Source organism: Ammospiza caudacuta, chromosome Z (assembly GCF_027887145.1).
Source record: "Ammospiza caudacuta isolate bAmmCau1 chromosome Z, bAmmCau1.pri, whole genome shotgun sequence".
NCBI lineage: Eukaryota > Metazoa > Chordata > Aves > Passeriformes > Passerellidae > Ammospiza > Ammospiza caudacuta.
Window position 1 is genome coordinate 23878034 of NC_080632.1, and position 121896 is coordinate 23999929.

Genomic DNA, 121896 nt, shown 5'->3' on the forward strand with positions numbered 1-121896 from the left:
CAAGGCAGAATTAGAGCCCCTTATGTTCAAGGAATCAGATTTTAAAAGGCAGAAAATATTTTTTTGTGATGCTTTATTCTGAGCAGCAGCAAAAATCAGGCTCTGTCTAGACCAGACAGATGTTTGGGTTGGTGCCAAGTTGGTGACATAATTTTTTTAGTACCTGGTTTTGCTGTTCAACAATTCCATGTGTATCCTGCTTTCTCAGACAGATTTGGTAGCACAGGGAAGGCTTCATCCCGGTGGTGACAGCTGTCTTGGCCCCAGAAGTGGGAGTTTTGATGTAACTGTGTCTTCCTCAACATCACTGGAGCAAGAAGTCCTGGCTCCTGGCAAGGCAGAGATCACAAGGGCATCTCCTTTCACTCCACTGCCCCTCTCCCAGAGCTCTTTGGATGGTTTTCTTTCAGGTTTCTTCCACTTTTTGCTATGAAAATCCTTGTTGAGTCAGACATCACCTTCACATTCAGAGGTGAAAAACTGCTCATGTACTGCTCTACCCTTCAAGTGAAGCCTCCTGGCCTCTTTGGAAATGAAGAGGTGCTGGATGATACACTCCAACACCTGAAAAGAAAGAGTTATGTCCCTGAGGAATAATCAATTATGTCCCTGAGGAATGGTTAATCTTCCATGCCTGGACTGGATAACGCTTCCTTCCTTCAGTAACTGTTATGGGCAGAGGTAGGTAGCCCTGGTGAAGGGGCCAGCCACCAGAACCTGCCCTGCTCTCTGTGTTGTTGCATTTCTCCCCATCTCTGGGCTTCATGTAGGGCCTGTGCCCCCAGGGGAAAAGCCTGCCCTTCAAAGGCATCTACCTCACACCCATCCAAGAGAAACCTGGGAAAGAAGGGCTGATGGTAGTGTGGGAATTATGATTATTTTCTCAACTGATTTGGGTTGTTTTGCACTCCCTTTTTGTCCCAAAACTGTTGCAAGCTGGAAACATGGTACCAGGTTCTGCAAAACTGCTTGCTCAAGGACAGTGAGACTGTGGAGCCATTTGACATAGCTCCCTGGCTGACAGCAGCAGACACCTCAGAAAAGAGTATGATAAAATACCTTCCTTCAGCTACTGCTGATAAGCATTTGGGAACTTTTGGATGGAAAGGTTGTTCTGGGGCTTCCATGTTTATCAGTTCTTATGGAACTAATGTCACAGGTTTGTTTAGAAGCTTTGTGGAGCTGTAGAAACTCTTAACACCTCCGGTTCTGTCAGCAGAGGGTAACTGTGTGTCCTGTGGAGCAGCTCATCCTTTTGCTGAATTTAGAAACTATTCTCTGCTAACTCCCTCTGGTGTCACCCACACCTGCTGGTATCAGAAGAGGTGAGTAGTGGTTTTCCTGTCACATCTCCCATCAGAGTCCTGGTTTAAGATCTCTGCTGTACCTTCTCTGTTTAGCAGGTGAAGCATTCTAGTACCTTTGCTGTGTCCAGGCAGAGAACTGTGCTTTACTTCCAGTTTCCCAGAGTCTGCCCTCTCTTGTCACTGGACCCATCTTGAGATGGGGAGACCAGAACTAGCTGGAGGGCTCACAGTGAAGAAGAGTAAGAATTCTCTAGTCACATATACCAGAGGATTAAATTACCTTCATTACCTCTCTCATAATTCTCAGCCTTTTATTTGCTTTTCTAACCACTGCTGAGCACACCAAAACATTCACAGCAGCTCTTGGGTCTCTTCCTGAGTGGCAACAGCTGACATGGAGTTCATCAGTCAGCACCCACGGAAAGGATTGCTTTTGTCCCGTGCCCACTACTTTGTGTTCATCAGAGCTGCATTTCATCTGCTAATTTATTGCCCAATTATTCTGACATTGTGGGCACATTCTGATGTTGTTAAGTAAAGAGACAGAGCTTGTTAGACTCTTGTCTGCCAGGTAAACCTTGGGAATATGAGTAAGGAGAGCAGGATCCCTGAGCTTGCAAAGCATCTGAAATAAGAGTGTAAAGGTATAACTTATCCTGTCCTCAATGAATTTAATATTGCTACTTGTCAGAAAAACAGAGATCAAAGATTGATATATAGAGATCTACCAATCCACTCTTGTTTGAGTTGTTTTTCTTTTGGGTCAGCCTCTGGATCTGGTTATGCCTTTGGAAAACCTAAGGCTGCTCCAAATGCTGGATTGCACTTCAGCGCCCAGTGTTGTTGCTGGGGAGTGGTGACTTTCCCCACAGCAGATGGAGCGCTCATGTGACACTTTGTACACTATGTATCATCTATTTACATCTTTTTTTACATTAGCAACAGATGGCTTGGCATAATTATATTTTTTAAATTAGGGGGAATATGTATCTAAAACTTCACACATTTTCTAGAGCCTATTTTACTATTCCTTTTTACTTTTGCAGCAACAGCGCTGAGGTCTTAAGGAAGGACCTCCCTTGTCCTTCCATCACCTTCTGTGAAGAGGTGTCACACTAAACAGGCAGGTAGATACAGTATAGCAGTAAGCAAGCAGAAACTCCCCTGGTCCTGCAAAGGGAGAGGAAAAGGCAGCTTGGAAGGGAGCAACACAAAAGGGAGAAGAAACAGACTTTTGGGCAGTAGTAGGAGGGAAGGGGAAAAAGAGAAGCACCAGGAGTGACAAAATATACCTTCAAAAGCTAATTGAACTCAAGCCCTACAAAAGCATAACCTTACTTCAGAAATACAAAACCTAGCAAAACCTGAGTTCAGCAGTTAGTTTCTTCATGGTCCCTTTTTTTGGCATTTAAGGCTGTAAGCGTGGGGTCTCTGATACTGAATTTTTCTCAGGAAATATGAGACTTGTCGTGAAGAAGGGTTAATGTAAACCAGGACTTTTCCATGCTCATGTGACTCTCAAAGCTGGGGCTGTAAGCAGGCTGCTTTGGTTTAGCAGTGCTGATGCTGTTAGAAGAAAATAAGAGGCACTTGTTAAGACTATGGGAAGAGATACAGCATAGACCATGAGCAGCCAAGATTCTGAAATCTCTTTATCAGACCACATTTGCCTGGAAAGTAAAAGGTCCTTGAACAACGAGGAGTGAAATCCATCCTCAACATTGCCAAATGAATCATCATTCTTGTGCACAATGTCAAACCTTGAACACCTGGCAATGTTCAAGCTGCTGCCTTTTGTTGGGAAGGGACTGGGGTTTAGTGGGAGTGGGCCTTCAGAGAAGGGCAGGAGAATGCAATCGGGACAGACCAGGTTTAATCTGCATTCTTTACTGCAAAGGGCTGTGTCAGAGGGAAAGTAGATCCACGGGGGAGCACATCTGTCCATCATTGCCACAGTGCTGTCCATAGGCAAGTACATGATTTTTCTGGTGCCAAGAGGAAGAATTAGAGTACAGCTCTGGATGGAAACATCTCTCAGGCAATGGCCCATGGGCGGTACCAAGATCTGCAGACAGGGCTCTGGGCAAAGGCTGTGGTACTCCTTGGTGACCAGCAGGCTATGTGTTTGTAAGTAGATCTTTCCCAGCTCAGGCATGCACACCTGCTGAGATGTCATTCTTTTGCCAGATTACTTTGGCCCATGCACCTTTGCTGCAGTGTATCAGATGATGTGCCTACTGGTTCTTGCTTGGTGTTTCTCAGCAAGCAAACATGGTATGGTGGGTGGATGCAAACCTAGTTTACATTTTTACACTACTTTTACTCCTCTGTAAATCCTACTCAGTAATGACTAATCCCCAAGCTGATTCCCCTTTCCCATTCGGATTATTTTATTTTTGCGAAATTTCTGTACTTGATAAAATTTAACCCTTTAGGGTCTTCTTGTTTTGATTTTTCACATGCTATATGGAAAAGTGGTTTGCTCTAAAGCAGTACCCCAATTAAATTAAAGGACATATCCCTTCCAGGAAAGGATAAGTACCCAACAAGAATGTACAGAAAATGCAGATTGAAAAAGAAACTATGCCAGATACCTACAAGGAGTCAGGTGAGGTATCTGGGTATAGGTGTACTTTCCAGAGGAGCCCACCTGTCCTGTGTCTGTTCCTGAATCTTCCCATGATGTCAGGGACATAGCTTGGGCTATGCAGTCTCTACTTACCTGCCCTCATCTTTATCAAGATTGACACACACAGGAGTCACTGGGTAGTGACTGGCTGAAGCAAACAGAGCAGAAGGACAGAAGCAAGCTCATGTTAAGCTTCTCTGAAAAGCATTGTGCAACCAATTCATTCCTTCTGGGCTCTGGACGCTATACCTGCAGCAGCTCAAAGAAGAAACAGATACCCTGAGAAGCCAGGTGGTGCCCAAAAAAGTTGGAAAGCCCTGCTGCAAGATGAAGGAGCACAGTGTGAGGACAACCCCACCAACTCACAGGGGTGAGGGCCAGCTGTCACCTCCAGCTCAGCCCTGTCTCTGGGGAATGGCTTTCCTCTGCAGTGTACAGCAAAGCTGCTCTGTGGTGCCGAGGGAGCAGTGGGGTGCACCTTGCTTTGCTGCAGCACCCCTCCGTTGGCTCACCAATGCTGAGGGCCAATGCCCAGCCCGCAGCTTCATCCTGGCCTTGCTTTTTGTCTGCCTCACCCTCCTCATGAGATCACCATGGGCCTCTGTTAGGATCTGACCTCACTACCCCTCATACCTTGCTGGGGGCTGTTGTTTAGGGATTTCCTGGCCAGCTAGTGCTCCCCTGACTCCCTCTCTCTTTCAAAGGGCAAAGATCTCCCTGCTTTCCTCTTCCATTCCTGGCAATGAAACATCAGCAATTGGGGATTATGGGATGTTTCAGCTATCACCTACACCCCTTTGCCCCAGATCTACCACAGCAGCTGCAGTGCCCCTGTGAGTCACTGAGGCCGTCACTGAGGGCAGCAGCCCACAGTGAGCAGGAGAACAGGAGGTAGGACGGAAGTTCTGCCAGGGCTGGGGCAGTGTGGCTAATTCTGCTGCTGATCTAACATCTCTAAAAAAATATTATCAATAACCTGTTTCGTCCAAGCAAAGTGAATCAAAAGGGAAAATATGAATTCAGTGAAGGGTTTGCCCAGCAGCTCAATATGGGAAATTCATGGGATTTCCAGAGAAGCAGCTTTGTTGGCACCATGTTGCCAGTCCTTGTGATTTTAATCAAGTATCTTACATGGTTGGTTTCTTTCCTAGGGTTCTTGCAGTTGCAGTATGATTACTGAGTTTTCTCTTCTTCTTTTCATATTGAGGCAATCTTTACTTGTGGGAGCTGTGAAAGAAATCATGAGAACAAGAAGCCCAGGGGCCCAAAATACCTATATGTAAATAAAGGTTAACACCACAGAGATTATTTTCAAAGCAATGCTTTGTTTTTCATCAAGAAAAGACTTGTACCTGACAACCACAACGACAGAGAAAACCAGTCTCTCCAGATGTGACTGAAACTGAATGCAACTGCTCCTTATATGTGGGCTCTTCTCCAGCCTCCCAGGCGCAAACACAGCCTGCTTAAATAGGAGGTCTGCGTGATGCCTTGTTCCTTCTGGTGCTTCACTCTCCACTTGCAGCTACCAGACCAGGGAAGTTATAGGTGTAAGGAAAAAGTCTGCTGGACTTCAGATCCTGCACCTTTTTTTGGAAAAGGCACAGACCCAGAATGCCTAGCTGCTTGCACGGACAGGAGGCAGAACCACGGAGCTGTAGTAAACTGTCTTCAGGTTGCTGCATGAGGAGTTTCGCCCTTTAACAACAGACACATCTAGCTTCCCTCCATGCCTGTGAGATGCAAAAGCACTAAGGGGTTGGCTGGAATGGATATTCAGGGGTAAGGTGGGAACTGTTGCAGTATATAAGTATGCAATTCATCAAAATTTGTTTTGTGATCTTCATTTTGATCCTTACAGAGAACAGTAAGAAAGTAGGAAGGGAATGAACAAAACAGCCAAAGACTGCAAGGAAAAGAGAAATTAAACTAGAGCAGCTTCAGGTCATGTTGGTCAGATGCTGAAGACCATAGACAAACCGTCATAAGCTAGCAAAATGATGAGGCATATTTTGGGTCAGCCTGCATTAAACTCATTACCATGACCCTCCTTAGAGCCCACACATAATAGCAACCACATCAGACAGCATCAAGTCCTGGCAACTAGACGGTAAATAAGGCTGGAAGATAAAAATGTGACCTTCTGCTCTGGAGAGTAAGGACACATCCCATGCAATGATGGGAAGCCTATCCCTGAAAAAGGTGGTTTATCAAGTAGTTCTTGACTGCCCTGTATAAAGTGTGGATTATTTTCAGGTTTTGTTTTATCCCCGTCTTGGTAAAAGAAGAAATGAGTTTCCAGAATTAAGGCAAAAGGGGGAAGGGGTAGAAAACAATTCTTGACTGTGAAGCACAGCATATGCTAGTGTGAAGCTGAACAGCTTTCCATGAAACATATTCTAGCCAAGCTATTACTAACACCTGATACACCCATGGTCCCCCATCAGTTGCCTGCCAGCAGTGAGCAATGGACTCAATATTATCAATTTTGTTCCTTTCCCCTCTCCTTCTCTCCCACCAATTAATCATCTGTTAATCATGAGAAACAGTCCTCTACTTGGAAAATATCAGACAAACAAGGAGTTTTGCCAATAAAATGGAATATCATAGTAAATAATCTTAGAGGTGTCCTGAAATAAGGTGCAGCCATATTGTTATGCCATAGATTTTAAACACTGCTATTAAGTAAAATTCCTGGGAAAAGTTAAGCTGGTCAGGTCTGCCAGCTGATGCAGACAGGTAATGTGTGTCAGAAACACCATGACCAATAAATGATGAGATCAAGCTTCTTTGGTCTTACATCTATTAAGGCCCAGACAAGCTGGCTTGAAAGCAGCCACCTTTTCATTGTCCTGCCCTTTCCCCAGGCAGGACTAGCTGTGCAAAAAACAGTCCCTACAGGTGTCAGCCTGCCTTCAGAGGCCTCCCAGGAGAGGTTCCACAACACAAAATCCCCTGCCCAATCACTTTGGCAAATTTGTTCTAGTCGAAGTCTCATTTGCTATCATTCAAACTCTGGCCATATGGGTTTCTCCAGTCCTACATAACACAGAAAAAACAATCTTGTTTTAACATAAATAAAGACTCATATCTTCATCAGTCTATCCAGTAGTCAAAATACCAGTTTCTTCAACCCTTATTTCTGGATTTATTTTATAGTCTTGTCACAATTCTTGCGCCTTCCATCTAGCATTAGCATAAACAAAGAGAGACAAGATATTCACATGTCCTCATATGAGGCCATGGAGTACCATGAGGGCCATACATACCAAGGAGAGTATATTATACAGTTAGAAATTTACTTTAGGAGGACCCTTTACTTTAGGAGGACACCCCAACCTGCCACACCCTTTGATTTCACCTGTTCAGTAGAGCAGCCCTAACATTTGACATGAAGGTTGTGATAGAAATCCCATGGCAAGATCTGAGATTACTTATATCATTTTATGTGGATGCCGAGGTGACAAACAGATAAGGCAGCATGGTACAGATGGGGCATACTAAGAGGCTGAATCCAAGCTGTAGAATATGAAATTGAGCTCTAAACTCCTGCTCTTTTCCCCTGCTTTAGCACTATTAATTATTTATTATTTGGATAGACTTCTCATGCCCTGAATGAAAAAAATTCTCACCTTACAGAAAGTACCTCTACTTACCACAGTGTCTAATGATGTGCTGTCCATATGGGAGCAGGACCTCAAGACCTAGGGCTGCTCTAATCCTCTAAAAATCCCTAAGTTGAATAAGACTGAAATTCAGCAGCTTCTTCCCTAGTTTAAAAATTCAGCACACACAACAGGGAAGAAGGCAACCTACTAGGACACCTAATCTCATAGAAATAGGGACAGTAAGACTTACTGCTCTGTCTCCATGGAACAAATGCCCATGTAGCTTTCAGTATGGGCGACTAACAGGCAGTTTTCTGTTTGGCTGACAGCTGGAAGCAGAAAACCTACCCAAAACTGCAACAATACAAGAGACCTCCTAAAAAATCCATGTCCTTTGGCAGCCTTGGCTGAGGAACTTTCAAGCGTTAAGATGAGCTTTTGCAAGCACATGGGCATCAGGTGTCAGGACAAGTGTAGCATGTTCATTCATCAAACATTCAACCTGATTTACAGCATCTTACCAGTTATTCAATTACACATTTTCTGTAAACATTGGAATTGTGTACCAAAGCAGGCTACAAAGTTAACAAAGGCTTGGCCCAACTTGGCACTGGACTTCCCAGCTATGATTTGTCAAGGCATTTTTTAGCAGAATGGATCATGTCTTCCTGATGCCTTAATTCTGGAAACTCATTTCTTCTTTTACCAAGACGGGGATAAAACAAAACCTGAAAATAATCCACACTTTATACAGGGCAGTCAAGAACTACTTGATAAACCACCTTTTTCAGGGATAGGCTTCCCATCATTGCATGGGATGTGTCCTTACTCTCCAGAGCAGAAGGTCACATTTTTATCTTCCAGCCTTATTTACCGTCTAGTTGCCAGGACTTGATGCTGTCTGATGTGGTTGCTATTATGTGTGGGCTCTAAGGAGGGTCATGGTAATGAGTTTAATGCAGGCTGACCCAAAATATGCCTCATCATTTTGCTAGCTTATGACGGTTTGTCTATGGTCTTCAGCATCTGACCAACATGACCTGAAGCTGCTCTAGTTTAATTTCTCTTTTCCTTGCAGTCTTTGGCTGTTTTGTTCATTCCCTTCCTACTTTCTTACTGTTCTCTGTAAGGATCAAAATGAAGATCACAAAACAAATTTTGATGAATTGCATACTTATATACTGCAACAGTTCCCACCTTACCCCTGAATATCCATTCCAGCCAACCCCTTAGTGCTTTTGCATCTCGTGATATGAATTAAGAAAAGCTCAGGACTGCAGCACAGAGAAGGCACATCCAGTTCTTCCAAGCCCAATCTTCATATTCCTATAAACTTACAGGGACTATTTTCTGTTTGCTTACATTCTCATACACCTGGTTTTATGCTTGAGGATTGTTATGTGAAGGTGCTAACTGATCATCTGTACTGGTTTATCAGCCTGAAACCTCAGTGCTCATGGATCTGATGGAATGGGTTGGACTGCTAGGGAAGGACATCTGACGTACAATACGCTTCTGGGACTAAGATCTTAGAAACTTTGTAATCTTTATTTTGGCAATCATAAAGACGAAAACCACTGAGGTAACTCTAAACATCCTGACCACAGACACTACAACAAAAACAGATCACAACTGCAGAAAAGTTACTGCCTGTAGAATCCTAGGAGACAAGAGGGCTAATGTGTATGTCTCAAAAAGTGATAGCCAGATGGAGCTATGGATTGTTGGTTATAACAGCCAGGAATTATTGGTAATAATACACTGAGAAAGAACAGGATGTGGCTGGAGAAGAGGCCATAAGGAGGTAGAGCAGCACATTTCTGGGACAAACATCCTAGTTCTGGCTCCTGGAGATGAGCACAACACAGCACAAGTGCAGGGATGAGGCTGAGAAGTGGGCATGGACTGTAAGAGGGGATTGAGACCACCAAAGATCCCCAAAGCCATCCCCAACCCATTTCCAGAAAAGTCTAGAGGAGTGGACTGCACAGGGTTGCTAATTTGCATAGAAAGTGAGAAACTTATCTCCAAGGTGGGGACATTTATTTGTAAAAGGTATTCCAACCAAGCCCACATGTGTGGACATCCCCAGGACACCCCAGATGGATCAATGCTGGAGCTAGGACTGATGATCTCTCTTTCCCTCTCTCCTTTCTTCTCTTTCTCCCGCTTTAATTAATTTCTCTCTTTCTCTCTCCCCTTTCACCTTACCCCTCTGTTCAAAACCCACTGCCATGTGTTCATAGAGGAGATAAGGTCCTAACTTATACCAATTTCCATGCCAAGTATGTAATTTACTAACAGAACTTTTTAAGTTTTTGTGGACCCTCTGACTTTTGTCATTCCTTTTGACCATGGGCACCTACAAATCTTGAGTACTCCCTTCCCCTCAAGGGTGGGACACCACACTTACAACTTTAATGCATGGAAGTGGAAAAAGGGGAAATAAAACAATATTGCATCCAGATAGTCAATAAAATAAAATAATTCAAGAGAATCTCTTTAACAGTAATTTATTATCATTAAAAGTAACAATAAGTAGTTTTAAATTCTTTTGTCTTAAAAATCTAGTGTAACATACTGCTACAGTTCTATGAAACTTACGGCAAAATTGTATCCCCAAACCACACTGCTGTGCCTGATCCTCACAGACATCAATGGTGTGGCACACAAATAGCACAGAAATGGATCGCTCTATACAGAGATGATCACTAGGCCTCAAGATGCTACAAGTTATTTTGTAAGAGCTATTAAGTATAATTTTTGTTTTCCTCTCTGTTAATATTGCTAGAACAATCAAATATTTCACATAGCTTTTGGTGCCCATGTGGTCTTTTAAGAACTGTGTTTTATCCCCATACATCTTCATGCTATAGTTTTCCTTTTTAAAATTTTCCTCCCTTAGTGACATGCCTGCCCCACCACAGGAGACAAAACCACAGCAATGTTTGCAGTCACTCTGCACACAGCATCACATATTTCCTTCACATTCTGAAACCAGTGTTCAGCCCTAACCCTTACCTTTCACACTGCTGCCAGAACAACTAAGCAGCACACAGTTCAGGAATACTACATGCTCATATTTTAATCTCCAGCTTCTTGGGAGTTATAGCTATCTGAAATAGCTATAAGTTAGCTGTCTTGGGTGCTTAGCTTGAGCTTAGGTTAAGCTCAAGCTAAGCACCCAAGACAGCTAACTTATAGCTATTTCAGATTTGTGGAAAGGATTAGCGGCCAGACATTGCAGGGCAGATGCATCTTTGCATTACACAAAAAGGCCTGAACAAGTCATAATACTATTTACCATTGGCTTGCAGGACCAAAAAAGAAGAGCCACAGGCAAGCACACATATCGCTGAAAAGAACAGTTATAATTCTGTCAAGCATTTAATGTGCTGAATTTAAGGTTACAATGTTACTCAATACTCAAAAGCAAGCAGAAGCCTCTGAGTGAAACCCTTCTGGCTATCAGAAATGTACTGAAGAAAAAGAACATGGGGAAACTTCATATAGTCTTTCAGATGTGGTTTGTGTATGATTTCAGATACACAGGATCCCCTCAGATGGGATAGGAAATTTCCACATGAACTTCACAGTAGTGCATGGAATTGGGAAATTCAAAGACAACCAATCAGTAAGCAGCTTCATGTGCATCTATATCCACTCTGGATTTAGAGAGTCATGGGAAAATTATAATCATAGGGTAAAAGTATGGATGAAGTAGTAGATCAACAAACTCCATGAAGAAACTCTAATTACTCTACAAGAGCAGTTCACACTCTTCTCTAAGCAAACCTACAACTTAAACTTCAGGAGAAAAAAGGGTGTTAAATTTACTCAATCAAAAAGAATTTTGGGGTTTGTTTTCAGCTAGATTTCTTGAGAAAGAAAACCCCAAAACCAAAAACAACACTTACAGTAAAACTGTGAAATCTTGTCTTACGTAATATCCTAAACTACTGTCTTGCTTTGTAAATGCACCTAACAGCTTATGAATTTCTCATCCTTACTCAATAACACCTTAAAGAGCTTTAACTGAGGTAGCCACTAAAACATCACCATACATTAGCAATGCCAACACAAGGTGAAAAGCTCAACCAAGATGCTCAAGAAAAGTCAGCTAGCATTGCTTCCAAAAATGTAATTTTCTCTCTCACTCTTTTCTTCCAAATCTTACTTTACTTCCCTTTTCTCTTCTTGCCCATCTCTAACAAACAGCAACAAAGAAAAGTTTAGCTTTCCAGTTCATTTGTAAAATGTCCTCGGATTTCCAAAATGAAATTTTCAAATGAAGAATAGGTGAATTTAGTTTTAAATTAATGTCATTTAGAACACTGACACTGAAGGACAATCTGCACTCTCAATGACTGACACCTGAGGTCTCAGCTCTATCATCTTCCTGCACATGCTTAAGTTCTAGAAGCTGTAGAAAGACACCTGCAAGGGGAAAACACAGAAGCAGTGAAAAGGTCCCTTTCGTTTTAAGTCTCACCTATATATGTAAACACACAAAGAATCACCTATTAATTCCCTGTCTTTCAAGTACTCAGGAAGTTAAATTGCAATTACCAGTCCTCTAGCTAAAAAGTACAATGATCTGTCATATCCTGGACCTTTATAGTCACAATCATTGTTCAAAATGAAAGCATTTTCAAATTACTTGTACAGCTATGGTAGCCTATGCTCAAATTCAACATAAAAAACAACTAGCTTTAAGGATAATTAATACCCTGGTATTCTTGAAAACACTTTCAAGAATTTTTTATGGTCCTTTATCAGAGACTATTTTTCAAAGTAATTCAGAACCTCGTCTATCAACGTCCAAATCAAACAACCAATCAAACAAGAAAACTCCAACTGAAAATCACCCCAATATCTATGTTGTTTAGTACACATATATTGCAGAATGTACATGTGGGTAAATATCTACACTGTACACATACAAGTACATGTACTGTAAACATCCAGTTCTGACTTCTTTTTTTCAACCGCTATTTGGAATTTGAGTGTCCTCTCCAATTGGCAGAATGTTTTAATGCATATATAGAAATGTAAAGTTGCATTTCAGCCATATTGCATTGACCCAAAGCAGCCCAAAACCTCTGGTTCTAAGATATATACTTGCCAAATGAAAAAGTCTGAAGAGAAAAACCATGCTCTCGCTTAAAAAAATAGAGCACTAATGAGTGTGACGTGCCTAATACTGGTTTCTCAGTATAGAGCAGATATTGTGTATATATTCCCAAATATAAAAATAAAATGGTACAAATTGCATGCAACTGTACATAGTGCAGTTCAAGCAATATCAAGGTATTATCCTTATTTTCTGAAGCATGTGGACAACAGCAAACTGCAAGGTGATAATTGTAATGCGGTCCTTGGGTTTCTTCTTCCACAGAGACAAAAAAAAGCAATTTTTATTTCAAAAAACTCTAGTCCACAACAGGGAGACATCAAACAATTTAACCATGATAACTGTACTGTGAAGAATTTCTGAATTTTCTTACACATCTAGATTATGCAAAGGGCTTATTGTTTGAAGTACTTTGCTAGAACTCCTTTTTCACAAACCACAACACACCAAATAAAGTGTTTCCTGCTTTCATTACACTCAGTTGTTAATCAGGTGGAAGTAGATGAAGGTGGTTTATTACAACATTATAAAACTAACCTCATCCTTATGAAGCATATGTAATGCACAAATTAAAGATTCCAGTTAAGCATCACCATATACTAACCCTTTATATTTGTATAACATAACCAGCTAAGAAATTGTTACTACTGAAATCATACACAGGCACATTGCTATATCATACTTACTTTATAGTTTTCTTTTTAAAACATTCCACAACTGACTTGGCTTTTAGGTCACTTTTGTCCATTTCATCTATTTAGACGCTGTGTTACCACTTCTCTGTACATGATAGAGATATATATCAGCAGCAGAAAAATGACAAAGAAATCATCCAAGAACCCCAGAATTCCAAACAGAGCTTCAGGAAGAAAATCCAGAGGTGAAGCCAGGTACAGCAAGGCTCCAATCAAGCAGAGGAATATCCTGATGCGAAACATCCAGAAGAGGCCCCCTACAGAAAACATCTCCCTGAAAGCATGTCGCAATAAAGTGGGGAGATCCATAATTCTTTCCATAATCTATAAAGAAAGAATTTAAAAGTTAGTATTTTGCTTTAGCAACTCATCCATGCTAAACTGAAGTTTCTACTACTACATTACATCTTCGATTCTGTTAGTTTATAGGAATTAAAACAAAATCCGGGAAGAGTTATTGAGTTTAGTTTTACCAGGTAGAAAGGCATTAGAATATATATGTTTTCAAGAAACAGTTAAACTGTGTTATTCTACAATGAAAAGCATACACTTAATATACATTACGAGAAAATATACTGGCATCTATTATAAAGGAAAATAATAGAGGAAAACAAATGATTGGGAAAGTAAGAAACAGCAAACAGCTTAACTGGAGTAAAATATTGATCAGAATGCAAGACAAACCAGGATTGTGAGAAAAAACCTAATAGGCAAAGTAGAATAGGTTACAGTTTTTCAGAAACACAATACCCCCTCTCCTAGTGTATAACCAGTGATTCACACAAGTTTCCAAAGGATGGATGAAGCTTCAAAGTAAACTAAAGAACCTTTAAATAAATCCATTCCTGCCTCCTTTCCATTTTGCTATGATTCTGCCAGCTTAGCAAGAGACTGCTCAAAAGAAAATATTCAGGTTTTTGTTGTGATGAGCAGGGAGGGGTGAACTTTAAAACTTCTTTTATACTGGCTCCCTTCTATGGTACACAATTTCTACACAGAGCTGTTAAACTCCAAATAGACTGACTTAGTGCCACAGCTGAAAAAGTTTTTGAGAAAGAAATTTTGTATGTGGTAACATTGTATAAATCAAAGACAATTTATCTAGTCCAATTAGGGCTTTAGTGCACATTTCTGGCATGACCTCAGACAGGTTACTGGGGACTAGACACAGCTCGCAGAGAGGTCTAATGGAGCCTGAAAGGCAGTTTCAACCTCTTCTGGACAAAACCCATACACTTTGTGGTTTAGAAAAATACTCCTCCCTCTACTGTCTCTTTGTAATGTACATTTTTCTTTTAATGTCTTTTTACTATATCCAAATCCCATTACAAATGAAGATAAGCGGGGAGGTTACTAGTATGCGTGTGTGTGCATTTCACCTTGCGACACAGGACACGCACACAGGAGATTGGCTCACAAGGCGACTTTCTAACATTTGTAGAACTTTGAGCACCCCTCTTAGCTATTTACAGAAGAAAAATTATTTTTTCCTACACTCAGAAAGGAGAAAAAATACTGTAATATAGACTAGGGAAAAAAAATCAAGACAACATACAGCTGTCTGAGGAGAAAGGCACAGAGTAGAACTTCATATTCTTCTTTAATCAGTGTAAAAAGACCAATGAAGTGAATATTCTTCCTTGCATGTCATTTATTTAATTAAGTATTTTTACTGACTAATTATCGATACTTTCAAAATAATGACTCATATCTAAAAACCAACTTAACACATGAATACTTGAGAAAACTCAAGACTTATTAGATTCTCACTTACAAGAAAAAAGTAAGTTTCCCTACATTTTCATAAATGACAAATATATAATTTTGGGTTTGGCCTAACCATTTCAATATGAATTTCCTAAAGAAAAGTTGCCTAGGCCCTAAGCATCAGGAAGAGAAAATCCATATCCCAGGGAAAGGAAAAAAAAGAAGGGGGGGAAAAATAAAAAAATTGCTCTCAAACTCTCCTGACACCATTGACTTCCTAAATTTACCTAAAACTTACCGATCTGGGCTGTCCTGAAAATCTTCGATTGTAATCATTAACATCTTGAAACACTTGGGCTGCACCCTGCTGATCTTCACCGAAGAGTGGTAAGAATAGTGTTACCTAGGCACAGCAGGGAGATTATGTTACACATGCAAATGTAAAACAGTCATCTTTAGTTAACTATACAAACAAAAAAATTTTTGGTTTTGTTGAATAGTTAATAGGAGAATAACCTGAAAATTACTAGCATGGGTACTGCTATTAGATTTTAACTAATTAATTCCTTACAGCTCCTTACAGAATATTAATTTTTAAAGAGATTGTTAAAAAAAAGCACAGAATAACCTTCCTTTTAAGAGAGGCTTCCTAAACACCTAAATGCTTTATGTTTCATAAGTGGGACAAATGATTTGGAGAACAAAGCTAATTTACCAAATTAATCTAATTTTCTTTTCTAAATTGGAAATAGAATAAAGCAATCAATGAGGCCTTTCTTTTCCTATTTTTAGGATTGCTTTGCATAACAACAATCATGTAGTAAAACTCATGGTTTCGCATATGGATCTTCATACCAAGATGAATTAAGAAAAAGATATTAACCTTAAACTATTTTGTATGGACAGAGAACTTTGCTCTGTTCTTGGGTTAACTTTCATGCAAACATAGAGAAATAAGACATATGTGAGTATGACCTTACTCACATATATGTTATCTTTCTACATAGACGTTGCTGAGACTTCTCTTTGGAAGCAATGTACAGGTAAAAATGCAGATTTTCAGGGGAAACAGGGAAGGCATAGTGCTTTAAATTATTATAGTCTTCAGAAGCTTCCTCTGTAACTAACTGGCGACTAAATATAAATCTGTGTGGCAGTCACATTCAGAAACGAGAGCATGAGAAGACCTACATTCAACTTCTGGTCCTGCCACAAAGATCTACATTCAACTTCTGGTCCTGTTGTATGCCTCATGTTCATGTATACATCTTTCCCTTCACCATTTATAATTCAGGGTTAGAACGAATACATAACCATGCAAACAGTGCCACCTAATATACCTGTTACTCAGAAAAACATAAATGAAAATAGATATAAGGAAAGACAATAAAGAAAATAACTTATTTTCCCCTTTTCCACACCTTCCCCACCTATTATTTGTGTCTTTTTATACACTGGCTACACTCTACACCTATTCATTCTCCTTCCAGTCATATCTATTTTTTTTTCCTTCAACTGTCTTCTTACAGTCATTTGTCCTGCTGATACACACAATCAAAGTAGGATACAATGGAGGGACAAGGGCATGAGTTACATAATTCATTAGAAGTTACTAGCTCTGTAGTTTGTGCACTGTTAAAACAAAGATGTACTTTTGTTAAAACATACAGTATGAGACTCAGAGATCCTAAGCCTTAATGAGTTGCAGGAACATATTTCAAACTGACAATGTAAGTAAGTTGCGTAGGAAGTAAGTTAGTGCTTGCTCTACAAAGAATAAATTAATAATACATACAAGTTAAAAATAAGACCAAAATAAGAAATTGACATGGATAGGTCTTTTGGTAGGGACAGAGGGAAGAGAGAGCATATTTCTCAGGAACCAGTAGTGTGCAGCCAAGCCTTTCAGATGCAAATTCTGGTAAAAGAAGTTAATAACATCTTCAACAGAAAGCATGAAAGGATCATAGTTTAAATCTCACAATTTTCTGTTTTCATATAGTCTTTACAGAAAAATAGCTGAGTTATCAGCGATTGCAGAACAATCTGAATTTTTGGAGCCATCTGTCAAAGCAAGAAGTTCAGAAAAACTGAATGTCCACCATTCCCGTCTCACATATCCCTCTGGACTTTTTTGGTTTCTCAGACTTTATCTGCCAGCCTCACTATTGCAGCTCACATGGAAGTGCCTTTTGGCAGGCTATCCTAGACAAAACTGACAGGTCGATGATGATTTAAAATATTACCGTCTGTCTGCAGATCGGACAGCGGATGGCACCCAGCCATGAGCCATACCTCCAGTAGGCAATAATGCAGGAACCTAGTGAAGGTAAGGTACACACACATTTAAACTCCTCAGATGAAAAATGCATCACCTGAAGTAATATATTTAATGGCAAAGGAAACAACAAAAAGTGTATATAAGCAGTTAGGTTAAATCTACAGTTTCTGATGTGATTTTGTGTACAGCATTCACTGAAGATACCAAGAACTAAAGTCTTCAAATTCAATGCTATTAATGAGAAAACTTCTGAACAGGTTTCACATGAATCAGTAATTTTAAGGCATTATTTCTGGGAAACACAACAAATTTTTATTCATTAAGTGAAGAAGCAAATAATAAAAATTTTTGCCAGTTTAAAATGTAGAAGTCACAAAAATGTCAAGAGATGTAAAATTTATCCTAAAAACTTGGCTTTATCGTCATCAGTTTCAACAGATGAAGACAAATATAAAAATGTAAGTATTTTATCTGTTTTCCAAACTTGCTTGTTTTTCATTTAAACAACTGGGCATGGTATATGCTATATACTTCAAAAAAAAACAGATGGAAGAATTCTACTGGGAACCTGAAGGAGAAGAAGCAAAATGCTACACAGGGTGTCAGTATATAAATATAGCCTCAACAAACCACAAAACCAAACACTTTAATCAATTTTGCACTTACTTATAATTCTGCAGAACTTCCAAGAAAAAATATTTTGTGAAATAAACAATATTTTATTATTTCTAAAACAGTTTTTAAAAAAATGGTACATTCCCAAATGTTCTTCAACATCTTGAGTTTTTTACTAAACTGGAAACAAATTATACTTTTCGACATTTTAAAAGTAAACAGTTTCATTCCTGATAGCATAGAAAACAATGCTGCACACTCTTAAAGTAATTGTTTATTCCTAAATGTATTTTCTCAACTATTTATAAAAATTATTTATTTTGCAGATGCAATGACAAACAGTTAGAAGGAAACAAAGTTTTTATTTAGGATGCCTGAGCTAGTGCCAAAAGTTTTTACTTCTGTTCTGTTTTTAACTTTGGTGCTAGGAGCTTTTGCTTACCACAGAAGAGATGTCCACAGTTTGTTTCTATAGGAAACGTAGCCTGTTGCAAACAGACTGGACACGACATATCTGTATAGAAGCGATGCCGATCGCCAGCAGAAGCATCCTGCTGGAACAGCAGGAAAACACAAAGTGTTGGAGATACTACGTTATATAAGTCTACTGAGTTCTAAAAAATAATAAATTGGTGTTCGTTCACTATAAGTCAAACACAGAACTATGTGAAATGAGAAATATATTTAAATGTAAAAATTAAACATAGTTAAATGCATTGATTCAATAAGCTCGTTCTTGTGACAGGACCATTATTTTCCCTTCATCTGTTAAATAAGTGTGTGCTTCAAACCAGTTAAAGACCACAAAGGAGGAACCTCCTTGGTCCTTCACAATGAGTCAGGTTAGACATGCTAGAGCAGGAATAACAAACTTGGATCTATATTGTTGCTTCATTATCCTAAGTAGTTCTGTCCAGAGCCAGGTAACCAAACTGCGTTGCTTACCAGTTGCAGCACTTAGTGTTTCCAAGCCCAAATACAGATATCAACTTGCGTATGTCACTGTCATGAAACCATTTTTCTCCCCATTTTGCCATATTTGTCTTCCATATAAATATGCACTGTCATTATTTCAAGACATATCATGATACAAGACTTTTCAATATTCTCCAAAAGTATAGCATAGACTCTACCTGTTCAACTGGATGCCGTCACAGAATCATTGAATGGTCAGAGCTGGAAGGGCCTTTAAAGATCACTAAGTTCCAACTGTCCTGCCATAAGTAGGGACAACTTCCACTAGACCAGGCTGCTCAGAGCCCCATCCAACCCCGCCTTGAACATTTACAGGGATGAGGCATTCATAACTTCTCTGGGCAGCCTGTCCCCAGTGCTTCACAGAAAAGAATTTCTTCCTTGCATCCCCCTAGCTTCTTTCAGTTTAAAACCACTACTCTCTGTCCTGTGACTAAAGGCTTTGCTAAAAAGTTCCTCTCTGTCAGTCTGTGCCTGGCTCCTGTTGCTGTGCCATTGTTCTGCTACACACTGCTTATCAGTCTAAACATCTACCCCTGTCCTCTCTCAGCAAACTGTACTCCAGATTTCCTTTCCTTTACCCTAAAGTTCCCAGGAACATTCCAGGAAGTACACAGCATAATCTAACATACTCCACCTTGTGGCAAAAGCTTATTTGAAAAAAGAACCAGCCAAAATTTAGTTTTAATTCCTTGATGCATCCATTAAAAAAGGGTACATTATCCCATTACTTGATGGATTTTAAGGATGCCTCTGTACAGTAAGTAAGCTCCCATAACTTTCAAGATCATCTTCTTCCAGAACGTCAGAGAAGACTGCAGCATCCCACATCAGAGAGCTGAATGATGCTTGGTACAGCACCTGATCAGTCTGAAGCTGCTGACGAAGAGCTCGCACTAGCTCTTGATTTTCTGGGTGTATGTTCTGATGTTCATTTCTGTGAAAGGAAATACAAGCAATAAAAAGCCCTGTGATCCCACATTGAAAAATAACCCACTGAAACAAATATGAAACCTGAACAAAGGGCAAAAAAACATTATTTCCTGCTAGAAAGGATTTTAAAGGAAGTACACAAATAATAAAGGAAACAGGAATTTATTCTGGATCCTAAAGTTACCTTGGATACTTAAAGCTGTACAGCAGCAGGATTTTTCAAAGACTCCACAACCAATCACTAATCATGTTAAAATTAGATTTTAATCTGAGAAAAAAATTAAGCTTTGAACCGAAAAAAATTAAGTAGCTTGAAAGCTTTTAAATTAAAAACATGTTTTTGTCTCCATTGCTAGTTTCTTACTTGTTGGTCTACTCAACAAATTACTCAATAGATTACTAGTTTTTCACTCACTGCCTAAGTCACAGAGTTGGAACCTCCTAATTACTTCAATTTTATCTGCTACATGACATTTGCATAAGAAGGGGTAGACAAACTTACATTTAGAATATTGAATTTATGTAACTATCAGCAGACTGGATATAAAAAGAAACCACTCTTTTAAAATCACTCTTTTTTAAAAAAAGAAGATTCTACAGGCAGGCAAACTGCAGGTTAGATATGCCAAGAGGAATCATTGGGAAGGGTCACACTGAAGAAGGAAGGATGGATATATTACAAATTTGAAATTCAAAAGCATAATGGGACAGATTTGAAATTAAAAATGTGCTGACAGCAATCAGAGGTGTTGAGCTACAATAAATATGAGTCAATAGCATATGAATTTCTATGCTTTATTAATTCATATGGATTTGAATGATGACAAATTCTGCTGAGCACTCTTGAGGTCTCAGCTGGATTCTGTTCACCATTTTGGGCTAAATGCATAGAAATGCATAGAGAAGTTGGAGAAAGTTAGAAGATAATAAGAACTACTGCCCACATTTTTTATACATTAGAGAAAGACTTAAGAAATGTCAGTTTATATAGAAGACTGTTCTTGGAGTAAAAAGGGGACAGAAAAAGTCTTTCATTCTAAAAATATGAGCAATTATTTCCCACAGTTACCTAAGGCTTGTAGAAACACATTTCTAAATACATAATGTACAAAATCAGACAAGATTACCTCAGGCTACTTTGATTCATCCCTGACTAAAAGTTAAATCAAAAAACAGGTTGCAATGCTTCCAGGGATATTGAGGTAAGCTGACCACCTGTCAGAGATGAGGGCTGGACTGGTTGAACTTTGAGGACATTTTCTGGTTGCAGTTATATTATATAATTTCCTCAATGGCTCTAGAAGCTTCTGCAATATTTTCCTTCAGTTAATGTGGGCAATCATAATATTGCATTATTGCTCAAATGTTTATTGTGTTATTGCTAAAATGTTTAACATTTTGTCTGCCTCATTCTTTTTTCAAAGAAAAATAGACAAGTCCCATATTTTTCATGCTAATATTTACATGACTATCTGTAAAAAGAAAATTTATTTAATACTAATATGGGTGACATATGAAAGTTATATGATAGAAAGCCTGTATGAAAACCCTTCTTATGCACCCTTGGTCTCCATGAATCAGATTTTGTGGATGTTGTCTGCCATACATATTATATGTATAGAAGTATTTTTCTGTTTAGATGCTACAAAATAAATGTATTTCACATCTTCAGCTTGCCAGAATGTCTGATATATATTGAAGTCCAATTTGATTCACACACAAGCGCAAGGCATAAATTGTAAGACAGTTTATTCTGATTTCTCCAAAAACAACTAAATTAGCAGAAGCAAATTTGCTACTGCAAGTGTTCATTTACATGACCTTACCCTGGTATAACATACTATGCCAAAATCATGAGAGCATTTGCAGAGCTGTAGGGGTACACCATGTACAGTCACTTATGCATAAGACAGTGATGTAGCTGAAAACCATGCAATGTTCAAGAAGGGACAGGCAGAGCTCAAGGCATATCAAATTTATAACTTCTGTTATGCAATTAGTGTAAGAAGATAACTGGAATAAATGAAAACCAATATGGTGCCATGTCATTAGAGGCATTATAAAACACAAGCCAGAAAGAAATAAAGTTAGATGCAAAGGCCTTTTATTTCCCTATTTCTGACAGCTAGCATGCCAAAACTTGAGGGAAAAGGTCCCATGATGTGGAAAGATTCGTATTATGTACCACAGAAGGCCCAGCCAAACTATGATTGGAAGGAAGAAGACTCATTCAGTGTGCAGTCTCACACAAGGAAATAGAGGGACAGTACTTAAGGGGACTGGCACATCACTGTGCAGTGATGGACACTGTTAAATTCTAAGGACTAAGATCTCACTTCTGCTGAAAATAGTGACTTGCTCCTATAATCAAACCATATGATGGATAGAAAAATTAGATGAAAAAATCTAAACTTGTAGGCCCATAAACATGGAACAGTTAAGTCATCTAGATCAAATCCCTTGTAGGGAATTAAAGGATCAGGATTCCTTTAATTTGCTGAATACACTGAATTTTCACAATCTCATTTGTAATGTGACAACCTACTCACCAGTTTAAAAGATGATGGAAAAAATCTGGCTTCATTTTATCAAAATTTATAACTCAAAAGCATACAGGCATCAAAAAAGTATCATATAGTGCCTGAACTACACATCTGCAACTTGTTACAAATGTTAATTATGGCTTTTAAGTTTCTCCACAAGAAGCATGAATGAAGCCTTGATGCGATGCTTCATTGAATTCTTTCACCTGGAAACAAGTACAACAATTATATCCTTTAACAGTTCTTTCCATATTCTGCTTCTGCCCCCTAAAATCTACTGCAACACATACTCCTTGCTGCTCATTTCCCTTTTGATTCAGCTCCTGCAGCTACTCATCACCTTGTAAGCTTTCCTTCCTGTATACTTACCCATGACCTGTTCCAACTTAAGTATTTCAGTTCTGTTGATACAGAAGCATGAAAGGCAAGAAAAAAACTGGGGTAATGAACACCATATAAGCAACACAAAGACCACTGTACTGTCTAAGGTAACTAGAGAAGAAAAAGAAAATACTCTTTTTCTGCCTCACTTCCCCCTCTCTGCTAAATAAATTAAAAGTATTATAATTTTTGTACTGTACAGATTTTCTATCATACTATGCAGATTTTGAGGGCAACAATGCAAAGGAGATAGATGAAGAGTGCTCCTGAATAGACACAATTTCAAAAGGTACCAGAAGGCAGAGCAGGGAGCTAAGAGGGAAAAGATAAGTCTTTCAGTTGTCAGTCATAGAATCACAGTCACAGAATATGCTGAGTTGGAAGGGGCCCATCAGGATCACTGAGTTAAACTCCTGGTCCTACGTGGACTGCTCAAGACACATATGCACGAGAGTATACATATGTATATAATATATATCATATATATATATATATATATATATATATATATATATATAGTATACGTATCTATATATCTATATATCTATATCTATATCTATCTCTCTCTCTCTCTCTCTCTATATATATATATATATAAAACACGAAGATGTGTTGCCCAAACACATCTTCAACTCTATCAGGCTGGTACTGTGACTTCCCTGGTGAGCCTGCTCAACCTTCTGGGTGAAAAACTTTTTTCTGGTATCATAACCTAAATCTCCTCTGACTCAGCTTCATGCGTTTCCTCAAGTCCTGTCACTGGCCACAAATCATACAATGCAGACCTCCAAAGTCTGGAAGCTTTGTGTTTTCAGTTTGTTTGCCTCTTCAGAAAATAAACCATCAAGGCATGTAACAGGATTCACAGTCAACTTTTTACCTACCTCGTTACTCTGCAGAGGCAGTCGATAAGTAGCGTTATCTTCCTCCCTAAGTAACTCCTCATAATTGACGCATCATCTCCTGAACTTAATTCTGACTGAACTCCTGCTACTCTTGTCCACTCTGACAACTGCTGACCCTTGTTCCACTCACTTTTTGTTTAATATTTCTTACTTGCCTTTCTAGAGTTCAAAAATAAAGTGTTAACTTTTAAACTAAAAGTCACAAATGCCAAAAATGTCAATATAAAGGATAGAGAAATCATAACAGAGCAGATAAAAAAGAGGCACTATTAAAGCAATCTGAGTAACTGAAACAGCAACGGGAAAAAAAAAGGCAAAGTGAAGTGAATGCCTTTCTTAAGATTCTTTTGTGATCTCCTGGTCCTTAACAGCAGCACTGCCTTGCAGTCCAACCAAGTTTTTCTACTTATAGCTTATTTAGTAGCTTGCTCTCAAGTAACCCTACCTTAGCAATATTTCTCACATGGACATATCTTCTTCAAGTTCCATGATGCCACTGTGTCACTAAAACTGAGTTCCCTTGGTTTTGAAAACTGTTCTCTGTTCAGAGGTTTACACACATCAATAAGAAAATAAAATAAAATAAAATAGAATAAAATAGAATAAAATAGAATAAAATAGAATAGAATAAAATAAAATAAAATAAAATAAAATAAAATAAAATAAAATAAAATAAAATAAAGCTAATCTGAAGCTTATTTTCCCAAAACACATAGGCTAAGATGTTTGTTCGGATGCAAAGAAAAACTCCGAAATAAAAATAAGCTTTGATGACTTCATCATTAAAGTTACTGAATTCTGAACTTAACATTTTCCTGTATAGAATGCACATTGCAGTCCACTGTTGTACAGCATACTAATTTGAAAAAAAAATCAGTCAATTTATTTGGATTTGGGCTGTTGTTTGTTTGCTTTCTTGGAAGGAGACTTCAGCTAGAACATACATTGGAGGAATATATCCAATTTTAATCTTGGAGTCGTTGACAAATCTGTACTTTTTAACCAAATACAACAGAGCTGCCATACAGACTGTGAATTTAACCATTTTCAGTCTTAATGAACGATGAACACTACTAAGTTTAAATATCTGAAGATATGGAAGAGTTAAACTCCACTTTTGATTTTAGCTGTACCAACCAATTAGTTAAATATAGTAAGCAATCAAACAACCACTTCCTTACTGTCACAAAATCACAGTTTTTATGTACCAATGCACACAATTGTGAAGAAAGTTAGGATTTTTATAAAAAATGAATAATTCCTCTCAACACATTCTCACCTTAAAAGCGTATATACCAGAGCAGCAATGAAAGTGAAACTGAGCACAACTGCCACCAGTACCTGGTCACTTACTCCTTCTATAACTGAATCATTATCTAGCTTCAAACTCTGAACTTCTGCTTGGTGACTGGCCATCACAGCTCTAAAATGCAAAAAAAAAAAGATAAATATACATATATTAAAATGTATGTGTCATGTCTTGTTATGTGCACAGATATTTTAAACACAGTTACAAACAGTATCACAGAATCACAAAAATTCTAGGTTGGAAGAGACCTTCAAGATCATTGAGTCCAACCCATGTTCTAACACCTCAACTAGATCATGGCACCAAGTACCACATCCAGTCTTTTTTTAAACTCTTCGAGGGATGGTGACTCCACCACCTCCCTGGGTAGATGATTCCAGTATTTAACCACTCTTTCTGTAAAATACTTCCTCCTTAATTCTACCCTGTATCTCCCTTGGCACAGCTTGAGACTGTGTCCTCTTGTTCTGTCTGTTGTTGCCCAGAGAAAGAGACCGACCCGCAGCTCACCACAGCCACCCTTCAGGAAGTTCAAGAGGGTGATAAGGTCACCTCTGAGTCTCCTTTTGTCCAGGCTGAACAACCCCAGCTCCCTCAGTCGTTCTTCATACGGCTTGTGTTCCCAGCCCCTCACCAGCCTCGTTGCTCTCCTTTGGACACTCTCAAGCATCTCAACGTCCCTCCTAAAGTGAGGGGCCCAGAACTGGATGCAATACTCCAGGTGAGGCCTCACCAGGGCTGAGTACAGGGGCAGAATGACCTCCCTGCTCCTGCTGGCCACACCGTTCCTGACACAGGCCAGGATGCCATTGGCCTTCTTGGCCCCCAGGGCACACTGCTGGCTCATGTCCTGCTGGCTGTGGACCAGCACCCCCAGGTCCCTTTCCACCTGAGCACTGTCCAGCCACACCGTTCCTAGCTTATATCGTTGCAGGGGGTTATTGTGGCCAAAGTGCAGGACTCGGCACTTGGACTTATTGAACTTCATCCCATTAGATTCTGCCCATCCATCCAACCGTTCCAAGTCCCTCTGCAAAGCCCTCTGTCCCTCTAACAGATCAACACACACTCCCAGCTTAGTGTCATCTGCAAATTTGCTAATAAAGGACTCTAAACCCTCATCCATGTCATCAATAAAAATATTAAACAGAACTGGCCCCAGCACAGACCCCTGAGGGACACCACTGGTGACTGGTCGCCAGCTGAATGCAGCACCATTCACCAGCACTCTCTGGGCCCGGCCATCCAGCCAGTTCTGAACCCAGCAAAGAGTGCTCCTGTCCCAGCCAAGGCCTGCGAGTTTGTCTAGGAGTATGCTGTGGGAGACAGTGTCAAAGGCCTTGCTGAAATCCAAGTAAACAACATCTACAGCCTTCCCTGCATCCACTAGGTGGGTTACCTGGTCATAAAAGGTGACCAGGTTGGTCAAACATGACCTACCCCTCCTAAATCCATGCTGACTGGGTCTGATACCCTGGCCATCTTGTATATTTTGCGTGATGGCACTTAATATAAACTGTTCCATTATTTTGCCAGGTACTGAGGTCAGGCTGACTGGTCTATAATTACCAGGATCTTCCTTTGCACCGTTTTTGTGAATGGGTATCACATTGGCCAGCTTCCAGTCATCCGGAACCTCACCAGTGAGCCATGACTGTTGGTAAATGATAGAGAGTGGCTTTGCAAGCTCGTTTGCCAGCTCTGTCATTACCCTGGGGTGGATCCCGTCTGGTCCCATAGATTTATGAATATCCAAGCATTTCAGTAGTTCTATGACTGCCTCCTCTTGGATAATGGGGGACCATTCTGCTCCCTAAAACCATCAACCAGCCCAGGTGGGCAGGTGTCTTAAGCGCAAGTCATCTTCCCACTAAAAACTGAGGCAAAATAGGCATTAAGCACTTCTGCCTTTTCCTCATCTTCAGATACTAAGTTCCCTCCTTTGTCCAATAAAGAACAAAGGCTGGTCTTACCTTTCCTTCTACCATTAATGTATTTGTAAAAACATTTTTTATTATCCTTTACAGAAGTTGCCATTCTAAGTTCAAACTGAGCTTTGGCCTCCCTAATTTTTTTTCTGCATGCTCTAGCAGCCTTCTTGAATACTTCCTTAGAGACTTGACCCTTCTTCCAACGCTGATACATCCTCTTTTTATTCTTAAGTTCCTCCAAAATCTCCTTGGGAGAAAAGAGTGGTACAAAAAGAAGGAATGTATCCATTTTTAACAAACACTGAGTTTGCTGTAGAGGTCTCATGCAGTAGCAAACAAATCTTAAATGTGTTATGTGTTATGATTTAAACATTAAAAAAATAGTCAGATAGTTTACCTTGAAATCTTTATAAGATAAATTGCATAGGAATAGGTCATTACTGAGCTGGCCATATTCTAAGGACTGTCTAGTGAAAAAAAATTTAAAAGACTGCATTACCAAGAATTTTAGCTATTACACACCTCATCACTCCTGGTAGGCTAAGCCAACACAGAAACTTAATTTTCACCACTTACATGAATGAAGAAACAAGGACATCTTGGTTTTAATGTTAAATGCTCATTTCGATACACAGGAATCACCCAATACATTTTAAACTTCATTTCCGTTTTCTGTGCATTACCAACCTTTAGCTGGAAACATGGGGAAAACTTGAAAGAAAAATAGTATTATCCTTAGTTAGACTCACTTGTTTTACATTTGTTTCACATTTGTAGCCATCAGTGACTAAGGTTAACATTTATTAACCCACAGCACTAACCTACAGCTGGAGACGTGAAATAAAATAGTTTCCAACCCACTGCTGAATCATTGCTGTTGCAATCAGGAAGTGAAATGAACTATGGCTCTGAATTTTACGAAATCAGAACAGGGAAACTAACTCCGTCAAATGACATGAGAAGTTACACTGAAGCTCTGTCCATGCACAATTGAAGTATTTCCCATGAAGCTGTCATAAAATCCCACTGGTTCCTGAAGGCATCAAGACTGGTATCTTTTTCTGTTTCCTAGTCCAGCTTGCAAGCTTTCATCAATGTTTCACTACACTCCACAGCTCCTGTGTAATTTTTAATTTAAACCTTACTGTCTAGAAAATATTACCAAACACCCTCTGGCCCTGAATTAATTGCAAAACTGAAATGGAGTACAAGTCATCAGGATTTTAGTGGATACCTGTAATGACTACCCTGACAAAATTTCAGCATGTCAGTCTATTGCTAATAAAAAAGCATAATTTTTCCCTAAGACAGTTACTCTCACCCTCCACATTTTTTCTAGTATAAGCAGTGGAGCTTTTTTCAAGCTTCCTTACATTGGTGGCAGCGGCCTTCTGTAGCAGGAATACAGGAGAAGTTGATACATTCTAAGAGTATTGTTAAGAAGTGTAAGTGGTGTAAGTAAGTACCATAAGACCAGAGCAAACTTGCGGAGAACAAGGGGAGATTTCATTAATTGTTGTATTTCTGGGCTTTCCCTGTGAAAGCTAAAATGGAATAATGAAGCATATATGAAGCAAAACAATAAACTAAGTTATCCTAAGTGTGCCAGCCTGAACTGAGACTACTATTTCTGTAAGTATAGTCAAGTTTTTGCTAATTACAGCTTTCAACAAGCAACTGTGTCACAGTATTTGGAAAGAGTAACTTCTTTCAAAGGTGGAACACCAGTGACTCATAGAAAGGCATGTTTAAAGTAGGTCAGTGTTTACACACATTTCATATATACTAACAAATGAAAGACCAGATCTTTGTGGAAAGATCTTACATAGGAACATAGGCCTACACAAGGAGTTAGAGCATTTCTCTGCACAGCTAGTTGCAGAATTACATTCCTATAGCTAAAGCCACGAGGTTAAGATGTGAAATTTTTCTGATCAGTAGTTCCCTGGTGCTGAGGATCTGGATTGGCAGGTGTGCTGTGATGCCTCCCTAACCCAACATTACCTGCCTATATACTTAAGTTCTTTGCATATCCTGTCCTGAAGAAGCTTCTCTTTCTTACACTGCATCATTCTGAGACAACTGTGCATGCTATATTTCTATGTTTTTCCTCCTTAAGTATCATTATCAGTTGGCTAATTTTTTACTCTGTCCCACTGTTTTTTTCCGGGTTGACCACTCAGAACAAAATCAGACATAAATGCCAAGGAACTGGTTTAATTTCTCCCTTGCTCCACATCAGTTCTGTTAGAATACACCAACATGCCAATGACAACTACATCCCATTAAGTATTACCCAGGGTTTTGGGTTTGGGTTTCTTTTCAGAAATGCCTATTGTGTCAGAGACATACAGACAATTTAACTGTACCTTTGGAAGGCAAGCGCTTCTTATATTAACACCTGAACTTCCTCTGTCACTGCATGCTTGCTGCACTTTGAAAACAACACCAAGATTATCAATATCAAACCAATTTAAATCAGTTTCCCTCAAGCCTTCAAGACATCTACTCCAGCTCTTCCTTTTCTGTATGTTCCTTGCAACAACACTCCAAATTCTTATCTGCCTGCCATCAATAGCATTCACTGCATCTGCTTGCCTTAATTTCTGCTCACTCATCTTTCTTGAAATACCAAACTAAGGTGCCAAAGTTAGCATCAGAACATGAAAACGAAGTACACAGATCCTCACTTTGTCTTCCTTCTTGCACATAATGCCAGTTACTTATATCTACTTCAGCCCTTCATTTTGAAACATATATGACTTTCCCAATAACCTTTTTGACACAAGCATGGTGTATAAGAAATATTATTGCACAGTCTTTCTCTCTGCATAAACACCCTGAGACACTTTGTCTTTACTTATGTATCAATACTGCAAAGACTATATAGAGGAGGAATGGAATCTGCCTCAGTCTCATTCCCAGCTGCTTCTATCACTGAATTCTAGAGAAGACAAACTATCAATGCTTAATGCCCATGTTGTTCATATTTTAATTTACTTGCTGTTTCTGGACAGCTGACAAGTGCTCTGTATATTTTTCTTATTACTTCCAACACTTTCTCTCAATAAGATCATTGCACAGGAGAGCTGACAAGACTTGTGTAGACTAGGTACTGCAAAACAGAGGCTATCCCTTCAAAAGAACCAATACATACTTTCTCTGAATTCATGCCTCAGTACAGACAGTACAAATCTCCTCCTCCTCCTACCTCTAAGATAGCATGTTAAAAATGCAATGTGTACAAAGAAAATGTTAACATACGCTAATAGAAAAAATGTCTGAAGGAGGAAGGAATTTTGTGAGTTCAAGGCTATCTTGAATGCTTTCAAAAAAACCACCCAGAACTGGAGGCTTGGAGTTCATGTTTCTTCAAGTGCAACTACAACAGCCAAAGAGTGATCTGCAGTGGTTTGAATGTATGATAAGTAAAAACAGCTTGGAAGAAATCTCGCCTCACAGTGTGTGTGTTCAGCAATTGTTGCTCTTTCAGCTGGTGCAACTAAGAAGCAAGCTATAGGACATTTAAATAATGTAATGAAGACTCAGTCTTTGGAGACAGCCAGCCTTGATAAAGACCAAGTGTGTGTCAGAGAAACCTTCCTGAACCAGATTTTATTACATATATCTAACCACTCCTAAAATAGTCACTGTTAATAATTTGATGCAATTCAAGAGTGAGTTAGTATGGCTCATACTAAATTCCATCCATTGATTCATTACATTTTTCCAGTTATGAAAAAATGACAGCATTTCATCAACCTTTTCCTCAGATAATTATTTTCAGATCTGGGTTCTAAATCACAGGCTTTTCAGACATTAAATTATTTTAAAAGTTTTCTTTCTTTCTTTTCTGTAGGTTACCTTGTTTCTTTCTAAAACTGCAAAGAAGGTTTGAATTATTTTCATTGCTCTGTTTCTATTTTTTAATACAATAAATTAATTCCTGTCTACACTAGGTCTGAGAAAAGTACCAACTGTATAAGATTACTTCAGTGGAAAAAAGGCAGTAATTGAAAATATATTAAATTCGGATAAATGATTTCTGGTTATACTTAAGACTTTTCCACTTTTGAGATGGCTTTCTTAAATGCAAGCATAACTCCAGCCTATGAGAGGATGAAAACCATGCAACATCTAATAATACTCACATCAAAACTGGAATTCATACAACTAACTTCAGAATTTTAAAAATATCAATCACAAACTTAAAAACTGACAAAAATGCTGGGCCTTTTTCCTACTTCAAAAGCAACACCACCAAAGCCCAAATCTTAAATTCCAGGTTTATTTAATCTTCAGACTACTGGCACTTGCTTCAAGTAAAACAACACAGAAAAGGGGGAAAAAGACAAGGATTTACTCCTCCATTCGATTTGGGCTAGCTAAGTTACAGCCTGACATTGCATCCCAGCCTGGGATCCTGTTCATTTCCAAGAGAGTTCTTGATGGCTAGAGAGTATAAACAACCTCAGAGTAAATTCTCCACAAAAGGTTTTGCAATAGAAAGGAATGCAATTTACTGTTTGTAAAATCATACAGTTTGATTTGTAAATCTGTCAGTAATTAATCATCTGTACAGAAAATCATCTTGTTTATTGCAAGTTTTTCTCAGAGTGATCACTGAGAGAAGGTAACACTAATTTATTTTTTTTTACATTTCAAGAGTCTACAGACCTTTTTAAAGTTACATTTTTCCCTCTGTGGTTATGTATGAACAATGCATGCAGATTTAAGCAAAAAAAAAAGAGAACTATAATGAGCAATACTGCAAGTACAATGGCTTTTATTCTTGGAAATTCATACAGAACACATTGAAGTGTGAGGGAATTAAGACATATACTAGTGTGGATGTATTATTTCTTAATTTTTCAGATCAGAAAAGTATTATTAGGACTTTCAATGTTCAACATAAAGCACCGCTACAACAATACCCTATGCCATGACTCATAAAAACAATCCAGTCTTTACCATGATATGTTAAACAGCTGTCATCTATCCAAAGTCAGAACTTTTCCCATAGTTTTCTGAAGTATTTGAACTTTTCTGAGTTTATCAGGGAAGCGCCATATGATAATATACTCTTAAAACCACAGAGATTTTTAGGACCCACTACCAAAGGAATGTGCCAGCACAGTGAACAAGAAATACGAGGCTCTCTTGATGTCTGAGAAGTAAAAAATGAGGTAACACACAAGCAATACTGATGTGAGATACAAGTTATTAACCTTACTGTATTGACTTTGTGAGCATGGTACAATTTGCTCAACATCTGAAAGGTAATTTGGATAACAATGTGTCCTTTACGGGATGGGCTGGGAGTGAACTGGATAAGAAAAATAGAGTTTTGGATTTTCATTTATTTCAGTTTTATTTTGAGTGTTTTTCTCTAGATGTAGTACAGCCACCATCAGTTCTTCAAAAAATTATAAGTTAATTATAAAGTGATGGTGGGCCAGCGTGCAAGCCAGAACCTGTAATTCCTTTTGTCAGTTGCCTTTTATTAGCAAAAGCATCCCTCCCACCCTTTGAAAAAGCTGCTTAATTTGTAGAGGTTGTGTGTTTTCCAGGATAAGTTAATTCATCTCCAACTAGTCAAACACCACAAGTCACACTTTCTTAAGAACAAAAAGGCTTTAACTCCTCAAAATTTTCTTCTATGTAAGATAAACAAACAAAAAATTGGTTTCATTTTATAAAAAAGTTTCTAATAAGATTGTCCTGTTTCAGACAATATAAACCAACTTTTAAGAATTTGAGCATATTAAAATAGAGCATGCTTATTCTGTAATCTACCCCCTGAACACATATTAACTTATGTTGAAATACCTATAGGGACAAATTTAGCACATTTTATTTAAGAGAAAAGCAGGCAAAAATTCCCAAAATAAAGACAAACTCTTAAATGTAGGGCAAAAATTGAGACCTGTCTCATCAGAAACTATCTAATTACTTCCTGCTCCAGTGCAGTACCAGGTCATGGTCCCCCTCTGTCATTGACAATGGGACTTTGGGAATGGACTTGACTCAGTGAACTGAATCCTACAGTTATTTGTGCATTCTGTCTTTAAGAGTCCAAAGATATGCCCAGACTGCATTCAGAAACAATTAACAACACCAGGCATGAACTACACATCATGAACAGTGGAAGTGTTGAAGACTCTCTGAGTTTACTAGCCTAAATCCTGAGGTGATAGATTTTATCCACATTCCTTGGTGTACTAAAGTCAGGCTTTGAAGAAGTGGTGTAGACAAATATAACTTTATAGAACAGAAATAATGGAAATGATTGATGGCATACTTAGAAAAAGTGTTTCTTGAGGAAACAGGATTTATTAGCCTTTCATTTTTGTGAGCACAGTCATACTTGAATAAAACACCAACAACAATCTCTAGTACTAAGTATCCCCCTACACTGTAAAAATCAATGGGAGAAAATCCAAAGGGCACATTTACTAATGGAAATTAAAAAAAGTCTATAATATAGCAACATATAAATTGATGAGATATATATTCTGTGACAAGGCTGTCAAAACTGACTTGAGATTATCCTATTAGAATTTCATGCAGTTCTGCTAATGCATCATTATTATGAGTTTGCATCAACTTTGGGTTTACAAATAAGTTCAGCTGGTACAAGAAATACAGCCAAACTCAGCTGTATAATATTCAGTTACATGCTTACCATGAACCACCTTTGCTTTCAGGACTGTGCTGACTGCATTCAAGTGTATGCATACCCTTTGCAAAAGAGAATGGTAAAGGTCTTAACAGTCTTGCTAAGAGAGGGGAGAGGGCAATTTCAATAGGCAAACAATGATTTTGTTGAGTATATGTTACAAACTGACCAACTGAGACACTTGCCTGATAAAGCAGGTTTCTGCAGGGTATGAGGTCAGCAGTCTCTGAGGCACATTTTTTCCTAAAGAGAAAAAAAACCAAAAGAAGAAAAAAGAAAGTAGATATTCTACTTTTGCTGATGGAATCATGTTTTGCAAATTAAAAGTAATGCAGCTGCAAACAACAGGTGCAAGGCTGTGAGGGAAAATAATCCAAAATTAATATACCATTCTACTAGGAAAACAAAATATCTCAAATATTTTTTCTCCTGAGTCCAAAACCACATGAATGACTTGAAGCAAGAAGACATGCAATGCCCTGTTTAGCATTACTATTCTGAATATCTGCCTGGGCAATGTATGACTTGTGTAAAACAATTCCTAACAAAATTTTCCACCACTTTGTAAGGCAAAACCATACTGAAAGGTACAGAGTTCTGAACAAACCAGAGGGTGGAACTGAATTCATATGCAGATAGGAGCATGAGAAAGAGCCTGCGTATGCCTTCAGCTTGGATACCTGACTTTCCTGGTCAGGCAGGAAGAAAAAGAAAATACTGTCACTTCTTTATAATAATGTTTAGTGGAATATGGTAGTACTTCAGCTAAGCATGAGGAGGCTTCAGATCTCTCTTAGGAAAGGTGCCCAGTGATTCCTTGTTGTAGAAAGCGCTACCTCCATACACAACCTCATATCTAAAACAGACAGCAAGGCAAAAAAGTAATATAGTATTTGTTTGCGTCAACAAAATACAAGCTACACCTCGTGGCAATGGGCAAAGCAGAGTGGGAAATGAAGCACAGAGGAAGATATGATAGAAAAGCTTAAACCGTGCAATGTACCTGTGAAAGCTGTCAAAAGTACCAAACATGTTGCTTAAAGCACACATTAAAACTTGGAATGGAAAGTTGGTAGTTGTGCAGTTCTCTAAAACTTTAAATTCATCCTGAAACTGCAAGTTACCTTTAAATGAAGACAGATTTTGTTTATAACTTATAGAGCAGATTATACAATGAGATCAGTAAGAAAGTACTTTCTGGGGAAAACTTGAAACTTTTCATAGCTCCTACAATACTCTACAGTTCAAAAGAAGCTCACATAAAGGTAGCATTTAGTTTTTCTCCATGTTACTAATTCATTAAATGGAAAAATGTGAGAAAAGAGGGAAAACATTGGCAGTTTCGCATCTGTGACCCTTCCTGTTTATACGGCCCTCCACTGTTATCAGAGCTTTGTGCCTGCTCGCCCATGTCATCGCATGCCAGGCTCGTTGTTAACTGATAGGGAACTGCAGAACTTATCACGATGCCACACACTCTCACTGCAAACTTCAAATAGTCCAAAATCCAACACACTACTGTGTGAGAGAGAGAGTTGCTTGAACTCCTCAGGTGACCCATTTGCAGCATGATGGAGAGTTCCTCTGGCTGGGGCACGGCAAGGATGTAGGGGCACCCTGGCCACAGACAGACTCCTTGTTTTTGAGATAAAAACTTAATTAAATCACCTGAAGAATCACACAGAACCAACTAGGCTGGAAAAACCACTGAGATCATCAAGTCCAACCTAAGACTGAACACCTCCCTGTTAACCACACCATGACACCAAGTGTCATGTCCAGTCTTTCCTTGAACACCCACTGGGATGGTGACTCCACCACCTCCACGGGCAGCCCATTTCAATATCTAATCATCCTTCTTCCTAGTCACCACTTGCTACTAGTTCTAAGCAAGTAAGTCATAGAATTGTAGAATGTTAAGAGATTGGAAAGAACCTTAAAGATCATCCAGACCCAACATCCCGATGCCACAGACAGGGACACCTCTCACTAGACTAGGTTGCTCAAGTCTTATCCAAACTGGTTTTGAACAGTGCCAGGGGTGGGGCATCCACAACCACCTTGGACAACTTGTTTCAGCACCTCAACACCCCTGACAGTAAAAAACTCCTTCCTGCTACCTAGCCTAAATTTCCCTTCTTTAAGTTTAAACCTATTACTCCTTGTCACTACAGTTCCTAACAAAGCGTCTGTCTCTGACTTCCCTGCAGACCCCCTTCCGATACTGGTAGGTTGCCTGTTCATTAAATTTACTACAGCAGAGCTTCGTTGAAAAGAAGCTAACAAGTCGTTGTCTTGTCCAAAAACAGAGGAGAACGTCGTCAAGGCTGCTCCATACACAAGCCAAGCCACACTAGATACTAAGACTATGACATGTCTGTGAGTGCAGGGTCATTTCCCACTCCAAAAGGAGGAAAACTTTGTAGGGGCTGCTCCAGTCACAAACAGAAGGAAGTCTGCGGGTGAAAGGTCATTTTTCTACTCCAAAAAGAGAGAAAAACCTTTTAGGGGTCACTCCACCCAGAAGCCAAGCCACATTCCACACCAACGTGGATAACGCCTGTGGTACACCATCCTCACAAACCCACACTGCCAGCCCCGCCGGACACTCTCCTGAGCAGCTCCTCTGCGCCAAGACACACACACACAGACACACACACAGACACACACACAGACACACACAAACACACACAAACACGCACACATACACACACACAGACACACATACACGCACACACACACGCGCACATACACACACACACACACGCGCACATACACACACACGTACACATACACACAGACACACATACACACGGAGCCCGGGGAAGCACTGCACACCCCTCCTACCCGAGGGCCCGGCGGCGTACGAGGTGCCTCGGCGGGCACGCAACGGAGGGACCCGCGTCTCCCGGACCCTCCCCAGTGCCCCCTGGCCGGCTGTGAGGGGCGGACAGCCCAGCCCGGTGCGCTGTGGCCCCGCCCGCGCCCCCGCGGTACCTCAGCCGCCGCTCGCCGCCGGCCTCGCGGCCCCGCCCCGTCCCCCCGACGCCGCCGGGTCGCGCCGCGTCCCCCGCCCCGCCCCGCGGCTGTCGGGCGCAGGCGCGCGCGGCCGGTCCGTCAGGGCGCGGTGACGTGTCGGCGCCACCGCCCGGCCCGGGACGGGGCGGGGCGGGACCGGCGGTACCGACCCGGCCGCGGCCCCTCAGTCCCGCCATGTTCAACGTGGAGAGCCTGGAGCGCGCCGAGCTCGGCGAGAGCCTGCTCACCTGGGTGAGTGCGCGCTGCCCGCCCGCACCGAGTTGGGTTGCGGCTCAGGGCCGCGGCGCCGGGCGCCTCCCGCCGCGCCGCGGCTCCGTTCCGGTGATGGAGGCCCCGCGGCCCGCACCCCGGCCGGGCCGGGCCGGGCCGGGTCGGCGGAGCCGCGGCGGTCCGGCCTTGCTTTGTTTATGTCTTATCTTGGCGCATCGGGGGTGCCTGGGCAGGGCCGTGCTCCGCCTCAACGCTGCCCGTGCAGCGGGGGAACAAAGGCCCGGGGGGCCGGCGCGGGAGCGCCCCCAGGTGCGCCCGGGCTGGGCTGGCGAGCTGCAGGCCGGGGCTCGCGTCCCTCCTATGCCGTCGGTATGTCAGTACTCCGTTGTTCGTACCTGCCTGTCTCCCTCTGACCAGCAAGGCCGCCTTTCTGACCGGAAACTTGCATTTCCGCCTGTTTATTTTTCTCGGTTTTTTAAGCAGAGGTTAAGTCTCGAGAGACAGAATTCACCGATGAGGCCGAGGATTTTACAGTATCAGCCTAAGTGGTGATATATTTATTCCTGGAGGTGTTCAAGGCCAGGTTGGATGGGGCTCTGAGTAACCTGATCTAGCTGAAGGTGTCCCTGCTCGTGGCAGGGGCATTGGAACCAGATGATTTTCAAGGTTCTTTTCCAGGGCAAATCCTTTTATGGTTCTATGATCTTATGATAAAAATTACTTTATACTACTTTAATGTTTGTAGTTTTTCCCATAAATGTCTTTTGGTTATGCTGTCACTCAAAGAGCAGCCAAAGTATGGTGGACATTAAACCTGGCTTTGCAGCTACCTGTAGTCTGATCAGTGACCGCAACACAGACGTGGAACTTAACTTTCTGTAGTAGCTGAGTTATAATTGGTCAGTTGTTTGAAACCTCTGGATTTTTGTTTGAGGCTGGTTTGGATTTTTTCCCTTCTATACTCAGAATTGCCAAGTAAATACTTAGAATATGAAACTCTGCCATACAACTGATTGTTAACTAGAAACAGAAATTTTCAGATATTTTTTTCTATGAGAAGCCAGAGCCTACTGAAGCTCTGATGGTGATGAGTAAGTTCCTGGGGAATAACAGGTTAGATTTCTCAATGAAAGTCAGAAAGGATGAGCAAGGGAAATAATTTATTGTTAGAGGTGAGCACATGGCCTGAAAAGTATAGAGGATGACAATTTTGGGGAAGGGGTTTTCGGAGAAGTGCTTCACATAGGTCTGCAATAAGTCACTGAGTTTCACTTTCCTTCACATTCCCGCCAGCTTTTCCATATTTGTTATGAACAAGTGTTGGCCCCTTATTTTGCTTTGGGCTTTCCATGCTTTCTGTTTCAGGTGTGGGGAATAAAAAGTCCCAATATGAGTAAGTTGATACGTGTTAATATTGGCAAAGAAAAGTTGAGTGAGAGGCTCAGTCTTTATAATCTGCAGTCCTGAAGCTGTGCGTACCCCATGCAGCCTGGTCCTGTCTGTAGAAATGGTCCACACAGGTGCCTTTACACTTCTCAAATATTGAGCTAATGAGGAGACTAGCTGTATCTCTTTTGGTTAGCAGAAGTAAATAATCTTAAACAGCATTTGAATGGATCAGCTTTATTCTGAGATGAATGTATGAAGTTACAGGTTATTTTACAGTTTTGTCATTTATGTGGGAAAGTGGCTTTGAAACAGATTCAGTAATAAAAAAATGAAGAAAGGTGACTTTATTCCAGCATACATGAAACTTGCAGAAGAGGCGGTGAAGTGTTTGTTCCTCAGTGAAACTGACTGTGTATAAAGAAGATGCTTTTTTTGTTTGGCTTTCTCTCAAGTCCCCTGATGATTCTTGGGAAACGGTTCATTTAGATAGGAGGGTAGAGCTGTCTTAATAACAGTGTATGCACATCTGGGAAGGGCAGTCATTTCCCATTATGCCAGGGAAGCTGGCTGTTTAGAACTGGTTTTGCCTCCCAGGTTGCTTGCTTAACATTCATACAGAAGTACTTAAACTGGTTTGTCTGTGTTTTGAATAGATAAGGATTTCTCCAAGTCTGAGAACCTGTTTGGCCTAAAATGACTGTTTGCTCAGATGGATATAGGGTGAGAAGAAAGTGTTCCTCCCTCTGCCAACTAATGATTTTAATTAAGGAGAATATCACTTAGGCTTTTTATCCTACATACCTGTGATTTCTCTTCTGCTGTCTTTAAGCTGGAGCAAGCTGCCTACCTCTGAATATGTTTTGGTTTATTTTTTAATATTCTGCCAATACCCATTTTTGTTGTTAGGCTTTGGCTCTAGCTAACTTCTTGTTTATTTTTCACCTCTCTGACAATGCCATCAAATGGCTTCCTAAGTAATTTTTGTTCAGGATTTTAAACAGCTGGATGAGTTTTGACTTAATACCACTTTAGCAGGTGACCGTGATATTGTTTTGAGACAGCCACAGTAGTGGCAACTTGAGGAAAACTGAACGAGGGACTGGAGGCCACGTACTGACCTCTCAAAACTGATATTTGCACTTTGGCAGTGTTAGCAACTTATTATAATTGTAGAATTGTTGCTCTACCAAAAATCTCCCACAAAACTCCCTTTTGAGACTATCCTACGCACTATGGGATTATTCTCCAAGATGCAGTTCAGCCAAGATAGTTTATAAAAATGCAGCTGTGAGGTAAACTGCAATAATATTAAAGTTGTTTCAATGTATCTAACAGAGATTGACAACTTATTTTTCTGTTTTAAAGTTAAGACTGGTTTATATATGAACACATTGGGTTTTGGTGTTTGGTTTGGGTTGTTTTTGTGTGTGTGTAGTGTCAGGAGCACTCTCAACTTAGATACATAGCTGAGGCATTTCATAAAATGTGGAGAGCTGCCAAACATGGCTGTGCCAATTACACTTTAATGTGTATGAAATCATTGTGATAGCTACAGGCTTTTGCTGTGTAACCTGAGAAGTTTTCTTTTCTAGCGTAGAACTAAGATACGATACTGAAAAGATTGCTTAGCATTGGGATGTAAACAAAGAGGCTGCTGCTAAGTGGTTGTAAGTACTAAGTTGGTGGAGATGTCATAAACTTTCTTTCATTGTGATAAATATCACTTATTTTAGTATGTGCTGCCTCCACCAGACTGCATCTTGCCTGCTTTCTTTCTTTTCCAACCCTCAAGGCCAAATAGAATTTCTGTTAAAACTTAAGTGATAAGTGAGAACTTTCTGAACATTGCAAGTCTCCTGTTTCAGCATCCTCCACCTTTTAAGCACTTTGGTTATTTATATTGACCTTTCTCTCTTTTTGGCTGAAAAATTTCCTCAGTACAGTGTATCTCTGTCTTCTGTGTCATGGCCTATCCCCAACTGTAAGGATTTATCTGTAGTAGTATGAAGTGTAGAGACCAACTACGTGTGACCAACTACTGAAACAGATTCCTCAGGACAGCTGCTTGCAAATGCTTGATAGGCACTCTAGTCAAAGAGGAATTACTAGGGGAATCTACTGGGAAGGCTGTTTTTCCTCGCCATCCAGTTATATTCTTTTTAGATTACACTATTATGCTGTTCTTGATCCTTGTGCATTTGCACTTTTAAGTAATTTTCTGGTTTCTTGTAGATGCCAAGATTGTGGGCAATTTGCTGTCCCTGTTTAAATTGTTTCTTCTTCCACTCCTTGGCCACTGACCACAAAGTTGTAGAGTTTCATTTACTTCTGATAATATAATTGCATCAACATGTCTTACCTCTTGAAAAAAAAATATTTTAGGAGAGGTTGATTGTGCTGATGATGACAGGGAATCAAGAAAACTATTCTTTTGAATACAATGTGTTGTTGTTCAGAGGGCAAAACCACTTGAGCTTGTCTGCAATCGTGGAATATGGCTTGAGGAACCTTGCAGATCACAGCCCTTGCAACTAATATAAAGACCAGTAAGCTGAACAACCTTTTTTTATATTTTGTGACCTCTCACTAAGATAGTCAAGAATCTGTTGCTTCAGCTTTTAAAGTGATAGTTGTCTATGACTGTAATATTCTGCCTGTAACATTTCATCATGTTTGAAGAAGCTGGAATGTCTAGCACCATTATTAGATAAGAGTGATTTTTTTAACATATTGCTGAGAAGTCAGGCAGAAACAGGAATTTCTCTTCAAGATTATATTGAAGAGCAAGTGATAGAAGGCTGATGATATAGGAATATAATAATTAAAGGTGATAGGGTATGGTTTGTATATGTTCCCTGCCATCGTCCCCCCAATTTTTAAGTCAGTCTGACTGAACAAAGAATCTGGAGGTGCTGGCATCATTCATCATACATGCATTTTGACACTGTTAGATTTTCATTCTTTGGGGCCTTGTCCCACATTCTGCTTTTTTTCCTGTTTTCTCCTTCCTGAAGAGCTGTTCTGTACAGTATATATTTACAGTAAGTTCTCTGAAGAAAAAAGACATTTCCATGGGATTTAGTATGTGCTCAATTTCAGCTTCCAATTCTGCCCCCTCATCTTTTGGTGAGGGGTTGTGAGATTTGGTGGAAAAGAAACAGACTTTGCTGCTGGGAACTATGAACCTTAGAGAGTGTAAAGGAAACAAGTTTTCTGTTAGCTTGTTAATCTCAAAGTGGGAGGTGTGGAGAGAAATCTGTTTCTGTCTTCTCTGAAATACTTAAACAGACATGTTTTAAAGAGATTAAGTTAAACTGTGAATTTTGCACAACTCTCTGTCTTAATTGTGATATTCTGGGGCTTGTAAACATTGAGATTATCTTCTGTCCTTCTGCTCTTCACGGACGCTAGAAATCTTTGCTGCAGTGTGTAGACATTCAAGTTGAGCCTTGGGTGTCTCCTCTCTCCCCTGCTACACAATTGCGCTTTCTGCTCTCTGGTTTTGGCTGACTCTTTCGCGTGGTCGTTTAGAAAGGTGTTTGCCTAAATTCACCTTATTAAGTGCCCCAGCTTCAGAACCTAAGTCTGGGGTTTTAAAATCAATTTAATTTGCAAGTCCTAGCGATTAATTAGAAAAAAAACCCCAAACAACAGCGAGGTTATCTGTCACATGGCAACCAACAATAGCACAAGGCTACAGCAGGAATGCATGGTTGAAAGTGAGGGGAAGAGAGTAGTAGTGTCCTTGTGGCTTTTCTTGCCAACAGCCTGGCAGGTCCTGCCACGCAGGAAAGCGAGAAGGATTAACTCTTTCTTTAACCACTGGTAGTGGTTTCCTGCACTGCAGAGTATGCTTGTATTGTTTTTCTGTCTGCATTTGCCATGCCTAACTTAGACCATTCCCCCCTGTGAGTTCCTTAGTACTGCTCATTCAGAGCAGAGAACAAAGAGACAGCATGGAAAGGAGAAGGGTTTCAGTGAGGGGAAAAGCTCTCTAAGGTTAAGGGTGTGGGAGTCCAGCCAGTGCTCTGCTCCTGCCTGTGTCAGGCAGAAGCTTCTGAATGGATACAAAGCTGGAGTTGTGTTTCAGTGGACTAGCTGGGGCCACAAAGGGATGGGATCTTTTCAGAGGGAGCACACAGGAAGTGGTACAGGTAGTGGAGCAAGTATTGCACAAGAAGATGCATTGTAAATCTGATGATAATGTGCTTTAGCCCTGGGATTCCTAGGGCTCTTTCACGCCATTAAGCTGCAAGTTTCTTTGCAAAAGTGTGTCAAGCTGTAAGTGTAGTATTGCTTTGTATCCCTTGTGGACCTCCCATTTAAGCTTTCTCTCAAGGTAGCTAAGTTAAAATATTAAACAAGAAATGTGTATTTAACTGCATGATTTATGCTTTGGGGACAACAGGTCAGGGAAATGAGCATCTGTAATTTATTCAGTATAGTGTTGCTAAGTATTAAATGAATTATGACCTTTCTACATTTCAGGATTACATAAGATGAATTTTTGAGTGAATTTGTTTGCTATGGCAGCAATGTATCCATAGTTTCACTTCAGTGTAGGAATAAGTAGAAATAAGTGTGTGATTAACTGCAACAGAATTTATGTGTGGGTTTTTTGTTTCTTGATTTATTTTTGTTTGTTTTTCGTGTGCATGTTTGGTTTTGACTTTATAAATTCTACTGCCCCATTTGTGGTTAGAAAAAAAGTCCAGCATGGCTTGATCCCTCTGGCAGGGGTAATAATTAAATTTTATGGTCAATGTCAGAAGATGGCTGCCTGTTACATGGTAGCTACTGCCTTTTTTTATGGAATTTGGTCAGCCTCTGAAAAATCTTATTCTGTAGAAAATTCCATGAAGTTCAGGTAATTGTTTGTTGAAATATAAATAAAGAAAAGGAAAAGACTTAAACTAGGCAAGATATGCTAATTTTACAGATTACAGATACATCTGTTACCAGTCCTAGAATCTGTTGTCAGAAATTTTTTAACCTGCTGAAAATTTAGTGCCAGCTTTTTCTTAATCCTATCTTTTAGCTGCTAAATCTTTCTTACTCATGTGATCCTGTGAAAGCCTGTGTTTCCCCACCGGTCAGAAAGTTTATGCAGATGATATTTCAGTAGAACTTAGTGTTCTTGGATTCATGTTCTGTGCTTTTCAGGGAAGAGAGGTATTTCTCTCATCTGTCAATAGAGACTGTTCCTCATCTGTATTATAGGTGCAACGTATGGAACGATGGGCTTTAAATAGTTAAATAGTTGTTCTTCTGTATTTCGCAAGGGGAAGGCTGTAATCTGTTTTTTATTATTTGTTGGTTTGGCTTTGTTTTTTTTTTGTTTTTTTTTTTTGTTCTTTTTTGAGGGGGGTTGATTTGTTCTGGTGTTTTTTGGTTTGTTTTCTTGTTTTGTTGTGTTGTAGTTTTTGTGGGTTTTTGTTTGGTTTTGTTTGGTTTTTTGTTTGTTTAAGTAACGTGAGAAATATGTATAAATTTCTGCAGTTTTTCTAGCTAGCCACTAGCCAAGAAGTAAACTGACTTTTCTTGGCCGTGTACCCTTACAAAAATGCTGTATCTTGCTGCCTGGTACTTACTTTAGTCTGGATCTGTTTGGGCACATTTGCCTGAAGTTGTTCAGATTTTACTAGCTTAGCCATCTTAATTCAGAATAGAAAGATTTTCACTCTTTCGTTCATTGAGCGCTGTTCTGCTATTTTTATTGAACACATACTTTTACAGAAAAGTTTCATTATCCTTTGGTGAGACTTCAGGTGTCCCAGTTCTGTGGGCTGGATTACTATCTGGGCTTCTGTGAGTCAGAGTGCTGAAGGTAGAAGATATTCTACTTCTGTGTTTAATATCACATCATTATAAGTGTATTATTTTGTCTCTTCTGGGCAGTAGAGATGGAAAATTTTGTACATTGGTTAGCAAAGGAAGCTACTGGTTCCTGGAAAGCCTACCATTTGTGTTTTGGATTGTTTTTTGGGGTTTTTATTCCCAAAAAAGAAAAGAAGATACTTCTAGTCCTAAAGGCACTTTTGAAGCTTTCTAAAATTCATTGGTGCTTGGTGCAGTGTGAATGTATGTATCCCATAAATGTGGGTCTATTGATTTAATGTTTGGCAATTTTGCACTTTATTAGTGGCTTTTATTTTGAAAATTGACTGATACATATTACTTTTAAATAAAATGGGATTAAATAGATGAAGGCTTGAAAAGAACTGTTGGTTTATGTTGCTGTTTTAGGCCTTTTTTATGTATTATATATCTTCATTTTATCTTCATTACAAATGCTGTTTAGAATTCTTTTTCATTAGTTGGCTCATCTGGCTTTCAACTGAAATATGTATTCCTGAAAATAGGAATACATTAATTTTTACCACAGGAGTGGGTAGGTTAGATTGTGTTTTCATTAATGTTTCTGAAATGGTTAAACCAAAAACCATTCAGACTTGAGACTCTGTTCAGTGTATCTTAATAATATCTTAATAATTTGTCATACTTGAAGATGTCAGTTAGCAGCAATTTAGTGGCAATGCCAGGACAGTGCGGTAGTAGCTGGTTTTTGCTGTCATGGCTCTCTGGCTCTCTTATCTCTTAAATCCTTTAGTAAGTAAGCTTTAGTCAAGCTGTGTCTTCTGCTTTCTGCACTACGTTTCTGCAAATGAAATATTTAATAACTGAAAAAGCATCATTTTGAATAAATACTTTGGTTGAGATGTTTCATGGCTTTGGCCTATTCAGATATTTGGGTATTAACACAATATACATAAAATGAGAGGCAAATTAATAAAAAAATAATATTCAAATTCTTCCCTAGAAGAATCCCCACCCTGAACAGTAATGTTAAAACCTTGTCATTTCATTGTTGGGCTAATTGAGTAGCTAACATTACAGCTGGATCACAAGTAACTTTTGAGATTGTAGTAATGAAAGTCTGACAACCTGAAAATCAGTGGAAACATTGACAAATTCATATCTTGGAATAAAGCTGCTGCTTGTTAGAGAATCTGTTTCCCCATTGTTTGTTTCACACAGTCTGCTGTTACCTTGGAAAGCATGAAAAAACAGCTTATGCCATGACCATGCAGGCAGAAGATTGCAGTGCTACGAACTGTGAGGAGAAAAATGGGCAAAGAAATCCTCAAGTTATCCTAAAGGACAAGATATGCTTTTAGGATGAGAATCTGCTTCTAATTTGAAAAGACTGTCTTAATACAAGAATTTTACATCTGAGGAAAAACAACTGTGTCTATCACTTAATTATCTCGCTGTTGTGCGGAGAATTATTCTGGTTTCCTGCAGGCAATGAAGCTGAGTAAATGTTTTAGTGAGATTCTTGCAGATCTTGTGAGTGATACAGGAATAATGACAGAATTGTCCAGCTCACCTTATTCGTCTCTGCCAATGTGCTCATTGCATCCAACTAGTGAAGCTGGTTCCTTTCATGTCTCCTTTCACAGCCACTTCTCCCTGTCTTGTCTCTGTGATTTGTTTCTTCTGTACTAGTGTGGCATTGTTCATGGCTCTGCATAGCAACCAGCTGTAAGCTTGCATGGTCAGTTCCACAGATATAGGGAAATAGTGGATGAATAATTCTAAATTGGTGGTGCCATGGCTAAATCCTTGTTGGGAATTAAGGATCATACAATTTACTCATTCTGCCTGCGGATTCCCCTGTGGAAGTGGAAGAAGAGGAATGGAAAAGAAAAGGTAAACCTTGCAGGTTGACATAAGAAAAATTTAGTCATTGAAATAAAATAACACAACAACAACAATAATAATAGGCTAGACATAACATAAATACAGAATAGTTCCAATAATTAATATAACATAGTACTAAATATGCTAATAACAACAACAATAATAATAATTGTTAATAATAGTTATAATGGTAAGGAGAGGGAAAGAGAGTGGCAAAATCTGACAGAAACAAGCAGGTTGGTCAGAATATGTGGACTTATGCTCAGTTTGTCCTCCACCCGTGACTGGGGAGTGCTTTGCGTGGATAAATTGGAAACTGGGTGTTGCTGTTTGTTGTGTTTGGGCTCAAGGTAACCAGTCAGAGTTTTATCTGCTAAGAACCACTAATAAGAATTTCAGGTATTATTCCAAAAGAATATTTAAGAGGTTTGTTATGTAACTCCATCATTAATAGAAACCAAGCCGTGTATATAATCACTGTGCAAAGAGCAAGTCTTTCATTATCCCTTAATGTTGAGAAGGAAAAGGTCATTGAGAATGTTTTTTGTCTTTGAGGTAGAATTAGTTTGCTTTGTTTGGTTTTTTACTTTTTTTCTTTTTCTCATTAAGTTTCATGGGATGCTGGATTCTCCATTACATTTTTATCCTGGTTTTCACCTAATGTCTTTGACAACTGAGTGTTTGTCCAGTTCACTGACCTTCATATCAAAAGTATTTTTCATAAAATACATTTTTGCATCCTATCCCTAGTAGCTAACAAATCCTAACTAGTCATATATGTAACCAGGAATTCTTAACTCAAATTTTCTAAGATATTTTCTTCCTGAAGCAATTATTTAGTCCCCAGTGATAATCTCCTTTGCATTGTAACAGTAACCTGTTAATTCTTGTTGTAAGGTTTTTATAAAATTTGACTCTCTGTGTCCATGTGGATCAGAGATCTGGATTAATATTCAGTAAAATTAATACCTTTTCTCTCATTGCAGGATAGTTGATGGAAAGTATGAAGGCCTATTAGACCTAGTGATTAAGTCAAGTGGCTGAGGTTTTTCCCTTTACCCCTTTCTTTTCCTCAGAGTCTTATGTGATAGGATCATAGTATAGTTTGTGTTGTAAGGGACCTTTAAATGTCATGTAGTCCAACCTTACCCTGCCCCTTCCCCCGGCTTTGAGCAGGAATGTCTTCAACTAGATCAGGTTGTACAGAGCCTAGCCCAGCCTTACTGGGGATAGGGCATCTACCACTTGTCTGATCCAGTGTTTCACCACCCTCGTCATAGAATAATTCTTCCTTATCTACTCTGAATCTATGATTTTTCAATTTAAAACAATTACTGCTTTTCTGTTTGCTGCAGGGCCAATTTATAAGTGTGCCCTCATCTTCCCTTAGAGTACTGAAAGGCCACAGTGAGGTTTCACTGAAGCCTTCTCTTCTTGAGGCTGAACAACCCCAACTCTCCCAGCCTTTCATCATAGGAAGAAAGTCCTGCTCAGGGCCTGCTCAAACTTGTCTGTGACTTCCTTGTACGAAGGACCCTAGAGCTTGCTGTAGTACTGAGAGTCATGGGGTCTCATGAGAGAGTAGTAGAGGGTAAAAATCACCTTTAACCTGCTGACTATGCATATTTCTGACTAATGTTCAGCCTCACCCACCAACACCCCCAACTCCTTCTTGGCAGGGCTGCTCTCAATCTGTTCTTCCCCCAGCCTGTGTTGGTAGGGGAGGTTGCCCCAGCTCAGATGCAGTACTTGGCCTTGATCTTCATGAGATTCATGTGTGCCCACAGACATGACATACGGGCTCTGTACAGCAGTTCAGGAAATGGGGAAAAAGCCCCAATAATCATAACAGCAAACAGAAATTATTTTTCAGTGTTGTGGAGCTGATGATGAGAACTGCATTGCGAGCACTGAAGAAGTAGGAGCAGAGGAGCAGCTGGTGCAGGAAGGGAGAGTAGTCTTCCAGGAGGAGACACATCACAATGCACAGGAAGAGCACTGTTTTAACAGCTGTTACTGAATAGCTGTTTAGAGGCACACACACACAATTTGCTTGTCTCAATAGCTGGAACTCTGTGTCTTGCCACATTCCTATCATTTGCCACATTCTTATAATTTTCTCCCTTCTGGAAAGTGAATTCTTACTTTCCCTAGAGGGAAAGTGAACATATTGCCTTACTGAAGTTTAGCATATTGTAGAACTGGCAATGGTATAGGAGTTTAACTTTGATGTAAATTTGAAAAGCTATTTTGTGTAAAGTTTTTTGAAGGAAATTTGTAATTTTCATATCTCTGAAGGATATGAAAAGCATATAGTTCTTTATTTTTTAAGATTTGTGTAAATGTTTTGCAGCATAAATTTGGCACAATTGAAATCTGAAAACTAAATTTATAGTTTTTTTAACTAAAACTAAATATAAAAAATAAGTAAACTAAATGTAAAGTTAAATTTCATTTATTATGAAATGTAAATGTTTATACAGATAAAAGACACATTAGTTTCTTTCTTTTCTTTGATGCCTAACTATGAGAAACATTATTTTCTTCCATGGAAATTTTACATGTATGTCTATGGGAGGAAGAAAGAGTTCAGATAGGTTAACTGAATCTTAACGGTAGTTTAGACCTTTTTTCTATGTAAAGTGTTAGGGAAGTATGATGATAAAATTATACACAAAATAACAGAAAATGTGCATCATTTTCCTCTGTGTTTTGGAAATAGACTTGCTTATTTTTCTTTGACTTGCTCGTCTTTCAGTGTAGTGGTATCATCTACATACCCTTTTATTTAGTCAAGGAAGTGTTGTGTATATCAAGTTACAAAATAAATCTAAAACACCCTGGTTAGTTTGCACTCTGTAAATCTTAATTATGTTGCTGTTGCTTGTTTGAAAAGAATATTTAACTTTGTCTACTTCTGGAAAACTGTATCAGTAGTAGTTCTTAAGGGATTTTTTGATTTGAGTCTTGTGCAGCAAAATTATTTCAGTTTTCATCATTTAAATGTATAATACACAAAATTAGAAAAAAAGTTTTCATTGTCTGTGCTTGATAATTTTATCTTTTTAGCATCTTAAATTTCTTCAAGCATAAGTATCCACAATGTTTTTGCAGATCTTATTGTTGTAGCTCTAAACTATTATATATTGTTTAATATTTTGCTGAATTGGGGACTCAGAGTTGTCTCTGTATTCCTTCAACATTGTTGCCACAAATCAGAAACTACTGGTAAATTCCGTTTTCTGGCAAAATAGTAATTCAGTGTTGTATCCTGTTATGTTGTACTTTCATGCGTGGGTTTTTTTCCTCACCCACCCATTCTGATTTTCATCTAGTGTCCTGACAACCTATGATGGCTTCTTGATTTCTGGAGAGGCAGCTGTGGGGTTTTTCAGGTAGTTCAGACCATGCTGTAAGAAAATCTGAATCAGAAGTGCAGAAGTCACTTTTGTCTGTCTTATATGCCACTCAGTAATTTATTAATGTACTTTTGGAACATGGAGACATCATTCATTATTACTGACTGGTCACAGTTGGCCAGGAAACATGCTCTGAGAGCTCAATTTTTGACTCTTCATTCATATAATGGCTTTTTTTTCCTCCTTGAGTGTTAGTTTTTTTCTCCAGAATACAGGGAAAAAAGGAAAATTCACCTAGGTGCCTGTACTCCAAATTAATGTTAAATGGCATTGCTAGAATGTCTGCATTACTAATTGTACCTTACATGACCTAGAGTTCTTATACCAAAGGTATAATAATGTACTCTTCCAAAGGTGTAAGGACAATCTGGCTATTGTGCACTTGATTTTCTGAGAGCCTTCTCAGAGGAAGACCTCCAGAATTTCCCACTGAAACATGAATTGTCTTTTATTGTAATACACACATATAAAGGGTATTTATTAGGAAATGACTAACAACTGTTACTCTTCCAAATGCCACTAAAGCATGAATGGTTGCACATTATGTTCAGAAAAAAAATGATTGATTGTATGTAACATTTATGCACTCTGAAACTGCAAGTGCTTTTGTTGACTGCTTTATCCCTTGTGCATATGAAAAAATTTGCTTTCTACAAATAAGCCCAAGTTTCATGTAGGAGGAGGATAGTAGCAGAGAGCACTAGACAGATACCCTCCAAATAGTACCATAAAAATTGTTGCAAACTCATTCACATAATTTAAAATAATGTTATTTTAAAGTAAATTATCAAGTAACTTAAACCAGTTAAAAAGATTGTCCTGAAGTGGACTGATTCTTCTCATCAAGAGAGCAGGGAAGAAAAGAGCTTTGTGCGGACTGTGGTGCATGTCACTGGTGTTAGTACGTTAGCGTGAAATATTCAGAATTCTAGTAGTGTATAGAGCAATCAGGGTTTAGCAATATTGTGTTCTTCTCTTCCATCTGATAGTAGGGATTAATCAAGTTTGGAATATGTATATCAATCTACATTTCATCTTGTCATTGTGGGGAGCTGAGCATTCTGTGGGATCACTGTTCCTTCTAAAACTTGAGTTTATTTTGTTGATTGAGAGGGTGTACTTGAATTGTACAAGATTATATGGAAGTACTTGAATGCACTGATGACTTTCAGTAAGTAGAAAATGCAGTAGAAAGTTTGCCTTTTGGAGAATGTAATACTGGTTTTTGTAGCAGTTTATTGAGAAAACAAGGATAAGAAGACAAAATGTTTGTGTCTTTGACTATTAAATGTAAAGCTTTTTAAAACAAACATGTATGCTAAATATGTGGAGTTTATTATTTTTGCTATTTGGTAGTTTTTTTTTTCAAACCTTTGAGAATTCCTTTACATTGAAGGAAATAAGGATAACTTTTTCCTTTCTCACCTAGATCCAGACATTTAATGTTGAGGCACCATGCCAGACCGTGGAAGATTTAACGAGTGGGGTTGTGATGGCCCAGGTTCTTCAAAAAATGTAAGTAATTGTTTGCTTAATGAATTAAATACAGAGGTTTTTTATATCTGTACATTTTTGTGTATTTACTTGTGTTTTACCTTGGCTGGTATTCCCTAAGGATGTGGCTCACATGGTACTTTAAAGTGGAACATGACTAATGATTTTTTCCTCTGTAGTTTACAGATAACTATCTTAAATTAAAAAAAACCCAATTGTTTTAGAGAAGAGTTCAAGTGTAAACTTACTGGAAAGTAACCTGAATTAAAACTAGACATACAGATTCACGCTTAAAATTGAAATCAGTGCAAGGTAAGATAATTGGCCCTGATTGTTGTTTGAAACTATAGTCAGTAGTGTTAGAAGTAGTTTAATGCAATAAAGTTTCAATCATGAACTGAATGGAGCTGTCAGTGTAGTTTTTTGCAGTTGGAAGTACTTTTCAGTTTGTTTCCACTACCCCTTGTCTGTTAACCGGACACCACTGAGATTATGTGAGGGTATAAAGAAGAAGCCTTCGGGTTTTTTATACACAGGATTGATAAGATCTTACTGAGCCTTTTCTTCTTGAGGCGAAACAAACACAGCTCACTCAGTCTCACCTCACTTGACAGAAATTGCACTCTGTTAATCATCTTAATTGCCCTTTGCTGAACTTCGGTGTACGTCCAAGTGTCTCTCTTACTGGGGAGGCCTGGATGCAGCAGCTCAGATACGGTTTTAACAGATCTGAGCAGTACCTCCCTTGGCCTGCCGGCAGCGATCTTCCCAACACAGCCCAGGCTTTGGTTTGCTTTCTCTGCTGCAAGGACACATTGCTGGAGTGTGTTCCACTTGGTTTCTGCCTGGTTTCTTGTCTGCAAAGCTGTTTTCCAACCACTTACCCTCCCTATATACTGGTGAATAGGGTTTGTTTGCATTTAACTTTTCTGAAATGTGTAAGGTTACTCTCAGCTTGTTTTTCCAGCTTGTCAAATTTCTCCTAAATGGCAATGCAGCTATAAGGTGTGTCAAACATGCCTTCCATTTTTATATTATATGAAAAATTGCTCTCTGTCCCTTCATCTGGGTCCCTACTAGAGACATTTAATACTATTGACCCCTTGGATATGCTGCTAGTGAATCCAGCTGGATTTCATGCTTCTGAAACCTTTGAGCCTAGCATTTCAGCCATTTTCCAGCCCACCTTGCTATCCAGTTACCCCTGTAATGCTTCATCAGTTCTATGAGGATGTCATCCTGATCAGGCAGTCTATAGCAGGAATCTGTAGCAGTGTCACTCATGCTGATCTGCTTAGTCATTCTGACTAGTAATCTCTCAGCTGGCTCAAATCCGTCCTAAGGCAGGGCTCATTCATTCCCTTTGGTCTGTTGCAGAAAGGGCATCTTTCTGTCACTGCCTTCTTAGCTTGTTCTTCCTAAGGAGCCTGTATATGTTCATGTCAGCAGCCTTGGCATGTGAGCTATCCTACTGTGACTTCATGATCCCAGTGGGTCTGTGACCTTGCAACTACATATAGAACTCTGCTTCTTCCTATTTGTTCTCCATGCTGCCTGCATTAGTGCACAAGCACTCCACATATGCATCCAGCTGTAGACGTGATTTTCTGTAGCGATATTTTCTGAAAAACCTCTTTGCTAGGATTTTTCTCCTGAGAAGCTGAGAGGCCTCAGGAACAAAATGTAAACAATGATTATCTGCTGCTGTGGAATGCAACAGGTGGATTTTTAATTGGTCTCATGTGGTTGTTTCTAATTAATGGCCAGTCACAGTTCAGCTGTATTAGACTCTCTGGTCAGACACAGGATTTTGTTATCATTCCATCCTCTGCTTTCTTTGCTAGCCTTCTGATGAAATCCTTCCTTCTATTCTTTTAGTATAGTTTTAATATAATATGTATCATAAAATAATTAATCAAGCTTTCTGAAACATGGAGTCAGATCCTCATCTCTTCCCTCTTCCTGGGACCCCTGTGAACACCACCACATCCAGTCTTTCTGATTCCCAAGAATGAAGCTTTTCCCAGAGTGTTCTTCTTTAGGCCTTTCTATATTTATGTGCATATGCTTGGAGTGATCTCACTTTACCCATACCTGTTTTGTTGACTATGAGGTGTCTTTTGTTCATATCATTCCTCACCCCTAATTCTTCAACAGAGTTCACTACTTTGTAACTTAATGTTCACTTTTTTTTTTTTTTGGTATAAAACTGTTCTTACCACCTTGGCCAGCCTGTTCATGAAGATGCATCTGTCCACCATAGCCTGGTGGTCCCGTCTCTCCCAAGCAGTCCTTATTCTCAAAAGGGTTTAATGGTTATCAAAACTAAAACTTTATTGCCAACACTATCTCACAGCTGGTTGTTGACCTGCAGGGTTTATCTGCTGCTCAAACCTCTACTTCACTAACTGTTGCAACAGCGAAGAACACCACTTGAGCCTTGACCATACCTTCCAAAGCTGCATAATCACATTTGGTACTTTGCAGGTTTCCCTTCCTGTACAGCTCGTGCCCAGGTGTAAGAGCTGAAGAAATAATAATGTGAGGGCTGGACACGCTTCAGCAGTCTTTCAACGATGCCCGGAATTCAAACCCTGAGCAAACAACAGCCTGTCTTGATATCAGTCAGAAGATGAGGGTCCTCCATCCTGTTTGAATGTTTAGCACTTCCCTCTTATGCTGCTGTGTGGCTCAGGTTTACTGAACACAGCTGATTTGTTTGACAGAGCTCCTAGGGCTCTAACTGCTGTGAGGGAACTGAGTCTCTTGTTTAGTTGCAGATTCTCAGGAGCAGGAGCCTTCCTCCTAGTGAGAGAAGGAACTGCCAGATCACAGGAAGAACAAAAAAGGGGAAAAGGGAAATCTCAGTGTAGTCAAATATTTCAAAGCAAGACTTTTTAGCATGTGGTTCTGAGATACTGTTTTCAGCTGATGAACTGAACTTTAAAAATAAATATACAGTACAAATATTGCATTTCTGTAGCATGATTTTAAAATATGTAAAGATCTCCTAGACAATTTATAATTCTTTCTTTATGTCCTATATAATAATTTGAACATGCCAAAATTAGTGTTTAATTATCTTACTTTATGGTAGTTATGCTTCAGATTTAACATTTAGCATACTTATGTAATGAACAGACATTCTCATCCTGAAATTTAGCAACAGTATTGCTAAATCTTGACTGCATTCCTGTTGAGCAGCAGGAATCTGATCTTGGATTGTACAACAGGAACGATAACATGAACAATCTTTGAGAGAAAATACTGCTTTTTTGTTTGTTTTTTTTTTTTTTTTTAAATAGAATAAACAGAAGGTAAGTAGTATAAGATAAGAGGTGTAACAGAAGATTAGTCTAATGGATTTTTGAAGTAGAAACCAGGGATTGTAGAATAGCCAAATATTTTCTCTTTCCCTGGACATGATAGTGGAATATAGGTCAAATATAAGGATCAGCATTTGTGTAGCTGACTAGAAAACTGATCAGGAGCATGTTGGCAAAGCCATTTAAAATATTCTTTCTTGAAAATAAAACCAAATTCAACACTGTTGGTCCTTTGAGCAAAGACAACAGGAAGACTACTTCACTGCGAGTTAGGGCATGTTCAACAATGCGAAGCAAGTCTAGAGCAGGCTTTTTTGCCTTTTTCTTTTTATATTAGCAACACGGGTTCCCCCTCTGCCCCAAGAAAGATAATAATATAGAATACAATTTTTGCAGAAAGACAGCTGTATGCTTAAGGTTACTTGGAAAAGTCTTGCAGTGATGTTAAATAGCAAGGAGCAAGCCTGAAATCATCAGGTCACTGCAAACATATCATTTGCAGTGAAAACCTGAATAGTTGCATTTGACATGAAAATCTCTCCAAAAGTTAATCTTCAAAGGAAAAATGTGTTGTTTTGACTGTAGACACAACTTAAATGCCATTACTCTTATTCTATTGAGAAGGATAAACCACTGTTTTTGTAATTTTCCAAGGAAGAAAGAAAAACAGGTGTTTCTTAGTCTAGGTGCTTCCTGTTAAAGGTTCTTTTAAGTGTGTGTTCTTTGAGCCTTTACCTGATTAGGTAAAGGTAGGGAGGGGAAAGTTCTGGCAACTTTGTGTGAATCAGGATTTTACTATAGTAAATTAATTAATGTTTTAAAATATTAAAGAGCAAATTAATATATCCAGTAAAGAAGAGCATTGATGAAAATTTAAAGGTGTTGGAGTGGACTAATGTTCTGGATATATTTCCAGATAGGGGAGTGAGGATAGCATTTCTTCCAAAAAATTAAAGGTTTAATAGTGAATTCTATTATTTCTATTTTTTTTCCTTACATCTGCCTTCTTAGGAAAAGTCCACTGGTACTTATGAGGGTGGGAGATAGTAGGTCATGATGAGGAGCAGTTTTTGAGAGATCCCTGGCTCAGGAAGTTAGTTGTTTTAGACAAAATTTGCATAAAACAGAACTGTAGGATTTAGTCAGAAAAAGAAAGAAAAGAGGAAAGAGAAGAGGAAGAACATTGCTTGCTCATCAGCTGACAAAAGCCAGCTGTGTCTTGTACCAAGTGGAGGGGGCTGACAGTTTCTTCTATGGTTCTTTTTCATACATCATGCTTAATATTTTTTACACTCACAGTAGCAGCCCATTTGTAGGTAAGTGCCAAACATCAAAACAGATGCAGCAGAATTTTCTTGAACAAAATTGCTGGAATAAGCTGTGAGAAGAAAAGGTTACAGAGGAAATTACTGAAACCTTCAGAAGGTTTTTGCTATTGATGTAGTGTGTGACAGCAAATACCAGAAATATGTTCTATGTAACCAAGCATGAAAATTTTGCTTGCAGTCTCAGCTGTTAAAAAACAGGTGTTGTCAAATTCCTGAGGACATTTTCTTCCTTTATATCATTAAAACTTTATCTTTGAATTTCAGCTTAAAATACCATTTAATGTAATTCTCTAGTGCTAACTGTGTTATCTTGGAGGACAAAACTCAGCCTATGTTTTAGTTTAACTTTTGTGTATTATTCTGTAAGATTCATTGTTTCTATTCAGATGTGGTAATCCCTCTGACTAGCATTGATATGAAGTACAGTAAGAAGAAATGCCTGTACATTTTCAGTGTTGATGATTATTTTAAAGAATGTTGTACTGCAGGAGTAAAGAGTGGAAGCAAAATAAAATGTTTGATTTTTTATGAGTAGACTGTTGGCCTAAAGTTGTAGCTTATGCTGGTACGAGTGCCATAGCTTGCTTCTGAATCACATCCTTTTTTTTTTTTGTATAGCTTGCAATGATTTTACTTATGTTTTCATTGTCCACTGATATCCCTATAATAGCAGGATTTCCTGTTTTAAAATTTTCCTTTCATCCCACTCTGGAGACTGTTTAGTGCCAGGTGTCCCTCTTGTTTTGATTCTTTCTTCCTCTGTCATACTGGCTTGGTAAATGTAAGAATTTGTGTATATTTTCTTCTGTCATCTCTGCATCGTGCCCCTCTCAGTGAATTATTCATTTGTTCTATTATACATTGCAACACAATGTATGCATTTTGACACATGCAAAACACAAAAGCCATGCTTTTGTATATCACTGAGGGAGGGAAATTTTTTGTAAACACATTTTTTGATGCAGCTTACTGTACCACTGTTATAATGAGTAATAATCATGAGTTATACTACATGCTCTGTGGGTTGGTTTTCTTTAGAAGAGTATTTCTGTCTCTTGGCATCTGTGATGGAGAGAGATGATTGCTTAAATAAAGGAAAATTTGCATACAAAATAAGATGGAGATGGTATAAATGAGCACTGCTGAAAACATCACATGAAGTGATAGAGCATTAGCAACAGCATAAGTATCTTCTGCTCTGAAGAAAAGTCCCAGTTATCTGCAGTACTACTGAGGTACTAGGCAGCAATCAACTGATACACAAATACCTTTCTAATCCTCAAAGTTAGCCAGTTTGGGTCTAGGCTTAGGAACTTAGTGAATTCAAAATACTTAGTTCATGTATGAGTCATCTCATGGCAATGAAGATGCTCCAGTTAGTTTTCTAATAGTATAGCTGCTCACTTCTCAGCCACACATTTTTGTATTTGCTTAGGTGGTGCTTTTTCAAACACTGTAAGAAGAATGCTGTTGCTTCCAAATGAAATGGCCAAAGATGACCTGAATTTGATTGAATTATGGTTCCCAGAAATATAGCAAAAGGAAACTTTTTTGCAGCAAGGGCTGTGAATGATCTAACATCTGGAAACCCCTTTTTAAAAGTATGTTTAGAAGTAACTGTGGAAGAGTTATTTCAGGTTTGATTTCCAATAGTTTGTTATATAGAGAGAGCATTGCAGTTGTTACTAGTAATGAACTTCAATGAGACTTTTGAAGAGAAAGAAAATTATAATGGTGATGAGGTTGAGGAAAGGATGATCATTCTAGATTTGATTGGTGTTGATACCCAACCTTTTGCTTTTCTGCTTATTGTGTTCCTGGCAAAGTGTTTTTGCAGTGTTATTAATTATTGTGTAACCTGTATGAAGCTTCTCTAACAAAACTGTTGGTGCTACTTTGACCATTGTTACATGATACTGATTTCAACTGGATTGCTTATCAGCTGCTGGACCCTTGGATGCTTCCATGAGGTTTGTATACATACAAATGAAAAAGCAAATAGATCTGTGGAAGAGGACTACCACACTGAGTTTAGATGTATTTCTCAGGGACCTTTCTTAAGTATGTCTGATGATGTATATCAGGGTTTAGGTAGCCTATGACTTTCATCAGAACTGTAAAAGACAATTGTTGGTCCCTGTGTTCCTTTTATTACAGTAGTAGCTGAGAAAAGCTGCTTAGTTTCTGCTGAATTTCAGGCTTTCAGAGTGAAGTAAGATGGACCTAACTCTGAAGTCTTGTTAGCGTTCCTCAGCTGATTCGCTTACTGGTGCTGTTATTGTTGAAAACTGGATCTGCAATATCTGCTACCCAGTCTGTCCAAATATAATTTTGCTTATGGGATGTTGTTTATACCTGCTCATGTTGTTTCCTAGAACCATGAAAATGGTATGTCAAGGATTGATATATTTATGGCACTACAGCCTTGAAGCAGCTAAAGATGTTAGTGGCCAAGTGCAACCATTAAAATGATAAGATTCCTTAAGGAAGCCCTGTTGGTTTTTTTTTTTTAATGAGGATGCACAGGTCATACCTGCTTAATCTCTCAGCTGCATAAATACTTTATAATTGTGAGTCTCTTGTTAAGCTAGTTTATTTGTGTATCAGCAATTCTCAGAAGACCTATTTGACAGTCATTAGCGTATTTTTTTGAACCCCACACCTAAAATGGATTTGAACTGTCGTTCTTTTCATTAGTGTCCAGATGATTATGTTGTGATTGAGTGGAAATTAGGCAATTGAAGGCTTTTTAATTAAGGCTTTTTGCAAGGAGAGCTATTTGTTTCATGTAAAAGCTGAATGTAAACTTTTTTCATGTGTCAGAGATCTTACATGTACTTGAATCAATGTCATTCTTAAGTTTACCTGTCTTCTTGTGGCGGAGAGGCCATTTGAAAGCTCTTTGAAAATATATATTTCAAAACCAGTGATAGTCTGGATAAGACATTACTTTTCTATTTTGTAATTTAAGCTTCTGTCATCTATGCTAGAACTGTACTGTTTTTGAATGGAAGTAATTTGGAGTCATCAACTTAACTAGTAATTAAAGCTGTTCTTCCAGATATATGTTTGCAGGTGCAATGACAAGGAAACGAAATATGCTGTAATCTTCACCAGAGTCTGTAACAAAGTGTGAAAAAATAGCAATGAAAATGTGTCAGTAGAGAAACATTGCTATTTATGATCTTCCTCCATTGCTGTGTATTGTAGTTGCAGTACAGCTTGCAGACTTTAATGCATTGTGAAGACGCTGTGGAGAAGATGAAACACATCATGTACTGTGCATCAGATGCAAAGTGTGGCTGCAAAGTTTGTGCTCTAATAAAAGTTCTGATGTAGTTGCTGGTTTACAGTATATATGATATGGATGTTATTTGACTCTCCAGGCATATTCAGAGTTCTCTTGAAATTTTGCCAAAAGATCTCATGGCACCTTGCCCTTGAAAAAAGAAATCAGTCCGGAACACTTCTATGTGTAGAAGGTGCAGCAGTAAATCTAATAAGTAATCAGTGGCAAATGCAGCAGTCCAGAAAATAGAGTACTTCACCTGAAACTGTAACACAAACTCTTAAGAGCATTTTGCTAACAATAAAAAGGTGCTTTTTTCATTCTGGCTGTATTGACTACATATGTTGGATGAAATAAAAACCTTTCCTTGTGTTTTCCTACTCCTTTAAAACCAGTTATATATAGTACATTATTTCTCCTTAATTCTGATCATAGCATTTTCAAAATTCCCTATGATAAAGGGAAAATTTGAATTGAGCAGTAGAAAATGTTAGCCTTTTAGATGATCTTTGAGTTTGGTAGCAGGAGAGAGTCTCACAAGGTGTCTTGAAGAAGCAGCTTGTGGAAGATGCTTTGAGAAAAATTAATAGGAAGAAGTTACGCATAGAAACAGTTCTCTGTTCTTTTTCTTGATTGCCTTGTCAAAAGTGCAGAGAATAGAAAAGCTTCTAAGGAAGGGTGTTCACAAAAAGATTTGTGTAGGGTTACTGTGAAAAGAGGATTTAAAAAACTGATAGTGTTTGGTAGATCAAATAGTGAAGTGTGTTCTTAGGCATAAAAACTTCAGTGATGTTTCCTAGCTCTTCTCACTCTGTCAAGACATCATGTGTATTGTTTAGTTTCAGGCTTCTATTTTAGCAGCTGAATAGTTGTAAGCAGTGTGCAATGGTAGGGATGCATAATGTGTGGAAAAGTAATAATTTTTAATATTTTTAAGAAATGCAAGTAAATATTGCTGCAACACCAGAGAAGTTAAGAGGTAGGACTTATGGAGGGAAAACTGGCAAAATGCATTCAAAATACAAAGATGCTTCCTCAAAAGCATGAGCTCCTCATGGCACACAGATGAACCTGTGCTGTCAATAGGGTGAAAGTTCTTAGAAAAATGAGTAGTAACAGGTTTCTGAACTACTGTATTCAGACCATGTGTCAGATGCAAGAGGTAGTCATTTAAATTAACTCAAACCTGAGATGGGAGCTTAACGACGAATGTGTACTCAAAATTTCTGTAATTGTGTTTGTAATAAATGCACTTTTTATTTTTCAGAGATCCAGCTTATTTTGATGAAAATTGGCTGAACAGAATCAAAACAGAAGTGGGAGATAATTGGAGGCTAAAGGTATTTGACTTACTTTGTGTGTCTGTGAGTCTGTATTTCAGTACTTAATACAATATTGTGTCTAAATATTCTCACATTTCTGGATTAGGATCTTGCTTTATAGATAGCATTTTGAATTTTGTACCATTTTAATTACACTTACTTTTTTTAATGTTGTATTGTCCTGCACAATTTTAGCAAAGACATTTTGAATTTGTGAACAGGTTTTAATGATTTAAAAGGAAAATATTCAAGTAAATGTTATACATTAATTACCTTTTGTTTTTCAAATATTGAATGAGAAATTTTTTTTAATGCACAGTGTGAAAGCAGCTTTTAAAAAAGCAGCTTTTTTGAGAAACAACTGCCTAAAAATAGGAACATAAACAATATATTTAAAGAAAAATGGCAACATGTTACTGCCTTTTACTTTGTCAGCTCTGCAGAGCTACTGAGTTTTAAGGGAGGAAGTCATGTTTTTTCTGTGTTTCTACAGAAATCATACACAGCATGATTTTTAATCACAGTCTGTTTGCTGGGTTGTTTGTATCACTTGGCATTCTAGCACTTCTCTGCAAACCTGAAGGAAACAGAATTTACAAGAACTATGAATGAGGAATATTTTGCTTTAGAATGTGAAAAACACAGTCTCACATGCAGATGTTAGTGTAGTTTTTGAGTAGTTTTCTTCAGCGAATGATCTATGTGCTTTTTTAAATTTCCATTTTCAGCCTGACTAATTTGGGGGAAGAAAAATAGTTAAGAATTTACTGTTAGTTCTTGTTTCCTGTAAAACCATTTTGTTCCAGCCACCAAAGCTCATTCTGAGCATCTGGGGAAGGACTAAAACTGTGAAATGCTGTAGTACTTACAGGCTTCTCTACATCAATTTCTGAATTGCAGGGACACTCAGAGACAGAATGCTGCCTGAAACAATAAAAAAGATGGAGCACACCACTGCTGTTTATGTTTTGACTTGACCAGGAAACATGTATCAGCATAGTTTCTGCCGTCTGACCAGCTCTGTGAAGTCTGGAATGTTTTAGAGTGTTTTGTCTACTAGGGCTGCCAGCAAAAAGTGAGGGTACATTGATGAGGATATATTGAGTGACTGCTGAATAAGAGACATCATCCCTAAAAAACATTTAGGACTCCTTTGGCGTCTGTTGAATGTAGAGCACTTAATTTATATTAACTTCTCAAAGAATTGTATGGAATTGCAAGCGAACAGCTGGGTACAAGATCTTACTTTTCTGTAAAATATTTTTTGGGTTTTTCCCCTAAGGAATATTGAAATATTCCTGTTAAATGTGGAGGATAACAAACTGAGAACTGTTGGTTATATTAGCATTTCAGCTGATTGAATGTGGAGCAGCAGCTTCTATAACTATCTTGTGGAGTTTGAGGAATAAATATTTTATTTTTATGTCTTGCACTAAGTTGGCAGATGTAAAAAAGAAACGCCTTCTTAGTAGATGTGACAAAAAAAAAAGCTGAGCAGTCCAGTAACTTCCTTATGTGACTTAAATTGGCAAAACATCAGGTCAAATTTCAGTTTCTTGCTGATGTCATTCCATCTTGTTTTTCAAGTGTCCATGTGAAGAACAACTAAAGACTGATTTTTTTGTTGTGTTTTGTTTAAGAAGTACGTATAATTCAGCTTTTTGTATACATTTTTATAGACCACTTCCCTTTTCATGAAGATTCTAAAAGGTACATGTGTGATACTTTAACTCTTGTTTTTTAATCTGTAAGTGATCTTATACCTTGCCAACTGTTCTTTATGTGAGTAAACATTATTAGTAGTCTAGTTTTCCAAATGTCTATCATCCAGTCCTTCATTTAAAGTCTGGCTTGTAGGAACACTTCAATCTGTGCATTTCTATGAATAAAATTGTTCAGCTTGGAAAAGACTTAAGATCAAGTTAACTCTACCAGGTCCACACTAAACCATGTGCTAAGCTCCACATTTACACTTCTTTTAAATGCCTTCAGGGACAGTAACTCAGCTACTTCCCTGGGCAGCCTTTTCCAATGCTTGACAATGCCTTTGGCGAAGAAATTTTTCATAATACCCAATTTTAACTCCTCATGGGCCATTTCCTCTTGTCCTGTCACTTGCTTACTGGGAGAAGAGACTGACCCCCACCTCACTACAATCTCCTTTTAGAAATATATTCATTACTGGATTTAAGATGTGGGCATCATATTTGCATGATTCTAGAATATATCTTTCCCTTTGTACATTAGGAAGTGCCATGAGAAGTGATAACTGAATTATCTCATGTGTTGTGGTAATAAGCTACATTATTTTCTTGTTGCTAAACATGGTCACTCTTTGATGCCATCAGAGCCATCTGGTGTAACAGTCATCACTTGTATAAACTCTTGGTATCATGAACCACATAAAGGAGCTGGTCTAGAAGGGGAAATATAGAAAGACAATATAAATGTAATGTGTAGGAAGTTTTGTGAAACAGTGGGGGCTGGTAGAGATTAGTGTAGGTCTTGTACAGCCCACCTAACCACTGTTCATGGAAGTACTCCGAAAATGATAGAATCATAGAGTTGTTAAATTTGGGAAACACCTTTAAGATTGAGTCCAGCTATCAACCTAGCACCACCACTGTGTTCACCGCAACCCATTATGTCACCAAGTGCCATATCTGCACATTTTTTAACACTTCCATGGGCAATGACTCTATTATTTTGCTAGGCAGTGTGTTCCAATGCTCTACAACACTTTCCGTGAAAATCTTTTACCTAACATTTAGCTTAAAACTTATCTGATGCCACTTGAGACAGTTTCTCATTGTCCTGTCACTTGTTACCTGAGAACAAGGGAGAAGGTAATGAGTGGTGTGATTGTTAATTTTGAATTGTGTGTTGTCCTCTTTGGAGAAGAAGCAAGAACATAAGGCTGAGATTTTTTTGGGGAGGAGGCGGGAGGGAGATGCACAGGTTTGGTTAGTTTGGTTTTTTTAGCATTTTGCTTTCTAATAACTGCAGTGTTTTTGCTGTTGCTATACCATTTGAAAAAAAACTCGCAGGGATGTTTTTAAATTCTTGGTTACAGGGCAGGTTGCCAGACTTGAGAAATTGAGCAATGCACAGGAGAGAAAAAGGGAAATGCTGAAACTTGGGGAGCTTGGAAAATAGAAACTATTCAGCAAGCATTATGGTTCCTAGAGTTAACCATATCTTTGTCTACTCTACTGTATTTAATAGAGAAATGTTATTTCTTCAGGGTTAAAATTTCACGCTCATAGCATACATCAATGTACATAGTAGTGTGTGTGTTCTCTTGGGCAACAAAAAGACTTTTCACTGCTGCCTTTGCAATTTTATGCTGGTTTACAAAAATAAAAAGCAAGGCCATTAACTTCTTCCTCATGTACAATGAACACTTCTGTGTAGTCCAGATTTAAATTGTATTTCATGACTGAGGAAGATGACATCTGGAACATAAAACATATACTGAAAGTGAAAAGCAGCTTAGAAAATAATTTGGTTGTCAAAAATTTTCAGGGATAAAATTCCCTAATCAAGGAAATCACTGATTTATTCATGTGCATCAGTTTTGGGCAATTACAGAATAAACTGTTGACTCTTTGAGGGATGGCATAAAAGCCCCCCTTTCCCTCCTATCTTTTTTCATTCAGTGTGGAAAGCTTAGGAAGGAAAGGAAACACATTGTTCAGCTTGATTTTCTTCTGAACTTTTCATTTTGGCATTCAGACAGCATCAATTTGAAGTACAGTTTTATTAGTGTTTATAGTAGCTGTTGCAGTGTAGCAAGCTGTGTTAGTCTTGGGAACCTTCGCTACCTAGTCTTTCTCTGGGTTACACCTCTCATCAGTGATGAGAGACATTGCTGCAGAATGCAATTTAAATCAAAAACCATATGCCTGTGAGAGTGGTAGAAACAATGAACGCAGGTGCTCCCTGTCCTTCTTGGTGTGTGCGCACACACACCCCCACATGCCCCTGCCCACCTACCTACCCCCCACCCCACCTGTTAACTGCAAATGGATAAAAATGTACCATAATGAGATATCCAAAGCTTATTGGTTAAGAATTCCCACACCACTTGAAAGCATGTGCTAGCAACATTTCCAGAGGTTATTCAAGATTTAAAATTAAAAAAAGAAAAGCCAATTTACACAGAGCCTCCAGCACAAACAGGGTTTCAGTCATACATGTGATATAACGGTAATGCAAAAGTGGAGATTGGCTGCCATAATGTTGGAGAAAAAACAGGAAGTTAGATAACCCATGCTCTCTTTTTGTCAACAATCACAAGCTTAAGGGCATTTTCTATTGCCCACGTCACTGGCCTTTCCCTTTGTTACTCAACTGTGTTAGTAAAGAGAGAAATCTAGACAGACTGCACTTACAAACCTGAGATTGGAAACAGTAAACAAGTTGTTATTAATAAAGATTTTATATGACAAGTGAGAATAAAGAAAAGCAGGAGAAAAACCAGGTAACCATTAAGTCTTATGATGTTGGCAGATCACATGATCTCTGCTTTCATACCAGTCAGTTTATCAAGTTAATGCTGTGTCATAAGGGTCGGTGTCATACTGAGCACATGTGGTACTATACTAAGCCAAGCTGGCTGTTAACAGGGAGGTTAATGATATTTGAACATAGGGAACACCCACACAGCTCTGGTGTGGATATTAGTGAAATTTAGGTGTTCAAAGGACTGAGAATATTGAGGTTTCGTCATTATTCTCAGATGGTAAAGAGATGGAAAATTGATAGAGATTTGTCTAGAAATACTTACTGATCCATCTATTGTGCATTAGATGCAACAGATTTCTGAGGTGAAACAAAGCAACAGATTTCTGAGGTGAAACAAAGCATAGTTGTTACTTTTTTTACCCCAGTAAACTTCACATCTTTTCCAGCAGAAGTATGGCTGTAGGGGAATGAATGTTAAAGTTGTTGGGAGGGGTAGCATGTATATTTTCATGGAAAAGCCAGAACTCAGATTGCTGATGCAAGCAAATAGGCTTCCCATGTGGTCATGGGCTGACATCTGAACAATGATTTAATATTTTATAGTCATAATCTGTATTGACAATTCTGACTATTGTGGTCTGGCATTATATAATTTAATGGTCATTGTTAACTACAGTTAGGTTTTCCTATGTGCTTAAGAAAGTGAAAAGTAATTCTGAACAACTGTCACCTCTGTGACCTAGAATTCTGATCTAATTGATTGTCTTTTAACACTTTCTTAGGCTGTTGTTGGTTTTCATTTAGCTGCTTGAGGTCCTCGTTTCATATGCTTTGATGTCATAAATGTTGCTGGAACTACTCAGTTCAATTTCAAAGTACAAAATATTAGTGGTAGTTTCCCTGTGATGATCGTCTCTCTGCCAGGCGCAGTAAAACCATCTAAGTTTATTAACTGCAAGCAAGTTAGGAAAAAATTGAGAGCTGTCTGAGTAATACTGAAAATCATGGTTAAGTTTAAGTCAGTCTTAGTCTTAAAAGAAGTCTATAAAGAAGCTGCTTTAACCTCACAATTGTCTGATTGTGTACCAAATACAAAGATGGTACAGTTAATTCTTAAAAACAAGGTACCCTGGTACTGTTGATTGGCAGTGGGGTGAAATAGGATGGCAGAGATTTCTTTTTCAGTTTATGTGCTGTTCTCTTGTTTCAAGGATGCTGCCCTATAAGCTCTTTTTCATGATGAATTTTGATCAATATTGGCTTTGTTTCAGTGTCTCAACTCCACGCACTATGAAAGTTACATAGCAGAAGGTGGCTCTTTGTGTTTAAGGAATTTTAATTCAAAAATGCTTACAAGGAGAAGGGGAAAGAGGTATTTCACAGGTTTCCCGTTGGTTTCTCAATTTTTTGGGATTATGTTCAAGTTCAAGGTTCCTCACAAATGTTCTCATCGGTAAACTGGACTTAAATTCTGCAACATGGCCCTTGCGTTTCCATGGCTCTTTCTGCAGCAGATTCAGGTAAATTATAAACCAGAAGATTTTAGTTAATCAAGTTTGAAAATAATATTCCAATCAATGCAGTATTCTTTGTGATGATTTGATATAAAAGTAAAATTTCTTAATTTCTTTAAATTCTTAAATCTGTTGCAGATTTTGGTTATGATTATGCATTGCCTTTGAGTGGTAGTCTTGGTTGCTGACACCTAGGAAATAGTTGCAGCTCTTACAGAACCATGTTGTGTGTAATAGTACAGGAAAAGTATGTGCTTTGGTGTAGAAAGTGTAAATTGTCTGTTATGCCATTTTGGGAGTGACAAGAAATGTTCTCATATACATGCTATAATGTAGCATCTCCAGTTCTAGTTTGTCAGGGTATTTGATGTGTCACCTTTCAGGTCCAAATGAACTTTTGTTTCTTGTATGACTTAAAATTCAGTGATTATGGAGACAGTCAGAATGTTCCTATATCTTAATAAGGAATCAACTTATGACACTTCTTTCCAAAAGAGAGTAGATTAATAGGAGTCAGGTAATCAGATTATTATCATTTTGATTTTCTTGGCAAAAATCTTCTAGTGTGTGTATCCTGTTTCTTTCTTGACTCTGGAATTTACTTTCATCACCTCATTTTATTTGTTGACCATATTGAAGTGTTGTGTTTGTCCCTGAATTTCAGTATCATGTTTCTTAACAGCCATCAGGTCATTTGAAAGGTAAATAATTTCTGTTGGTGGACAGAGTCTCCTAACTGGATATTTCTGGAATATATCAGTCAAGATTTTATAAGTCAAGAATATAAAATTTATGGTGGGCTTCCAAGGCATTTAAAACTTGCGAGGTTTTGCTCTCCCTTCATTGCAGTTCCACAGTTTGCTGCTGTGGCTGCTGCTGTCAGCGAGAGAACTTTGTGAATCCTGTTTATATCAGTTTTAGTCTTTGCAGCTTCTGTTTAAACTTCAGTCATACAATCATTGAGGTTGGTAAAGATCCTTAAGATCATAGAATCCAACCATGAAGTGCCAAGTCCACCAATGAGTAATGTCTCAGTGTACCACATCTACACAGCTCTTTGCACACCACAAGGATAGTGACTCAGTCATGTCCTGGGTAGCCTGTTACAATGCTTGATAACCATTTCTGATAAAGAGATGTTTTCTGGTACTCTTCCTGGCAAAAAAACCACTTCCTGGCAAAACTTGAAGCCTTTTCCTCTTGTCCCATCTCTTATTACTTGGGAGAAGAGGCAGACCCCCACCTGGCTACAGCCTCCTTTCAGGGAGTTGTAGAGAGTGATAAGGTCGCCCCTGAGCTTTCTTTTCTTCAAGCTAAACAACCCCACCTCTCTCAGCCTCTTCTCTGTCCCAGCAAACAGTGTGCTGCTTCTATTATCTAAATTTCCTAAATACTTGAACAGTAATTTTTTATAGTCTCTAGCAGTTACTTTCAGCAAAGATTCCTTTTTTGTCCTCTGAATTTCAGCTGTGAGACCCACGGGCATTTTTATAATTTTAAATACACTGTTTCCAGAGACTTGATGCAAATGGATTTTTTTTTTGCTGGAAAGGGGGCAATACACAGTACTGGAGGAATGTGACACACATTCTGTAGAGCAGGAGGTACTTAACTGATGCCATTGGTTATGCGAGTGAACAGAAGCTACCTTTGTATAGCAGTGAATTCATCTTGGAGAAATGTAAATTTTGCCAGATACTGTAAGGCAGACATTCTGGGAGGAGAGACAGAGAGTGACAAGAACAAAAATAAAAGAGCTAAGAGGAATAATTAATGATAAAAACAACCAATTGAACTTATATGGCTTGAGAATAAAGGATGATATTGAGCAGTAGCTGGTTTTGGTTTGAAAGAAGAGGTTTATCTCTGCAGAAAGTAGATTATTGCGATACTTCAAGGGAAGAAAGGAGGGAAGTAATGTTTCAACTTCTGGATATAAAGATAATCCTAAGATAAACAAGTATATAAAAACATTTATGCCGTAGGATCTGATATAAAGCCTATCCAAGATAATGTTATATTTTTCATCAATTTAAATGAATTCCTAAAGATTTGTAATCACATCTGGAAGTCTGGTCATAAGGGCCTCTTGCATAACTTTCATGATTCTAAATTTAACTGTGCAAAATTTGATGTAATTATATCCTTCTTTTGTGTGATTCTTCTGTGATTGCCCACTTTATGATCATTTCTCTGTAAAATACTCCCTGTAGTTATTGTATTTCCTCTTTCTTGTCAAATAGGTAAGCAACCTGAAGAAAATTTTAAAAGGAATACTGGATTACAACCATGAGGTAAGAACCATTTGAACTAATCTTCATCTGCTTGCCTTTTGAATTATGTATTTTAGTTAACCTGTGGAAGATAAATTATATTCTGCAAGTTAAGTTCTGATGTTTTCTTCCAAGCCTTTTGGCATATATGGTGATTCATGGCCTGTTCCCTAGTCTTGGCCTTCTTTAAACCTTCTCACCTACTTTATTGAATACTCGGGAGTACCAGTAAAGCCTGATATGCAAATTTTTTCATGTGAAGAATAGATAACTTTACTGACTATGTTCTGATGATGGACTTTGTGTCTGATGTACTTTAATGTACCTGAGTCTGATGTTTTTTTCCTTCCTCATCTGCATCTGAAGTCTGCCCTTTTCCTTTTTTTTCTCTTGAGGAGAGTGAAGGAAGAGCATTTCTAGCCCCTCCCCACATTAAGATTTTCATTAAATATTTTAATTCAGATGTATTGGACGCAGTCTTTGTCATTCTCTCTTATTTTGGGCAAACTCAGCACTTAATTACTGCAGAGGAGACAATATTTTTTCTTTCAGTGGTGAATCTTCAGCTGAAATATGCTTTCAGTGATGTTTGAGACAAATTGATCTGTGTAAGTGGCAGCAGAAAATCCATAATATGCATGTTCTAGACATTGCTTGTTTCAAAATACTGTCTTCTCATAAATACTACAGAGATTAGTTTATTTTTTAATAAATTGAAGTACTTCAAGAAAATAAATTTAAGTTAATAAATTCAAGTACTTCAAGAAAGAAAAAATTAAGTCTTAGGAGGTTGTCTTCAGCAAATGATTAGGTATCCATGTTTAAATAAATGTTGAAAAGTGATTATTAAGCAAGCTGGTCATGACTGGGAACACTAAAAAGAAACAGATCAGGTTTTTTTTATGGAAAATTAATATTACTCAGACTAAGTGATGCAAGCTTCTTTTTGGTTAATATTGGTTAATATGTATGATGATTAAGTGTCTGTTGTCAAAACTTTACTATTAGGCAAGTTTTGAGCAGATTCGAGCTGATTAATTTCTCTAAAGGTAGTGCATGTTTATAAATCTCACTGGATTTTGGTTTAGGTTGATATTTTTCCTGCTGAGGCAGTGCTGGAGCTGTTAGTAGGGGTAATCTGGATTCTACTAATGAATTCTGCTGATGTTTTCCTCAACATTATTCCCTCCTCCACTACAAAAATATAGATATGTGTATGCATTTTACCTGATGTAGTAAAAGCATTTGAAAAATGTGTATAATACTAATCCTGTTCACCCTCAAAAATTCAGAAATTTTTATTGCGTTCAGAAGAACAATCAGTCAAACTGCTACATTTGCTGTCATTGTCAGTTAAAGTATAGAAGAACAAGAAGCCTAAGTAACTGACGGTAGCTTTCATGCTTTGTTCTGGCTCAGTTAATCTTGCTGCAGACCTCTGCTGCTCTGGAACTACAACTTTTAATTTTTTTGTAAATGTATAAATCTTTTGTCTTTTGAAAATGGGTTAAATGCTTTTTTTCATCTCAAGACAGTTATTATAGGGTCTGTCCTTTTCATATTTCTTTCAGGGCTTTTGATGGATATTTTTGGTTCTTTTTCTTTAAATTTTTTTTTCTCTTGTTTACTTCAAACTCTGTTCACACCTTCATATCCTTGGCTTCTTCCTAGTGCCTGCCAATTTACCTGTTCACTTCGGCTTTCCTCAACAGGAGTTCTCTTGTCAGTGACTGTGAAGTCACTGTAGTGCTGTTAACTTAAACCCAGCATTGCATTTGAAAGAAATTCAGGAACTACAGATCAATATATAAATGGATACCAGAATCAAAACACATTGTATTTTCTGTTAGTGCAGTCTGTGTATGGTAGTAATATTTTCCACTGTGGTTGATGTATTGACCTAAAGAATTCTTTTGACCTAAAGAAAGTCTTTTCCAACAAGAGTGAATCTGTGTGCTTTAAAGCATGCGGAGGTTTTTAGTAGTGTTAATTCTTTGAGAAAACGGCTTAAAAATCCTACTGTTCCACAACACAAAACAAATGGTACATAATCAGAACAAAACCACAACACTTCAACAAAACCCAACACTACTAAACTTTGCAATAGCTTGTTTTTTTGTATTCCTCCTATATGCTATGTTTTTTATAAATGCCTTAACCTGATTTCTGTTTTTCTTGGGTATTGCATGAGCATGCAGCAAACATGACTGATTCCCTCTATATAGTCATTGTTTCCTTATTACACCCTGTTTAAGAAGTTACAGTTTCTTTTTATCTGCAATTAATGTGTCAGTGATGTGTTTAATTCCAAATTTCATATTCATATTTTCAACCCTCTGTTCAGTAAAGAGCAGTTTAGCAGAATTGTCTAGTTCCTTCTACTGCCAATCATTAATCCTTAATGATCTTTAATGATAAATCAGATAACACTAATAGCGAGTCACACGGGCTTTTGTTTTGCAGGGTTTTTTCTTTTTTTCTTTCTTTCTGCATGTGGGCTGTTTAATTATATATCATTGTACTACTACCTCAGAGTCTCTTCCATGGAGCAGCTTTCTTAGCTGTAAGACTTGCTAGATATCCTTGAATTTACTAGAAGTGTGAGGTCTAGTGGTCTGAGTTTTTTGGTATCTTGTATTTGTCTCCTGTTAGTGTTAGATATACGTATTGTATAGGTGAAACATTTAATGTTTCAACATCTAATTCCTTAAGAAAGAATCTTGCTAAGTGTTTCTCGTAGTTGCTTGTGAGTTGAGACAGTCATGTTTATCTTTTCCCAAATATTATTTGTATCAAACAGTATGGTTTTATAGTGAGTTGTTATGTTAAGCAATTTGGTTTGTTTTGAAGGTGTATTCAAAACTATAGTAAAGTAAGAATGAATTGCTGTTGTTGATTATGAATCATCTTTGTATGAAATAAATTGATTTGTATATGTGCAGTGATACAGCCATGTATGTGCCTTGTCTTTGTGCAGATTCTAGGGCAGCAGATAAATGACTTCACCCTTCCTGACGTTAACCTGATTGGAGAACATGCTGATGCTGCGGAGCTTGGGAGAATGCTTCAACTTATTTTGGGATGTGCAGTGAATTGTGAACAGAAGCAAGGTAATACATTTTGGAAACATGTTTTCTCGGTTATTGTGCAACTATTAAGGAGAAGAATTATATTTCTTGGGTTTCTGTCAGAAACAGATTTTTTTTTTTAATAATAATGATGACATTAGTTTGTTGTACAGATAGTGACTGTTTTTTGGTGTAAGCATCACTGCTTTTGGAGACTCAGACTGGAATTGAATTAACTTCCAAGATACATATTTTCAGTTTTGGTTTGCTAAGCTGAAAAATCAGTCTAAAAAAAAAAAAATTCTTGGGTACACCTTTTAACCATTTATGAGGTAGATCAGGATAGTTAAGAATGGAAAAATGTGATTATTACATTATTCAGCATAACTCTTGGTTGCAGAGATGCATTCCAGGCACCATTTTACTACATGGCCAAAAGCCATCAGTATTATTTGTGCTTGGTCTGATTTAATGTCTGATGTGAACTGGGTTTCTGTAGTTTCTAAGATTTGTCTATGGGGTTGGCAAATAGGAACAAGTAATGCTGGCAACCATGCCCTTTTGGGCAATGGCTGAAGATGAAGCACAATAGAGTCATCCAAAAAGTCGCTTCAGGCCAATTGCCAGACAGTTGAATCCCACTTTAGCAGTCCCTGAAGGAGACTTCTATCCCTCTACCCAAGTGGCACTGACTGTAATTCAGACCTGCACAAATACAGTAGAGACCCATTCATCTTTCTTGAGGGTGCCAGAGAGGATGCGAGGAGCAATGGAGATGTTTGTTTAAGTGTGCTACTTCTCATGTTCTAAACTTGCCTCAGGTGTAGGCTGTAGATTGTTACCGAGTTACCTTAAATTACTCTTCATTCAAGCCAGATGAAGGTAACATAATGGCAAATGCAAACATTTACTCTAAATACTTTAAACAGGAAACATAGTCATGTGCTGGAAAATAAGGCTTTTTTTACTGTAATTGTGTGACAGTTGCATTAAATAAGTGTGTCCTCTAGATATAGCTAATTTTGTGTTTGATGGCTGCCAGGATTTTAGGCCTGTTGTCTTCCCCGTGCTTGGTGCATCTTAACTTTACAGGTCATTCCCCTTTTTCAGTTTTCCTAGGTGACTAAATCACTTTAGTTTCTCCTTCTGAAATTACTTCTGTTCTCTTAACCAGGAGGTTGTCTCCTATTAATCAAAATAGGAGTAGTGTTCTTCCACAAGTGCATAAATAACTCTGGTTTATTAAACCTCCTATCATCTCTGTTTTATATAAAATTATCTTCCTTTTGGTGTCTATTTTTCATTTTCAAGTGGCAAGTATATCTTGATCTTGTGTCCCCTTAACTCTTTCAGTCTGGACATTAAAAATGCACATTTGAAATACCAGAACAATCTGTACTTTGAGTGAGATTCAGCATGAGCAAATTACCCAGTTGAAGGTGACTTTATCCCCAGTGTCTTTCTCTTAATCACATCATTAAAAGAGTAAATGAGATGATGTTTGACTAGAAACTGTATTATACTGGGCAAGTCGTTTACTCCTTGACTTAGTCTAAATGTCAGAATTTGTTCTTCTGGCTACTGTATCATCTTACAAGGTACCTCTTGTGTAGCTCACATGTACACAGAGCTGAGAACTTAAAAAGTGGAGGGGACTTAATTTGTGATGTACTAGAGAAATAAGAACAGACACCAAAAATGAACATGAAAGTACTTGAAAATGAGGATGCTGTAGGAAGGCAGGTTGTTACTATTACACTTACAGAAAAGGACAACCTATGCATGGATCATGTACTTCAAGAGCCTGAACAGTTTGGGAACAAAGTGAGAAAAGGATAAAAGTAGTTATTTCAGAAGTGTGAGATGCCAGGGGAGGAAGAAAGGTAATAATGTACTTTTTTCATTGTTGTAGAGTTCAAATAAGCCTGGATTTGTATCTGAACAGGCTTGCGATAAAATCTTGTTGAATTTGTTGAAGTGGAACTTGACTGGTTCTTATACATTTCAGTGTCATCCATGGCATCTAGTCATTTTGTAGGAAGGATGCAGCTTCTGGTCTTACCTTCTATGACTTGAGTTTCAACATTGACATTTCAGAATGCTTTTATTTTCAGAGTACATCCAGACCATAATGATGATGGAAGAATCAGTTCAACATGTTGTCATGACAGCCATTCAGGAGGTATGCTGGAATGCCCACAGTGTGTGAAAGTTCAGTGTTATTTTACAGTAGTATGCTTTTTCCCACTTAGGAAAAACTTAGTTGAAAGTAAAGAAAATAAGGGGCATAGATTTTGCCTTTTAACAGTGAAAATTTTCTTATTTTTCCTTAGAAAAATCTTGCTTTATGTCAAAGAGCTCTGGTTGAATGTCCCACTTTTCTTTAAATCTAGAAGACTGAAACTTCTAGATATTTCTGATACTGGGTTCCCTTTCCTTTTCTTTTCCCACCCTGTGAATCCTGAAGTGTACTAGATTGATTTTCTGTGGATAACCAATTACTGTAGAATTTTGTCAAAATTTCATGAACTTTTTTTTTTTTTTAATTTAGTAGACGAAAGAGAATTGGGTAACAGTATTGTTTTGTCAGCTGTAGTGTTATGACTTGGGTAATGATATGTAAGATGAACATATATGAATAATACAGTAGGCTGGTATGTTTTTACAAGTCGGTGAGTATACTGCAGTCCATTTTGTAGACGTGCTCTTCTGTGGTAAATTAAAACCACGGTGTTAGCCACTGAAGTCCCCCTGTGACTTACAAGAGGTCCGGAGTGTTTATAATAGAAATGCCTGACAGTCTGTAGATGTTTACTGCAGGCCACTAGCTAGGGGAGGCCACTAGCTAAGGATGGCAGGAAGTCACTAGTAATCCCATTTCTTCTGAACCAGAAGAAGAGAAACTCAATTCCACATTGAGCTTTAGAGCAATTTCTCATCTCTGTAATGTCTGAATAGAGAAAGAAATATCAGTGAGCCTACAAGGAAATCTCTCCACAGTCAGCACTTTGACCAGTGCTGTATCCATGCAGTCATACATTCAGTTGTATGTACATTCTGTGTGCAGACTGCTGGATGTAACACAGCCAAGAGGACTTTGGAAATGAGCATCAAAAGAATTGTTATCTAAATCATCTTCTAGTCAGTGCTGGCAAGCACCAGTTTGCTGGAGTTTTGGCGTATTTTACTTATTTGTAAGTTTTGTAACTGTAATATACAGTATTCTGGGGGGGTTTTCCAGTGTTTTTATTAAACCCAAATTTCAGCATCGCTATCTTCTGCACCATCTTGAAATAGAAAAAGCTTCTTTTATCTTCCTTCTTTATGTTGAAAATCTATTCAATTTTTATAAAAGTCTCTGTTATTTAATAAAATAGCCCATTGAAGCAGCCCATAGTTCTCAACACTTAATGAGTAAACTTTGAACATGTTCAGTGTGTATGCCCTTTTGCTGACATGATGAGTAGAAGTAGGAGGTCATCACAGCATAAGAGTATGTTCTTCTGGAACAGATTTTTAAAATGCAGTGAATCAAAAATTTTAGTATTCAGATACTGACACAGTTCTGAGTGATTTTAATGCTACTTTGCAAGCTTAGAAATCTAAGGCATTTCAGGACCAAATCTCAAGTGCTTGATGAAGAGTTGAGAAAGTGTCTCAGACTTTGAGGTATTTGGAGAACAAGGCCTCTCTCTGTTATTTTTCAATGGGCTTGGAGTTTGGAGAGGTCCCAGTCAGCTGGTAGCTAGCAAATATTATTCCAGTTTTCAAGAAGAGAAAGAAGTAAAATGCTGTCAGTTACAGGTCTGTCTCAGTTCAGTGCCTGGCAAAATTACGGAGAAGGTTACTCTGGGAGTTGGATCATAGGTACGGGAAGAGTTTAAAGGGGTGAGACTTCATGGGATTTTGTAAGGAGGTTTTTCTATTTCTTAGACTAATAGCAGCTCCTAGAATTCAAGTGACTTAGAAAAAGCAGTATGTAAGAAATTAGCTATATATGAATATTTGAAAAGTTGGTATATCATCTAATACAAACATTTTAAAGCATTTGACATTGTGGGTAGTCTTCAAAGTTTGGTATGTCAGAAGATCTCTCTAGGCTTTACTGATGTATTGTGTAATTATTTTTCTGTTTCAGCTGAGCACGTACAAATTTTTTTGATGCTTCTTGGGTTATCATAAATCATTTTGTCATGAAAGTATTTCACAAGGCACAGTAGAACAAGTTTTCTGTTAGTTTTTCAGTGTAGTCAATTTGGTCCGGTGTGTTATCACCACTTAGAATCTGTGATGCTAATCTGTAGGTGGTAGGTATCAAAATGCAAGTTGTGCACAAAATACTAGACTGAATACATTCCTATGCGTAATATAACAGGGTTTTTTTATTTTGTTATTTTCAGATTTTTAAAGGCCCAAAGAATTTTTTAGAGAAATTATTTTGCCCATTATGTATTTCTCTTTCTCCCTTCCCCTTCCATCATTTTTTCCAAGTCTCTTCATGGAGTAGCCAAGTTCATTATTGATGAAGGTAGTAATAAGTAAACAAATTGTTTGGCTTGCTGTTTAGAACATCTCTAAATTTGATCACTTAGCAGGTCAAGTTGAGAGTCAGAATAGTGTGAAGAGTAGTTTCAAAACTTGCCAAGGGGGGAGTAGGAAAAGGTGCATACTGTTTGGGATAACACCAATGGTGTTACTTCCACTTTTTGGTTTTGTGCTGTTTTTCCCTCCTCTGTTTTTTCTTAGCTGATTAAAGATTTATCTTGTCTGAAGTAAAATTATTTTTTGAATAGTTAGGAAATGATATAAAAGTATTTTATTGGGTCTATCAACAGATAGACTGGAGGTAGACTGGGTATCAACTGGAGGAAGAAGAAATTCCAGCTGCTTTAAAGGATATACAGTGTCAAACATAGCCATGACTCTTAAAAACTAACATAAAGATGTTCTAAGAAAGAAAAAGAACGTGAGTACAGAAGCTAGGTTTTGACATTGCTTTGTGGGCACTTAAGTGAGCTTATACAGTATTATTAACTGTAGAAAAAGCATTTCAGATAAAGCAAGTGTTTTGGATTTCAAAATCATCAACTAAATAGAGCAACTGTGTTTGCAAAATCATGTGTGGGGGGAAAAAAAGCTTTCATAATTCATGTTATTCATGCATGCAGGTTTTGTGATAGCTCTACCCCTTCCCTAATCTTCATGTATCCATGACAACACAGTTTGTTCATATTTTACAGTGAAAGAAGTTAAAAAGTGAAGGTTTTCATAATATAGGATTAGAAGATCTACAAGTATTATGAGCATGAAAAAATATAGATGTAAAGGATTAACAGGGAATGACAGCTGCTGCTTATAAAACTACACAAAGAACTGTAAGAGTTGTCATGTTGCAGGTAATTTGCACCATTTAAAATCCATACTGACCGCCATGCAAAATAAACTAGAAAAAGAGCAAGACTGCAAATGCTAGTTGCCAGTTTATTTCACTCTGGGAAGCTCTTAAGCAGGATTTTTTTCTCCTGCAGAGATCTAATGCAATCGCTTGAATTTGCAAGCGCATTTTTAATGTTTCCCTTTTTATAATCTGTGCACATCATCCTCCATTAAAGTTATGTGTGAAAATAGGTGACTATACTATATTTACACTGAATTATATATTTGGAAATGAAAGCCAGTTCCAGTGCTGCAAAATTGTGGAGGTAACCCTTTATTTTTGTAGTCTGGTCCTGAAGAAAACTTGCAGATGTGAAGGGAAAAGAAGAAGGACACTTCCTCATGGTTTTTATTCTCTTGACTGATTTGAAATACAAGTGAAATAGAGTTTGCCCCTCTAAACTCAAAAGTATTACCATTGATCCGTACCTCTCAAGACCACGTACTCTAGTGTCATGCTTGCAGGTTGCATGTGAAGCTCTGAAATTACATCAGCTTTTCATGAATTTTTTCTGACTGAGCTTTTAAATAAAGGAAATAGATAGAAGAAAACAGTATGGAAATTTTCTTTCAATATTATTAAAAGTATTGTAAGATTAGTAATAAATAATGCAGAAAAAGCTGATGTTCTGTTGAGCAGGTAACTGATTGAGCATTTTGCAGCTCTAAACTTCAGTAATACCGGAGAATGCTGATTGACCAGAAACAAAGTCAAGAATAGGGAAAATTAGGCAAGCCTCTTGCATTTTTTAGGTGGAAGGTGTAGTGTGTGTTTCAGGTTGATATACCTATCTGTGTTAAAGCTGGCCTATCTGTATGAAATCTTAAAACATTGCATTCAGTAAAAGTTTTCTTGAAATTTTCAAAAAATCTGAAAGAGAGAGGAGCTTGGGTGGGTGAGTGTAATTGTATGCTCTGTTAGCTGTTCTATTTGTGATGAAGTTTTTACCTCTCAGTGAGGAGAAGTTGTGTACAGGAATCCTGAAGCAGAGTATGGTCAAGACATTTTCTTGCATAAACAATTTACATATTTACAGTATGTGGGGAGATGTGTAGGGAAAAGATGGAAGCACTCTTTGCCATGATAGTTCTGCCTTTACATCCCACTTCTTACAGTTGTTTTATTGTTAACTGATGATAAGAAGTTGGATTCCTGTGTTCCTTTTGAGTTACCTAATGATCTCGTTCTTTGTCTGATTGTGGTACTGGACACAAAATGATCCCTTAAATTTCGTCTTTAGCTTTTCCACTATACATACCACAGACCATCCAATTGCAAGGTGCTTTCTATTGCACTGAGTCATGTGAGATACATCTGCACATGTATCTGTGGCTTTTGCCCTTGGTACCTCGTTCACTTTTCCTCATCACATTCTTAATGTACCTTGTGGAGTGAAATTCACACCTGTAACGTGCATTCATGGTACACCCAGAATATATATCTCCAGTACCTAATCCTACTCCAGATAATGTCTTCTTTTCTGGAGATTTCTGCTAAGAATTCTCAAGGACAGGATGTTTTGGGAAAGATGGCAAAACTTGCTGAAGAAAATAGGGATTATATTATTAGCCATGGCCTGCTTTATGGCAAGTCCCAGAAAGCAGTGACACCACAGTGGCCTCTAGTGGGTTATGTGGTTGCTTGTATTCCGTCTACTTTAAGTCTTGTACAGGCCTTTTGAGCTGGTTTTTCAAAGAGAAAGTTGTGTTAGAGCCAGAAAGGGGTGGTGGCTGTTAGGGACATGTTGTACATCATGCAAGCTGCATGCAGCATGAGACCTGCCTGTTGGAAAGTGCTGACTTTGCAGGCAGAACTTATTTGCATGTGTGTGAGTACATATGTCCAAAGTGTGTTTGTGAACGGCGTTGGGGAATATAAAATACTGAGAGGAGTTCAGTATTTGGCTAATATGGGATATCCCAGTTAGTCATCTGGAAAAGGTGGTGAAATCCAGTATTCAAAATGTGCATGAACATCACAGAAGCAGGGAGGGATTGGGAGGTTTTGTTTAAATGATAATCAACTTAGAAAATAGGCTCTAAATTGAAGATAAGTTTGTAATGCCATTATATATGGTAATGAAAAAGACAAGACTTCATTTTTCAGGGGAGAGCTCTGAGGCTAGGGACTTTCTAATTATTGTTGCAGAGTGCAGGCTTGATGTAATGCTTCTTCATGGAGTAGTTTGTCATTGTAAAGATGTAGAAGAAAATGGAAGAAATTTGGCAAATGTTGTCAAGGTGTGAGGAGGACTGCTGAGGAGAGATAAATTAATTTAAGTAATGCAGCTAAATCCTAGTTAAGGAGATGGGGATAGTGGGAGAAATGTGAGTGTATGATTTGAATTATGTAAATGTCAAACAGATTTTTTACTTGTTCACGGTGATAATAGACAGGATTCAGAAGTGAAGGCCCTGTGTATCCCAAAAGATTTTGCTAAGGAAAATAGTGCAAAAGCACTGATTTCTAGAAGGAGTAAAGAAAGTACTGTCTCTGGAGAGAGTTACCAGGCTAGACAGGAGATTCCAGGGAGGAAAACTTGCCCTGATTTTGGTTAGGATAGGGCCTTTTTAATTGTAACTTCCATGAATCGAGTCATTAGAGAGCTCTTAGAACAGTATGCGTTTGGACAGAAACCTTCAGTGCCATTCTGTAATGATGCCTTTTGAATTAGCTACAGTGCATTTCTCATTTCCAAGACTCTTCCTGTTTTTTTCTTACAGCTTTTAGTAAGAACATTACTTTATTATGTTTACTTGAACTGTGTGGGAAGAGGTTGCTGAGCTACAAGTTTTGCTAGGCTTGATTTCACTTTTACCAACTGGTGCAGCTGGTTGTTAGGTTACTATAAGAAAACAGCTTTTTTCTTCATTTTGATCAGTACATCAGTCAGTTTTGTAGGACTAACTTGAGGGTTTGTGTTGAAGGTTTGGCTGAAGTTGTTTTTTGTTTTGTTTTGTTGCTTTGGTTTTTTTAATAATCTAGGCCAAAACCACTATCAGCTATTCCTGCACTGAAGTAGTACACAAGGAATTGTAATACTCATTTCAGGAATGCACTCTACTGAATTACTTTTTAATGTTGAAAATTAAGGCAGCTCCAGGACAGAATTTTTTCAGCTTTGTTTTGCAGTAGTAGTTGAGATAAATATGTCCTGGAGTTGAGTGAAATAAATAAATTAATTGATGTTAATGTCCAGGTAATGGACATATGTAAAAGTCACTCACTAGCAGAGAAAAATTAAAGCCAGGTCTTGTGTGGTGTGTTTATGTCTACTATCATTCCAATGCCACTGCAGTAAAATCTTTAGTGGGATGTTCTGTAGGCTTATCATAGACAAAGAATGTGCATTGTCAAAAGAAAAAGAGATGATGTAAGGTTTCTTTTATAGGCTTTTAAGGCTTCTTATATTCTTTATATAAGTTTTTTTTCTTGTTCTTGTTTCTGAATATGTCATATATAAAAATGAAGTTAAAAACTTTCAAATTAATTTGTATTAAAGCTTCCAAAGTAAAAATCAGCTTGGTATTTCATTGAAACATAGGTTTTAATATAAAAGTAAATCTTTGCTTTTTCTAATCCAGTGTAATCTAATTGCAGTTGATGAGTAAAGAGTCTCCAGTCTCTGTTGGAAATGATGCTTACATTGACCTTGATCGGCAGGTATCTAGTCTTAGATGTTTCTTTTCTTTTGATCATAGCATGTCAGTGGTCATAATAACTGCATCTTTTTTTTTTTCTTTAATCATTAAAGGGTGTTGTGGAAAAGTAAAATAAGAAGCGAAGAATTAAATCTCAGTATTTCAAGTCCTTTAGCTTTGTAAATTGAGTCTGATTCTATTGTGTATTTAAAGGATATAGAAAAGTTGATTTGAGAAACCAGTCTAGCTGTATGATATAATAGTACAAAACTGCAGATTGGTACAACTCTTTAGGCATGGAGAAAGAAAGAAAGATAAAAAAGATGTACTATTTGAATAAATGTTTTTATCTGAGTTCCTATCTCCAAAGTCAGTTAAAAAACAAAACACCAAAGCAACTGCTTCTAGGGGATTCCTGGAACTGCTGCAAAATGGAGGTTTTCAAATACAATCATTCCTGGTCTGATATATTTTAAAAATTTACAAACCAAAATTTTTTTACTTGCTTGTCCTCATGCTAACACTGTCCTCCTTCCTCAGATTTTTTCTAATTGAGAAGAAGAATAGTACAGTGGTGCTCACTGTATTCATCCATTATGCTTTCTCTGCAGAAAAATGTAAATTCTTGCAGATTAAATTAATTCTTTGTATGTAAACAGGCCCATAAGAAATTAACTTGCAAATGCAAGGTATGATGCTGTTTGAGAAAGCTCATTTAAACTTCATCATATATGATAATACATATATATCTGTACCTAAATATATAACATGCATGCACCTGTTTATCAGACTACTTTTCTTGTAACTATGTTTTCTATGTTATCTTAACTGCATTCATTTGCAGGCCAGTGAGACGTATCTTTAAACATTCAGCTTTTGAAGGGAAGTATCAGAATATTTCCCACTGCTTATAAGGTTCAGTGCCCTTTTTTAAAGAGTAGGCTTCTCATGTCACAATCTAGTTTTATTCCTATTGTGCACTAGAAGTAGCTTCCAGAGGCTAGAAGGATTTTACCCTAATTGTTCATTCCCTGTATTCCACCTTCCAGTCCCTTTTTTATGTCAAATGTAGATTGAAAATTGAAATTACACACTTTTTGCATCTGTAAAGAAAAGTGGTATTGACAGGTTTTTTTTGGTGTAGAGATTTGGTGAGTTCTTCAGACCCAATTTCTCCTGGAGTTTTTGACTCAATTTATAGAGTAGATGTGATAATTCTAATACAAAAGGAAATGTTACTTTTAGGTATATTTTCTTTTTACTGATACACAAACTAAACAGTATTCACGTCTGCTCTTTTTTTTTCCTTTATATGAATGGAATTGCTCAGTTTTTAAAAATGTTATGTATTACCCCAATGTAAAAATAATTTTACAGGCTGTAGTCCAGAATATTTTTAAATGGATCACAGAGAGTGATGAAAATTTAAACATTTCTTGTTTATGGTAGCTGAAGAAAACTACAGAAGAATTAAATGAAGCACTTGCAACAAAAGAAGAAATTGCCCAGAGATGTCATGAGTTAGATATGCAGGTAAGTTTGCTATAGAATCTGTATCAATTTTGAAGTGGAGAAAAGTTTTGTGAACTTTGTGGTGGCTGAAAATAAGTATTAGCGTATTGAAACACAATTTATAGAAGGGGGATGAAAATGTCACAGTAATTGTTTTGTTTTCACTTGTGCTAGCAGAATGAATATCATTGTTTTCTTATCTTGTTGCTGTGTTGTCAGTATTATGACTCATACTAGCAAAACTGCTTTTCATTCAGTTAGGAAGTGTTTGACCTGTGTGGTAAAACTTTTGCCATAGAGAACTAATAAAGTTCTGATGCTGTAGTTAAATCCCAGTCAGACGTTGCCGTGGACCATTAAATGTGTATGGGTTTAGACTAAGTCTTACTGTAAGCAAATCAATACTCATCAGGAAGACATGAGGAGTGTGAAAGAGGAGCACTGAAAGGTGTTACTATTGCAATCCTTCTTCAAAATATTAATTCAGATTTCTTGTAGTTCAGTAACTGTTGGAATTAGTAAAGCTGATCTTTGTTTGTTGTGGTTAATATATGAACCCATGTTTCAGGTCTTGGAGCACTTTGAGTTCTTTCCCTCTTTGGGACTGTGTTCCTGTTTCAGGCCTGCTTGCAGATGGCCTTTACTGTGAGGAGCTAGTTTTATTTGTTGTTAGGGAAAGGATGCAGATTTTATTATAATAAGTACCTGCTGTCAGAATAGACTTTTTCTTTAAATGCTTATGTGAAATACATAAAATAATAGTTATGTTTCCTGAATTTTAACTCTGCCACTAATGTTGCAATATGTTGGTTACATCACATAGCAATTGAATACCTATTAAATTATACAACATATTCTTGTGAAATGTGATTAGTGAAGCCTGCATGTTTCTGTTTGTGGCGTCTGTTGATATTTCATTATGAACATGAGAAAATACTGTTCTCTGTACCTGGGTGGGCTAATTTTTCCTCTTCATACTTTTATTACAACAGGTTGCAGCCCTCCAAGAGGAGAAGAGCAGCCTGCTTGCCGAGAACCAGATTTTGATGGAACGTTTAAATCAGTCTGATTCCATTGAAGATCCCAACAGTCCTGCAGGTCGTAGACACCTGCAGCTGCAGACACAACTAGAACAGCTCCAAGAGGAAACATTTAGGTAGAAAAGCTACACTAGGTTAAGGTGTTTGTTTGTAGCTGGCAATAGAGGTGACTTAAATATTTCTGGTTCTGCTGCAAATGTGAATTAGTATAATGGATGGTTTATCGCCACAGTAGTACAGTTTTTAAAGTGATGTATACATTATAATTTCACTCTTTACAAGATCCAGCATTTAAAAAAGCACAGTTTCTTAGTGATGAAGTGCTTTATATGTCACTCTACTGTGAGTTATTTTGAATTGCTTGTATGCAGTCATTTCACCCATGTTTTGCAAAGTCAGTGAGAATGAAGAGTAGGATGCTTTCCTTTTTGCAAATTATTCTGATTGTATTTTTAAGGTCTAGTAATTCCTAGATGAAAGTTTGCTATAGGCTGTACTGCTGATGGCATTATCAACATAGGAAAATATGTCCTTACCTGAATCTGAAAACAAATTTCAGAGATAATGAAAGATAGAGATTATCCATCTATGAGTTCTGCACTTCATTTGCATTTCCCCAGTATGTTAAAATGCAGTTCCTCTTTAAACATCCTTACTGATCCTCTTGACTGTTGCTTTCAGAGTGTGTCAGCCTGTTCTGCTGAAGAAAGCTGGTTCACTTAACCATCACCTTTTCATTCTCTTTCCCATACTTTCCTTCTCCTTTGTGAGTGAAATTATAGTATTTCTTTCTTTACACTGCCAGCTTTTCTTTTGCTATCTTCTTCTCATTGCCTTTTTCCAATTCTTACAATATATGCCATATTACTTTCCTTCTTTTTTCTGTTTTCCAATTCCTCTTGCTAAGCCTCCTTTCCTGCTTGTTCTGGCATATCATTTCCTATCAGTTCCTTGAAAAACATTCTGTGTTTCTCTTTCACAGCAACTAGTGCCTGGATTTTTTTCTTTTTATATGTCTACCATGTAAAGGAATAAAGTAATGGTGATGTCCCCTTTTGTCTCTTCTGATTCATCTCCATGGTCTGCCCTTTTATCTCTTCTGATTCATCTCCATGGTCTGCAGTGATTCCTACTTGAGTCTGGTATCAGTTACTGTTCAAACAGATTTTGTCCCTGTGTTCAATATTTGCACTGTCTGTTACTGTAGTTTCAGGTTCTGAAGGTCATTCTAAACTGTTTTCATATGTGAGACTCATTCCTGGTCTCCTTTACCTCTTTCCCCTGTCTTCATATTATGTGGCTTCTAATGGCAATTTGTATGTGTTGCTTCCAGCTCTACCTGATCAAGCAGGAAATTTGCACAGTTTAAGTGGTGCCTTGTGCAGTACACCACTTTTCCTCCTAGTCTTGCCTCTTTGTGCTTTGACTGTCATGGTCTGTCATGATCCAAATCTTCATTGTTTCTGCTTTGGATGACTCAAAAGATTTTCTCTTGTCTCCATTCTTGTAGATGGTTTTTGGACTCCTTGACTTTGTTTTTCCCTCATGTCCTTATCTCCTATCCTGGATTGTTTTTGTTTTAATTTCAGAGCAAAATCACAGTGGGACTTTGTTTCAGGTTGCGTCTTCTTCTGTTCATTCAAAATACATTGAAAAAGTTTATTGCTTACTCCATTTGTTCACTGCCAGGTTCATAGAGCTTTGGCTATGCATAGTGTATGCAAGCAGCTCAGCAACTTTTACTTGCTAACTAGATAGCCTGGTTCTCCAGATGTACTGGCCATGAACAGGTTCTTTATGAGAAAATAAATAAAGCCGCTTCAGTGAGAGGTCTACGGCATTTATAACATCTTACAATCAGGTCAACATTTTTGGAGGTAGATGAGTTGGACAGCTGAACAGAATAGAATAAAGATGTTATGTTCAAACTCTGGGTGTCCGAAGATGAAAAAAGATTGAAATTTCTCCTTAAGCTTCCCTTGTGTTAAACTACAATTATAGAAGGAAACCTCAGGTTTTGTTTTTATGGGAACATAGGTTACCTTGTGAATTTTCAAGTAGAAAGACTTATATTAAATTGGGAGCATTGATAAAGTCAGTCTGCTTTTACCTTTTGAATAAGCACATTGTGTTGTTGTTTTACTTCACGGCAGCAGGAGGCCATTTCATGTGTTCTTAGATGGGCTGATGGCTCAGGATGAGAAAATATTTCCTGGGTTTCTTTCCATTCTTACAGATTAGAAGCTGCAAAAGATGACTATCGAATACGCTGTGAGGAACTAGAAAAGGAAATTGCAGAATTGAGACAACAAACAGAAGAGCTTACTACACTGGCAGAGGAGGCTCAGTCTTTGAAGGATGAGATAGATGTACTCAGGTAAATTTTGTTCCGTTAACTCTTTTAACTATTACCTTTTAATCTGTATAATTTGTGTACTTAATCTACATTATCTTTTAAGTAATTTATATTAAACACTTTCAATGCCAAGATTCTTTGGATCCTCCAGTTTAAGTACACAGACTGACACGCAATTCGGCTTGAGTAAAATAGTTGCTTATTTTGTCAATCAATAACTATAATTCATCAACAACTATTGTCAATCAATAACTATGATTAAACTTAATAATTCTATGCCAATTAATGGTTATAACAGGGCACCCAGGGGTCTGTTTGAGTATGCAGTATTCACCTTTATCATGCCTCAGGCATCTGTTCTCATCAGAAAACTAGGCTGTTTCCTGTCGTGGGTTTGCATTGTTTGGACTTTGAGTGATGCTTTTGGTTTACTATGTAATATTAGTGTGAACAACATCTGTTGCAGCTCTCATTCCCACTGCATTTTAGCAATGAAAGTTGTCATGATTTGATGATACTAGGGGTTTGTAGAATGGGACAGCCACTTTACTATGGAGCACATTCCTTCAGTATTGGCATCTATTTCCATGGATTATTCAGAGCGGAGAGATTACTCATTCTCTCCGGCAAGACTTATTTAATACCGCTATTCTTAATTCACTGGCAGCCTTCTACCAAAGCTATCTGTCTTTATCCCTTCTGTCATTAATATAAGAAATGAACCCATTAGACTGCATAAACTGTCTGGGTGGCATGGGTTCAAAGAGCCATTTCCTTGTCCCAAGAGAGAGGCCCTGCACCTCACTGAGGATTAAACAGAGCTGGCTTGCCTCAATGTCCCATAAACCGACACATTAATTCAGTGGGAGGTTCCCTGGGTTTCACAGGAAATTGAGTCTGTAAACTGGTTGATTCTAAAAGGAAACTGGGAACAGTAATAGTAGCAGAGGTCTTTGGGGGAAGTGAGGTCCATTTTGTAATCTTGGAAGTGCAGCAGGTAGATTGGTAAAACTCTGAAAAGCTGAAGCCTGGTGTTTCTTTTTCTTTTGTCCTTTTTTTTTTTTTAGAAGGAGTCAAGTTGCAAAACTCTTACTGTTCTTCTGTGTCACCAAGTACAATTTATCTAGCAGAGAGATCTTTATTATTTTAGTCCTGGTTATCATTAAAACAAACTGAATGGCAGAAACTTTTCTTCTTTACCCTTGAAAAATTTAGGACAGAACATAATCTAGAATTGAAAGGTAATGAGTGGGAGTGAGGTTGTTTTAGCTACTATTTTAAGATTGAAAGCAGATAAGAAAGTTGTGTTAGGAAGAGGGATAGAGGGTCTAAGAGAAACTTCAGCAGCAACTTTTAGAGTTGACAAATAGTTAGGGGAAGAAAACAGACAATTAAAAGTGAAAACATCAGTAATAGGAAGATATGATTGCTTTATTTTTCTTCCCATGAATGTCTTCTGCATTAAGAAAAAACTGTGAAGAAGCATTTTAAATTTTGTTCATTTTGTTAGTTTTTGGAGTTCAAATTTGATACAAATCTGTCCCTTCAGGCATTCTTCTGATAAAGTAGCCAAGTTAGAAAGCCAAGTAGAGTCATACAAAAAGAAATTGGAGGACCTGGGTGATTTGCGGCGGCAAGTGAAGCTTTTAGAAGAGAAGAATACAATGTACATGCAAAATACGGTGAGCCTGGAGGAAGAACTAAGGAAGGCCAACGCAGCACGCAGTCAGCTGGAAACATACAAGAGACAGGTGAGAACATCAGTGCTATAGTACTCTGTATTGTTCAGCACTTTGTCTTCATCACATGGCTAGTGCTTCAAAGTAAGAAAAAGTTATGTAAAAAATAACTCCTGTTTAAAAGACTTCCATGTTTTATAGGTACTTGCTACCTTTTGTCCTTCTTTCCTGCAGCTTGTCATTACTACAAGTTTGTTACTTTTTCAAAAAAGCAGTATTTCTTGCATTTAAAAACTTAACAGATGTAAAGCTTCTTTTTTCTAAAATGGTTCCAAATTCATATTCAGTAGTTGGGCTTGAATTAGAGGCTGTCCTTTCAGAAAAAGTATTCATTTTCACTTACAATTTTCCAGCAGTGAGGAACACACCACAGCTGAGGTAAGTTGTTCTTGTGGTTAAATAACTTCTTTTTTTAAGGTTCTAGTTTCTCTGATACATATGAATTTTTCCACTTAAGAAAAGAGAAGTACATATGTCATCCTTGTTGTTTATATGCACCTAGTGGAATACAAAATGTGTCAGCAGCACACTCTGTGGAGTGAAAGGCACCTGTTTATCCTCTTACTTGTTCAAGTGCCATGTGATGCTGTTTGTGTAAAGGTGCATCATGTGCTTAATCTTCTTTCTGCTTCTTTACTTCAGGGACATGATGTTGTTCTGTTATTCTTGTTACAGGGCTGGACAGAGTATGGTTTAGTAAAGCAGTAGTGCCTGCTCTGTATTTCTGCCTGATTGAACAATCACAGCAGAGGGGTCCCTGTATGTCAGTTTATCATAGAATAAAGTATAGAAATAAACACTGAACAATACTGAAAGCCCAAGAATTATGTGTCTCCCTAAGACTTGATAGACTCTTTCCCTGCAGTTCATGATCTCGGTGTTTAAAACAAATGGTTTCAGCCTATGTGGGCTAATTTTAAATACAGCCCAAATGATTTTACCAGAAAAAAAAGGTTGGAGAAGAAAAATGGTCCAAGGGGCAAAGAGAAATGCAATGTAGAAAGGAATGGCCTTCCATTCCTACCAATGAATAGTATCAAGTTTACTGGCAACTCGATATTTCACTCCGTTTAACAGCTGAGCATGTGATATTGTTGTGTAATCTCAATATCTGCATTTGATTCTTCTTATTTCACCAACCAGAAGGATTTTGGAAGGGCCAGTCCCATCAGTTGTGCTGCTAAAGTACTCCTTTTCTTCGGTGTGTTTTATACGTAGGGCTTCCTGTATGAGGAGCTGTTGTTTGCTGCAAAAATGCTTACTGGCTGAGACTGGAATAAGCCTCAGGTGTCCTGTGGCAGATGTGTTTTTCTTCACCTAACTATGGTGTCTCAAAATGAACACTCTGTGTTTGTCTTCAGTGTCTGTAAGACTGGGCTCCTTTTGAAACCTGCCTGTGATTCATAAGCCTCAAAATTATTTTTCTGGGAATCCTAAATTGTGCTATCAGAAGTAAGTTGGATATAAGGCTTGTGATGTTATGATGTTATGTCACTGCTGAGTACTAGTGTGTTCCTGTAATGGAATATGTCTTGTCTGGTGCTTGAAGGATCCAACCTGACTCATGAGGACACCATTAGAGAATTTTTTCTTTGGCTTAGAATCATTGTGCACATGAAAGTGGGTCGTCCAAATTCCTCTAGTAATCTGCAAGGAAATTGCATCTTCACTGCATAGAGCAGTCTCTGTGAGGTGAGGTTGAGTGGTAGTGTTTTGTTTTTGCTCTTCTGAGAGCAAGCACAAGCCTTTTCTAAAAAACTTTATTTTGGAATAAAGAATTCAAATGTAAAGACTGCAGGATATTTTTTTTTGTAATTTTAATTCAGCCCCTTTGTGCATGTGCTTTCTGATACATAGTTAACAGTATGTCTTGCTTTTCTTTGTTGCAAGATTCCTGCTTTACTCATTCCATACACAGATAATGCTTAGTGAATGTGATGGCAGTTAATTTTCTTTTAATCTTCTGCATTACCATGAAACTGTATGCTTTTCTATACACTCACAAGTCTTAGTCAAATTTATTTCCTGCAGTGTTTTTATGCATACCATTACCTTAGCATGACTGGTTACAAACATAAATGCATTTCTTTCCATTTGAGGTGAAAATACTAATATTTTGCAAGTGGTGGCACTGTCACTGGTGAAGGTCTGCAGTTGTTTTGTTATAGCTGCAGTTATTCTGATGGTCCTAGTGATAAATGTCACTTTTGAAAAATGAAATATTTTCCTATCTAACATGTTCATTTCTTTAATCTCAGAAAATGCAGGCCTGTGCTGATTTTGCAGCCTTTAATTTAGGAAAAGCAGCAGCAAAGTCCTTCTCTAAATCTTAGGACCATTAATATTTTAGGCCTTTTAGTTATTTTGCTATAGTTGTACACATTGAAAATAAAAGGCCATTAGAACCACTAGGGGATCTTGATGTAGATATGGCTACTGCTTTAATCACTTCCCTTTATATCTAAAAGCCATGAAAAAGCCTTCTTATAAACTGATTCAGAAGAAGCTGTAGATCTTTAGCTGAGTCTTCATTCAGCTTTTGTATTTGTAGGTCAGTCTTTAGCTTTTTTGCGCTCGTGCTCTCTCCATTGTGAGCTTTACGAGTGTTCTGGGAATGAATCTTTGTTAGTAAAGGCTGAAAGTATTGAAAAGGCAAGACTTCACTGATATACCTTCTGTTGTGCTTGGCTTTCACATTTCTGCTCACTTAATTTTAAGAGTTCTTTACTGATTTGTAGTTGAAAGCATACATGTGGCAGTGTTTCTCACTGAAATAAAAAAACCTGTTTGGGGCCTGTGGCTGAATCTTTTTGTTAGTGTATTAAAAATATTAGGACATCTCAGGTTAGGGAATGTTAGTAATGTTACCTGACTGCTTAAACTAGTAGCTGATTTCTGAGTGAGGCTTATGAAGTAAAGTTAACGAAAAATGTAGATAATTGGCTTTCTTCAGAGTCTGTTCTTTTTACTAGGCTTTTCAGAATGCAGAAAAAAATTTCTGCTGTTTCTAATCTTGATTTTTAGAACTACATGGGGTTTTTTTCTGTAAACCTTGAGTTTAAATTCTTCTTTTAGATGTAGTGAAAATACTTCACATTTTTTTCTTCTTTTGCTTGCACTAAGACCTAATATTTGAATGCTTTTTATTTATTTTGCTGAAACACAGAACAACTGATGAAAGAAGTTTTTGTATGTCCTATAAGTAACTATTTCAATTGTTTTACAACGTGAGTTGTGGTGCATTGTAATTGGCTACTTTGTCTTGTGTATTTTGTTTTAACATTTGCAGACACATTATTGATTCTTGTTCTCACAGGCAGTTGAACTACAAAACAGGTTATCTGAAGAATCCAAGAAAGCTGATAAATTAGATTATGAATGCAAACGACTGAAAGAAAAAGTAGACAGCCTCCAAAAAGAAAAAGATGTAAGTGCCAAGGTGTTATTTTTTTTTAGTAACAATAGCAACTTTGTATCATTTATAACACAGAGATATGATAATTATAGTTAGCAGTCTTTTTAAATTAGGAAGTCTTTTTTCCTCCAAAATTTTCTAATGTTTGTGTACAAAATAGTTTTTAAACCTAAGAGTTGTACAGCATGGAATAAAGTGACTGTACAAAATCATATGCAACCCATTTTCAAGAGGAAAAGCCTTAATATTTGGCATCTGAAGTTGTTTCCTGACCATTTACCATGAGAAAGTTAATAAATACCCAGAGTAATTATTATGTATTCTGAAAAGCTATTTACAACAGGGTTTCTGCAGTATCATCCTAGAACTAAATTCCTGTTGCTTTTTTTCCCTAAGGCATTTTTTGAGGTACCATAAGCATGGTTCTGTTAGTGGAATCATCAGTAGTATAGGAAGAGGCTTAGAAGTTGTGTAGAGGGAAATGTCCTTTGTGGCAATCTCAGCTTTTATGACAGCTCATTGTTGACCTGTCTTGTACTGCCAATGTGGAACACACAGGGTAGATACGAATTTATCCCCTTCCTCTTGTGTCATTTGCTGCTAGTGATTCTGTGATTAATTGCTTTGTACTCTCTTCCCAAGACTGATCCTTCAGACTTCTCTTACACACTGTCGTTTCTCAACAGTTAATTTCAGCTTATTTCTTATGAATGTATATGCAGGAGGTTCAAACTACAAAAATCAGTGTCAGCAATTGCAGCTAGCAGTTTCTTAGGCTTGTTTTAATTATAAGTCCATTGATCAAACTATCAGAAACTCTGCAGGCTTTTTCCTCAATAGTCATGGTTTCATGTCCAGTTATTTCCAAGATTTCCAAGCCCAGCACTTAAATATAATTTGAACTGAAAGTTGTCAGTTACTTTAGGTTCATAGGCGATTGATTCCCATTTTTATTAAATTTTCAAGCTCTGATGGACACTTGACCTTCACATCACTTCCATCTGCCCTTCAAATCAGGCTGGAATGCTCATAATAACTGTGTTGGTATTGTGCTTTGGCTTTATTTCCTGCTTATTATTTTTAAATTGTTTTGGTTTTTTTTTTTAATTCTTTTATGTTGAACAGTGGTAAAGTTGTTTCTGTGGCTTATCCATGGCTCAGTGGACCATTTCATCTTGCACAAAGGATCTGAATTGCAGGCCATTGTCATATAGTTTTGTGATTTACCCCCTGGCAAACAGCTTGTTTTTTGAGCCAGATGTTGTTCTTAAGTACATTCTTTTGAATGGATATGCACCTGTGAGAAGTAAATTACAGCTATAATTCCCTCATTACATGAGTTTAGTGATTCACTGTATTACCTGCTCTTTCTGTTCTCTGTTGTCAATATGTATCAGTAGAGTAGCCCACCACAGTCACAAACTAGTCGTATTTTGTCAGTTCTATCTTCTAAATAGTTACTGAAATTGATTATGTTCTTTTCCTTATGTTCTGGCAAAGCATGATAGTGTTTGATATCTTCATCAAAGTAGCTTGGAAATTTACCTCTGTGTTGTGTTATAAGTACTATAATTATTGAGCTGCTTGTACCAGTGAAGCCCTAGAGCTTTTTCTAGTCACTAAAATATTCTGCCATTTGGCAATCACCATTTGTAAAATGAAATGCTGTCAGCCAACACAACTCCATACCTATACAGAGGCAAGTTCTATCTTGGACCATTTAGTAATACTGAACATGTCTGATTTTGGAGCAAACTACATTTTGGATCATTACATAGTAGCAAATTTCTTTCCTTTTTTTGACTCTTGGCAACCTTCTGGACAAAAACTTGGTGTTATCTGTAGATTCTCATTTTTTTTGCCAAAAGAGTAGTTGTGCCAAATTGAAAGAGTATTTGCCTGATGCTACTGAAAGCTCATCTGTCTGGATCCCAAGGTGATCAAGTCCTGTTCTTCAGTTCTCTTTGGACCAAATCTTAAGCAACAAGTTTTCTTTTATAGCCAAGGTGCTGATGAATGACAAGAACAGCAGACACCCAGGAGGAATGCGATATGAAAATGTTGCTCACACTTTCAGTGGTGAAAGACAGACAAAGTGAAGTAAAAGCAGTTTGTTATGTTGACTCTGTACTTACCTGCTCGTTATTTCACTCCTGGCTGAATATTTGATTCATGGTGAGGGAAAAATCTGTGGTCTCTCAACTGTCTTTCATTTCTCTTGGAATCAACCCCAATGAAGGGAAAACAGCTGAGTGGCCCTATGGATACTGTTTACTACCTGATACCAGAACTTTGTGATACTAATACCTTGTTTTTGTAAGCTTATGCCCCTGCTATTTTCAGTCCAGTAAGATCAGCAACCCTTCTCCCAGAAAAACCCCAAACCACTGCTGCTGTGGAATATATATTACTTACATTTATTCCGTTATGGAATAGACTGAGATACCTTAATTTTAAAGTAATTTCTAGAGTTACATTGAATGATTATTAAAATTTTGAAGGCTGTTGGAGATGGATTTGGACTACCAAGACTGATATTCATTCTCTTTCCAATTATTCAGAGATTAAGAACAGAAAGGGATTCTTTGAAAGAAACTATTGAAGAACTTAGATGTGTACAAGCTCAGGAGGGTCAACTCACCACTACAGGTAAAGGACAAATAAGGAGATTAAATGCCTCTTTTCTAAAGTGTACATGAGTTTTCTGTAGAGTATTAAAGATGCTTTTGTTTAGCACAGAATAAATTTAAGCTCTTCTAAAATCAGCAGTGTAAAACTTCAACTATTCATGGCTTCATAAACAAGCAAAAGCTTTGAATGTTATTTGCATCAATCAGAATTTTAGTCTCCTCTCCAGTGGGATATTTTTATAGTGTATATCTGATTTCTATATAGTTACATAGTTTTCTTTAGAGACATATTTTCTCATGATGTTATAGTTAATTTGTATGTGTAATCTTGCGTACCTTTGTAGTTCTTATATAATAAGATAATGAGCAGGAAATAAACTGTAACAGTATTTCTTCAGAATGGATGAAATCAGATGTAATGGTTCACCAAATGAAATGCTTTTTGTCTGTCAGTCTTTCTGTAGCCTGACTTTGTGTCATTTTACATTGTCTAGCAGTAGTGTGAAGCTTCTAGAACAATGTCTACTTCTTGTCATGTGAAAAAGTCAGTGGTATGCTTTTCCTTACTCAGGATTGATGCCTCTGGGAAGACAAGAGCCTTCAGACAGTTTAGCAGCAGAAATCATTACTCCTGAAATAAAGTAAGCTAATGCATGCTTTGTTTTACTAACCTCTGCAATGGTCATGGACAAGTTGAACATTAGTCAGCAATGGCCTGGCAGCCAGGAAGCCCAGCTGTGTCCTTGAGGGCATCAGGCACAGCAGCCAGGCAAGGGAAGGGATTGTCCTGTTCTGCTCTGCTCTGCACTGGAGCAGAATCCTGTGTACAGTTTTGGGTGCCACAATATGAAAAAGACATAAAGCTCTTAGCATCCTAAGGAGGGCCAAAAGCATGGTGAAGGGCCTTGAGGGAAGCCCTGTGATGAGCAGCTGAGGTTGCTTGATCTGTTCAGCCTGAAGAGGAGGAGACTTAGCAGAGATTTTATCCTTCCTCTTGAGACGAAGAGGAAGGGTTAACACTCATCTCTTCTCTGTTGTGACCAGTGGCAGGACCCAAGGGAATGGTCTGAATTTGTGTCGAGGAAAGGTTTATGTTGGATATTAGAAAAAGTTACTTGTTTGTTGCCCTGTTCTGATTGCCTGTAGCTTGATGATGGTACCAAAAGATTTGAGTATTTTTGAGTAAGAATTAAGGGGATGGCTACAAGGCAGATATTCTGGTGGGTGTGTTATAGACCACTTGTCTAGGATACTATGCTATAAGCAGCTGGGAGAGGTCTTGAGATTGCTGGCCCTTCTTCTTATGGAGGACTTCAATTTACCATATGGCTACTGCAAATGCAGCACAGCAGAAAGGGATCAGTCTAGAAGGTTCTTCAACTGTGTGGAAGATAACACAGCTGCTGAGCAAGCCAGCTGGGGAAGATGTGGACTCACTGTGAACAGGAAAGGACTGTAGATGATATGATGATCAGAGGCCTTCTTGGACACAGCAACCACTGAATGATAGAGTTTTTGATTCACAGAGAACTAAGGAGAGAGGCCAGCAGAACCTCCACTTTGGAATTCTGTAGGGCAGACTATGACCCGTTTACCAAGCGTAGTCTGGTTTACAGAGTTGCTTGGAAGTCAGTCCTGAAGGGCAAAGGAGTCTGGGAGGGCAGGAAGGAACTGTTGAGGTGCAGGAGCAGCTGGCTGTCTCCGTGTGCCAAATGGTGAGCCAGGAAGACTGGCCTGGCTGCACAGAGAGCTTTGGCCAGAACTCGGGATAAAAAAGATTGTATCGTGTTTGGAAGAAGGGGCAAAGCCACTCAGGAGGTATACAGAGATGTTGTGCTGTTATGCGGGGAGAAAATTAGATGACCCAGAGCCCAACTAGATCTTATTCTGGCTACTGCCAATAAAAGACAATTAAAAATGTGTCTATAAATACATCCACTTAATTAAATGAGGGTTAAGGAGAATCTCAATCCCTTATTGATTGCAAGGACAACCATACCAGTAAAGGATAAGGAGAAAGTTGATCTATTTAAAGCCTCCATTGCCACAGTCTTTGATATTAACACCACTGATCTGGAAGACAGATGCAAGAAACTTAATAAAGTTGCTGGAATAGAGGAGGAAACCGCTTTTCTATGCCTGCTTACAGCTATGCTACCTGCTGTGCCACTAAGGCACCTGCAATTCCATGGGCCTGGCTGGCATCCACTGAAGGGTACTGAGGGAGTGGCTGCCTATGGGTGTTGCAAAATTCACTCTTAAACAGTTTTTGATTGTGAAAGAGAGCATCTCGACTTGCTACTGTAGCAAGTAGGGGCAAGAAAGAACTAAGAGTCCACCAGAGTGTGGACTCTGAGAATGATTCTGCCTGAGTGCTTCAACTTTTAAAGAGCCCAGGGCAACCTCCCAAGCCCCTGCCCCACCATTCTCTACAACTACCTGAAAGGAGGTTGTAATGAGGTGGGGGTTGGTCTTTTTTCCTGATGCTGTGCCAGGGAGGTTTAGATTGGATATTAGGAATAATTTCTTCACCAGGTGGGGTTATCAAGCATTGAACCCAGGGAAGTGATTAAGTCATCATACCTGGTAGTATTTAAAAGATGTGTAGACATGGTGCTTAAGGGACATGATTCTGTGGTGGACTTGGCAGTGCTGGGTTTATGTTGGATCTTGATGATCTTAGGAGTGTTTTCAACCCAAAAGTTCCTGTGATTCTGTGTAAAAAGACTAAGACTTGAAATTACTTGCTCAGGATAATGCAGTAGTTTAGTGGCAGCTGAGATTACAGTCTTTCTTCACACTTGGTATTAAGTTTTGCATTCTCGGTTCTCCCTATATATTTGTTGAGCTGTACTCTGAGATCTGATGGGAGTACTGAGGTAATTTCTTTGTGTATGTCTTCTGCAATTACAATTTAGGTTGGGTTTGTATTTGGATGTTTGAAGATATGATTGTTGTTGCAGCATCTGCCTTAAAAAGATGATATTTATGTTGTTATTTTACTTCCTATGGTAAACTGTTTTCTGTGTTGTAGATATTGATATTCCTTTTTTTAAAAAAAATTGTGTTGCATGTCTTTAGGGAGAAACTCATCCGCCTTCAACATGAGAACAAGATGTTAAAATTGAACCAAGAAGGTTCTGACAATGAGAAGATTGCCTTGTTGCAAAGCCTTCTTGATGATGCAAACTTACGGAAGAATGAACTGGAGACAGAAAACAGGTAAGAAATTTTGTCCTCTGCTTCAGTTGACCTTCCTACAGGCATCTGCAGGAGAAGAAAGATATGGATTTAATGGAATCAGTCCTGTGAAAGGCCCCAAGGATGTTATTATAGGACTGTAGAGTCTTTTGTATGAGTAAAGTCTGAGGGATAGAGACTACGTAGCCTGGAAAAGAGAAGGCTTAGGTTAGATCTTATCAATATATCTTATCAAAGTGTATGATGGGAAGGTCTAAAGAAGGTGGAGATAGACTCTTGTCAGTAACACTCAGTAACATGGCAAGAGGATGTGAGCAGAGCTTAAAACACATTATATTTCATCTGAATGTGAGAATATACCTTTTTTTTTTTCACTGTGAGGGCTGCTGGACACTGGAGTATGTAGCCCAGAGAGGTTGTCTCCGTCCTTGTAGATATTTAAAACTCAACAGGACATGTTCCTTGGCAGCCTTCTCTAGCTGACCCTGCTGATTGAACCAATCAGCATAGAGACATCTGTGAGACCACACAGAGTGCATCAGAGCATGCCACAGTATTTGGCGGATAGTGATGTGAAGCTGCTTTGTATCTAAGCTTTGAATCTGAATCTGTTACTTATCTAATCTTCCCCAGTCTTCCCCTTCAACTGGGGGAGGTGCCTGATGCCTGAGAAAAGGTAAATACTGCACTCACCTTCAAGAAGGACAAGAAAAAGAGCACGAGGAACTATTGAGATTGGTCAGCCACAGCTCGCTTTCTGGAAATTTTGCAAAGCAAGTCCATGTGGAATTTATTTTCAGCTGCATGAGGGACAGGAAAGTAATTAGCAAATGCCAATATGAATTTATTCAGAGCAAATCATGCCTAACTAATCCAGTTGCCTTAACAATGAAATGACTGCGTATGTGAAGAAGGGTGAGAGGACGATATTTAGCTTTAGCAAAGCCTTTGTTAAAGTGTCCCGTGTTATCCTTATGTTCAGAATGCTTGGATATAAACTAAATAAGTGGACAGTTAACTGGTGAGCAAAATAAAATTGATTGAACAGTGAACAGACAGCTGAGCCTAAAGTAGTATCGTGAGTGAACTGAAACCCAGCTGGTAACCAATTCCTCAGTCATCAGTACCAGCACTGTTCGTTACTTTTATTAATAACTTCACTGATGAAAGGGGCTACTCTTAGCAAGTTTGAGAATGATACCACTTCGGGATGTCCTTTTGAAAGGGAAAACTGTTATTCAGAGGAGCTCAACAGTCCAGAGAAAGGAACTGATGAGACCCCTGTCCCTGGCTGTGGAGCAGCAGAGCTGGGGTCCTAATGGGTGGCAAAGGAGGATGTGTTATCTGGGGACCTTGCAGTTGACTGTGATCTGAACAGTCCTCACTGAGGTGCAGGCTGTCAGTCTGTGAAAATGATTGTTCACCTCATCAGAACTTATAATGATGATCAATACTTATCACATCTGGACAGAGCATGTAATTTTGGATTCCACAGTACCAGAGAAATGTGGATGTATAGAAGTGCAGCAGAATACTGCTGAGGTGAGAGACGATGTAATGTGTGATAGGTGGGATAAAACTGAGAACTGGGTTTGTCCAGGCCAAAGGAAAGGTGACATAGATGAGAGTACTGTGAACTGCATCTGCCTGGTAGAAAGAAGACAGATTTGGGCTATTCTCAAGAGATTATTAGTGGGAGGACAAGAGGCAACAGACAAAATATGGAGTATGGTCCAAACTCTAGTAGAGAAGCCCAAAGAGACTGTCCTTACAAGTGCTTGAACCTGGTACTGGATATGATTCCCAGCAATCTGCTGTAAATGCACCTGCTTTAAGGAGGAGGTTAGATCTAGGCAACCTGTGGACATCTCTTCCAACCTACAGGTTTATAGCATTCTGTGATGATGTAGAAGTAAAAGCTAGCAGCTCTCTCACAGTAAAACTGAGTGTTAAAAGGTCTTCTTTCATGTATACAGAACTGATTTCTGAATGCATTTATGTTGTCCTTGAGGAATATGAGAATGTTCTGGATGAACATCTGGGTATTATAGTCTCTGGAACTGCTGTAAGCTCTTAACTCCTGCTGTAATTTTCTTGTGAGTAATTTATAGTATTGCATTTTTTTGTGTAGATGATCTGAAAACACTGGACACTAAAAATTGATAAAAATCTGAGACTGCCTTTTGCAGTTTGTTTTTTTTTTTTCTGAAAAAGAAATTATGTTCTCTTTCCTAGATTGGTAAATCAGAGGCTTCTGGAAGTACAGTCCCAGGTTGAAGAACTACAAAAATCTTTGCAGGATCAAGGTTCAAAAGCTGAAGATGTAAGTAGTAATGTACATCAAACTTACATTCAATTAGTTACTATATTTGAAACTTTCACCTTTTTGTAAAAAAAAAAGAAAAAAAGCAAAAGAATTATACAAACTGAGATTTCTAGTAGTTTTGCATATTTACTTGTATGGTCTTACCAATAAATTGTGCTTCTCTAACTAGGGTGTAAGACAATTGTCTAGAAGAAAAAACCATCCTATGTGGAGAAGGTGTCATGCATGTTTAATTTGAATAATTGTGTCTGTTGCAATAGAAAACTCAGCATTTAAATTATTTAATTAGAGTAGAGAGTTTTGCAGGGAATTGAGAAAATGTTGATTCTCCATGAATAAAACATCGGAAGTTGTTTTGGGTTTAGTTTTCTTAATGAAAGGCCTTTCCAGCCACTGAAAGGTCCATAGTTCTTCCTGTAAATGTAATCTCAGAATGAAAAAAGCCAGACAGTCTCCAAAACTAAAAAAAGAAATCAAATAATTAGGCCCGCAACACAATGCAGCTTTTCCTGTTTCTGTATACAGGATTAACTTTATTTTAAATGTAAGAATACACATTGTAGCTGAGTTAGCGTGGAAAACAACTTTCAGGCTTCCACTAAAAAATTGTTTATCTCCTGTATTTCAAAAAAGAAGCTCTATAACTTTATTGAAAGCAGCGATTTTTTGGACTGTACTTGCATAGTGTATGCTCACAATCTCAGTGTATCATGTTGCTAACTGGCAACAAACTGTAATGTGCTGCTTTCTGTTTTTGTGGGTTTGTTTTAACTAATTTATATAAAATAGTGAAAGTTTTTTTTATTAGATGCTTATGTAAATTTAAATTTAAGAGTATGTTAAATTTAGTTTACCCTTTAAATTTTCAGAATAAACTATATGAATGTTAAACACCTAGTTGATTTTCATCAAGATTATTTTCCTGAGTAACTTACAATGTGTTTTAGAATGCACATTAAAATAGGTCTATTCTGAGATGTTCTTTGTTGTCTTGATTATTGGCCAAAATCTTTTCAGGGTGAACACAACTATGAAAGAATTATTCTCAGATACTGAGTATTGTAAATGATCTCTGTCAAGTTGTAGTCAGCTTTATTTACAGCAATTTCAATTTTGTCCGTTTAGAGGCTCCGGTTGGGTCAGTAATTTAGGGTGTGTCTGCACTCGTGGCTTCTGTGTTGGTCTGACCATAGCATGGTGATCCCATGGCATGTTTTGCTGAGTTCAATCTGTAGAATTTAATTTACTCTTAAGGAAGTAAAAGAGTGAGTGTAGACTCAGGGAAATATTGAAGATGCAAGAACCGTTGTGGTCTCCTCATGCAATCTCCCTTGTAAAGCAGAGCAAACATCAGAAGTTAAACCCAGCTGCTCAAGTGGGTTGAATTTGGGCTGAGACTACCTGAGTTATCTGGAGGATAGGCATACAAAAAGAGTGATTCTTCAGAAACATAAGAAAAAGCAGTAGGAGAGACATAGCATACAGTTTACCAGTACATCATTTTCAGCTGTTTTCCTCTGGTTTTTGCTATTTTTATGCAAAATTACACTGAGGTTCATATTTTTATGTACTTATACCGGAAATGTGCTCAATCCTGAAAATGCATTTTAATTCAGTCCTGAAATGTATGGTGAGAGCTCAGTTTGTTGGGTTTTTTTGTTTGTTTGTTGGTTTAGTTTGGTTTTTTAAAGTTTTGTTTTAAAGCTGCAGTTATTTTTAGACATGCCCAAAAAGGGGTAGAGGTAGTGTCGTAACCCAGGCAAGTGTCCTTGTAGTGTTACATGCTCTGTGCCAAGGTCCACAAAGGCAAACAGCTTTGATTTTGTACTGAAGTGCAGTGGAAAGCAGCTGTGTGCCATTGAGCCTGTAATGGGCACTGGCACATTCTGTTGGGATGCATGATTAGTCCATTTGGAGTGTTACCCTGCCAGCCAGGCAAAGGCCTCCTTACCCCCATCTTTCAGACTACAGAATCAACTCAGATGTGTCTGGTGTGCTCAGAATAGGTTTGATTTATTGTCCCCCAGAATGCAGTAGTCATGTGGGGCTACTCAACAGTTATCTGAACTGCTTTGACTACATAATTTGCGTGTCTTATCACTGTCTTTTATCATCCTCATTCTCCTGTTCTCTGCCCTAATCCCTTCCTATATATACACCCTGCCTTTAGTTATTTCTGAACCACTTGTTAAATTCATCCCACACCTAATGTTTTTTATAATGTAACATATGCACTCTTGGCCTTACATGCTGTTACTGATACACACCTCCCTAAAAGGTCCCTAGAATTCTGTTGCCTCTTCAGTTAGCCATGAGGTTCAGTCACTTTTTCATTTGGTGAGACACTGGAACAAGTTACCCAGGGAAGCTGTGGATGACCCATCCATGGAATAGTCAAGGTGAGGTTGGACAGGGCATTGAGCAACCTGATCTAGTTGAGGGAGTCCCTGCTTGTTGAAGGGGTTGGACTGTGTGACCCTTAAAAGTCCATTCCAACCCAAACCATTCTGTCATTACTCTCATCATTCTTGAAAATCTGACCATCCATCATGGTTGTTTTGTGACTTTCAGCACCTCATAGTGTTGCTGATCTCATCCAGTAGTCTTCTGACATGATGACCCACACCCTGCTAAGTTAGCTTAACCTCAGGCCGGAACCTAACCATCTGCCCCTAACTTTAACATGTAAAAGTAAACCAAATTTTGCCCTGAAAAATAGGACAGACTTGTTCCTTTGGTTTGTTCAAGCATTAAAGGAACTTCAAGCTAAAAGACTTTTCTTTCTGTAGTGTTCAGGAGACTTGTCTTCCTATGAGAGAACAAAAATTATAGCAATTACCCTTTTAGATTTTTATCAGTCTTTAAAGCTTACTTTTGATACTGCAAAAATCCCAGAAGTAGTCTTTGCCCATTTTTAGAGTGATCTGCTTGACTTTATCTGCCAAGTATGTACAGGGTCTTTGGGTACCTAGAATGGCACATTGAGTGTTTTAGTCTCTTTCTTAATCATATGTCTTGGGTCAGTTAATGTGGGTAAACTCATTTCTACTTATTTTAATTGTTTGGGCTGTTTATCACAATTAGTTTCTTGTGTATGAAAACATGATCTGTATAGCTGGGAGAGAGGTTACCCCCTCAGCAGTGCAGATACTAGGTAAATAATACAGCAGGGGAATCAGTGTTGAGTACTAGTTGTGTCTGTTTCAAGATAAACCCAAGTGCAATAAAAGGATGCAAAAAAAAAGTTGAGTTCAATTTTGATTTTGTTATCTTAGGGAAATGGGCACTGCTTCCAGGTTTTTCCCCTTCCCAGGCAGCCAGTAGTCCCCTAAATGATCAGGTACAAGTGATGGGGCCAGTTCAAATGATTTGTGACTGATAAAGATGCATACAAATATTTTTGGTTACATAAAGGGTAGTGTTGCTGCAGCTGTTCAGAGTACTGCAAAAAAGAAAAAAGTCAGTGGTCGAAACCTGCAGATCCTTAGCTGCTGCAAATTTCTGACTGTGAAATCAGTAGAGCTGTGTTGACTTGTTCTTATGGCTCCCCACCTTTCTTGTCATGCAATAAGAAAATCTCTTGTAATAATGTAAAAACGTGCCCCAGGAATGTGATCAAAGACAATATTTTGAAGTATAACCAAAGTAAAAAGCTTTTTGAGTGCACACAGTAATTTTTCCTGTTAGCAAGGTGCTAAATCTTTGTAGAAGGAACATTGGAGAAATAACAATGAAGTAATTTTGTTGATTATTTTATCTTGTATTTTGATGGTGTTATGGACCATCAGTCATGTCCTAACCCTTCCATGTGATTAATAGTGTATAAACACAAATTAAAAAGGCAGTTGCTGATTTAAATATTCTACATTTGCTTTGTATTCAATCAGTGTGGCAATAACACAATTCAGCATCACATCACAAAAACACCTGCCATCTCTTAATTCTAGTAGCCCAACAGACTGGCTATTTTCTTTGGTTTTCTTAGTTATATGATTTTTGTTTTAAAATTACTTTTCTAAATAGAAGTTGCTTTCCTTTGAAATTCTGATTTAAACACAATGATTTGTAAATGTGGTTCTTTATTCTTTTTATATTTTTGGGTTTAGTGCCATGCTTTAGTAAATGTTACAAGATGAGAATTGCTCATGAGAACAGAGGAAGAAATTGCACATGCGTGAAAAATGCATAGCTTTAACTTTTTCTGTTCATGACTTTCTAAATAGTTTCTTCTGTTGGCTGCTGTTTTGCTTTATACTAATGTCATCTCTGTTTCTTGGCATGGGCTTCTGCTCAAGGCTATTGTGAGTATGGCTTTCTATTTACTTAACACTACTTTCAGTTCATAAACATTTATTGAGTTTGTTTTTTTTTTTCCTTTTGAAAAATACTCACTATGTATGAAGTGAGTTTAAAGTTTAAAAGTTAGTTCCAAAGTTTTTATTCAAGGAGCTTATCTAAATGTGATTTAACCAGGAAGTGGAACACTGTAAGTTGTGTGGTGATTTTTATGTGTCTGTAATCAATAAAGATAAGAAATACAAAAAAGGTGACATTTTTGCTACACTGCAGTTAGAACACTCTACTCCTTCTAGTTTCTGTGGGGATGGGAATTTATTTCAACTAATTTGCTACATGACTTCATGCAAGTTGCAATGCAATATCGGTAGAACAGCTTTCCTTGCAAATTTTGCTGCACTTTCCAATACAAAGTACTGAACAAATTATAACAACTGCCTTCGAATTCTGTCATTTATGGATTTTACTTTTATTGATCTAGTTCCTGGGAAAATACTTGTAAAGTTCTGAAGGGTTCTAATTTTACTAAAGTCACACAGCTGTGAAGAGAAAGGTACTACAGATGCTTTACAGTTGTGATTTAAAACTGAAGTAAAAAAGTTGGATTTTGGTTGGAATGTCAAAATTGCATGTTTTAAAATAATTTTAAAAATATATTAAAGCTTCACAGTATATTAAAATAAAACATTTAACTTTCTGTTTTAGTCAGTTCTTCTGAAAAAGAAACTTGAAGAACATCTGTAAGTATTTTTGTTTCCCTATTTTGTTTACAGTTTGAAATTGTGTTTTTCTATATAGTGAGGAAGGCAGTCATTTGTGATGGATCTGGAAAATATGCAACTAAGAGAGGTTAGATAACACAGGAATATTTGGGAATCTGCTGTTCAGATTCTAATTTTTCCATAGAAAACCATTGTGAAATTAAGAGCAATGAGGGAACCATCATCTTGTGTTGGGTAGAAAACTTTGCTTGACATTGTGCAAATCTTTGCTCAAGAGAACAAAGTAATTTTTTTCTGAGGGAAGCATGTTAATATGAAAATTAGTTTGTTTACTATTTATTATACATTATGTCATAGAAGTAATTCTTTAGGAAGTGCTGCCATTTTATTGTGCTATTTTTGCACATCTTTTACTTCCCTAAAAGAATATTTGCTTTTTGACTGTCTTGCAAAAAGAAGTTTCTGTTGCTTTTCGGTTTAGCCATTCTTTCCTCAATGTAATACAGTATGAGTATTCATTTTAGGCTCTCATTGTACAATTAACTCTAAGTTCTATATTAAGTACAGTTATTGACAAAGAAATTGTTTGCTGTTGCAGTTATCCATACAGAACAATGTTTTTCATCCTAACTAACAAGTTTTTCTACAGTGATATTGTCACTTGTCCTCATGCTCTGTAGAAAAAAAAAATCTATCATGTCCATAGAAATAATCTCTTGCTGAGGATTTTCTGTTCTGCTTAGCACTCATTTCAAGCACAGTAATACTGCTGGGGAAACAATATGTGCTTCTGTGGTTTGTAACAGAGAGAAGCTCCACGAAGCTAACAATGAGCTACAGAAGAAACGAGCTATCATTGAAGATTTGGAACCAAGATGCAACAACAGTTGTGAGTTACCTGTGCAGTCCATTTCTTTTCTTTGTAAATTATTTCAGGTGCAACATCTTTAATTATAATGCCTAAAGGAGGTGTCAGGTAAGCAAAATGTACTTTTTAAATGGAGGTGACATGTTAAATTTCCCTGGAAACTAGGGTGAGCAAAAAGATGCTTTTAACACATGAAATGCATGGGAATCACATTTTAGAAACACTATAGTAAGAAATCATAGAATTGTAGAATGAGGTTAGAATGAGCCTTAAAGAGGTTAGAACAAACCCTAAGGATCATCTAGTCCCAAACCCCAGTGGCATTGGGTGTAGAAATACCAGCTCACTGCCGTTGAACCTCAGCTGTCCAGAATTGTCATGTCTCATAAGACTCTAATTTAGAAGATCCTTGCTGTTGTCACTGACTCACTTTTACTTCCAATGTGTATTCCTTCAATGTGTTTTCAAAAACGTGTTGTAATTTGAGCAAATTTTCCGTTACTGGTCAAAGAATGTAAGATATGTATCATATTGCTCAGAGGGTATTCAGAACCCAGCATCTAGTTGGTTTTTAGCACATTATTACTGTGTTTTTTCCAGAACAGTAATGAGGGAGGTAGTCTGGATTCTTCAAAAGACTAGTTACTCTAGAATAAGGCAAGAGATTGTAACCAAAGGCAGCTTTTCTGGTTTGTGGTAAAATTATTTTATTCATAGTGAGATGGAGCAAAAAATAGTAAAATATCATGTTGTTTTCTGAGATCTGAGAAGTTGTATAGAAGATGTATTATTGATATATTCTTATACCAACACAGGAAAAATCTGTGCAATTAAATTGTCCTACTGGTCTCAACTGCTGCTTAAGAAAATGTGAGGAGAAAATTATAATTAGTATTTCCATGTTACAGTTTAGTAGATTTCAGCAGGAGTTGTGCCTCTTAGGAATTATTCCACTTCCATAAAACAAAAAAAATCATATTTGCCTGTAATACATGCTAAGATATTATAGTAGCTGTAAGTCATCAGTAAACCCATTTTCTAAATGTGTTCAGTGATGTGATTGCTTTATGATTCCATTTCTGTTTATTTGGGAGAATTTTTGAAAGCAAGATTATATCCCAAAAAATCCATTTTATGAGGTTTTATAGGAGTACATATTTTTAATGTGTTTGAGCTATACAGTAATTAAATCTGTGATACCTGCCACATCAGATTTCTTGTCAGCTTTTCTTAACTAAAATATGTTTTAGCTGTGTCTTAAGTGTCTGTTGTAAAATATAAAAATATGCATAATAAACTGATGTTATTTTCCAATGTGTGCATCTCCTGACATAAAGCACTTAAAATTGAGGAATTGCAAGAAGCTCTACGGAAAAAGGAGGAGGAAATGAAACAAATGGAAGAACGATACAAAAAATATTTGGAAAAGGCCAAGAGTGTAAGTTGATATGTTCCACACCTGTCTGACAGAGACTGTATTATGTGTCCACTGTGTGGGAATAAAAATGAAGTAGTTATCTGTGTACACACTAATAAGTTAAAGAGAAGGAAGCTCCATTGATTGTCATCTTATTGTTTTAGTATTTAATATGGATAAATTCTGCAAAAGATTACCCCATTTTTGAGACTCTTTTATTGATGCCTTTTTGCAGTAAAGTCATCTTTTTGACTGAATTGCCTTCAGTAGTTGTTAGATTTCTCTGATGATGTTCAGCATTCTCTTTTGCCTTTATTGCTTATTATATGCTTCTGTCAAGAAGGTGACTAATATTTAAGTGTTGGGGATAGGGGTATACTACTAGCTTTGAAATGGCAATACTGTGATCTTACTCCTAGTCCCATTTCTTCTCTTACTATACTTTGTTATTTTGAGTATCTTAAAAGCATATCAGTGTCTTTAAACACATTCCATTACATCGGAATCTGTAAGTAGGTTCCTAATTTGCCAAAACTTTGCTTTCTTACTTTACTTCTTTGGAGTTTCCTGAATGATTTCTTGTGAAATGTCTCAGGAAGTCTAAAAAAATTTCTCCTGTCCCCCCTGCCCTCACATTTTATATTGGCTGTTGTTGTCTTAGAGTATATTCCACTGAAAGACAGCATTTCCCTTTTCAGTCAGATTTTTATATTTGTATGTACAGTTTTACTAAATGGTGTTTTATAGGACAGTCGCATTAATTACTTAGGTTAACTTCTTGTTATCATCTTATCAGCTTTCATTTTATTTGTGTTTGGGTTGGCTGGTTTTTTTGTTTCTTTTTGTTGTTATTGATGGGTTTTGTTGCACGGGGGGTTTTTTTGTAGAATCAATATAGTCTTCCACTATGGAAGGTATATCCAGGTCTAATGAGTATTTTCTTAGAAAAATAAAATGCTTTTATAGAATAGAAACAGAATCATTTAGGTTGGAAAAGATCTCCAAGATCATCACGTCAGCTTTTGACTGATCATAACTGTGTTATCTAGACCATGGCATTAGGTGCCACATCCAATTCCATGAACGCCTCCAAGGATGTGTACACTACCTCCCTAGGCAACCTATTCCCATGTTTAACAATTCAACCTGAACCTTCCCTGCCGCAGCTTGTGGCCATGTTGTCTCATGCTGTCACTGGTTGCTTGGGAGAAGAGGCCACAGCTCCCACCTGGCTACAACCTCCTTTCAAGCAGATAGTGATAAGGGCTCCCAGAGTTATCTTTTCTCCAGGCTAAACACCCCCAGTTCCCTCAGCCACTCCTCACAGGATTTATATGTTTACCATACAGTAAAAAGATCTCACTTAAATTTAAACCATTCTTTTATTTCAGCATCTGGACACAACTCTGAAATAGGTAGAAAAATAAAAGAAGTCTTTTTCTATATAGCCAGAGGTTGTTAAAGAGTTTCAAGCCATTTTCTATTAAAGGCTTAATAATTCAGGCAATTTGCTGGATTTGTTCTTGGTTTAGCTCTGTTTGCTAGCACTCTTGGATGACACATACAACTGTATGTGTCCCTTCATCTTTTTAGTAGCATAACAATTATGCATGTACCACAGACTGCTTGGCTTAACAGTGCTACCTAGAAGTTACAGCACCTGGTACCTGGTACGCCAGGTAGGTGAAGCGTGGCAAGTATCCATAAGGACAGAAGCAGTCCTTCCTCAAGCAGGAGAAATTGACAGGCAGGAAAATCATAGCATGAAAAGAGAAACCTTATAGAAGTTGTTTGTGTCACTATGGCCCCAAGGAAATGTAGCCTGGGTTAGGAACTGCAAATATCAGTCTGGGATACTGAACCATTTAGGTATCACTTTTTGTTGTCAGTAGTTTTGTTTCCCTGTCCTGTAAAAGAAGGTTCAGATGCTCTAATATGTCACAGTTGATGAGAGAGGTAGACGTATTTTAAGCTACTTTTTTTTTTTAATCCTGACTTAAAAGGTTTTAATTCCTTAACAGGATTGCTTTTCCAGGATTTAATAAAAATCAAACTGGTTTTCTTTAACAGGTCATCCGCACATTAGATCCTAAACAGAACCAGGGTGCTGCTCCAGAGATTCAGGCACTGAAAAATCAGTTGCAGGAGCGGGACAGAATGCTTCATTCGCTGGAGGTAGTAATTGTTGTGGTTTTGTGGTAAAAACTCATTGTTTTTAGTTAGAGACTAATACGTCTATTATACTTTGGCTTTAAATATATGGATTTTTTTGTTTTATAGAAAGAGTATGAGAAAACAAAAAGTCAAAGAGAAATGGAGGAGAAATATATTGTTAGTGCCTGGTACAACATGGTAAGAATCTCACAAACCTTTTAATTGAAAATATAAAAAAAAGAAACTATTAATATTATTTGTTTCTGGCATGTTTATAACAGTATTTTTGTTTGATAAGCATTTTCCTGCACACATACACAGAAGCAATTTTTAGTAATCTTAACTTATCTCTATGTAAGAGTCTGTTCGTATAATAATCTTCTGAAAAAAAGAAGTTCATAATGTTCAGGTTTTAAAATCAGAAATGGCTCAGATCACTATTTTGTAATCCCAGCCCTTCACTTATGCAAATTACAGTCCTCAAATTTACTTTGATTCACCACTTTCCAGTCTTCCAGTTGTTTCTAATGAAGGGGCACAATCAAAGCAATTCATCTTACTTGCAATTCAGTTGGAGTGCTCAGAGAAATGACCCCTTTAACTTAAGTGCAAATTTAGCCCTATATAAAGAGTGAGGACGTCAGCAAAACCCTCACTTAAATTATTCAAAGAAAAGTTTGGATAGAAGATGGAGTCTGTGCAACCATACAGCTTTTGCTGGGCCTGTGTGCCAGGAGAGTTGTCACCCACATCAGATGTGTTCAGGACTTCCCTTTGGCAGACTGGTTGGTTGCATTGAAACTGCTCTTCATCTGTAACTTGACATCTGCTCTAGACATCTATAGATAACATCTATATAGACATCTATAACTTTAAGGTTTTATTCTGCTCAATCATAGAATTCAAATTCCTCCTCTCTGTATTCCTTTGGAAGAGTTTTCTTCTTGCTGTTCTACATCCTTCTTGTCTTCATGAATAGCAAGTCTAAACTCAAGCAGAGTGTTTGAATTGTTTACATATTGAAGGTACTTTCAAATGACCACGTCCTTGGCCAGTTTTATAATATTAGTCCCCCTGACAAGTAGAAGACAAGCCTGAGGTAAGACTCACAGTTCAGTGATCTGTCATGAAGATGGACACTGATAGCTTTGTCTGTATCATTCTTTCATTAGCCTCTGCTTTTATACACAGCTGCACAACCCACCACAGCTTCTCAATTTCCTCATTGCGTTTTTGCCTGATGAGAACATACTCTCTCCCAAAATGTGCTTCTGACACAGGAGTTGGTGTTTCCACAGATGATAACAATACTTAAACTTTTTTCAGAAGAAAAGTACTTTTCTAGGTCAACATCCTGAAAGGAGCCAGGAATTGGGGAAAGTCCTTTTGAAAAGATTTGTCCAATTGCCATGAGAAGCATATATTGTGTTCTTAGGTGGTTACTCTAAACCTGGAGAATGACAGCAGGGAAGAAGAAGAATTCCACCCAGAGTATTAAGAATATCTTACCTTTGTCCTTGAAAATAACATGCTTTGTGTATGGAATTCAAACTAGTTTAGTCAGTGTGAAGACAAGTAATGAACAAAATGTAAATTAATAAAGATGTTTTGTATTGGTATTCACTGTAAAATTCTCTTTGTCCATAGGGGATGACTCTGCATAAAAAAGCAGCAGAAGACAGACTGGCTAGTACAGGCTCAGGACAGTCCTTCCTGGCTAGACAAAGGCAAGCCACGAGCACAAGGAGATCTTACCCTGGTCATGTCCAGCCAGCAACAGCAAGGTAGAGAAGCCTTGCCCTTAGAAAAACTGCCCTGTGATCCAGGCCACTTCTATTGCAAGTGACAACATTCAAGGAAAATAAACCAGCATCCTTTCTCTTTCTCCCTTGTTACTGCTATTATTTGCCATTCAGGAAAGGGTTATATTATGCTTTCTCATTGCTCTGTTATGCCCCTTGGTTATATTATTTGGAGTTTATTTCACTCTGCATTTTCTGAATGTGCCAAAATTTTGAAAACATCTAGAGGAGTGCTGTATAATAACAGTCTTATTTGTATGAAGCCTGGTCTCTTACAAAAAACTCATGTGGACCATATGACAATGTAGATTTCTTATCACAGTTGGTACTTTTGTGCCTGTAAGGGTTGTTATGCTTTATGAGACTGTTTTTGTTCAAAGGGAATTGCTTTTTATTTCATCTCCTATTCTGTTGCTTCAGAAAAATGCTGAAATCTCATTACAGAAATGCAAAGTTGGATTATAATATTGTGAAATATATTTCATGCTAAAACTTCACCAATGCAAAAAAGAAAGATTGGGGATTTTTTTCATCTCCTAAGTGCAAAGTTTGCTCTTATTTTTGGCGTTTAGGGAAGCAGGATGATATTTTTCCAGGTTTTTCTTTATCAACTGGTATTACCTCTTTTGCTGGTAGAGATTAATATTTTCAAATGGTTTATTCCACTCTTTGTCGAGCAAATGCTTAAATACATATCCTAAAAAGGTGGAGAAATATTTAGGATGTGCTAATCTGCTACTCCATCATCCATTTAAAAAGGACATTTGTTTTAAAATTTTATGATTATGGATGAACAATATGTAATGGATCAAGGCCCCAGTTAATATTGTTAATATACTCCAGTTGTCATCCCCTACTAAAAGACTTGCTTTTAATATATTGATTCAGGGTATAATTGTATCAGTTGCCTTACTAATGGTACCAGTGCCTTCAGGTGAGTTTATTGCTGACTTTGTTGGAAACTGGCTGTGATTTGTTGTACTGCCTTTTTAGTGCATAGCTGATTAATTGTTGTAACACCTTCATGTTGATCAATGGATGGAGGCTCCTCCTATTTAGGTTCTGTTCCTACAAAGTTGTGCTTTTTTTCCTGACCAATTCTATGCATTCCCTATCATTTTTGTCAAAGAATTGATGGACACAGAGAACATGAGCATTGGCCTGAAGTTTCGTATTTATACATCTTGTTGTAATTCAGTTTTAAATTTAGAGACTGGTTTTAAATTTAGGTTTTTATTTAGAGACTGTTTGGACTCTAATGCACGGGCAGTCCATTTTAAAATTTATTTTTTCACCTGATTTTAATGCCCTTCTAAGTGGAGGTTTCTTTTTGCATAAATCCCTTTAGAGAAAAGATACTAGCATTTATCAATCATCTGATTGTCTGTTTTAATTCAAACTTGGGTAGAATGAGCAATGGATAATTAAAACAAGCACTCCTAGATTAAAAGGTAATAAAAAGAATGACATTTTTAGGTACTATTGGTTTATCCTCAAGTGCATCATCTGTTTTAATCTGGGCTAAGAAATGCATTCAGTACGTGTCTGAAAAATATTTTCAGTTCCAGTTACACCCACACACACAGCCCCCTATGCACTCCACCCAGAAAACAGATGCTGAATTCTACATATAGTTTTAAATGTTATTCCTCACATTTAGGAAAAAATGGTTTTCTAAAACTTTTCTGTACTTATGCAGTATATAACTGGTATGGGCTTGCAAAAATGAGATGAGACTTGGCAGGTTTCTTGTGTGCAGAAAGATAACAATGCAAAGGAAGTTGCAGATAATTTCTGTAGTTCAGTGAGGTGATATGCTCAATCTGCTGTCTCTTACTGAGATACAAAATGCTCTTTATACAAAATGCTTTCTGTACTCATCTAGATGATTAGAGTTGATGTGCGATAGCTTTTACTGATTTTGTTGTGCAATCAATTTTAATAACTTGAAGAACTCTTTACTACATGCTGTATCTGAACAGGAGCAAGACCAGTCCTCAAGGGGAATTTGATGTTCCTGCTTGAGGTTACAGCATTTTATATCACCCAGAAAAAGAACCTAAGAATACCTAAAGCTCCATTTTAATTTTTTCATTTTAATCTAGCTAATTTTTCTGTTACAAAACTGCCAAGGGCTGTTTGTGAAAGAAAGGGATGGAACCTTAATGGGAAGTTTTTTCTCTCAATTTTGTCTGGTAATCTAATTACTTATTGCTATTATTTAGGTGCAGATCTAAATGAACTTGAACACAATCAGCACACTAGAATAAAAGTAATTGCTTTTATAATTATTATGTTAATATTTGTTTTACTGTTTTGCCTCCAAAGTTTTGAGGACAGGCTAATGCCACTGAGGGTTAGGAGATAAACAGATGCTGGTTAGAAGCCTTGTCTTAGGCTTTTACTTTCCAGTCTCTCATAGCTTCTTTTGCTTCTTGGTGGTTGTTGGCTTTTCTTCTCTTTGTGAGTCTGTCTTTCCTTTTCCCTTGAAGATAAGACACTGAAGTGTTTTCTGTAGTTCTCTTCAAAAATAGATAGCATCATTATATAGCATCAGAGATCAACACAAAACTCATATTGCATCTGAGCTTTATTATTGCCCATAGTAATTTTTAGGCAAGTGAACAATCATTTTGTCTTTGAGAATTTACAAACATGCAGAAATTCTGGTATTTCCCAGAATTTGTGCTGAATATAAAATCCTAAAAATGTACTACAGTCTTTAAGAAATATACTCAGTTGCTGTCTGGTTCTAGTAAGTCATTTGTTATGTCTTCTGTTAGTAGGTAAGAGGAGTTCAATCCTTTTTTCTTCAGTGCTTTACTTCTTTAATTTGCTGCATACATCCATTCTTAGTCTCTCTGTGTGGATGAATGCAGGTGGTGAACATCATTAAACCTCTTTCACAAGAACACCTTCTTTATTCAAAGGGTTCAGCTTCATTATTTTACTTGCTTGTTACGTATCTTTGTAATCAGTGTGTATTAAGAAAAAGAAGGAGCTCAGGCTGTGGCTCCAGGGAGTCAAATACATACACAGGGGAACTACCAGTGTATGTTCCCTATTTGTCTTACCTTGAGTAATTAAAGAATATAAGCAATAGCCCCAGCCTATGGAGCAGAATTCTTTCAGTACATTACATAGTTCTGAGAAGTTTTTAGGAATACTTTCTTACCTGGAGGCAAGAAAGACTATTTACATCAAAATTGTAGTGGTAATTACTAAGCCAGTGCTGTATCCTATCCTGACACACCACAGAAAAAAGACCCCACAACTGAGCTTAAAGAGAAAAGGTTCTCCAGATCAGAGGTAAAACAGCTGAGGAATTCATGAGAATACTTCTCTGGTCGCTGTGCTGAGGATCTGCCCAGAATAATCTTTCTTACAGATTTTAAATAATGACAATAAAAGATAGCAGATAAATGGATTTTTTTTAGGATAAATATTTTCACTGTTTAGAGCTGAAGCTTAGTTCCTCACCTAAAAGGATGATGGGTTCAGATGTGCAGTCCAGTTCATGTACTTTTGTGGAGAATTGAGTTTTTAGCATTTCCAGTCAGACATTAGAGAAAAAAAAGATTCAAGTTCCCTCTTTTCTTGATAGCAACACATAACCACTTGGATCATAACATGTATTTTCTAAGTGCTGTGAAAACTGAAATAATTTAATTTAAAGGTTGTGTGTTCCATCCACAGTGCAAAGGTGTCTCCCCGAGAAAAAAGTGCAGCCAGAGGCTACTCTCCTCTCCCGACTTCAGCCACTTTCTTTTGTCTTTGTTAAGTATCCATCCCATAAATATTCATAAGTACCCAGTAGTTAGTTTCTTAGCAACTTACTGGGAAAAAAATCCATAAGTAAAAGAAAAAAAAAGAAAGAAACTCAACCCCCCAAAAAAGGTAAACACACATATGGAACATACAACTTTGCATATACAAAATGAAGGAAATATATAATGGCTACATGATGCCTTTTATTTTGTTTGGAAATAATCAAATGGCAACCTTGTCCTGTTCAAGTGTCATTCGTGTTAGCAGCAATGCTTCTACAGCCACAAGTTTTTTGTGGCTCTCTGTTCTGTGAGGAGCACTGGCATTTTTATATGTGTATGAAAGAATGAACCGTGAATATTCCTAGTACTGCTTTATTATGATCTCAAACAGTAAGTGGTATGTGTAAGCTTTCAAGAAAATTTAAAAGTTTTTTGCAATTTTAAAGTCCTTGGTATTTCGACTTGTGCAAATAGCTTTTACTTTTCCTGTGTTCCCTAATATATGAGACTATACACGTAACAGCTTCCTGAATGATTTTGAGTGGGTTTAATTTTCCCGATGTGTTGACATTTTCTGTGATTTGATAGTTGTAAGATATTTTAATGTCACGACTTGATTTTCTTCTTCTTAGTGATTTGGAGGGAGACTACCCTGAATGTGGATAACTTTCCTTTTTCTTATGAAGCAAAACAGTATTTCAGTTTTACTTACTGTATAGAGATATTTTTTATTCTTGCCCAACATATTGACTTTTTGCAAGGATTGATGAGGGAGGTATTTTTGCACTCAGTCAGCTATGCAATACTGACTTCTTATGGGGTTTTGCACATGTGTTTTAGGTAGAATGTGGACTCTGTGTTTTGCAGTAAGATTGTACTGATAAACTTCAGTATCTCCTAACCAAATTTAGCAGGCATTTCTCTCAGCTGGCATTGCATAAATAAATAGCTAAAAGGATCTATTGGGTTATACTTCCAGGTGGTGAGGGTTTTTGGAGCTAATGTCATATTCTAGGTAGGATCCTAGCCATGCCTCGAGTTTGTCACTCTTAAGGAACCAAGAACATATCCTGTCATGGCTGGTTGGATTTCCTTAGTCCTGTGGTCCTCCTTCCCTCTGGAAGTCCGGAAAAGTAGCGGAAGTTTGTCAATGATCCTGCAGGCTGTGACTAACAATAAGGTGTGATTTCTTTGGTCTGAAAGTGGAGGAAACAGATGCAAGCAACTAGTCAGTACAAAAATGAGAAGAGCATTCTTTCAGCATCTTGCATTTGGTTTCATTTCAAAATGAATGATGAAGAACCTGAGCTTTTTCAGCTAGAAAAAAGATGTTTATCTTTTTAATTCAATTTTAGTTTTAATTGAGTAACTGTTAGAGATTTTTCCCATCTATAAGGCAGAAGCTGTCATTATCGGTCACCACAACCTCAGACTTCCTGCGTCTGGTACAGTGAAACCCTGTAAAGATTTACTCTGCTACCAGCTCCATTGAACCATTTGGAGACACTGAGGACTTAGCTGGTTTCATCCTGTTTTTCTTTGATTTTTTTTTTTTTTTTTGTTTCATAAAGATACTGGGATATAAAGTTCATTTTAAAAATGTGTCAGCTCATTGAATTAGGCAGTGAATGAATGTTGACTGGAGGGCTCTAGGAAACTTGACAAATCATACTATCCTGTGGGGCACTGAGACAGCACCTGACAGTGTAGTCAAGACAGCTTCCCAGATGAATTGTCCTGGTGTCAGATGGTAGTCAGTGGATCAGTAGGAGCTAGTGCTGACTGCTGTAAGTGGAGTCCTCATCTGCTGGAGGATGGTATTGCTGTCAGCTTCACTGTGATCTAGATTCCATCTTCACCTTTGGGCCTTGCCAAGGTCGTGCAGGACTACCCTGAAGGGTATTTCTGCATTAGTTGGCTTTGGTGGCAAATCAGGAGTTTCCTCTGTTGCTGTTTGCTGTGCATGTAAAGTCATTTGGAAAATTGCATATCTTTCTGTCTCCTTTGCATATGGTGTCATTTCCAGACTGAAAATAGATTCCATTTGTCAGATAAAAATTTCTTGTGGCTGTCTTGCTGCTATGGGTCTCAGAGACTGATCCATACAACATGAAAAATACTGCTAGTAGAGGGAGATACAGGTCAGTTGGGCAGCCTTTCCTTTCTGGTGCTGACTATTAATTGCTTTGCATTAGAGAGGTCCTTCACAATCAGATGAGGTGATTTCAGAAAGAGGAACAGTGGTTGTTTTAATTGTTAAAAAAGCAGACATTTGTCAGCACTGAAGAACTGCTAACTACTGTAGCATGGCACAAATCTGAAACTACAAAAGCAAGTATTCCCACTTGGTGTAGATTACAGTATAGAGGTATAGAGTAGTTTATTCTGGAAATGGGAATTGAATCCCTAATGATTATACATGACTTGAAGAGAAAAGAGCTAACATAAAAGTCCAGTGGTTAGCATGCTCATGTTGTTAACCTGATCATGAAAGTGGATGGAATTTTAAGAGAAAATCCCCAGTAGTGTAGTATTTATGGGGTTATAAAATAGTTGTAATGAGACCATCAGACTTTTGACTTGGATTTGAATGTAAAATCAGCTATATAATTTAAAATATTATAAAGCAGAGGTTATTGTTCACAGCCACAAAAGGTTAGTAAGCTGGAGAGTAAACATATTTCCTGGAGGCATTAGTGGTTTTGAGAGCGATTTTAAAGCTTATGTTTGGCAGTATCAGTAAAGTCTCAGAATAATTATAAGCATTACATTAAAAGGTCACAATTTTTAAAATTTATAATCTGCCTTGTATTCTCTGTGTCACTCTCTAAGATGCTGCAGATGCAGTGACAGGTTATGCTCAGTGAATTTACCCTCACATCTTGCATTGCTGTTTTCTTCTATGTCTTGCTACCTCAACAGGTAGCTTTAAAATAGAGAAATTGGCAGACAACTATTTTTAGAACATGGTAAGAATTTCTAGTCAGGAAAGGGCACTTACAGATGAATTTTTACATGCTTGAAAGTTAGTACAGTGTCCTGAGTTTACAAGACCTCTCAAAAGTACTATTGACTCAAAGAGAAGCCTGAAGTGTCACTTCTGTGTATGCTCAAAATGCACTTGAAGGACACTTGAAGTGCTACTAAATAGTAAGTTTGAGCTAAATAATAGCCAGAGGGTTGACTGAAGGAATACATTGTATTCATTTATACACAATAGAATAGGTACATGCTTATGTAGATTGAACTTTTAATTTTTTATAGAACAACTACAGTGATCTTCATATTAATCTTGAACTGTGTAACTTTTTGCACCAAGCAGTGCCAAGCAAACTTAAAAGACAATGATTGCTCAAAATACACACCCTCAAGATCTTTGAATGTGTTAATTTTTTTTTTTATTCAATTTGATATGTGTCTCTGTGTTTCTATTTGTTTTTCTATTATGGTTAGTATTCTGAGTGGATGAATGAGAAGGGAAGAAAGAGGGATACACAAGCTACAGGACTTGTAGCATAAATACTCTTTTTTATCTCTTTAACCTGGGTTGTCCCATCACAAGAAGCATTCTTAGAATAATTTTTGACTACTGCAATACAGGGGAGAAGGAAGTGGGGAAGCAGGCTCTAATTTCTGTTTGGTGAAGCCACTTTGCTCTTTTGCAATATGAAAACAAAAATGCCTATTTAGTGCTGTGCCAGTGCTGTGTAAGGATAAATCTGTTACCTGGGGAAGCAGCTGTGTCAGTAAAGCATCCCATTCCAGTTACACTGGAATGTACACAGGAAAAAGGGTGCATCAGTGAGGATGGAGTACTGTGCCAACCTCTCTGATTCTCTTCCAAACTTAGATTCCCTTCCTCAGTATTGTGGTATGCTCTCTTGACTGCTTGGTGAGTCTGACTCAGCTTACTTTAGCAAGAATATGTGTCATTTTCTGGCAATTCAAACCTGTATTTACAGGCCAGAGATAGAACTTGCCAGTGCAGTGGGGCAGTGATGCTGAGCCTCATGCACAGGATGAGCTCTGATGAAATTTAAATGCCTTCAGTGGTGCTCAGAGCTCATGACAGTTGATGTGACTGATTGTCTTTTAGCATGTAAACACATGCAGAATTGGGTGGGCACCTTTCATTTATCTTGCTTAACAGTTGTACTCACAGACAGCAGGAATTCCTGAGACTTGCTCATTGCTGTGTAAACTTACTTCCCATAGCTTTATTAGTCCAGAATGGTGCCCTGAAGAATTTTACTCAGAAGTGTGTGAAGTTTAATTACAGCTAAACTTAGATATTGACCAAGGCTATTTTGTTGCTTTTCCAATTATTGGCCTGTAACCTTCCTGTTAATTTGAACAGTTGCTTGGCAAAGGTATTTTCCCCGTGAATTTGCACAACTCTTAAGTAGAGGTGGCCTTACTAAACTGCTTTGAAAAAGACCTTTTCTGTTCTCTGTTTTGGTTTTTTTTTGGCTTTTGGGTTTTTTTTTTTTCAACAGTAATATGTTATCTGCTTTTTAACTTTCTTCTTTATTCTTTTATTTGCAGTGATGTGGTTGCATGACCTGCAGCATTATTATAACAGGGATTGTTCAGTGCATGACTTGCTTTTCTGTCCAGACTGCATAACCAAAACTTAACCAGTTCTACACTTAAGACTCATGGCCATCTGATTTCAAAGGGGGATCTACTTGCAGAGAAGTTTACCATCCTGGGGAGCTTTCCCATTTCCCACTTCCACTTACTCTTTCTCTTCACAAAAAGTCTCCTATGAGGCTAGAAGAGAGGAAATCCTGTATTCACAACTCAACAGAAGGCGTTCTGCAAAGTGACAGAGCAGTGTCAGCTCTCCATCTTACTTCCGCCTGTCCACTTTATTTAATTCTGATTAACAGTATTAACACACAGACTTCCTGCAACATTTTCATATACTGAACTATAAAAATCTAGTCTTAACGAGTTCCTAAAAAAGGCCTTTTGGTTACTGTTAAAATTTCAAAGCACCCGCACCCTTAAAGGATCCACTTTGAATCTTTAAACAAATAAAGTAAAGCGAAGGAGGTGTTTTACGAGGAGAAATGACTAATGAATTGCTGCTTGGCGATCCCAACTTCCTTAGAAAACCAAGCAAGTTTCATCTGATAATCTCCGAGCCAGGCAAACTACCGGGTGGTATTTTGTTCACAGGCACTGCCTGCTTCCTTAATATGTATATACACAGTAGCTTGTGGCTGTTGTATTTTTATCTCTACATTTGAGCTGTGTTGTTGGTTTCTTTCGGAAACTTTTTTTTCCAATCTGTGTACAATTGTTAAAACAATCTGAGGAAAGACCATGAATGGAGATAAGTATGAAAGTCATCTATACTTCCAGTATTATGCAGACTGTCCTTGCCAGTTTATAATTTGGATCGTTTATTTTTCACCTGTACTGTTTTTTTCCTTTCTTTTTTTCTTTCTCTTATCACAGTCTTAGCTATTTAATTTCCAATTGCACTAGCTTGGCTGTTTCTTTGTATTTTGAAGTTTAGATATAAGATTTGCCATATGTAGACAGTGTAACTCAAAATGCTTTGTACTGCCTATATTAATTTAAAAAGCTGCTTATTTAATATTCCTAAATATCTGCACATTTGTACTACTGTATCTTTGTTTTGTATTGGACATCCAGTACTGGCAAGATTCAGAAGACAAGGGAGTGCCGTAGTATTGTAAGTTAAGAGGTTTATTGTATAGGAGTTAGCACATAACAAACAGGGAAAGGGGCTTTCAAGCCACAGGATTTGCTGGAAAAACTGAAAAGTCTGAATGCTGCATCCCGTAAGAGGTTTGATTTAATTCCAGTTGAAGAGAAACCTCATTCTTGCTCACCTGGATCTTAATCCTGGCAGAAATATTGATACGAACTGTGCTGCCTCCAGGAATAGTTTTACTTACTTGGGCAGTAGGAGAACCTCCAGCCCTGCTTGCGGTGGGAGCACGCGCACGCTGAAGAAGCGTTGTGTCCACTTGTCTCTGCAGTCTCTTCTGGTCACACACACAGTGCCTGCCTCGTCCCTGGCCCCTCAGGTGGGCTTTGACAGAGCCACACCTTGGGCACAGAGACACCCGCTTGTGTCCAGTCCTCAGGGATCCTGATCCCACAGTGTCCGTGGCCTTGTGCAGAATGACGTGGAGAAAGGACAGATGTGTGCCCCACCAGAGCATGGTGGTCTGTGCTGCCTGGCAAAGGGATGGGCAGGTAGGAACGGACTCCAAGCAGGCCAGGCAGCGAAGTGAAGGATAAAACTAGGATCCCAGTGAGAGCTGTGGTGTTTTCCCTTCTGGATACTGTATCAGTGCTGTGACTCCCAGGTGCTCCGGCTGACAGCTGTCCGTAAAGGCTTCAGATGGGGATATATGTCTTTCCTGGTCCACCAGGGCCAGGGACAAGTGAAGTCTTATGTGGCCTGCAGCCAGGATCTGGGGTTTAGTGATAATGAGTCAAGTACTGATGCAGCAGAGGCAGCAGCATTTCATCAGACTGAGTGCAGCAGAGAGCTGAAGGATTTGTGTCTTTCCAGGTCCTAGCCATTGATCCCTTGTTATGTGTCAGGGCAAGCGTTACTAGTAAAACTTCTTTTAGCTGGGTGTTAAAGGCATGGTATGTTTTTCATTTGCTAGTGCTGCTTCGGCTGGGACCACACCCTGCCCCAAGCCAGGCTGGGTGCAGGATCCCTGAAATCAGGGCACTGTGCTGGGCAGGAGGGGATTGCTTTTTTTGTGCACCTGCCTCCACAGCTGTCCCAAAGTGATGCCGAGCAGTACCTCATTTCTCCAAGTGGTCTGTGCAGATTAGAGACTAAGTATCAGTTGTTCTTGAGCCTTGATGACATTTATATGTAAGTGTGTTTAGCTTGACAAAAGTTGTTAGAGTTTACTAATGCAACAGAGAGATGCCAGGTGGAGCCAGTCAAGGAGCTGGCTACTTTAAATAGATTAGCCTGGCATCTCTGTCATGAAGTGGTTGTGAGCTCTCAACTCAGAGCAGATCTCCAGCATGTCTCTGATATACTAACTTCATTTGTGCTGCATAGAAACTCTCATACCTTCTTAGTAGCAGCTTGTTTGACAGTCCTGAATTAAATGTTGATCAATTATCAAAGTAATAACTGTTTGTGAAGTTGCCAGTGATATATTTTCTGTAAAAGAATGAATTCTTAGAGTGTCAAAACATTAATTTCCCATTTCAGTTCATCTACAAATTGTGTAACTACCAGATTGTTATGGTAGCAATATTAATATACATACCTGTATATAGACAAAAAAACCTCACTAATGATAATTGGAATCAAAAAGTTTAATATTTTTTCCCAGTCAAATACACTAATGCTTCCAAGGTGATAGAAGAGTGTACAGTTGTTAAACAAGTTGTAAATAAACGCTTATATAAAATGTAAATGTTTGTCTCTCCTTTATTTGGTACTTGGTTGTGAACTGTGTTTCCTGGGGCTCTGCAAAGGAGGGTGCATCAGAAAGCACAACCTCCTCACTGCTGCTGGGACACACCCGCCTGCGGTGCGTGCCGCTGCTGCTTTGCTTCTCCAAGGGTCAAGGCTCAGTGACTGAAGTAAGAAAATTTTCCCTTGCCAATGGAAGATTGGTAAAAACAGATAGCACCAAAGGTGGGGAAAAGAGACACTGCTAATGTGGACAAGAACAACTGTCCTGCCATCCTGCACTAATGAACAGCTCTGGCATCTGGGGAAGGAGGCCTGGGTCAGTCTCAGACCAAATCCTGATCTTTGTGAAAGAGAAGGCAACAGCCTGTGAGAGATTCTGAGCCCATGAGCATGGTGTGTGCTGCTGGGGTTAAGAATGATGTGCAGAGACCCTGACACAGCCTTTCAGGGGCTGCTCTGTAAAAGGGACAGGATCAGAAAGGGGAGGGTGCCCTCATGGCAGCACTGCCAGCCTTCGTGACTGGATGCTGTGAGGCTGGCCTGCAGTGTTTGCTGTCTGCGAAGGGCAGGAGAGAACCAAAGGTGCTGGCCAGCTTCCTCTTGCACTACAGGCAGTGAATGGTGGAAGCAGGAAAGCTCCCAGAGCCTCACTTCCAGC

General features: G+C 38.0%; 2 protein-coding genes across 18 annotated transcripts; one reads left to right on the forward strand and one right to left on the reverse strand.

Annotated features, from left to right (window-relative positions):
- Positions 1-10108: 10108 nt before the first annotated feature.
- RNF170 (ring finger protein 170) lies at positions 10109-36669 on the reverse strand. Of its 15 annotated transcripts, XR_009275943.1 has the most exons (9): positions 36480-36593; positions 33818-33875; positions 24993-25136; positions 19813-19888; positions 18419-18530; positions 17327-17400; positions 15379-15483; positions 13365-13697; positions 10109-11981 (listed from the first exon to the last, which is right to left on the reverse strand). XR_009275943.1 is itself a non-coding variant. In XM_058823986.1 (8 exons), the coding sequence occupies exons 3-8, from the start codon at positions 25127-25129 to the stop codon at positions 13428-13430; spliced, it is 774 nt and encodes a 257-aa protein (XP_058679969.1). In that variant the 5' UTR covers positions 25130-25136; positions 33818-33875; positions 36630-36669; the 3' UTR covers positions 10109-13427. The 15 variants fall into 15 exon arrangements, 14 of the variants coding, with proteins under 14 accessions (XP_058679969.1, XP_058679974.1, XP_058679968.1 ...); XM_058823986.1 differs by lacking the exon at positions 36480-36593 and adding an exon at positions 36630-36669 and having other exon boundaries at positions 10109-13697; XM_058823991.1 differs by having other exon boundaries at positions 10109-13697; positions 18419-18527.
- A 90-nt stretch (positions 36670-36759) lies between these two features.
- On the forward strand, positions 36760-121224 carry HOOK3 (hook microtubule tethering protein 3). 3 transcript variants are annotated; one of them, XM_058824094.1, is made up of 24 exons: positions 36760-36902; positions 50823-50908; positions 60098-60170; positions 68377-68427; positions 71384-71516; positions 73589-73656; positions 80512-80574; positions 82002-82085; positions 83057-83220; positions 85341-85481; positions 87010-87211; positions 90516-90626; positions 93176-93263; positions 93816-93885; positions 96326-96466; positions 98681-98768; positions 102995-103072; positions 103773-103807; positions 104596-104678; positions 105995-106095; positions 108145-108249; positions 108355-108426; positions 109876-110012; positions 118346-121224. In XM_058824094.1, exons 1-24 carry the CDS (start codon positions 36846-36848, stop codon positions 118359-118361), a joined length of 2247 nt encoding a protein of 748 aa, XP_058680077.1. In that variant the 5' UTR covers positions 36760-36845; the 3' UTR covers positions 118362-121224. The 3 variants fall into 3 exon arrangements, with proteins under 3 accessions (XP_058680077.1, XP_058680079.1, XP_058680080.1); XM_058824096.1 differs by lacking the exon at positions 102995-103072; XM_058824097.1 differs by lacking the exon at positions 102995-103072 and having other exon boundaries at positions 109876-121224.
- Positions 121225-121896: the final 672 nt, after the last annotated feature.

Coding starts and splice junctions, on each gene's coding strand:
- RNF170 (XM_058823986.1), bottom strand. CDS start 25,129: ATGGCCAGTCACCAAGCAGAAGTTCAGAGTTTGAAGCTAGATAATGAT. Junction 19,889..24,992: donor CTGGTATATACGCTTTTAAG/GTGAGAATGTGT, acceptor TTCCTTTCACAG/AAATGAACATCAGAACATAC. Junction 13,698..15,378: donor TTTCAGGACAGCCCAGATCG/GTAAGTTTTAGG, acceptor CTTTCTTTATAG/ATTATGGAAAGAATTATGGA.
- HOOK3 (XM_058824094.1), top strand. CDS start 36,846: ATGTTCAACGTGGAGAGCCTGGAGCGCGCCGAGCTCGGCGAGAGCCTG. Junction 80,575..82,001: donor ACATTGACCTTGATCGGCAG/GTATCTAGTCTT, acceptor TGTTTATGGTAG/CTGAAGAAAACTACAGAAGA. Junction 104,679..105,994: donor ACCAAGATGCAACAACAGTT/GTGAGTTACCTG, acceptor CCTGACATAAAG/CACTTAAAATTGAGGAATTG.